This window comes from Ornithorhynchus anatinus, chromosome 20, assembly GCF_004115215.2.
Source record: "Ornithorhynchus anatinus isolate Pmale09 chromosome 20, mOrnAna1.pri.v4, whole genome shotgun sequence".
NCBI lineage: Eukaryota > Metazoa > Chordata > Mammalia > Monotremata > Ornithorhynchidae > Ornithorhynchus > Ornithorhynchus anatinus.
The window spans coordinates 24,302,622-24,446,800 of record NC_041747.1 but is presented as its reverse complement, the minus strand read 5'-3'; the positions used below and the strand labels follow the sequence as shown (position 1 = coordinate 24,446,800).

At 43.8% G+C, this 144,179-nt stretch overlaps 2 protein-coding genes, 1 long non-coding RNA gene and 1 other non-coding gene across 15 annotated transcripts; 1 reads left to right on the top strand and 3 right to left on the bottom strand.

Annotated features, from left to right (window-relative positions):
• Positions 1-645: 645 nt before the first annotated feature.
• On the bottom strand, positions 646-10,016 carry LOC103165118. Of its 11 annotated transcripts, none has more exons than XR_005661209.1 (10): positions 9,833-10,015; positions 5,613-5,742; positions 4,464-5,339; positions 3,451-4,256; positions 2,356-3,285; positions 2,069-2,153; positions 1,792-1,933; positions 1,315-1,477; positions 921-1,153; positions 646-722 (listed from the first exon to the last, which is right to left on the bottom strand). It is a non-coding gene; the product is annotated as an uncharacterized LOC103165118 (long non-coding RNA). The 11 variants fall into 11 exon arrangements; XR_005661208.1 differs by having other exon boundaries at positions 921-1,477; positions 2,356-2,509; positions 2,597-3,285; XR_005661204.1 differs by having other exon boundaries at positions 921-1,477; positions 3,451-3,580; positions 3,894-4,256; positions 9,833-10,010.
• A 12,852-nt stretch (positions 10,017-22,868) lies between these two features.
• On the top strand, positions 22,869-44,785 carry LOC100080408 (endonuclease domain-containing 1 protein-like). The gene is made up of 2 exons (XM_001511243.4): positions 22,869-23,414; positions 39,004-44,785. The coding sequence occupies exons 1-2, from the start codon at positions 23,118-23,120 to the stop codon at positions 40,243-40,245; spliced, it is 1,539 nt and encodes a 512-aa protein (XP_001511293.2). The 5' UTR covers positions 22,869-23,117; the 3' UTR covers positions 40,246-44,785.
• Positions 44,786-60,611: 15,826 nt separating this feature from the next.
• SESN3 (sestrin 3) lies at positions 60,612-130,993 on the bottom strand. Of its 2 annotated transcripts, none has more exons than XM_029047940.2 (10): positions 130,681-130,993; positions 91,042-91,107; positions 88,117-88,314; positions 86,481-86,663; positions 85,133-85,369; positions 84,107-84,281; positions 77,590-77,708; positions 75,024-75,214; positions 72,339-72,483; positions 60,612-68,066 (listed from the first exon to the last, which is right to left on the bottom strand). In XM_029047940.2, exons 1-10 carry the CDS (start codon positions 130,780-130,782, stop codon positions 67,980-67,982), a joined length of 1,503 nt encoding a protein of 500 aa, XP_028903773.1. In that variant the 5' UTR covers positions 130,783-130,993; the 3' UTR covers positions 60,612-67,979. The 2 variants fall into 2 exon arrangements, with proteins under 2 accessions (XP_028903773.1, XP_028903774.1); XM_029047941.2 differs by lacking the exon at positions 60,612-68,066 and adding an exon at positions 69,034-69,631.
• LOC114805965 lies at positions 87,243-87,380 on the bottom strand. Its single transcript, XR_003754096.1, has one exon. It is a non-coding gene; the product is annotated as a small nucleolar RNA SNORA7 (small nucleolar RNA).
• Positions 130,994-144,179: the final 13,186 nt, after the last annotated feature.

Below are 144,179 nucleotides of genomic sequence, written 5' to 3'. Positions count from 1 at the left end.
GACCCATGGAAGAAGACATTTGATTTGCTTCATGAATAGATATGAAGGAAGGACATTTCCACTCAAGGGCAGTTTTCCCAACCTAGATTGCCCATTCCTGTGGTGGGGTGAGAAATACAATTTTCAAATGAGTAATGAAATGAAATGCAAAATTGGAGAGTATTCGCTTGAAGTAAATTTCTCCCATTTCCCCACAGACATTCTTTGGAAAGCGCTGATGACCTAGGGTAGGCAAATGAAATCTGAAGAATTTGGGCATGAAGCAAAAACTTTCTCCTCCGACACCTCAATTACTTCCTATTTGTTCTCCAGTGAAAGGCCTTGGAGACACAGGGTGGACTAACGCACAGGAGATGCTTCGCCATACAGCAGATCTCTCCTTTCGCTCCTCATGTATTTTCTTTGAAAGCCTTTGAAGTCCTTAGGAAAGCAAATTAGAGAGGTTCTACCAAAAGAAAATTATCCTTTGTTACCCGCATAGGCTCCTTCCAGGCCGTGAAGAACTTAAGCCGATAAATAAAAGCAGGAGATTCTTTGCCTAAGGAAAACTCGTTTTTCTCCACCTTCCTGCCCCCAAGGCCTAGGATACAGCTGGAGGGAATAGGTACGGGACTAAAAGGGTTTCCCCATTATCCACCACTTGCCGCTTGATCCAGATGAAAAGTCTTCTCTCATGACAATCTTCATTCTTCCGGTATCCTTGGAGAAGCCGAGCCACGGTCCTGCGGTGGACAAAGGAATTACCTACAGTAGCCTCAGTTATGTGGAGAGGTAGTGTGAGCCCCAATAGAGCTAGCATCATTTCTCAAAAATCCCTCATGACATGTGAATGAATCTCTTCCTGCCTTGATCAGTCTTCCCTTTCACTGGCCTGGAGATGGGTCTCGAGTTCCCTCATCCCACCCCCAAACACTTCCCACCTGGTTTCCTATCTTGGCTGCTGCCAGCATCTTTTCTTCTCGCCCTCCTCGCTCTCCTCTAGGTCAGCCTCTGCCGACGTCTGAGGCTGCAGCTGCCTGGATGGATGCCTGCAGGTCGGGGGTGCTCTAAAACGCAACTCGACCTCACAGTACAGCAGGAGAAGTAACACAGTGGCTTCTGGCCTTTGTTTGGGGTTTCTTACAGACATTACAAAGCTTTCTTCATTTTCTTTCTTCCAGAAAAAGAAGAAAGTTAAAAGTTGGACGAGTCATTCAGATTTCCCGGGTACCCAAGGTTACAGTCAATCCTTCCCACCCACCTAACTTGCCTTCTTGGTCCCCGAGACCCTGTCGATCACCATCTCGGTCAATCCAAGCGAAGAATTTCTCCTACCATTTGGCGCCTCACCGCTGCCGCCGGGATCTCCCTGGCCGCCTCGGTTGGGGCGGGGGTGGTCAGGACAGTGGAGTCTCCTCCTCGTCTCCTGGAGCATGCGGGTGAAGTGGGCACTTCAAATTTCAAACCGCGGGGGAAGTGGGCACTTCAAATTTCAAACCTTGGGTTGAACATGGAGAGGTAAGAGGGCTTTCCTAGGGAACGGGAAGGAATTCCTTTTCCCAAGCCATCATTAATGCATATGGCTCTGAGACAGGCAAGTTCTTTTAATTCCCTCTCTTTCCATCGATCCAAACCTCCTAGGGACAAGGATCCCAAAGTCAGGAGTCAGGAGAGGGGGACCCACAGAAGCAGACATTTGATCTGCTTCCTAAATAGATATGGAGTAAGGAAATTTCAATTCGAGGGCAGTTTTCCTCATTTAGACTGCCCATTCCTGTGGTGTGGCCAATTTCGCAGTGGCTAGAAAAACACCTTGCAAAGGAGGGTCTGGCGAGGATGCGATGAAAACCTCCTCGCTGTCAGGGAGTCGAGGCCACGATTTCTTAATTTTCCAGCCAGTCGTCTCCCTTTTCCTTCTCAAACGGACCATTGGAACCTTTCGGGCCGTGAAGATCTGCAGTCGATAATTAAAAGCCGGAGATTCTTTGCCTAAGAAAAACTCGTTTTTCCTCCACCTTCCTGCCCCCGAGACCTAGGATACAGCTGGAGGGAATAGGTACGGGACTAAAAGGGTTTCCCCATTATCCACCACTTGCTGCTCGATCCAGATGAAAGGTGTTCTCTCACGGCAGTCTTCATTCTTCCGGTATCCTTGGAGAAGCCGAGCCACGGTCCTGCGGTGGACAAAGGAAATACCTACAGTAGCCTTAGTTATCTGGAGAGGTAGTGTGAGCCCCAATAGGGCTAGCATCGTTTCTCAAAAATACCCCCCTCAAGACATGTGCATCAATCTCTTCCTGCCTTGATCATTCTTCCCTTTGGCCGGCCTGGAGATGGGTCTAGCGTGCCTTCATCCCACTTCCAAACACTTCCCACCTGGTTTCCTATCTTGGCTGCTGCCAGCATCTTTTCATCTCGCCCTCCTCGTTCTCCTGCAGGTCAGCTTCTGCCGACGTCTGAGGCTGCAGCTCTCTGCCCGGATGGATGCCTGCCGGTCAGGGGCGCTCCCAGAAGTAGGTAGGTGAAGTCTCTGAAAAATATCCACCTGGATTTCAATTCAGATTCTACCACCGCTGTACAGCAGGAATTCTTTTCCAGATCACATTCAGAAACACACCTTTAGAGGATGTGCAAGAATTTCCTTTTCTCTCTCTCCAAATCCAATCCAAGCCTCACAGGGAATATAATCTCAATCTCAGTAGTCAGGAGAGTGAACTGTTCTACTGGTGGGGAGCCTAATCTTAGGGTGGTTTATTGTTTAAATTTAAATCTCTTTTTAATCTCTCTTTGACTTTCCTTTTTATTTCTTCCTAATTAAAAGCTCCCCATACCTCCCCCTCTCTGCCCTGACTGGATTCTGAGCAGGAAAAGCAACATCCTAACCAGAGTTCTTTCTCCTGAAAATGGATTGGGGAAATATTCTGGGAGGAAAAGTCCCAACATCTTTTCATCTGGAATCTAAAAATGGGAGAGAGATTGATCCTGGTTCAAAGGATCCGATAGGAGCAGTAAAGGTTTCGAAGAGTTCAGGGATTAGTTCATGATTCGATACTTATTTTTTTCTGATGGACAGGTCGACTCCCATCTCCTTTCAGGGGTGTCCCGCTCTCCACGTGTTGGCCTGAGCCCCCGGTCGACTTCTGCCTTGTCCTCTTCCACTTTGGTGCAGTTTTCTGTCCCAAATTCCTCGCAGAGGAATCTAAAACGCAACTCGACCTCACTGTACAGTAGGAGAAGTAACACAGTGGCTTCTGGCCTTGGTTTGGGGTTTCTTACAGACATTACAAAGCTTTCTTCATTCTTTTTCTTCCGGAAAAAGAAGAAAGTTAAAAGTTGGATGAGTCAATCAATCAGATTTCCCGGGTACCCAAGGTTACAGTCAATCCTTCCCACCCGCCTAACATGCCTTCTTTGGCCCCGAGAGCCTGTCCATCACCATCTCGGTCAGTCCAAGCGAAGAATTCCTCCTACCATTTGGCGCCTCACTGCTGCCGCCGAGATCTCCCTGGCCGCCTCGGTTGGGGCGGGGGTGGTCAGGACAACGGAGTCTCCTCCTCGTCTCCTGGAGCCGCGGGTGAAGTGGGCACTTCAAATTTCAAACCTTGGTTTGAACATGGAGAGGTAAGAGGGCTTTCCTAGGGAACGGGAAGGAATTCCTTTTCCCAAGCCATCATTAATGCATATGGCTCTGAGACAGGCAAGTCCTTTCAATTCCCTCTCTTTCCATCGATCCAAACCTCCTAGGGACAAGGATCCCAAAGTCAGGAGTCAGGAGAGGGGGACCCACAGAAGCAGACATTTGATCTGCTTCCTAATAGATATGGAGTAAGGAAATTTCAATTCGAGGGCAGTCTTCCTCATTTAGACTGCCCGTTCCTGTGGTGTGGCGAATTACGCAGTGGCTAGAAATACACCTTGCAAAGGAGGGTCTGGCGAGGACGCGATGAAAACCTCCTTGCTGTCAGGGAGTCGAGGCCATGATTTCTTACTTTTCCAGCCAGTCGCCTCCCTTTTCCTTCTCAAACGGACCACTGGAACCTTTCGGGCCGTGAAGATCTGCAGTCGATAATTAAAAGCCGGAGATTCTTTGCCTAAGGAAAACTAGTTTTTCCTCCATCTTCCTGGCCCCAAAGACCTAGGATATGCCTGGAAGGATCAGGTAGGGGCCCAAAAGGGTTTCCCCTTCATCCACCACTTGCTGCTCGATCCAGAAGAAAGGTCTTCTCTCACGGCAGTCTTCATTCTTCCGGTATCCTTGGAGAAGCCGAGCCACGGTCCTGGGGTGGAAAAAGGAAATACCTTCAGTTATCTGGAGAGGGACACTAGTGAGGCCCAATAGGGCTAGCATCGTTTCTCAAAAATCCCCCCCCCCCCCCACAAGACATGTGAATGAATCTCTTCCTGCTTTGATCACTCTTCCCTTTGGCCAGCCTGGAGATGGGTCTCGAGTGCCTGCCCTCATCCCACCCCCAAACACTTCCCACCTGGTTTCCTATCTTGGCTGCTGCCAGCATCTTTTCATCTCGCCCTCCTCGCTCTCCTGCAGGTCAGCTTCTGCCGACGTCTGAGGCTGCAGCTCTCTGCCCGGATGGATGCCGGCCGGTCGGGGGCGCTCCCAGAAGTAGGTAGGTGAAGTCTCTGAAAAATATCCACCTGGATTTCAATTCAGACTCTACCACCGCTTTACAGCAGGAATTCTTTTCCAGATCACATTCAGAAACACACCTTCAGAGGATGTGCAAGAGTTTCCTTTTCTCTCTCTCCAAATCCAATCCAAGCCTCACAGGGAATATAATCCCAATCTCAGTAGTCAGGAGAGTGAACTGTTCTATCAGTGGGGAGCCTAATCTCAGGGTGCTTTATTCTGTCTTTTGAAGGGGACAGGAGCTAAATTGCCCGGGGAAATTTAAATCTCTTTTTAATCTCTCTGTGACTTTCCTTTTTTATTTCTTCCTCATCAAAAGCTCCCCTTACCCCTTCTCTCTCCCGACTGGATTCTGAGCAGGAAAAGCAACATCCTAACCAGAGTTCTTTCTCCTGAAAATGGATTGGGGAAATATTCTGGGAGGAAAAGTCCCAACCCCTTCTCAACTGGAATCTACAAATGTGAGAGAGACTGATCCTGATTCAAATGATTTGATAAGGGCAGTAAAGGTTTCCAAGGGTTTGGGGGGCAGCGGCTGACTCGATACTTATTTTTTTCCGACGGACAGGTCGACTCCCATCTTCTCTCAGGGGTGGACCGGTCTCCACGTGTCAGCTTGCACCCCCGGTCGACTTCTGCCTTGGCCTCTTCCTCTCTGGTGCGGCTCTCTGTCCCGAATCCCTCCCAGAGGTGTCTAAAAGGTAACTCGACCTCACTGCAGAGTAGGAGAGGTAACAGTGTGGCTTCTGGTTTAACCGTGTGGCTTCTGGCCTTTGTTTGACCTTTCTGACAGACATTATTAAAGCTTTCGTCAATGTTTGTCCTTCAGGAAAAAAAGAAAGCTAAAAGACAGATGAGTCCACGAGTCAAAATTTCCCGGGTACCCAAGGACACCGTCAGTCCCTCCCACCCACATAACATGCCCTCTCTCTCCCCGAGAGCCCGTCGATATCCATCTCGGTCGGTCCAAGCGAAGAATCTCTCCTACCATTTGGCGCCTCGCCGCCGCAGCCGGGGTCTCCCCGGCCGGCTGGGTTGGGGCAGGGGTGGTCAGGACACTGGAGTCTCTTCCTCATCTCCTGGAGCCGCGGGTGAAGCGGCCACTTCAAATTTTAAATCTCGGTTTGAACACAGAGAGGGTAGAGCAAGGAATTCCTTTTCCCAAGCCATCGTTAAGGCATATGGCTCCGAGACAGGCAAGTCCTTTATATTCTCCCTCTTTAAAACGAACCAAACCTACTAGGGACAAGGAGCCCAACAGGAGGAGTCAGTCAGGAGAGAGTCAGGAGTCAGCAGAGGGGGACCACGGGAGATGAAGACATTGGCTTTGCTTCCAAAATAGATATGGAGAAAGGAAACTTCCATTCGAGGGCAGTTTTCCCAACTCCCATCGCTCATCGCTGTGGCGAAATTCGGAGTGGTTAGAATGGCTAGAAATACACTTTGCCAAGGAGGGTCTGATAGAAGGCGATTAGAACATCCTCACGGCCCGGGACTCGAGGCCCTTACCGGCTGGCTTCTCCAGCCAGTCGCCTCCCCTTTTCTTCTCCCACAGACCCGAAGGCCACAGCCTGACCTGAGCCCTCCTCCTCTCCTCTGGCCCAATTTGCTCTGAAATGAAGAATCCCTTCAGAAAAGAGCTAACGGGGTGACTCTGAAGTGAAGAAATCCCTTCAGGATAGAGCTATCGGGGTTGACTCTGAAGGGAAGAAATCCCTTCAGGATAGAGCTATCGGGGTTGACTCTGACGTGAAGAAATCCCTTCAGGAAAGAGCTATCGGGGTTGACTCTGAAGGGAAGAAATCCCTTCAGGATAGAGCTATCGGGGTAACTCTGAAGTGAAGAAATCCTTTCAGGATAGAGCTATCGGGGTGTCTCTGAAGTGAAGAGACCCCTTCAGGATAGAGCTATTGGGGTTGACTCTGAAGGGAAGAAATCCCTTCAGGATAGAGCTATCGGGGTGACTCTGAAGAAATCGCTTCAGGATAGAGCTATCGGGGTTGACTCTGAAGTGAAGAAATCCCTTCACGATAGAGCTATCAGGGTGACTCTGAAGAAATCCCTTCACGATAGAGCTATCGGGGTGACTCTGAAGAAATCCCTTCAGGATAGAGCTATTGGGGTTGACTCTGAAGGGAAGAAATCCCTTCAGGATAGAGCTATTGGGGTTGACTCTGAAGGGAAGAAATCCCTTCAGGAAAGAGCTATCGGGGTAACTCTGAAGTGAAGAAATCCCTTCAGGATAGAGCTATCGGGGTGACTCTGAAGTGAAGAAATCCCTTCAGGATAGAGCTATTGGGGTTGACTCTGAAGTGAAGAAATCCCTTCCTGGATAGAGCTATCGGGGTTGACTCTGAAGGGAAGAAATCCCTTCAGGATAGAGCTATCGGGGTTGACACTGAAGTGAAGAAATCCCTTCAGGAAAGAGCTATCGGCGTTGACTCTGAAGTGAAGAAACCCCTTCAGGATAGAGCTATTGGGGTTGACACTGAAGTGAAGAAATCCCTTCAGGAAAGAGCTATCGGCGTTGACTCTGAAGTGAAGAAATCCCTTCAGGATAGAGCTATCGGGGTGACTCTGAAGTGAAGAAATCCCTTCAGGATAGAGCTACCGGGGTGACTCTGAAGTGAAGAAATCCCTTCAGGATAGAGCTATTGGGGTTGACTCTGAAGTGAAGAAATCCCTTCAGGAAAGAGCTATCGGGGTTGACTCTGAAGGGAAGAAATCCCTTCAGGAAAGAGCTATCGGGGTTGACTCTGAAGGGAAGAAATCCCTTCAGGATAGAGCTATTGGGGTTGACTCTGAAGGGAAGAAATCCCTTCAGGAAAGAGCTATCGGAGTGACTCTGAAGTGAAGAAATCCCTTCAGAAAAGAGCTATCGGGGTTGACTCTGAAGGGAAGAAATCCCTTCAGGAAAGAGCTATCGGGGTTGACTCTGAAGGGAAGAAATCCCTTCAGGAAAGAGCTATCGGGGTGACTCTGAAGTGAAGAAATCCCTTCACGATAGAGCTATCGGAGTGACTCTGAAGAAATCCCTTCAGAAAAGAGCTATCGGGCTTGACTCTGAAGGGAAGAAATCCCTTCAGGAAAGAGCCATCGGGGTTGACTCTGAAGGGAAGAAATCCCTTCAGGAAAGAGCTATCGGGGTTGACTCTGAAGGGAAGAAATCCCTTCAGGAAAGAGCTATCGGGGTGACTCTGAAGTGAAGAAATCCCTTCAGGATAGAGCTATCGGGGTGACTCTGAAGAAATCCCTTCACGATAGAGCTATCGGGGTGACTCTGAAGAAATCCCTTCACGATAGAGCTATCGGGGTGACTCTGAAGTGAAGAAATCCCTTCAGGAAAGAGCTATAGGGGTTGACTCTGAAGGGAAGAAATCCCTTCAGGATAGAGCTATCAGGGTGACTCTGAAGAAATCCCTTCAGGATAGAGCTATCGGGGTTGACTCTGAAGGGAAGAAATCCCTTCAGGATAGAGCTATCGGGGTGACTCTGAAATGAAGAAATCCCTTCAGGATAGAGCTATCGGGTGACTCTGAAGTGAAGAAATCCCTTCACGATAGAGCTATCGGGGTGACTCTGAAGAAATCCCTTCAGAAAAGAGCTATCGGGGTTGACTCTGAAGGGAAGAAATCCCTTCAGGAAAGAGCTATTGGGGTGACTCTGAAGGGAAGAAATCCCTTCAGGATAGAGCTATCGGGGTGACTCTGAAGTGAAGAAATCCCTTCAGGATAGAGCTATCGGGGTGTCTCTGAAGTGAAGAAACCCCTTCAGGATAGAGCTGTTGGGGTTGACTCTGAAGGGAAGAAATCCCTTTAGGACAGAGCTATCGGGGTGACTCTGAAGAAATCCCTTCACGATAGAGCTATCGGGGTTGACTCTGAAGTGAAGAAATCCCTTCACGATAGAGCTATCGGGGTGACTCTGAAGAAATCCCTTCAGAAAAGAGCTATCGGGGTTGACTCTGAAGGGAAGAAATCCCTTCAGGAAAGAGCTATCGGGGTGACTCTGAAGTGAAGAAATCCCTTCAGGATAGAGCTATCGGGGTGTCTCTGAAGTGAAGAAACCCCTTCAGGATAGAGCTATTGGGGTTGACTCTGAAGGGAAGAAATCCCTTCAGGATAGAGCTATCGGGGTTGACTCTGAAGTGAAGAAATCCCTTCACAATAGAGCTATCGGGGTGACTCTGAAGAAATCCCTTCACGATAGAGCTATCGGGGTTGACTCTGAAGTGAAGAAATCCCTTCACGATAGAGCTATCGGGGTGACTCTGAAGTGAAGAAATCCCTTCAGGATAGAGCTATCGGCGTGACTCTGAAGTGAAGAAATCCCTTCAGGATAGAGCTATCGGGGTGTCTCTGAAGTGAAGAAACCCCTTCAGGATAGAGCTACTGGGGTTGACTCTGAAGGGAAGAAATCCCTTCAGGATAGAGCTATCGGGGTGACTCTGAAGAAATCCCTTCAGGATAGAGCTATCGGGGTTGACTCTGAAGTGAAGAAATCCCTTCACGATAGAGCTATCGGGTTGACTCTGAAGAAATCCCTTCACGATAGAGCTATCGGGGTTGACTCTGAAGTGAAGAAATCCCTTCACGATAGAGCTATCGGGGTGACTCTGAAGAAATCCCTTCACGATAGAGCTATCGGGGTGACTCTGAAGTGAAGAAATCCCTTCAGGATAGAGCTATCCGGGTGACCCCACGGAGCAGACTGAGCGGTCTGGAGGAAAGCAACTCCACCCACCTAGGTTCATCCCTCCCTGCCTGCCTCCCTCCCTCCCTCCACAACGGGCCTCACTTCCTCAGATTTTGCTCTTTCTACCTCCGTTTTCTTACCATCCCCCCACTCCCTCAAATCGAGTCGGGCAGTGGAGCCCCCTTCTGAGGAGACCCGTTCGGGGCCCCATTATTCCTTCACATCACTTCACCTCTGCGAGAAAACCTCACCGAGGGGCTGGCACCCAGACTAGGTGCCGCTCTCTTTGAGTTCCTGTCAGCTTCTCCCTCAACCGTCGGAGTTTCTCCTCAGACTGGCTCTGAGGGAGCCCGCGGCCGGTCCTCTCCTCCTCCTGCCCACCCCCCCCGCCCCCCGTCTCGCCTCTCCTCTCGCCCGCCCTGTCCTGTCCTGTCCTGTCCCCCGTCCTTTGCCCTGTCCCCTGTCCTAGCCACCGTCCTTGGCCCTGTCCCCCGGCCTCGGGCCTGCCCTCACCAGGCTCTCTCCCTCCCGCTCAAGGACGCCCTCCGCTTCTCGGCTCTGCCCACTGCACCCTGGGAAACGCCGCCGCGGCCTTTTATAGTCGGGGCCTGAGGCGAGCGGGGGGCGGAGCCAAGGGATTCCCGCCCATTGGTGCGGACTGGAGGCGCTCGGCTTCTCCCCCCACTTTCAGGACGGGAAAGAAAAAAACGCCCCAAATCTCCTCAGCTTTTCGCAACGGCGGCGCATGCCCAGAAATTCGTTCGAAATGGTGGCTTTTTTTCTGGGGCCCTAGGCGGAGTTTGGAGCCTCTGGGGCAACGGTAGCCATCTGCCCTGGGGGGAGGAGGTGGCTTTCCGAAGAAAAAGAAGAAGAAGAAGAAGAAGAAGAAGAAGAATGTTGCTATTTGTTAAGCGCTGTTCTAAACGCTGGGGTAGATCCAGGGTCATCAGGCTGGCCCCCGTGGGGCCTCCCCATTTTAACAGATGAGGTCACTGAGGCCCAGAGAAGTGAAGTGACCTGCCCACTGACAAGCAAGGGGCAGAAGGGACATTCGAACCCATGACCTCGGACTCCAAAGCACGCTTAAAAATTCGCTTTAATAAAATGCGATTCGATTTTTTCAATTAAAGGCAGTGATGATAGAAATGGAGATGTTTATGAGGCGTTTTATGGTTTCTAAACATTTAAATAATATAATAAAATTTATCATATTTTATAATAATAATTCTAATGTTGCTATTTGTTAAGCCCCGTTCTAAACGCTGGGGTAGATCCAGGGTCATCAGGTTGGCCCCCGTGGGGCCTCCCCATTTTAACAGATGAGGTCACTGAGGCCCAGAGAAGTGAAGTGACTTGCCCACCCTCCCCCGGCTGACAAGCAAGCGGCAGAAAGGACATTCGAACCCATGACCTCGGACTCCAAAGCACGCTTAAAAATTCTCTTTAATAAAATGCGATTCGATTTTTTCAAATAAACGCAGTGATGATAGAAATGGAGATGTTTATGAGGCGTTTTGTGGTTTCTAAACATTTAAATAATATAATAAAATTGATTATATTTTATAATGAGAATTCTAATGTTGCTATGGGTTAAGCGCTGTTCTAAACGCTGGGGTAGATACAGGGTCATCGGGTTGTTCCCCGTGGGGCCTCCCCATTTTACAGATGAGGTCACTGAGGCCCAGAAAAGTGAAGTGACTTGCCCACCCTCCCCCGGCTGACAAGCAAGCGGCAGAAGGAAAATTCGAACCCATGACCTCGGACCCCAAAGCACGCTGAAAAATTTTATTTGATAAAATGCGATTCGATTTTTTCAATTAAAGGCAGTGATGATAGAAATGGCGAGGTTTATGAGGCGTTTTCTGGTTTCAAAACATTTAAATAATATAATAAAATGTATTATATTTTATAATAATAATTCTAATGTTGCTATTTGTTAAGCGCTGTTTTAAACGCTGGCGTAGATCCAGGGTCTACACGTTGGCCCCCGTGGGGCCTCCCCATTTGAACAGATGAGGTCACTGAGGCCCAGAGTAGTGAAGTGACTTGCCCACCTTCCCCCGGCTGACAATCACGCGGCCGAAGGGGAATTCGAACCCATGACCTCGGACACCAAAGCACGCTTAAAAGTTCGCTTTAATAAAAGGCGATTCGATTTTTTCAGTTAAAGGAAGTGATGATAGAAATGGGGATGTTTATGAGGGCCGTTTTTTGGTCTGAAAAATTGAAATGATATAATGAAATTTCTATTTTATAATAATTATAACGTTGCTATTTTTTAAGCGCTATTTTAAGCGCTGTTCTAAACCCTGAGGCAGATACAAGGTCATCAGGCTGTCCGCCGTGGGGCCTCCCCATTTTAACAGATGAGGTCACTGAGGCCCAGAGAAGTGAAGTGAGTCGCCCACCCTCCCCCAGCTGACAAGCAAGCGGCAGAAGGGAAATTCGAACCCATGACCTCGGACCCCAAAGCACGCTTAAAAATTTTATTTGATAAAATGCGATTCGATTTTTGCAATTAAAGGAAGTGATGATGGAAAAGGATATGTTTATGAGGCGTTTTCTGGTCTCATAACATTTAAATAATATGATAAAATTTATTATGTTTTATAATAATAATTCCAATGTTGCTATTTGTTAAACCGTTCTAACCTCTGGGGTAGTGACAGGGTCATCAGGTTGTCCCCCGCGGGGCCTCCCCATTTTAACAGATGAGGTCACTGAGGCCCAGAGAAGTGAAGTGACTTACCCACCCTCACCCAGCTGACAAGCAAGCGGCAGAATGGACATTCGAACCCATGACCTCGGACTCCAAAGCACGCTTAAAAATTTGCTTTAATAAAATGCGATTCGATTTTTTCAATTAAAGGAAGTGATGATGGAAAAGGATATGTTTATGAGGCGTTTTCTGGTCTCAGAACATTTAAATAATATGATACAATTTATTATGTTTTATAATAATAATTCCAGTGTTGCTATTTGTTAAGCGCCGTTCTAAACGCTGGGGTAGATACAGGGTCATCAGGTTGTCTCCAGTAAGGCTCACGGTTAATCCCCATTTTACAGAGGAGGTCACTGAAGCCCAGAGAAGCGAAGTGACTTGCCCACAGTCCCCCGGCTGACGAGCGGCAGAACCGGGATAATAATAATAATATTAAGCAGAAGAATATTGCTATTTGCTAAGCGCCTACTATGTGCCGAGCACTGTTCTAAGCGCTGGGGTAGATGCAGGGTCATCCGGTTGTTCCCCGTGGGGCCTCCCCATTTTACAGATGAGGTAACTGAGGCCCAGCCAAGTGAAGTGACTTGCCCACAGTCCCCCGGCTGACAAGCGCCAGAGCCGGGATAAGAAGAAGAAGAAGAAGAAGAAGAAGAAGAAGAAGAGGAAGAATATTTCTATTTGGCAAGAGCTTCCTATGTGCCGAGCACTGTTCGAAACGCTGGGGTAGATACAGGGCTATTCTGTTGTCCCCCGTGAGGCTCACGGTTAATCCCCCTTTTACAGATGAGGTAACCAAGGTCCGGAGAAGTGAAGTGACTTGCCCACCCTCCCCCGACTGACAAGCAAGTGGCAGAAATGGAATTCGAACCCATGACCTCGGACTCCAAAGCACGCTTAAAAATTCTCTTTAATAAAATGCGATTCGATTTTTTCAATGGAAGGAAGTGATAATAAAAATGAAGATGTTTATAAGGCATTTTTTGGTCTCAAAAAATTTATATGGTATAATAAAATTTATTACATTTTATAATAATAATTCTAATGTTGCTACTGGTTAAGCACTGTTCTAAACGCTAGGGTAGATACAGGGTCATCAGGTTGTCCCGCGTGAGGCTCACGGTTAATCCACATTTTGCAGATGAGGTAACGGAGGCCCAGAGAAATCCCATTTTACAGATGAGGTCACTGAGGCCCAGAGAAGTGAAGTGACTTGCCCAGTCACACAGCTGACAAGCTGGCAGAGCCAGGATAATAATGATAATAATGATAATAATGATAAATTTAACATTTGTTAAGCGCTTATTATGTGCCGAGCACTGTTCTAAACGCTGAGTTTGATACAGGGTAGTCAGGTTGTCCCCCAAGAGGCTCACGGTTAATCCCCATTTTACAGATGAGGGAAAACTGAGGCCCAGAGAAATCCCCATTTTACAGGTGAGGTAACCGAGCCCCAGAGAATTGAAGTGATTTGCCCACCCTCCCCTGGCTGACAAGCCAGCGGCAGAAGTGACATTCGAACCCATGACCTCGGACTCCCAAGCACGCTTAAAAATTTTCTTGAATAAAATGCAATTCGATTTCTTACAGTCAAGTTCCCTCAGAAAAATGACCATTCAGTGGATTTGCCTTTCTTCTGAGGGGAAGTAACGACAAGCCGAGAAATGCCGGCTTGGCTTCCAAAGAGGTCGATTTACAGAGGCGGGAACTGAGGCCCAGGGAAGTGAAGTGACGCACCCCAGGTCACACAGCGGACGGGCGGCCGAGAGGGAATGAGAACCTACCTCCTCAGCCTCCCGGACCCCTGCCCTTTCCACTAAGCCACACTGCTCCTCTTCCTCTCTCCCTCCATCCCTTCCTCCTTCCCTCTCTCTCCCTCCCTCCCTCCCTCCTCTACCTACTTCCCTAACTCATTGAGAAGCAGTGTTGCTCAGTGGAAAAAGCACGGGCTTGGGAGTCACAGGTCATGGGTTCAAATCCCTGCTCCGCCACTTGTCAGCTCTGTGACTCTGGGCAAGTCACTTAACTTCTCTGTGCCTCAGTTAGCTCATCTGTAAAAGGGGGATTAAGATTGTGAGCCCCACGTGGGACAACCTGATTCCCTTGTGCCTACCCCAGCGCTTAGAACAGTGCTCTGCACATAGTAAGCGCTTAACAAATACCAACATTATTATTATTACTATTATTATTTCCTATCTATTCTTTTGACTCCCACGAACTTGGTAGATATCAGAATTACCCCTAAAAATTGATCATAGATTGCCACCAGTGGTGCCATGGTGGATCACAGGTGCTGAAGCCTCTTCAGCACTATGCCATCGACAACAGTTTTAGGAGATTTCTGTTATCGCTCCCTTAATCAAACTGACGATCAGACTTAAACAAATAAAGAAACAAAAATCTGGAATGAAATGGGCTTTCTTTATGCCTTGGATTAAGGTCTTCTTGCCCCCACTCCTCCCTCCTTTCCCCCACCCCCCGCCCCGAAGCACTGGACACATCATGGTGGCCTCGGACGTGAGGGAAGAGTGGAGAAACAGCATGGCCCAGTGACAAGAGCACAGGCTCGGGAGGCTGTCCGAGGCCCCGGGTTCTAATCCTGCCCCGCCCTTGTCCTCTCCGTGACCTCAGCCAGTCACTTCACTTCACTGGGCTTCGGTTCTCTCCTGTCTAAAACGGGATGAATACTCAGCCCCATCCCTGGATAGGGAAGTCATCCAACCCGAAGAACTCCTACCGACCCAAATGCCGAGAGCACTGCTCGGCACATAGCGAGCGCTTAATAAACACCATCATTCTCAGTCTTCCTTGGATTAAATTTGGGCAAGGGATGGAATAGACGGATAGGTTGATGAGGCATTTTGGGGTCACTGCTTCAATCTCTTCAGCTTCTCACTCGGGAAGTCCTCGTGGTTGGGGATTGTCTCTCCCTTCTGCGGATTGGTAATATTGCTAAGGATAATGACGACAGTATTTGTTGCACACTCATTATGTGCCAAGCACTGTTCTAAGCACAAGGTAATCAGTTTGTCCCCCCGTAGGGCTCACGGTCCTAATCCCCATTTTCCAAATGAGGTAAGTGAGGCCCAGAGAGGTGAAGTGACTTGCCCAAGGTGGCCCAGCGGGGAAGGGGCGGGGTTGGGATCCGATCAGATCAGACCGGACCAGATCAGCACTGGTCTGCTGTGTGGCCTCTGGCAAGTCACTTAAGCACTCTGGGCCTCAGTTCCCGCACCTGTAAAATGGGGATTAAGAATGTGAGCCCCCGAAGGGACAACCTGATTACCTTGCGTCTGCCCTGGGGCTCAGAACAGCGCTTGGCACATAGTAAGCACTTAAGTGATAACACAATTATTAGGACTATTTTTAAATTAAGGGAAGTGATGGAAGAAATGGAGATGTTTATGAGGCATTTTTTGGTCACTGCTTCCACTCTTCAGCCTCTCACCCTGAGCTCACTGTGGGCAGGGATCGTCTCTCTCTGTTGCTGTAATGTACTTTCCAAAGCGCTCGGTACAGTGCTCTGTACTCCGTAAGGGCTCAATAAATACGATTGAATGAATGACCGAATGAACTGTGTCGTTTCTATTCTTCTCCTTTAGGTTCATTTCCTGAGGAAACTCATACACTCCCCTACCATTAATTACTAACTCTGTGGGGATAACTTCCTCATCTATCTTGCTAACTCTTATCTCTCTCCCCTTCCACAGTCTTTTATTTCATCGAACCAGCAGGATATTTGCCCACGGGTGTTTTACCAATATCGAACAGGTCAATAGGATCATAGTGTAGCTCTTCCTCTTCCCCTATCCCTCCAAATCCTCTTCTCCACTTCAGTTTTCCACCACAGTCGATCTAACGATTCCTCATCAGTCAAACGGCGGTGAAGGTTGTGAGCCCCAGCCCTGCACGGGGCCTTTGTCCAACCCGATGACCTCGAATCCACCCAACCGCTGAGAACAATTCATGGCATATAGAAATCTTCGGGGTGGAACCGTACAACAAATTGTTTCTTTTCATTAGAACCAGAATTAAAAACACTGATTGTTGGAACCATTTTACCGTAATACGGTAATTACAATCATAATAATAACTGCATTAGTAAAGCGCTCACTTGGTGCCAAGCACTGTTCTAAGCACTCAAACAGGCCATCAGGTTGTCCTCCGGGGCGCTCAGAGTCCTAATCCTTATTTTTACTGATGAGGTAACGGAGGCTCAGAGAAGTGAAGTGGCTTGCCCCAGGTCACACAGCAGATGAGTGGTGGAGTTTGGATTGGAACCCAGGTCCTTTGACTCCCAAGCCCATGCCCGGTAGTCACAAAACCTTCCTAGACTCAACTGTCAAAACCAAAACAAAATTTCGATGACTGTTTACATGATATTAATAATAATAATTGCGGTATTTGTTAAGTGCTTATGGTGAGTGCCAAGGACTGCTCTAAGCGCTGGGGTGGATACAGGGTAATCAAGTTGTCCCACGTAGGCCTCACACTTTTAAACCCCATTTCACAGATGAGGTAACTGAGGGACAGAGAAGTTAAGTGACTTGCCTGAGGTCACAGGGCAGACAAGTGGCGGATCTGGGATTAGAACTCATGTTCTCCGGCTCCCAAGCCCGGGCTGTTTCCACTGAGCCACGCTGCTTCACAGTAAGAGTAAGGGTTTCATTTTGGTTTTGGCCAGGCTCTAGGTCCCTAAATTTAGAATGGAGTGAAGAGTGCAAGTTGAAAGTCGAGGGTTAAGGCTTGATTAGGAAAGGGCTGGTACAGTTTTTGCCATGGGTAGAGTAGGCTTTTTCTAGCCCCAGGAGCAACTCCTGAGACCTGCTGCTGGTGTCAGCAGCAGCAAGTTTTTCTCATTTGCTCTACAGGTGTCTTCACCTCTTCACCAGCTCTGAATAGGAACGGTTGCTTATGTCTAAGATGGATTGGGAAGTGCTAGAAATGTGTATGGGGTTGTGTCTTCAGACGCGTGCAGCACAGGAAGAAAGTTATAGGAATATGTAATAATGTTAATAATAATAATGATGTTGGTATTTGTTAAGCGCTTACTATGTGCCGAGCACTGTTCTAAGCGCTGGGGTAGACATAGGGGAATCAGGTTGTCCCACGTGGGGCTCACAATCTTAATCCCCATTTTACAGATGAGGGAACTGAGGCACAGAGAAGTTAAGTGACTTGCCCACAGTCACACAGCCGACAAGTGGCAGAGCTGGGATTCGAACTCATGAGCCCTGACTCCAAAGCCCGTGCTCTTTCCACTGAGCCACGCTGCTTCTCAGCGTGTGTGAAGAGGTGTGGACCATAATGGGAAAGCAGAGGGGTGGGTCAATATGTGAAGGGTAGGGGCCTGGCGTAATGGATAGAGCCCAGACCTGGGAGTCAGAAAGTCATGAGTTCTAATCCCAGCTCCACCACCTGCCTGTCTTCGTCCTCATTTTACAGATGAGGTAACTGAGACACAGAGAAGGGAAATAACTTGCCCAAGGTCACACAGCAGACAAGTGGAGGACAATGTCTGGAGGGAGGAAGGAAGGGAAGGAGTTTCCTCTGTTCCAAGACTCCTGACTCATTTTCCACTGGGCTTGAGCAGACCATAGCTGGAACGTCAGGATGTAGACCCCACTTTAGGACCTGAATATGAACTCGGCATCTGCCTCCTCCCTTCCCTAGGCTTTGCAGTTACCTGCTTGCCCAGGATGGAATTTACTGATGTGATGCTCATATTCCAACCCACCCCCACAATCTACTCCCAAACCTTTATTATGACAGAGCCATTTCCCACAACCCTCGCTCCACAGCCAGAAAGGGTTGGTCAGGCCCTCCCCTCTGAAGCCTCTCAGCTCGAGAGGGAAGGACGAGCTGTTTTGAAGGATCGGGATTTCTTTGGATGCTGACAGGCTTTGGCTGCCACATCCTGTCTTTGGGGAGTTACACTGTGCAGCAACCGTTAGATCAGGGGACCATATATTTTCAGGAGGCTGGATGTGAGTTTGGAAAGGGTTTGGGCTAGAAACTCCCAGGGAGAACTCTGGCTCTGGCTTCTTTCTCCCCGGAAAGGAACATTCTGTATCCGACGGAGGTCTGAGGAGCCGCAGGAACATCACATGCTTGCTTTCATTACTCTACTTGCCCAACTTGCCTTTTCTATCCTTTTTCCCTGCGGGCCTGGACCCCAACCCAAAGGACATGGTTGATGTTTTCTTTTTGTTGGCCATCCTTTCCCAGAACCCTCTGGGAGAGTCTCCTCGCTGGTGTATTCGAAACACTGGGGCTATCACGTGGCCTGTCAGGTAGTGAAGACTGGTCTGGAGTGGAAAAGGAAGGGGGTGGGGGAGGAAAATCCAGTGACTTGACTCTCATCCCCTGTGCAGTTCAATCAATCAATCAAGTGCTCTGCACATAGTAAGTGCTCAATGTAGACATGATCTCTGCTTTCAAGAGGCTTACAATCTGGCTGAGGCGGCAGACACTAAAATGAATTACAGGGTCGGAGGGGAGTAATGAAGTTAAAGGTGTGGACAGAAACAGTGTGAAGAGGGGGAATGAGTACTAAAGCATCTAGGCGGACTACTTGGGGGCTAAAGGGGATAAACTCCATTTCCTCTTTCCTTTTCCTACCCTTCTTCGTTTCACTTTTATCGCCTTCAGCCCCTACTGGTTTCCAGAGGCGAGAGGGATGAGAAGACAGCTTAGCACTTGGGAGAGTAATAATCTGTCTGACATGAAGAGGAGAGGATGTTCCAGGCTAGAGGCAGGAAGTGGATGAAATGGGTATTTCTCTCTTTCCACATTCTCTTTATATCCCAAACTGTGTGACTGTATTTGCTAGCTGATATTATATGTACAGCAGATCTAGAAGTGGCAAGGAATCTGGGCATGTGCAGAGCAGATTAATAATGCACAGAGTGAAAATCCAAAATGGATTGTTGATGACAAAAGTGGGAAAAAGTCCAGGGAAGAGACAGCTGTCAATAAGGGCTCTCCACAGAAAGGGCTCCACTGGGCACCATTAGGATAAAAGCAGGGGCCTCGGTGGTCAGCTAGAGGAGCCGTCTTTAAAAATAAGATCGATAGTCATTTGTTGAGTTCCGGCCTAGAGGCGGAGGTTAGAGTCGAGGACCTCTTGAGGGTCCTTCAGATTCTACGGCTCTATAAAAAAGCTAGATCCCTCAAAGACCTGATCTTTTGTGAGGAAGTATTTTGAAGGAGGCAGCTATAGAAACATAGACGTGAATGGGGTCCACCAGAGGTCATTGGGTCCAACCCTCTGCCTCCAAATAGGTGAATGCCCTAACCATCAACAGTACCTTCCTGTTCTGGTGAAAAGGCAGCCAGAAAAGTGTTTCCGTCCATAGGCTACTAGGGGAGTGGGATAACTGAGGCTACTCCGGTTTCTAAAAGAAATGTTTCCAGTGATCCTAACTGGCTCTGGGCTCCACGCCCGTTTTGAACAGCTCGCAAAGATGGTGAAACCACTTCAAGCCCAACATATTTCCCAACTCTGTTGTACTTAGTGTAAGTGCTTAGAACAGTGCTCTAGCACACAGTAAGCGCTCAAAAAAGAAATACGATTGATGGATTGATCGATCGGAAATTTAGAAGTGAATTAGGAGGCTCCCAAAGACCTGCTCTTCAATCGTAAGTGCCAACTCCAGAGAGGCAGTGGCAACTATGAGGGTGAATGTTGGCTGGGCTCCAAGGAGCAAATGGGTTCTTCTCTGACCTTCACTGCTTTCTCCCATGAGTGACATCCCTCTGGTTTGGTGTGTGTATGTGTGTGCGCGCGCGCACGCTTGTGTATGTGCATGACTGTGCATCCACCTCCCTAACTGTTGCATGAGTGCATGCCCAGAACCATCTCCATAACCATTGTGGGAGTGTGTGTGTGCACACCGACCCTAATGAGAGTGTATGTGTGAGCATTCATTTGCACCTCCCTAGGCAGTGTGGGTGTGTGTCCACCCCCCAGTATGTGTGTCCATCTCCTTAGCCATCGTGTGTGTGTGTGTGTTTGTGTGTTCACCTCCCTAATCGCTGTTTGTGCATTCCTACCACCTTAGCCGTTGTGCGTGACCACTTCCCGAGGCATTGGACCTGCGGGTCCACCTCCTTAATCACTGTGTTTTTGTCCACCTCCCTAGGCATTGGACCCGTGTGTCTACCTCCTTAATCAGTGTGTGTGTGTGCGTTCACCTCCCTAGCTGTTGTGTCTACATGTGTCCCTCCCACTGTGTGTGTCTCTCATTTTTCCACCAGCCCTGCCCTCAGGGGCCCCACCCCAGCTGGGCTATCTCCTTCACAATGAAAAGTTGGCCCCCTTCCACCAGCCCTTTAGCCCTGAGATAAGTGAATACTGTTTCCCCTGCCAACCTATTCTCTCCTATTTTCAGTCAGGTAAGCAAAATATCCGATGGGCACATTGTGACTCAGAGCATTTGAAGGCTCGTTACTCAGTCTGGGTAGTAACATATCATCCACTTTAACTCTGGAGCTCACACCTACGAACTGACTCTGCGAATATAAAAGCTTCTATCCACGGGCAGCTCCGAGGACGAAGCCATTGGAAGAGAGCTTAAGTCTCGACTGGAACACCGAGATAATAACTGTGGTATTTGTTAAGTATGTACCAAGTGCTGTGCTAAGCACTGGGGTAGTAACAAGATCATCAGGTCCCACAAGGGGCTCACAGTCAAAATAGGAGGCGGAACTGGTATTGAATCCCCAATTTACAGGCGAGGGAACTAAGGTCCAAAGAAGTGAAGTGACTTGCCCACGGTCACACAGCAGGTACTTGGCAGAGCTGAGATGCTTCAGGTACCTCAGGTTGGGCCACAGGTCTGTGGTAAGCGGGAGGCAGGATGAAGGATTGAACACTGGACTGAAGAAAGAATCTGTAGCAAGCAAACGACGTCAGTATGAGCCCCAAAAGTGCCTTCTGTATGCAGGGGACTGAACTAGGTGGCTGGGGAACGTACAGAAGAAATAAGTGATGCGATCCCTGGCCTCAAGTGACTTACAGTCTACTGGGGAAGACAAGCACATATACACAGAGAAATACACAAGAGTTAAAATAATGGGATGGTAGGTATAAATAATAGGCCCTAGGGGATAACTACATAGAAAACAAATAAATGAATGGAGGACTGGGTTTCACAGGACTTATTTTTGACATGGAGCTCTGATGTCTGCAGGCACGGAGAGCCTTCGTCTTACCTGAGGTGAAAGTGACCCTTTCATAGACCTCATGGGCAATGTGCAGTACCCTATCAGTATAGTCTCCCACCATAGTAGGCTCGGTCTAGGCAAAGGAAATGGAGAATTACGGTGATTATCGGGAAAAGTCAAGCCAAAAAAACAACTCACCTTCATCTCAACAAGTTTTGTGTATGTGGCTGATGTGATTGAGGTAATTACCTCACTTTTCCGGTTCCCTTTGCTAGTGAAGATTCAGCCTATGTTCGAAGCCAACCGCTCTTCTCCCCACCCAACCAACTGTGGGGTGCATCTTGCATTCCCTGACTGTCTCCTTAGGCGAGCAAAATTAATCGAATGTACTTATTGAACCTTTCATATGTGCAGAGGACTGTACTAGAGAAGTAGCGTTGCCTAGTGGACAGAACCTGGGCCTGGGAGTCAGAAGGATCTGGGTTCTAATCCCAGCTCTGCCTCTTGTCTGCTGTTTGACCTTGGGCAAGTCACTTCACTTCTCTGTGCCTCAGTTCCATCATCTGTAAAATGGAGATTAAAACTGTGAGTCCCATGTTGGATGAGCTTGTCTCAACCCCAGCTTGGCACATAGTGCTTGGCACGTAGTAAGAGCATAACAAATATCATCACTGTTATTATTACTAAGCTCTTGGGAGAGTCCCACTATAACAGAGAAGGTCAACACATTCCCTGCCCACAAGAAGTTTATGGCAAGATTCCCTCAGTGTGGCACTGGGCCTGACAGCCAACATCTGGACCTCATCTCCCAGAAAATTAGCAGGTAGATTCCTATCCCTAGCCCTCTCTGGGAACAGTCATGCGACCTGATCTCAAGCAGAAGTAAATGCTGGTGGATTTTCTTCCACTTCAATTCTTCATTTACCCTCATGCATGGGGTCCAAAATGAGGATTTTCTCTTCCTCATCCATTGGTGACTGCAGAGAGGTCTCAGGGTTGGGATGGGGTCTGGGAAGAGTCTGAGGGGGGAAAGAGGGGGAGGATAGGTGGGGCTGAGAAGAGTCTGCTGCTCTTTATTGGTTCCTCTCCCACTGCAGGAGAGCTCTGATAAGGAGGGGAGGGAGGGAGTTCTATTTGGCTGACTTTTTGGCAGTTGCAGTGTGCATGTGTGTCTGTTTGCGTGTGTGTGCTATATCTGCTTGTCTCCTGCTATTAGGTTTATATATCAAGCAGATACAGCCCCATCTGCAGGGCTTCATCATGGACATTTTATATCCTGTGGAAATCAGTTTTCGCCGAGAGGCAGCAGGTAGCGACTCTCTCTTCCCGAGCTATCCGCAGGTCGAAGAGCCATCCCTGGGCCTCAGATGCCTCCCAGCTTAAATCCTTTCTGAACGTGGACGGTCGCCCTGAGAATTCCGGTCACATCCATCGTTGCTGACAGTGGAATGAATACAGCATTGCTGTACAGCCCGGCTTCAGAAAAAGAGCCTATTATCAAAACCCACGCCTCCTTGGGGGACATCCCCCCACCACATTCCTCCCCTCCCCTCCTCCCCGCCCCAGCTCCTTCCTCCCCCCCTTCCCTGTCAGCGTGTACAAATGAACTGCGGTCTGGGTCACTGTGTGGGCAGGCAGGGCGAGTGGAGGACCAGCCTCTGGATGCTGATTTATTGCCGCAGTGGCCGTTGGCTGGGTCCTCCTCCTCTTTGGCTGCGGTCAGGCCCCGCCTGTGTTAAACATTCCCTCCCCGAAAGACAGGGCTGGGGTTTCATATTTCATTTCCCTTGGAAGCTCTTCCCCAATCCCAGTCACAACTCCAGGGTCTGGCTGTTTGTTGGCCCCCGGCGGCCCAGAGAGCAGAGCCCAGGGAGTGAGGTTTGACCGGCCCCGAGCTCGGAAAGCCTGGACATGAGGACGTGGGTCTTCCTTCCCCTCTGCAGCATCTTGGCCATCCCCAGACTGTCGGAGGGCAGAATCGTCAAGGAGGACGAGAAAGGGTTCGCCGAGTGTAACCGGTTCTTCTATGAGGGGACCCCGCCTGAAGGATGGACAGAGCCTTTCCATGTGAAGATCTGTCAGAGGTTCGGCCGAGGGGAGCGATTCGCCACACTCTACAGTACCCGCCACAAGATCCCTGTTTACTCGGCTTTTCGCTACTCCAAACCTGGAGGCAGCAGGGAGGAGAGCTGGATGATCGAACCACAGGTAAGCAAGCCTCCTAGGTGAGGGTGTGTGGATGGTGGGTGTTAGGGAGGAGGTGGGCCCTGGCCTAGTGAGGGGAGGGTAAGGGGGCGGGGGGTCCTGCTCCAGGATTACCCAAAAAAACAGCAGCCTTGGCACCGTCCCAGCAAATGCTCCACAAAGCTGCATTTCCCTGTGAATTCAAGGAGAAATGAGGGAGATGGAGTGATCCCGAGAGTTCCCAGAGAAGCGGCGTGTCCTAGAGGATAAAGCATGGGCTCGGGAATCAGAAGGACCAGGGGTCGAATCTTGGCTCTGCCTTTTTGTCTGCTGGGTGACCTTGGACAAGCCACTTCATTTTTCTTAGCCTCAGTTACCTCATCTGTTAAATGGGGATAAGAGCGTGAGCACCACATGGGACAAGAACTGTGTCCAACCTGATTAGTTTTTATCTACCCTGCTCCAGTGCCTGGTGAAGAGTCAGCACTTTATTACTACCTTTAAAATATAAGAGGCTTCGGTAATATGCCCATGTGATCCCTCATATTTTGGTTCATCTGCCGGATGCCACAGGCAGGCATAAGCAACGGAAGAGTGGGTTCTTCAGGGAAAACCTCTGCCTAGGGGGTCTGGGTGAAGAGAACTGGTCCAGGAAACTGATGGTCTTTTCACTGAAAAAGAAAAGGAACACACGAACGTTTAGGAAAGTGGTAGCAAAGGGCTGCTCCGATTTCCAGCAGAGAGCACAAACCAGTTTCTCTGGGTTCCCCAAGTATCTTCCTGAAACTCCCTCTGAGCTCCAGTCATCCTCCAGCCCAGCCCCATCTGCTGACAAGTCCTTCCCGAGTAGGCCTCGTGTCGGGTCACTCGGTGGTTCTGCTCTACCGCCCCGGCCCCAGCTCTACCGGCCGTCAAACGTGCTATTGTGTCAGTTGGTGCCAAACTCAGCTGGAGGTCCACCCTCCCTGAGAGAGAAACCCCCCTCTCCCACCATCTATTCTCACTGCCTGACTCCCTCAATCGCTTCCCCTCGCCAGCGATTATTGCCCCCTAACCGCTCTGCCTCTGAACCCTCTCCAAGCTCTGCCGAGTGATGGATACCCCCCGGCCCAACCAGGGTCTGATGGGCAGAGCCTTCCCCCTCGTGCCCTGCCTGAGGTACGAAGCAGATGGGCACCGGGCCCGGAAGGCCCGGAGCCCTCACAGCAACCACGAGAGATTGGGCGGCAGGAAAGCCCCGGCAGAGTGGGTCACCGAGCTCTTCTAGGGACGAGTTCTCCTAGGGCTCCCTGTCTTGCCTGGCGGGGGGCCGCCATTGGTCCCTTTAGGCTGGAAGTTTCCAGCTCGATGTGAGGTGCTGGCAGAAGTGCAGTTTGTCAGAACACGTCAGTACCTGCCCTGTTCAGATGCACCCCATCCAAGCCCGAGGTCTATGTTACAAGCCAGGGATGCCAGGGCAGTGGTGCAAAAGCTGTGTGGGTTCCAAACTAACGGCTGGGAGTAATATCAGGTCGCGGCTGGCTCCGTGGGAGGGTCGAGTCACTGTCCGTCTGCAAAAGTGAGCTAAAATCAGCCCGGAAAATGTTCTCTTGTATCCACAGATCTTACGTCAGTGGCAGGCAGCAGCATGCCACAGCTCCAGCAGGCACCACTGGTCAGGTGGTCCAGGGGCAGGTGGGCCAGGGTCAGGTCGCTCGGCCTAGTCCGACTCACTGGTTTGGCCAGCCCAGGCTGTGTGCTTGAGGCTGCTCAGGAGGGCTGCCCTGAAGCTCGGCAGCTCGGCCTGCTGAGTCGAGACATGCCTGGGCTTGGGAGTCTGAGGTCATGGGTTTGAATCCCGACTCTGCCACTTGTCAGCTGTGTGACTGTGGGCAAGTCACTTAACTTCTCTGTGCCTCAGTGCCCTCATCTGTAAAATGGGGATTAAGATTGTGAACCTCACGTGGGACAACCTGAATACCCTGTATCTCCCCCAGCACTTAGAACAGTGCTCTGCACATAGTAAGCGCTTAACAAATACCAACATTATTATTATGAATTGACAGAGTCAGTCGCCAACCTCAGTAATAATGCTAATAAGAATAATTTTAATCATGATATTTGGGGTATTTGTTGAGTACTTACTCTGGCCCAAGCACTGTATTAAGCACTGGGGTAGAGCCAGCCTGGTCGGGTCAGGTGCAGTCACTGGGGGATCTCAATCTAAGTGGGAGGGTGAACGGGCATTGACTCTTCATTTGGCAGATGAGGAAAACGAGGTCCAGAGAAATTAAATGACTTGTCCGAGGTCACACAGCAGACAAGTGGAGGAGGTGGGATTATAAGGAGCGGGGAGGGGTGCCTGGCTCAGTGCTTGATTGCAGGGTACATAGAGATGTTTGTCACTTGAATAGTTCTTTGTCTGGGACAAGTCACCCCGCCATCATCTGTCAGCTCGAACCCAGGTCACCCAGACGAAGACCCTGCTGTTATTAGTCCCCATTATGCCGAAGATGGAGCGGAAGCAAAAGCAAGGTTCAGGGATCTCCCTCAGGTCACGGAGTGAGTTGGGGGTCAGGTAGTGGCTGCGCCCGAAAATGTCACTGTCCCCTGAGCCTCGGGCAACTAATCCCAGCCATCTTCCCAGGATACAGTCTCACCGATGTAGTCCAGCCTGGTTTCTTTCAATGAGAAGCAGCATGCTTTTGTGGATAGAGCCCAGGCCTGGGAATCAGAAGATCATGGGTTCTAATCCCGCTCAGCCACTTTTGTGCTATGTCATCTTGGGCAAGTCACTTCACTTCTCTGGGACTAAGTAACTTTATCTGTAAAATGGGGATTGAGACTGTGAGCCCCAAGTGGAACAAGAGACTGTGTCCATCCCAATTTGCTTGTATCCACCCCAGCACTTAGTACATTGCCTGGCACATAGTAAGCACTTTACGAATACCTTTATTATTAGTAGTAGTAATATTAATCCAAAGTGGATTACTTCTGGGAATAGAGAAGGGATGGGGCATTAGGAATCCCCTCTAGACTATCAACTCCATGTGGGCAGGGATCGAGTGTACCTCCTCTATTATAGTGTACTTTCCCACTTCCTCAGTACGGTGCTCTGCACATCTAAACTGTAAGCTTCCTGTGGGCAGGGATCATGTCTACCTACTCTATTGTAGTGAACTCTCTCAAGCGCTTATTACAGAATTCTGCTCATGGTAAACGCTCAATAAATACCGTTAGGAAAGAGTGATGAAAAGACCCCTGAAGGGCAGAGACCTCGTGTTTTGCTTCTGTGGTATTATCCCAAGTGCTCTGTGCGCAATAGGCCCTCAGTAAATACCATCGATCAATCAATTAATTGACTGACGGGAGAGATGAAAATGGCATCTGGCTGGGAGTCAGAAGATCTTGGGTTCTAATCCCGCTCAGCCACTTTTGTGCTATGTCACCTTGGGCAAGTCACATAGGTTCTAATCCCATCCCTTGAGTGTAGCCCATCATTAAAGTCCTGTAGTATCTTAGACTGTGAGCCAACGTGGTTAGTATCATTAATAGGGAGTCTGGGGTCTTCTCTCCCCTTGACGCTGATGCCTGCTGAGATTTCTGACAACACACTCCGTTGCCTCTGTGCCTGTCAATACAATGGCCAATAACCTCCCCAATCCTGTGACTTTCAATCAGTCAATCAATGGTATTTATTGAACGTTTATTATTTGCAGACTAAGAGTACCGAGAGATTGGGAGAGTACATTACACCAGAATTAGCAGACACATTTCCTGCCCTTAATGAGATTACAGTCTAGAAGGTGATATTGCTTTCCACAGCAAAATCACAGGATCGAAGAAACTTCAGTTTGTGAAAGTGGCTCCCAGAGATCTATCTCTCTAATCCCAAGGGATTATTAGAATTCCTAGAAAGAAGAAAATTACTGTTTGACTCTAAAAGAGCACCTCCCCCTACTACAGAAAATTTCAATATCCTAGAAAAATTCCCCTATTCCGAAGTAGCATGGGAAGGTGCAAAGTTAGAATTGGGTCTAAATGCCTGGTTCTGAATTCTGACAGCTGTCTTTCAATTTACTTTTGTCTCTGCGATGTCAGAAACCTTGGTTTAAGAAAATAGGAACTCGCTCACGATTTCGGCTATAGATATAAAAGTCCCAGAAGATCCCACTTGCCTTCAAAGTTCCAACAGAGAAGCAGCACGGCCTACTGGAAAGAGCACGGGCCTGGGCGTTAGAGGACTTGGGTTCTAATCCTAGCTCCGCCACTTGTCTGTTGTGAGACCTAGGGTAAGTCACTTAACATCTCTGGCCCTCAGTTACCACTTCTGTAAAATGGAGATTAAGACTGTGAAACCCACGTGGGTCATGGAATGTGTCCAATCTGATGATCTGGGACCTACCCCAGCACTTAGTCCAGTGCCTGGCACATAATAAGCACTTTAAAATTACCATTAAAAAATACCAACCCAATGGCAACAAGAACAACAACAAAAAAAAACAGAAATCCAGAACTGAGCCTGCTTTCCCTTAAGTTACCCAGCTAAGGCAAGACTCACTTGAAAATATCAAAATGCTCCAAGAGTTTTATCTCTGGGAGCACCACCCAAGAAGTAATCAGTTGGCTCTCAGGGCTGGGGCTATCCACTCTGCCTGTCTCTTACTGAGAATCTCGTTGCTGCAGAGGAGATACAATGAGCAGTGATTTGCCAGCTCTACTAGGGTTGAGCCCAAAGAAAGGTAGAAAGCGAGTGAGTCACAGGGGTTGGTCCAAAGTAAACTTCTCAGGTATTTTTCCTTATTGTGACACCAACTTCTGGGACACTAGTGTTCTTCTGAGCATTTTTATGTGTGCTGACTCTGTAGTTTATTACTCACATGGGGCTTGTTTTTTTAATCTTTGGATCTCAAAGATCTTTAAAGTGAATTATCTCTCATCCCTCCTGGACAGGTGGGGATTATTGCTGTAGACTGTAAACTCGTAGTGAGCAGGGAACGTGCCTAGGGACTCTGTCATATTGTATTCTCCCAAGTGCTTAATATAGGGCTCTGCACACAAAGTAAGTGCACAGTAAATACAATTTCTTCCTAAGGTTGGCCCCCAGAAGATCTGATTGTGAAATGGGTTAGCAAATATTCATTAATTAATTCATTCATTCAATCGTATTTATTAAGCACTTACTGCATGCAGACCATGGTTCTAAGTGCTTGGGAACGTATAATATGACAATAAACAATAACAATCCCTGCCCACAACGAGCTCACAATATATGTAAAAGTTCTACAACGCCAGGAGCCAGGAACGGAAGAATTCCTTAGTCCAGCCTTGACAATTAGCCCGGATCCAAAGATTCGGTAAGACCATGCCAACTGAAATCCTGAGGATTAGCTTGATCTTAGGCAAGACCCAGAATGAGGGACACTTCTCAGCCCCAATCCCTAAATGGGCCAAGGGGGTCTGGCCTCACTTTGGGGTGGAGGTGAGGCCTGGCGAGAGAGAGTGTTTAGGGAACCCAGCTTGGTCCCAGGGACTGATTCCCCTACATGATTCTTTGACAATTCTAAGTAAGTAAGTGCTGTCATGTCCTCTCCTCCGCTGAGGGAGGCCCCAAATAATAATAATAATGTTGGTATTTGTTAAGCGCTTACTATGTGCTGAGCACTGTTCTAAGCGCTGGGGTAGACACAGGGGAATCAGGTGTCCCACGTGGGGCTCACAGTCTTAATCCCCATTTTACAGATGAGGGAACTGAGGCACAGAGAAGTGAAGTGACTTGCCCACAGTCACACAGCTGACAAGTGGCAGAGCTGGGATTTGAACTCATGACCTCTGACTCCAAAGCCCATGCTCTTTCCACTGAGCCACGCTGCTTCTCTAAGCCAAATGGCATTCTAACCCCCAGACCATGTCCAGAGCCCCTCCATCCCAGCCCAAACAGGTCATTCATTTGTCTGCTGTGGACCCTCAATCACAGGACTGGGACTCAGGTTGCCTGACTGCTAATCTTGGCTCTGACCTTTTCTTAATGGCATTCATTCATTAATTTATTCATTCATTCAATAATATTTAATGAGTGCTTACTATGTGCAGAGCACTGTACTAAGCGCTTGAAATGTACAATTAGGCGACAGAGATAATCCCTGCCCAATGACGGGCTCACTGTCTAAAAGGGGGAGACAGACAGCAAAGCAAAACAGAACAAAGCAAAAACAAGACAACATCATCAGGATAAATAGAATCAAGGAGATATACATCTCATTAACAAAATGAATAGGGTAATAAATAATATATACAAATGAGCCCAGTGCTGAGGGGAGGGTAAGGGGGAAGAGCAGAGGGTGGGGGGGGGAGAGGAGGGGGAACAGAGGGATGGGGGCTCAGTCTGGGAAGGCCTCTTAGAGGAGGTGAGCTCTCATTTCTCATTCATTAAGCCCTCACTATGTGCCAGGCACTGTTCTAAGTGCTGGGGTAGATCCAAGTTCAACAGGTTGGACACAGTCCCTGTCCTACATGGGGCTCACAGTCTTATCTCCATTTTACTGATGAGCGAACTTAAGCTCAGAGAAGTGAAGAGACTTGCTTATGGTTATACAGCAGACAAGTGGTGGAGCTGAGATTAGAACTCAGGCCCTTCTGACACCCAGGTCTGTGCTTTATCCACTAGGCCTCACTGCTTGCCTACTGTGTCACCTTGGGCAGGTCACCTAACTCCTCTGGGTCTCTGTTTCCTCATTTGTTAAAAGGGGATTAGCAATGCCTGTTCTTCCTCCTACTGAGGCTGTGAGGCCCAAGTGAGATAGAGACTGTGTCTAACCTGATTAACTTGGATCTATCCCAGTGTTTAGAGCTGTCTTTGTCACATAGTAAGCATTTAACAAATACTAGGATAATAATGAGGATGATGATAATGATGATGATAACAATGAGAAGATTTCTAAGATCCTGAATCTGAAGGGAATCAAAGAGGGAATTTTAGTGGAAAAGAGTCAGGCTCTTTAATGTGGACCTTCTTTTAACAGCTGATGGCTCAAGGCATCTGACATATGATCAGAACCGACACCAGTGCGCATCATGACAATTCAGTCCATCATTGATATTTATTTATAGTGCGCCTTCTTAGTCTGAAGCAATTGCCATAGTGTAATAGAAGCAAGATACATGTTCCCTGTCCTCAAGGAGCTGACAGTTTAGAGAGGGAGACAGACAAAACTTACTTAGAAATAGCATGTTTAAGAGGATTTAACAGGAAGGAGATGATGATGATGGCATTTGTTAAGCACTTCCTATGTGCCAAGCACTGTTCTAAGTGCGAAGATGGAGTATAAGAGGATGAAAGAGCAGGATGATGAACAGAATAAACAACTGAGAATCCAGAGAAAAATATGCCCATCTAAATGAGGAGGAGAGAAGTAAAATCAAATATGTAAGGACTAAGGGTGGCCGTTGGATTCGGAGACTAGACTCTAGGGGAGGCCTCCTGAAGTGGGTGGGATTTTAAGAGAGCTTTGAAGATGAGCGGAACTGTAGACTGAAAGATTTGGGTTGGGCAGGACAGGGCAGGGCAAGGGAGGGGAGTGCCAAGCACAGGGACCAGCGTGAGGGGACAAAGGCAGGAGAATTGAAGAGCAGTATGGCCTAGTGGATAGAGCACAGGTCTGGGAGTCAGAAGGACCTTGGCTAATCCCTGCTCAACCACTTGCCTGCTGTATGAACTTGGGCAAGTTGCTTCATTTCTCTGGGCCTCAGTTCCCTCATCTGTAAAATGGGGATTGAGACTATGAGCCCCACATGGAACAGTATTTCCAATTTGCTCGTATCCACCCCAGCTCTTAGTATAGTGCCTGGCATATAGTAAGCACTTAACAAATATCATAATTGTTATTATTTTTATTACTGGGGAACCTGTTCCCTAGCTTACCTGCCGCCTTTACTCCGGGTCCCACATCGACTCTTCTCACCCTATCATCAGCTCCACTCTGACTTCCCATCACCCAGTACCTTACCTCAGACTGAGCCTGCCTCATGAAACAAAGAAAAGGCCAATTGTCCAAAAAAAAAATCCCTGAGAATATTTCATTCCCGTACAACCATTTCCAGCCTCATTTGCAATCCAATAAACGGGAGCCTCTTGATTTTGGTCAAAGCATTTCAGTATCAGCCAATAAACTGTTTCAGGCCTTGGATCTTTGGAACTTAGATCAGGAGGATGTTGGTGACGTCAACTGGGATGGGAAAGTTAGATGAGGAAGAGGATTTGGGAGGGAAGATGAGGGGTTCAGTCTCAGACGTAGTGCACTTGAGGTGCCGGAGGGACATCTATGTAGACACATCATGGAAGTATGGGGAAGTACAAGATGGCAGAGGAAGAGAGAGGACAGAACTAGCATAGAAAGATTTAGGAGTCATCTGCATGGAGGTAGTAGTTGAAGCTATGAGAGTGGGTGAGCTCCCTAAGGGAGTGAATGCAGATTGAGAAGAGATGAAGACCCAAAACTGAGTCTTAAGGGACATCCACAGTTAGAGAGCGGGAGGCAGAGAAAGAACAGGCAAAAGAGACTGAAAAGCATTGGCCAGAGAGGTAGGAGGAGAACTGGGGGAAGACCGTCTAAAAAAAAATTTAGCATGTGTCCCGGAGAAAGGAAAGGTCCACAGTGACCAAGGCAGCAGAGATGTTGAGGAACATTAGAATGGAGTGGATGATGTTGCCATCATCCTCCCTAAATTCTAGAGATCCAAAACCTAAAACAGTTTCTTGGCTGATACTGAAATGCTTTGATCAAAATCAACAGGCTCCCTTTGACTTGGCAAGGAGGAGGTAGGTGGTAGGTAACTACAGAGCAAGTGGTCTCAGGGGAATCAAGGGGGCGAGAAACAGATTGTTGAGAATCAAGGAAGGAGTTGGAAGGGAGGAATGGAGACAGCAAGTGGCTCAAATGCAATCTAAAAGTTTGGCTAGAAACGGAAGGAGGGAGATGGGTCAAAAGGACAATAGTTCTCCCTGTACACTGTAAACTCCTCATAGGCAAGAAGCATGTTTATCAACTCTGTTGTATGCTTCCAAGTGGTAAGTGAAGTGCTCTGTACACAATAAGTGCTCAAAAAAAATATCATTGATTCGTTGGTTGTTTGCATGGTGGGAACAAGAGAAGGTTATTTTATTTTTTGGATAGGCAGATGGAGGTGTGTTTGAAGGCGGAGAGTAACTGCTGTGAGAGGTCGAAGATGGTAGTCAGGGAGGAAAGAAGAGTGGGTGCAAGCAGAGCACTTGAAAAGATGTGTCCAAGGAAGATTTAGGAGAGAAAAGAAAATCTTCCTCAAAGAAATCTCTTCCAATAATACCTCTTGCTTTGTGTGGACCCAACCAGAATTTATCTTTCTTGAAAAGAGGGTAATAGATCATTGGATGACACTCAGCCGGAAAGTTTTTTTTATGAACTGAAACAAGCCTTTGCTTGTCTTTTTGATCCATCAGTGTGGTCAGTCGCTTATTTACCTACTAAAGCTAATGCACCGGACATCAAATGTCTCTTTTAGAGTGTAATTTTCTTTTGAAACTGGATGTATGAACTGTAGAAGTCACACTAGGGACAATTTAACTTTCTAGTGCTGGTGCTCACGAAATCTTAATTGCAGAGCGTCTGGAATACTATCTAAAGCCCCGAGGACAGTCACTAGTATTCCTGGAGGGTCCGGGGGTGGAGATGGAGTTTCTCCTTCCAGATCCCCTTTGGCATTTCTTTAGGCTCTAGAATTCAGCCTGTTCAACCTCTTTATTTAAAACAACTCCGGCTGTCTCTCAGCAGGTAGGTGGGGCTGGAAGTTATGAGTTTACCCTCAAAAATGTAAAAAGCATTTAGCTCCTTCAGTGAACAGTATGGCTTCAAAGTTTTATAAGTAGCCAACAAATAACTGTAGAGGTCACCAAGTAACATGATAGGGACTATCCACCCATTTCATGAAATTCCCAGCAGTCCCCTGTGTAATCCCTGAGTCTCAGATTACCACTGTCCAGGCCAGGCAGGTTCCTGGGATTCCAGGGAATTGGTTGGAGCCTCTAGGGGTGGGGCTTTGGGAAATTAGAGCTGTCCGGTGAATTAGCAGGAGCAGTACTGAGCACCATCCCTCAGGAAAAATGCCTAAAATGCCACCCACTCCCATGGGCCACTCGGCAATTGCCTGCTGCTGTAGTCTAAACCTGCTTGGAACACACTGTAAAACTCATTCTTCTAATGGAGGGAGAGCAGACCAAGAAAAAGCTGACTGGGCTAGGTAGAGGACAGGATCTGTGATGAGAAAGTTGGAGGGTTTAGGATAATTTAGGCTGGAAAAGATGAGAAATGACTAAATAACAACTAGACAACATCAAAACTCCTGCAGTTTGCCATTCCTTCAACTCATAAGGCTTAAAAGCGGGGTAGCACAAATAAGAACGAAGGCATACCTGAGAAGTTTATTTATAGTCTAGTCACAGTGGTTAGCTATTAGTCATTCCTAGCTATTAGTCATTCCAATTTTGCTTAGAATTTGCAGGGGAGAGGTGAGGAGAGAAAGAATGGATTCTTAATTTCTTTGACTTCTCGTGTTTTATTAGAACTAAATAGTCTAATAACCTAAGAGTACAGCAATACCATTGCTGAGTCAGATCACTGAGGCATCCAGTTCAATATTATGACTTTGACTATTTAACATTCCTCATTTTTCCCTCTACATCCCTAAATTTTCCTCTAGGAATCGGACAGGGACTCCTCAACCAAAAATTTATCCAAACCCCCCTGAGTCCCCTGATATTCTGGCCTGCCCGACTTCCTGTGGTGATAAATGCTAAAAACCTACTATCAATTCCTAAATATAACTGCTCAGGAAATGAAAGCCACACAGAGTTCTGAAGTGTTTGTAAGTGTGCAGGGCATGTCCATGTGTCGGACAAAGGTCTAGGCAATAACCCTAAGCAAGAATTTTGTATATTCACCATTCCTTTGTTTTACGGAATTCCCACACTTCAGAAGATAATTTCAATTTTTCCTGCCCAAAATGACAGTATTTATTGAGTATCAACAGTATTCAGAGTTCTGTTGGGTGCTTGGGTGATATACTGAAGAAGGATAGAATGAAATTCCTGCCCTCAAGGAACTTACAATATGATGGGGAAGACAGATGTAAGCCTGCCATAAAAAAGCAGGAGTAATGGGAAGCAGGAGAGTGAAGAGCAAATGTTGGTTCGGTGGTTTGCTTGAGAGCTGGTAAGAGCATAGGTAGAAGAGAGCAGTTGAGAATCAACTGATGGAGGGCATTGCAGAAAATGGTCAAGACTACATGTTTTATAAGAGAGGCAAGGAGAAATCACTAGTGAAAGAGAAATAGTTTGCAGAATCAAACATTCAATCAGTCGTATTTACTGAGCACTTACTATATGCAGAGCACTGTACTAAGCACTTGGGAGAGTAATAATAATCATTATAATAATAATTATGGTACTTGTTAAGTATTTGCTATGTGACAAGCACTGTTCTAAGCACTAGGATAGAAATAAGTCAATCAGGTGGGACACAGTCCCTGCCCCACTTGTGACTCATACTCTAGATCACTATTTTACAGATGAGATAAATGAGGCCCACAAAAGTTACATGACTTGCCCAAGGTCATTCAGCAGACAATGGTGGAGCTGGACTTAGAACCCAGGTCCTCTGGCTCCCAGGTCCACATTCTTTGGGCAAGTCAGTTAACTTCTCTGGACCTCAGTTTCCTTATTTCCTGCTCTTCCTCCTCCTTAGACTGTGGGAGAGAGACTGTATCTAGTCTGATTATTTTGTATCTCCCCAGTGTGTTTGGAACAAAGTAAGCATATAACAAATACTGTCATTATTATTATTATTATTGTTATTATTACAACCCCACCTGGCCTATAATGTAGATGTTTCCAGGAGGTTTGCAATCATGCTGCCCTGACCATGTAATCTTGGACAAGTCACTTCACATTTCATTTCCCCTCACTGATCGAGGAAGAAAAGGAAAAGTAGGTGCTTTCATTTCCATTTTACAGGTGAAGGAAATGAGGCCCTGGTATATCCAGGAAATGGCAATAACCATGCTACTTTACTACCTTGTTAAGAATCAAAAGGGCTAGCATACAGTTGAAATAGCTACTGTGTGCACATGTGTCCCTGTGCACGCATATGCATATGTGTATGCATGTGTGCAAATATATGTACCTTCTTCCGCCCTCCATCTCCTCCCACTGCTTCGGTGGCAGCATCGTGAAGAAGCAGCATGGCCTGAAGGATAGCATACAGGCCTGGGAGTCAGAAAGACCTGGGTTCTAATCCTGACTCTACCACTTTTCAGCTGTGTGACCTTGGACAGGTCACTTCACTTCTCTGTGCCTCAGTTACCTCATTTGTAAAATCAGGATTAAGACTGTGAGAACTATGTGAGACAGGGACAGTGTCCAACCTGATTAGCTTGTATCCACCCCAGTGCTTAGAATAGAGCTTGACCCCATAGAAAGTGCTTAACAAATGCCATCATTTTCTTAATTATTATTGCCAACATTTCATCCCCAAGAGGGGAAAGGGCTGGACCTTCCTGTTCTCGGAGTCACAGTGAACACTGAGTAGTTCTTTCCATTGTGGCTCTCATCAAAGTCACTCTGATCTTGGCTCTCTAGAATAGGATCCCAGAAGTTCATTTTCCTGCATTTCTTTTCTTTTAACTCCAATCATCTGATACGATTTAATGTAGAGAGAGGTATCGATTTTTCCCAGGGTTCACTGTTGCTTGATGGAATGGCCCGAAGCATTTTAACCAAGCATCTAAGAATCCATTCTGGAGTTCAGGCACTTGGAACAAAAAACAAAGAAACACCCATTTATAGAGCTAGTGATTGAGACCCTCCAGGCAGAGAGATCTTACAGCGAAGTAAGACGGAGTGAGGTGGAAATAGCCAAGCAAATGGCCAGTTATTTTATCACAGGAAGGGAGCGCAAGAAGCCATCTAGTTTAACTTTCATTGTGGGCAGGGAATGTGTCTGTTTATTATTTGACTGTACTCTCCCAGATGCTTAACACAGTGCTTTACACACAGTAAGCGCTTAATAAATACGACTGAATGAACGAACGAACAGCCTGCCTCCAGACCTGACTTCCTTTCACCCACCCAGGCAGATGCTTGCCTTTAAAGTCTTCAGGGAATCCCACAGCCTCCTTTGCTTTTTCATCCCAGGAGCGAGTCACTTCTCCAGACAGGGGCTTAAAGAGCCCCCCAGGTTCACCCTCCTGCCCACTCCAGCCGCCTCCTAACCCATCCTAGATGGAAGACTCTTGTCTCTCTAAACACCTGGCACGGAAGTGTCCACCGGCTCTCATGGCAACCTGTTCAGGTGACTAATAAGCCCCGCTTTCTGGAGGCTTTTCCTTCTCCAACAGTGAATCCCCATGCTGCACTTTGTAACCACTCTCTTAGGTCTCTACGGAGCTGGGTATCCATCCCAAATATGGCTGACGACCACTCTGAAACTGCCCCCAGAGCCTTTTCTTTCCCAGGCTAAACTGGCTGGCTCTTTTAGTGTCTCTCAGAGGTCATAACTTTCTAGGCTTTCATTTGTCTTCCCCCAGTTGGAGCCTGTTTTCTCTTGGGCAATGCTCAGTGGAACAGGGCAGCAGCCGGTCACTTCCTCACGGTAAGAAGCACACATTTACTTGGAGGCATCATAACTCCTCCGACACCCTTAATGTGCTTGCTCTCCTGGCTAATCCTCAGTTCCTCTCCCTTTCCCTTAGCAGTTATTAGGCACTCATTATATTCCAAGAACTGTACAAAGCACTGGGACAGATACACTATAAACAGATTGGACAAGAGTCCCTTCTCCACATATGGTTCATAGCCCAAGGGGGAGGGAAAAGAGTGAGTTCATGCCTATTTTACAGATGAGGAAACTGAAGCACAGGGAAGTTAAGTGACTTGCCGAAATCATATGCAGGTGCATAGCAGATCCAGGATTAGAACCCAGGGCCCCGACTCCTAGGCCTGTGCTCTTTCCACTAGGTCACACTGCTTCTGCTTAAACTTCCAGTCATTGTACTTTAGATGGAATTGGTAGGGGCTGCAAACTTGTTGTGGGCAAGGAATGTGTTTGTTTATTGTTGTACTGTACTCTCCCAAGGACTTAGGACAGTGCTCTGCCCTCAGTAAGCGCTCAATAAATATGATTGACTGACCGACTGACAGCAGAGGTAGAGGCAAGAGGATGTCCAAGAGACATCCGGGAACTGTCACGTGAACCTCTGTCCCCAAATCTGCTTTCCCCCTCCCTCCACCACCTTCCACCCCGGCGCCCACCATCACAGCTCTCCCTCTGTCTAGGGGGACAACCAGAGATTGATGGGCCAACAGAGGCCGGGCCCTGGCGACTCTGCCACTCGGAACACTTCCACCGTAGTGGCTAAAGCCCGGGCCTGGGAGTCAGAAGGCCGTGGGTTCTAATCCCTACTCCACCACTTGGCTATTGTGTGACCTTGGGCAAATCACTTCACTTCTCTGTGCCTCAGGTACCTGATCTGGAAAATAGGGATTGAGACTATTTGCCCCATGTGGGTCAGAGACTGTGTCCAGTCAGATTTGCCTGTATCCACCCCAGCGATTAGTACAGTACCTGGCAAATAGTAAGTGCTTAACAAAATACCAGAATTATTATGATGATGAGAGTGGCATATTTGCTTGGCAAAACCCTGGAGGGACTGGCAAACATAGAGGCTATTTCTTGACTTTAGGCTGGAGAACTTGCTAGAGAGGAAAGGGGAGGCCAAGATGTGCTTGTGCTTGGGAAGTACAATTCAGCAACAAATAGAGACAATCATTGTCCACAATGGTCTCGCAGTCTAGAAGATGGGGGAGACAGAGTCTAAAGCCAACTATTTTAGGGGTGACCCCAGTGTTGGCCATACTCTGGAGAGATTTAATTCTGACCCCAGTGTTGGCCATACTCTGGAGAGATTTAATTCTGACCCCAGTGTTGGCCATACTCTGGAGAGATTTAATTCCAACAGAATCCTCCTGTTCCACCTGAAACTAAAATATACATCCTCTCCAGAGCAGTGTAAATGTTTGAGTTAGAACTGTTCACTTTTACCTACAGTAGTTCAAGAAAGGTTCCAGTAAATCAGACTTTCATTTCATCTCCTGTAGTGCTTTCACTTAATCCTCTGAACTCCTGTTCTAATTTTTACTTCTAGATGCAGAATCACTTTCCTCTTGGTGTTCAAGATCTGTGGTAGTTATTTAAAACTTTTTTTTCTACAAAGGCACTATGAAGTGTCAAGACAAAGGCCCAATGCAAGTTGGTGGTTAGATATAGAAAATGAAATGGGAAACACCTGAACTATAAAAATCCAGAAGTACCAAGCACAGTCCCACCCTACCAAGTCTTGGCTTTTGATTATTGGAAATAGGCCTCATCCCTTAGGGTCCTCAATTAAAAATACCTTTGCCGATCCCAAACCCCCACAGTGAGGATGACCTACTGACCCAGGAGGTTAGAAAAATCAGAGTAGAAAATGATACTTGACGCTTAAGTGAGCAGAGTTGGCTACTGAGGATTTTAAACCCCACTCCTCACCATTCTCTCTGCCATTTCAGCTAGATGATCCCCACAGTGACTTGGAGGAAATGACGCAGGAAGCCGAGGCGGCCGGCTCCATCCCCAACCTTGGAAGCCAACAAGCCCTAAATAAGGACTACCTGGATTCTGGTTTCCAGAGGGGACAACTGTACCCCAACTCTCTGAACAGCAATGACTTCCAGGCGGCGACCTTCACCCTCACCAACGCGGCCCCCATGACCCAGTCCTTCATGGAGAGGTGGTACCGAAGCATGGAGAGCATCGTGGAGCGGGCCCTGACCCCCCAGTGTGGGAACGGGGACCAGCTGTATTTGATCGCGGGTGCTGTGCCGGCTGCCGGCCGGGTGGGGGACGCGGTGGCCGTCCCCGAGTTCGCCTGGCTGGCCGCCTGCTGCGGCCTCCCCGGCGGCTGGTCCATGGGCTTCACCAAGCAGGCGGGCGACGGCGACGTTGTCGAAGACGTGATGGTGAGGGATCTGGAGCAGCTGCTCCCCTCATGGCCCCGCCTGTTCCGGAACAACTGCGGGGAGGCCGACCAAGACACGGAGAAGGTGAAGAAGATCCTGGAGATGGTGAACCAGGTCCAGGACGAAGAGCGGAGAGGTCAGACCTCCCCAGGCACCCAGCCTCTGTCCACCATGAGGAGTCTCAAGTCCACACAGGAGCAGTCCGAGCTGCTCCGGGAGGAGGGGGAGGAAGAGGGCCAGGCGGGGCAGGAGGTGGGGAAGGACCCCAGCTTGTTGCGGAAGGGAGCCGGTCTTGTCACCACCCCTTTCACCAAGGTCTTCCAACTGCTTTATTACCTCGTGTGGGGAACTGTGAAGAACCTTTTCTCTTTCCTGGAGTACGTGATCCGGCAGTTCCTCAACGTGCTGTGGGGCGGCGTACACGGCCTGGGCTCCGCCACCCTGTCGTACTTCACGGCCATCGGCGAGGAGCTGGTGAGCATCCCCTGGAAGGTGGTCCAGGTCCTAGTGAGGATCATCCGGGGCTTCCTGCACATCCTCTGCTGTCTGCTGAAAAGCATCTGCCGAATCCTGAGCATCCCGGCCGGAGTCCTGGTGGACATCGCCAGTTTCCCCGTCTACACCCTGGGCGTCATCCCGACCGTCGGCAAAGACATCGCCCTGGGCCTGGGTGGCTCTGTCTCCTTGCTCTGGGACGCCACTTTTGGAGTCTTTGGCGGTCTGCTCCAGGGCCTTCTGAGCATCTGCTCGCGGATTGGGTACAAGGTTTCTCCTGACAGCTCTGGGGAATAAAAAAGCGAAAAAAAATCAAGGTTCATTCGTGAAAGAAACAAAAGACACCCACATCCCCAACAGCAGGCACTTTGCTTTCCAGCGTGTTGACTATCCGCTCTCACTTCGCATGGTATTTTTGGCCTTGGACTCAAATAAGAGGGAAGGTGAATCTGATGTTGGTGAACCGTCTGTAATGGTGAAACGTCACGTCACAGGGTAGAAGCAAATCCCCTTTGATTTTTCATTGTCTACGGCCAGGAAAAGGCCGATGTGTGCTTCGGGGAAGAGTCACCCTAGTAGATATGTCGATTGCTGAAAGCGAAGGAGCCAATAGTCAGAACCAAAGTGCAGCCTCAGCATAGAACAGGCAATTTTTCCTTTCCCCTCCTGCCTGACCCACCTTTATGGATTAAACACCAAAGCCCCCTAGTGTTAGTTTCTCCTTTCTGAGTTGTTTGCTTTCCAAGGAGCACTGTCTTGGGGGGGATTTGCCATGCTGAAGAACTCACAGTTTCCTTTACTTAGGTGACAGTGCTTGTTTTCCAATGACCCTCAGAACAAGGGATCCATTCAAGTTGTATTTTCACTGAGTGTTCTAGGCTGGCAAGCAAGATTTTTGCCAGCAGAGTAAAGAACTACGATCTAGTACGATCCTGTGGGACCAAAGCTTTAACCAAGGGAATGCTCATTTGGGCTGACGATTCGGAAACAAGGGTCCTGCCTCACTCTGGGTGGGTTGGTTTGTGACTCCGTTGCCCTTTCAGCATAGAGGAAAGCTGGGGCTGAATTAGAGCACTTGGAAGCCCGTATTGAAGATCACGGTATTCAACTAACAGGGTCATTAGTTGAGACCGTGAGGAAACCTTCACGAGTAGTTTTCTTCAATATTAATGCAACACTCAGAAAGGAGGAAAAAACTTTTCGGTGAATCCTAAAAAAAAATTTCTAGTAAAAGAATACACGGCCAGAGCAAGGCCAGATGATGGATTTTCAACTTCAGTATCACCAGTTAAAGGGATGGTGACTGGAGAAGTGACTCCATTATCTTCCTACAAAAGAAGGGCTCCCAAAGTCACTGCTTAAAGCACATTATCCCTTAAGAAGATGTTTAAGAAGATTATCCCTTAAGAAGATGGACAACTTGGAGATGTGTTTTGCAGATCCACTATGCACCTTCTAGACTGTAATCTCCCTGTGGGCCAGAAATATGTCTACTAAATCTGTTACACTGTACTCTCCCACGCACTCAGTACCATACTCTGCACATATAAACGCTCAATAAATACCACTGATGGATCATCCCTGGAGTTCTCATTCAGCAAAGATCTCCAGAAAATGGGAAGCCAAGTGGAAAGGCAGCTGCTTCCTTATTATCCACAAATGGGCTATCCATTCTAAGGATGATCCACAAATTTGTTGGCATTTTTTTTCTTAAAAGGAACCAAACTCCCTTCTGGCCTTCTCCTATTTAGTGGCTCTTGTGTCTCTCTCCAGGGCTGCCACAAGGCTGCCCCCCATCTCTCCATCACCCCAGTGAGGCCCAACTTTCTTCTCCTGCTGCCAAGGGAGTTCTAAACTGGTTAACATTCTCCACACCTCTTCTCTTCTCCATGAGCCTGGACAATTGGCAGTGACCTGCGTAATCTCCCTTCTTGACCCCTCGCAACTCTTAAGCAGGCATAGAAAGCCATTCCTCTCCCCAAGGGCATGAATTTAAGGTTTTCTGGGGTCATTCTGAGCAGTCTATCTGGCTCTTTAGATATTCACAGATCAGGAGGCAATATCTACCTGATCAATCAACGACTGGTATTTACAGAATGTCCATTTTGTCCAGCATACTGCAATGACCACTTTAGCCTGGAAAAAGGGGTTAGTGATAGCCATCAGATTGGTTGATGACAGTAACTTAGCAAAGAGAAGATTGATGAGTTGCTATAGTGGTGTTAAGTACTTAACTATGTGCAGAGCAATGTATTGAGCGTTGACTAGCAATGAAAGATAATAGCCTGAGGGAAGCTGAGCCTTAACCAGGTTGGGATTGTAGCTTTGTAAAAGAGTAAAGGAGTTTCAAGTGTGAAAGATAGTTTTCGCTTGGTCTCTGTGCCCTCACTCCCGCTCCAGCCAACCAAAATAATCAAAGTGACATTCTGGGAAATATCCTGGAAAATCTGATTCTTTCCATTTTAGGGCATTCATAGCTTTCACAATGTCTTGGGGCTCGGAGAATGCTTCCCAAAAGTCCTTCTCTGATCATACCCACTTGGAATAGTAGGGGGTTGATAAATACCATTTATTGATTGATTGTACCCCACAGTGCCACCTCAACCCTTCCATCCTACCTAAGCCCTTCAGCTCCCCCAGCCCTGGTAGCATTTATGTTCATGTCTTTTATGTTCTCATTACTCACCCTTTCTGTAATTTATGGACTTGTTTGTCTCTGCTAGACTGAAAGCTCCTTGAGGGCAGGGATTGTCTTCTTTTTGTACTGTCCTTTCTATACTCAGTAGGAGTTTGAGACATGTTACTGATGCTTGAGGAGAAGGGGTGGGGAGAGAGGGGAGTTGGGAAAGACAAGTGGGAGGAAGAGGAAACTTGCCTGAAGTCCAACCATCCACTCCGGGAGTGAAAATGGGTTTATCCACAGGACAGAGATTCTAAACCTTTCTCATAGTTTCCTCCTTTTTGTTGTTTGTCATTACTTCTCCGACCCATCTTTCCCCCAACCTGGGATTTTCTTTGCACTGTTTGGTCCTGGTATACCAAAACCTTCTGGGTTAGCCGAGATAGAAAAATGAAGCAAAAGACCAATGGAGCCAAATACTTTCTTCAGCTTGAAGAAATGAGCTCTTCATACAATGCACTGAACCTGTCTGCTGTCCTTTATTTCCCATCCTATTTGCCATGAGGAAGCAGGCTCGTGGTGAGAAAGGAATGCGTCTACCCACTCTGTTGTAACGTACTCTCCCGACCGTCACGGGAAGTGCTCAATAAATACCACCAATCAATTGATGGGAGCAGATCGCTGTGCAGCACATCCAATTCGGTTCATCTCGAGGTGGAGGTGATTGCCATGGTAAATCCCACCTCTGAGGAAACCCACTGCCGTTCTGCGTTGTTCTCTGTATGACTTAGGTCACCCAGTCCACTCTGGATGACTTGGGAGCTGTTCGTTTGGTTTTTGTGGGTATCCAGGGTGGCTGTTTGCTGCTTCTGCTTCTCCCAAGCATCATGTGACTTTTGACTGCTCTCTAGACTACTGCTCGTTAACAGCTTCACCGGGAGAGCTCAGCGGGTCGGGGTGTGTGGGAAGAGCAAGGAAGGAAAGCAACAGAGATGGGGCCCAAAAAGCAATTCTCAGTGGACTCTCTCTCCCGTGGAATTCAAATAAATATGATGGACCAACTGCAGGAAATTAGCGTAGAGCTAGCAAACTTGGGTGAAATGCTCTGGATGAGGCAGGAGGGAGGGTGGTGACATTATTGGCTAAGATGAAATTTGAGTACTACTTGAATTTCACTCCTCTGAGGTCTGCTGGTACTCCATTAATGTGGATAATTGTCCAAAAAATACTGAGTTTGGGCTTGTAATATAGTCTTCCCTTCATGTACGCTTTGCACCCACTCTATTTTTAAATTCAAAAGTATACGAGGGATAAACGGGATAAGGGATGGTAAGTATTGCTATCATCTTTTATTGGAGCCCGGTCTTCGGCTCGGGCATTTTGAAAATGCAGGATTTGTGATACCAGCTGGTCATAACAAGACAAGAAGGCCTTTGGTGATGTAGGCTGAGCCAAGGTTTACACCTTAATTTATTTTATTTTGAATTCAGCAGATGGATATGGGGTTGGGGTGCAACCAGCCTCTGGGAGAAATCTGATCCCGGCCAACAAATTTCTTTAGCACTTAGAACAGTGCTTGGGAAATAGTAAGTGCTCAACGGATACCATAATTATTTATTCTCTGTGGCCTTGTAACACGGTTTGACCATCTCCAAAAGGACAATTCTGTTGCATTAAACTAGGCAAACTTGGGGGACAACAGAGTTGTGGATGGAGTTTCGGTACAGAGGATTTCTAAGAATTAGAAACAGCTTCTGTGACATCACTGGTGGTGGGAGGTGTAATTATGGGTAGGTCAAAGGTGCTTCTCCTGCCTATCCCTCCTCTAGAAAAGGGCAAAAAAATGCATGTTTTCCAACAGGCCAGGGGACAAGGTAGCCCAACCCTGCTTTTGCCCCATCTGTGAGCAGACACCAATGTCTGTTCCTGGACAGGGCGCAGCATCTGCTAGGCACTTGATTAAAGTTCCGTAGTAATAGTAATAATGTGAGGAATTATTGGAATCAATTAGTAACCACTACAATGCGGAGCTGGTTCTTTCACAGATGAATTTGCTAATATTTTGAGCAGGTATTCCAACCCCTATATGTGTAGTTTCTACAAAAGGCAACAAGATTGGATTGCGTTTTCATTCATTTTTGACCTAAACCTTGGCCCGAAACATGCTTGTCATTTTCACTAGCCAAAAAATAAACCCACCGTTCAAAGGAGATATTTCTAGCAGCTGTCTGGTTCTTTGTGATGAGCTTGAGTATGATATGCAAACTTTATCCCTGAGGGGTGAATGGTTTCAAGCAAATAGTAAAGAGATTTGAGAAGCTGCCCTCTTGTCAATCAGATGGTGATGATACTGGAAAATGAAACAATGAAATAGAAATATATGTGAGACTTTAATCCACATGAAACCATTCTTGAAAAGAGTTTAACAGCTCATGATGGGCTCTGGAAGATGCTTCTGAGGCTGTCCTTCACCCCCAACCCCCACACGTGATATCTCATTTACTTTCCAAGCAAAATTGCCTCCTCTGCCTCAACGTGCACCAAGAGACAATGACTGGATAAAGCCCAGGCTCGGGAGGCAGAAGTATCTTCTAATCCCGGCTCCGCCACTTGTCTGCTGTGTGACCTTGGGCATAACACTTAATTTCTCTGTGCCTCTGTTACCTCATCTGTAAAATGGGGATTAAGACTGTGAGTCCCATGTGGGACAGGGATTGTGTCCAACATGATTCCTTCTATCTACTCCAGAGCTAAGAACAGTGACTAGCACAGAGTAAGCACTTCACAAACACCATTAAAAAGAAAAAAAAGTCACTTCACTTCTCTGTGCCTCAGTTCCCTCACCTGCAACAAGGTTATTCAATACCTGTTGTCCCTCTTACTTAGACTGTTAGCCCCATATGGAACCCGATGATCTTATACCTACCCCAGTACTTACTGCAGAATTCAGAGGAACGCAGTAGGTGCTTAGTAAATACCAGAATTATTACAGTCCCTGAAACAGCCATCAAAGGAGGAGGAGAGGGTCTTGGGATCCAGGCTGTGAACTCTGAATTTTCTTTCTCCATCGGTCTCATGATCACCTGGAAAATTTTCTTTCTAGTCAAAGCCAAGGTGTCATGGCATCCCACCTTGACATCCACTATGGTCCACCTCACCCTGGCTGGAGATCGGACCACTCCACCTTCTTCCTGTCACCACTTTGCTCCTCCTCCTTCCTAATCCTATCCCTCCCCTCCCTGAAGCTCCTGTACCCACTGTTGCCCCCGCGTTGTCTTCCCACCTTCCATCCACTTCTCCTCTGTGCTCAGAGCCCACCTACCCACTCCTAACTTCTTACCGTTCTTAGCTCTGGGGAGGGGATCAGAAACTGTACAGATCTCCTGGCCCCACAGGCCAATCAACTCTTGACTCTCCACAGATGGACTGATTGTCTCATCAACTTGCTCCAGAATCCATAGTCCCAAGCAAATCCCTTTCCCTCCCCCAAGCAGGTCATAACCCATTTGGGACCTAAGATCATTCTCGGTTATAATTTATCCAGGAACATTGATGCTTCTCCAGTCACTCTCACTTGAGGGATCATCTAACTAGGAGGGTCTAGGAGAAAAAACACAGGCCTGGGAGTCGGAGGACCAGGTTCATTCATTCATTCATTCATTCATTCATTCATTCATTCATTCATATTTATTGAGCGCTTACTGTGTGCAGAGCACTGTACTAAGCGCTTGGAAAGTACAATTCAGCAACAAATAGAAATAATCCCTACCCAGCAGCGGGCTCACAGTCTAGAAGGGGGGAGACACAAAACAAAATGATTGTGACTCCTCTTCTTCTGTGCTGTGTGACCTTGGGCAACTCACTTAACATCTCTATACCTCAGTTACCTTACTTGTAACATGGGATTAAATCCTCTTCCTTCTGACTTAGACCATGAGCCCCATGTGGGACAGGGACCATGTCCAAACTGTTTAGTTTGTATCTACCCCACTTACATAATAAATGCTTAACAAGCACTATTAGGCAAACAAACCAAGAGAGTGTTCTAGTGTCTTGACTCACCTACAGATTTCAAAACTGTTTGGCATTTCCTGCCTCTCGGAGACAGATCCCCTTGGAGTGAGAGCAAGGACAATCCCGAGCTAAAAAAACCATCAACCAAGCAATCGATCAATAGTATTTCGTGAGCACTTACTGTGTGCAGAGCACTGTACTAAGCACTTGAGCAAGTACAATATAACAGAGCTGGTAGACACATTCCCTGTTTACAACAAGCTCAATACACACCAAACCAAAGAAAACAAATCAGATGCAACTCATAACCTCTGGACCAGGTAAGCAATGAGCAATCATACATTTAATTCCGTTAAACTACGCACTGCATTAGGCAAGTGTGATTTTGCTGACTGAGTGTAGCAACTGAAAGCTCTGTTGTGTTGTACTCATCTAAGCATTTAGTACAGCGTTCTGCATAACTAAGTGCTCAGTGAATATGATTGACTGATTACTGATGCCGTTACCTACCTCCTCTCATCCTCTCCAGGTCGGTTGGCCCATTTCTCTTGCCTTTCTCCCATCTCCTGGTGGCTGAATCTTGTGAATCACTAGATGACATTGTTCTCAATAGCTGCCAGGAACCTCAGTTTTATTGCATTGATTGCAATAACTGCAAGGCATTTATTGTGGCATTCATCCATCAGTGGAATTTATTGAGCGCTATCTCTAGGCAGAGCCCTGTAGTAAGGGATTAGGAGAATATAACAAAGTTAGTAGAAATGATCCCTGACTTCAAGAAGCTTACACTTCTAATGAGGAAGACATACACTCAATCAATAGTATTTGTTTTGTGCTTATTCTGTGCAGAGCACTGTAATAATAATAATAATAGTGGTATTTGTTAAGCACTTAGTATGTCCTAGGCATTCTTTTAAACGCTGAGGTAGGTACAAGGTAATCGGATTGGATAAAGTCTTTGTCCCACATAGGGCTCCCAGTCTTAATCCCCATTTTATGTATGAAGGAACTGAAGCCCAGAGAAGGGAAGTGTCTCGCCCAAGGTCACACAGCAGACAAGTGGCAGAGCTGGGATTAGAATCCAGGTCTTTCTGATTCCTAGGCTCGTGCTCTATCCACTAGGCCACGCTATTCTCCATTCGAGACTCTACTGGGTGCTTAAGTGACTGGGAGACTATGAAGGAGAAGGAAGTAGAAACGCCCACACTGGATTACTTAGAAGATAAAGAAGAAAGTTTGTTCCACTGATATTCCAGCTGTCCATGCTGTTTGGGGTTTGTGATGAAGATGACCATTGAACACACTGGAACATTGATGGAGTGTGCACTCCCAAAGCAGGATGTTGGCCTTCATTAATGAAAGCAGAGCTTGAAATGATCTGCAGGGAAAATATCCTTCCACCTCCTCCTTGCAGAAGTGAAGATCTCCAGGGAGCCACTGGTCTATATGCTGTATAAGAAGCAGCATGGTCTAGAAGATAGAGCATGGATCCAGGAGTCAGAAGGACCTGGGTTCTAATTCTGGCTGTGCCTCCTGTCTGCTGTGTGACCTTGGGCAAGTCATTTCATCTCTCTGGGCCTCATTTACCACTTTTGCAAAATGGGGATTGAGAGTGTGAGCCCCATGTGGATCAGGGACCGTATCCAACCAGATTAACTTTTCTCTACCCCAGTGCTTAGAACAGTGCTTGGCACATAGTAAGTGCTTAACAAATACTTTCATTATCATTATTAGCTGTGCTTCCCCCAAGGCTGTATATTCATTCTTCCCCCAGGCCTAGAATCCAGTTTTCCAGTCCTTTCTCAGCTGATTTTCTTGATTCTTCCATTTTCAGCAAATATCTCAATTCACTGATTTTTTTTCAGGGAATAATTGGTCACGAAGAGCCTGCCATTTGGACATTAGACCATAACCCCTCTGTGGGCCAGGGCCTACATCTGATCTGTTTGTACTGTAATAATAATAACTGCCATATTTGTAAAGTGTTTACTATGTGCCAAGCACTGTACTAAGCACTGGGGTAGATACAAGACAATCGGTTCCCACATGGGGCTCACAGTCTAAGTAGGAGAGAGAACAGGTATTGAATCCTCACTGTGTAGATGCAGGAACTGAGGCACAGAGAAGTGAAGTGACTTACCCAAGGTCACCCAGCAGGTATGTGGTGGAGCTGGAAATTAGAACCCAGGTCCTCTGACTCCCAGTCCCATGTTATTTCCATTACTGCTACTTCTCTATATCCCAGTGTATCTATCCCAGTGCTTGGATAGTATTTAACAAAATACCACAATTATCAGTGTTATTGATTTTTCAGGGATTATTTTCTGCCATGAGATGACAATTCATGTCATTAGACTGTGAGCCCCATGTGGGACAGGGACTGTGTCTGATCACACTGAATCTACCCAACATTTAATACACTGCTTAGCTCATATTAAGCTCTTAACATATTCAGTTGTTATTTTTATTATTATTATTATTATTATCTCAGGAATAACTCAAATTCCCTTAATATAACAGGTTTACTGATTTTCATTCAGTGATGATTTTCAGAAATGGTGAACACTTCTTTTTCTCTGAAGAAAAAGCTGTTTAAAGCTTCAATGAGCAAAACAACACATAAGAGCCTCTAGAAACTTCCAGATTCAGGAGCCAGGAATTGAGGTGAGCTCTGACATGGCGTGATGTACTAATTAACTCCCATTTCTAGGTAAGTATAATGACTCTCGACGGGGAAAAAAACCTTGAATCCCTGACTCAAAAGAGGGTAAAGAGAAGCAGCGTGGCTCAGTGGAAAGAGCACGGGCTTTGGAGTCAGGGCTCATGAGTTTGAATCCCAGCTCTGCCACTTGTCGGCTGTGTGACTGTGGGCAAGTCACTTAACTTCTCTGTGCCTCAGTTCCCTCATCTGTAAAATGGGGATTAAGACTGTGAGCCCCACGTGGGACAACCTGATTCCCCTATGTCTACCCCAGCGCTTAGAACAGTGCTTGGCACATAGTAAGCGCTTAACAAATACCAACATTAAAGAGACACTTCGTGCTTCCTTAAATGTTCTGCTGCTTCATATTTAAAATATTTATATTCTTTTCCCCATGGGTTATAATACTTCAGATGAAAAGCATCCTTAATAAAATTAGGATTTGTTCACAACTATTAAGCAAAACTTTGGATGTGATTTTCTAAATATTCACTTTATCGATCAATTAATGGTATTCACCGAGCACTTACTGCGTGCAGAACACCGTACAACAGAGCTGGAGACATGTTCCCTCCTCCCAACAAGTTTACAGTCTAGAGGATTTAAACTGATAATCTTTATAAGAAAATAGCAAAGCATTATTATATTAACTACAAGGAGAATAGGCCTAGAACGCTTGTCAAAGGGTGTTCATCTGAAAGACAAGTAAATTTGGCAATGTTATCCTCAGCAGTGAAGATTCATGTTACTCAGAATTCCTCCTAGTTAGCATTTACAATTTGCACATATCACATCTGCTCAGTTTATTTTTATGGTATTTATGAAGCGCTTACTCTGTGTCAAGCACTTCTCTAAGTGCTGGAGTAGATTCAAGATAATCAGGTCAGACCCAGTTCTTATTCCATGTGGGGCTCACAGTCTCAGTAGGAGGGAAAAAAGTTGATGATGATGATGGCATTTGTTAAGCGCTTACTATGTACCGAGCACTATTTTAAGCGCTGGGGGAGATACAAGGTAAACAGGTTGCCGCATGTGGGGCTCACAGTCTTCATCCCCATTTGAAAGATGAGGTAACTGAGTCACAGAGAAGTTAAGTGACTTACCCAAAGTCACACAGCTGTCAAGAGATGGAGCCGGGATTAGAACCTATGACCTCTGACTCCCAAGCTCGGGCTCTTTCCACTGAGCCACGCTGCTGCTTCTAACATAACACAGAGACACCCACATCCCCAGGCTTTTATGATATCTGTTAAGCACTTACTGTGTCAGCACCATTCTAAGCACTGGGGTGAGCACATTAACAGGTCAGACACTGCCCCTATCCCACGCTGGGCTCACAGTCTCAATAGGAGGGAGAACGGGTTTTGAACAGGTATTTTACGGTTGAAAAAATTGAGGCACAGAGTTCAGTGACTTGCAAGCAGTTGGCCGAACCGGCATTCGAACCCAACTCCCCTGACTCCCAGACCTGGGGTCTTTCAACTAGGCCACGCTTCCCATTTCAAATTCATCTCAGTTGATCCTACAGATGGCAGTGCAAGCCCACAGTGAGGCGGTTCCCGAGATTTGGTTCCCGGGATTTGGCAGCTGATGATCTCTTTGAAGGAAAGGTGCAGTAGTGTGAACGCTGGTTTCAATGCGCACACTATTTATTGCTTAAGGTAACCGTGCACCCCTCCCTTTAGGTGGGATGATCTCGAGCTTTGCTTTTTTATGGTATTTATGGTATTTAACTACTTACTCTGTGCCAGGCACTGGACTAAAAACTGGGGGAGATTCAAGCTAATCAGACTGGAGACGATCCACGCCCCACATAGGGCTCATATTCTTAATCCCCATTTTGCAGATGAGGTAACTGAGGCCTGGAGAAGTGAAGTGACTTGCCTAAGGTCACACAGCATACAGATAGCAAAACTGGGATTAGGACCCAGGTCCTTCTGACTCCCAGGCCTGTGCTCTATCCACTGAGCCACATATCACCTCTACTCAATTTATTTTTATGGCATTTATGAAGCGCTTACTCAGTGTCAAGCACTGCTCTAAACAGTGGAGTAGATACAAGATCATCAGCGTGGCTCAGTGGAAAGAGCCCGGGCTTGGGAGTCAGAGGTCAAGGGTTCGAATCCCGATCTGCCCCTTGTCAGCTGTGTGACTGTGGGCAAGTCACTTAACTTCTCTGTGCCTCAGTTATCTCATCTGTAAAAATGGGGATTAAGACTGTGAGCCTCACATGGGACAACCTGATTACCGTGTATCTCTGCTAGCGCTTGGAACAGTGCTCTGCAAATAACAAATACCAACATTATTATTATAATCAGGTCAGATGCAGTTCTTATCCCACATGGGGCTTACACGACAGGGCAAGTTGCTTAACTTCTCTGTGCCTCAGTTCCCTCATCTACAAAATCTGTTTTCTCTCCTATTATTTAGACTGTGAGCCCCAGGTGGGTTATGATGATCTTGGATCTATCCCAGTGCTTAGTACAATGCTTGGCACCTCATAAGTGCTTAATGAATACCACAGTTATTATTATTATTATTACCCACTAAGGGTCCAGCAGAACACGTCAGCCACAGTAGCTGTGGCTGGGGCAGAGCAGAGGAAGACTCTGTTGCTGCTTCTCAAGAAGAAGATGAAAGGGGGTTGCGGGTGCAGGGGGAAGATTCTGCCTCTTTTTCAGTATCACCAACGGCAGCTGTCACCATTGATGTCACTGCCATTGCCGACCCAGCTGAACCATCTTCCCAGGAGGCCATGGGGATTCTGGACAAACCTCTTCCATCTTGACAGGAAACGTATCATCTGCCACAAGGAAGCTTTCGTGCCCAGCCCCGAAGATCCAGGACAGGGGGCCAGGAAGACTGTCCTAAATTCCATCACTTTGTTTCCCCCCATCCTCCCTGTGTGACTGGCAAGAGCCAGCCACTACCAGCCTCTGCCACTTGACAGGGCCCATAGCCATCAGGGGGATGCAGCAATGGGAGGTGGGTTAGGGTGGATGGTGGAGGAAGAGTTGAACAAGAGCAGGAAGAGAAGCACAGACACCTTCTCTATCCCATTTTTTCCCAATTGCCACAGCTCCCCCTTGCTCTCCCTTTTCCCTTGTCCTTTTCCCTCTCCCTCCCCTCTCTACTCTTCCTGCAGCCTCTCTTTTCTTCCTCTTCTCTCCCTCCTCCCTCTGTTCTTCTTCTGTTCTCTTTCAGGGCCCCATCATCCTCTCCTCCCTCCGCTCCTCTTCCCTCCTGCTCCTCCCCATTTAAAAAAAAAATTTTTGTGGGGAGGAAGACGTGTGTCACTGCAGACAGGTGTATTTCTTTCTCCCTCATCAGCCAGCCTGTCCGTTGCCAGGCACCTGATCACAGTGGACCTTTTTCTTTTTTTTTATGAACAAACATCCCTGTAAGCTTTGGGTTTCCAGGAAGTAAACATGTTCCGAAAAGCATGAAGTTGGGACAGACCCTTGAATTTTGGGACTGTCCCTTAGAAATGGGTACAGCTGGTCATTTGCTCCAGGAAGGCATTCTATTCATTCATTCAATAGTATTTATTGAACGCTTACTATGTGCAGAGCACTGTATTAAGCGCTTGGAATGTACAAATCGGTAACAGATAGAGACAGTCCCTGCCCTGTGAAGGGCTTATAGTCTAACTGGGGGAGACAGATAGACAAAAACAAGAGCAATACATAGAATCAAGGGAATGAACATCTCATTAAAACCATAGCAAATAAATAGAATCCAGGTGATGTACATCTTATTAACAAAATAAATAGGGTAATGAAAATATATACAGTTGAGCAGATGAGTAGCAGCGAAGCTCAGTGGAAAGAGCACGGGCTTTGGAGTCAGGGCTCATGAGTTCGAATCCCAGCTCTGCCACTTGTTGGCTGTGTGACTGTGGGCAAGTCACTTAACTTCTCTGTGCCTCAGTTCCCTCATCTGTAAAATGGGGATTAAGACTGTGAGCCCCACGTGGGACAACCTGATTCCTCTATGTCTACCCCAGCGCTTAGAACAGTGCTCGGCACATAGTAAGAGCTTAGCAAATACCAACATTATTATGAGTACAGTGCTGAGGGGAGGGGGCGGGAGGGGGGAGGAGCAGAGGGAAAGGGGGGAAAAGAGGGCTTAGCTGAGGGGAGGTGAGGGGGGGTAGAGGGGGAGCAGAGGGAGCAGAGGGAAAAGGAGGAGCTCAGTCTGGAGGAGCTCAGTCTGGGAAGGCCTCTTGGAGGAGGTGAGCTCTAAGTAAGGTTTTGAAGAGGGGAAGAGAATTAGTTTGGCAGAGGTGAGGAGGTAGGGCATTCCAGGACCATGGGAGGACGTGGCCCAGGGTTCGACGGCGGGATAGGCAAGAATGGGGGACGGTGAGGAGGTGGGTAGCAGAGGAGCGGAGCGTGCGGGGTGGGCAGTAGAAAGAGAGAAGGGAGGAGAGGTAGGAGGGGGCATGGTGATGGAGAGCCTTGAAGCCTTCCTGCTTAGCCACTGGGCTGAGGCTTCTCCCAAACTAGGAGTGACATGAAAGAAGTCATGATCCAGATGTGGATGCAACTGGACTCCTCTCTGACCTTCATTTAGTTGTGGCAATTATCTGGTATTTATTGAGCACCTCCTGCATATGATGCACTGTACTAAGGACTTGAAAAACACAGTGCTTGTTTTAAAGCAGCCGCTAAGATTTCGGCTTACCGAATTCCTAAATGTTGGTCGTCGTCTTCTTTTAATCATCTGGTTGACCAGTTAAGCCCTTCCCCATGCTATGTCTCCCAAAGCCATGACACCTTTTTTTTTCCTGGGGTGGAGAAGGCTTTAAATGTTTTGTTTCTAGTGCCAGGCTTGACTTGTTCTTTCCAGCAAAATGAAACATGTCCACTGGCTTCTGTAACCAAAAGGCCTGGCTTTTGAACAGTCGTGTTGGAAAGAGCCTTTCACTGCCTTCTGTTTTCATCCATTTCTGCACCATCTGCTGAAAATTTCACCCTAAGCATGGTTTTCCCTGGGATCTAATGTTCCCAGGGGACATTCCCTTACCTGAAGAACTGGAATTAGAATCCAGGTCTCCTGATTCCAAGAGATAGGGATCTTTCCACAGGACTAAGAAGCAGCATAGCCTGGTGGAAAAAGCAAAGGCCTAGGTTCTAATTTTGACTCTGCCACTTGTCTGCTGTGTGATCTTGGGCAAGTCACTTCTCTGGAGTCTCAGTTCCCTCCACCTGTAAAATGGGAAGTAAGACCGTGAACCCCATGTGGGACATGGACTCTGTCCAACCCGATTATCTTGTACCTACCTCGGCACTTAGTAACAGTGCCTGGCACCTAGTAAGTGCTTAGCAAATACCTCTGGGTGGTGGTGGGGGGAAATCAAACGAAAGCACAACAGCAGGGTTCATTATTCTCAAATTGTCACTTTATTTCCCTTTGTTTCACTTCACTGTGTCACTTCATTTCACTATTTCCCTAAGGAATATACTGTACAATCTCTAACGTTTAAATTCCACTGGCATATTTTTAAAATCAGTTGGTGGAATGTTATTTCTTACTTTGAAACGCTCATGTATTTCTGGTTTAATTTTTAACTTCTTATAAATCTGTTGTGCATTTTCTTGAAGCCTGGGGGTCCAGCAAAAATTCAGTTTCAGTTCCACTTATACTCCGATCCAGGCTGTTTCCCATCTTTTTTATGTTTCCTATAATCGTGTCTGGGACAGGGACCATGTCCGATCTGATTATCCTGTACCTACCCCAGCTTTGAGTTCAGAGTAACATTTAATAAATACCATAAATAAATACCATGAATAAATCCAATAAATAAATCCCAATTTGTCAGCTCTCTTGCCCTTTGTTGGCTCCTGTGGGCTGCTCACAATTCAGTTGTTTATGATGCTTCTTTTCGACTCTTGAAGTCCTTCTGCCATGAAAAATGGCAACAGCCATTGTAGCAAAAACAGAGTTTTCTGTGGTTGACTCCTAACATTTTTTATTATTCAATATCATTTCCACCCTCCCAGTGTTTTCAAACTTTCTTGTTTGAACCACCTCCACCAATTTAAAGCTATCTTCTGCCAAACAATTTTGTTTACTGTTGTTTTTCATCAGTTGCATACATAATGAATTAGCTTCAGCTGCCTGCCATATTTTAATGTTGTTGTTTAAATACGATTCATCCCTTTCCAGCAGTTTTTCCCACTATGCCCAGATTTCCTATTAGTATCTTTTAAACTTCTCGCCACTCAGCTTCTGCTGCTACTCCCTGTTCTAAATACTTTTCCTCAGGGTTTCTTCACTACTACTGAAACTTCCCAACTCTTAAAGGTGAACCCTATTGTCTAACAGTCAGGGACAGGCGGTGGACTTCCAAATAAATCATTCCAGAAGGACCAAATACTAATCACGTTTTTCGTTAAGCGTTTACTATGTGCCAAGCCCCATACTTAAAAGCTGGGGTAGATAGGAGATATTCAGCTTCCCTAAGGGGCTCACAGTCTCAGGAAGAGGGAGAACAGGTCTTGAATTCCCATTTTGCAGATGAAGGAATTGAAGAACAGAGAAGTGGAATTAGAACCCGGCTCTTTCTTTTTAAATGGTATTTGTTCGGTGCTTATTATGTACACTGTTACTTAACCTATCCTCCCCTCAAAATCCTATCGATATAGGCTTTACATATAGAGAAGCAGTATGGCCTAGAGGCTAGAACATGGGCCTGGGAGCCAGAGGACCTGGGTTCTAATTCTGTCATACAAGGTCATACAGCAGGCTTTGACAACATGCAAGAGAAGTGGAGAGTTTAGGAGTCACTGAAGAGGGTAACGTCCCAGGGCGTGAACTGAAAATAGATGGCAAACTTTCATTACTCGCATTGCTTCAGCCCACAGAAAGTGATCAGGAAGCCCATGTAGGATATTAAGATATATTTGATGGGAAGAGGTCAGTGCCACACAATTGGATTTCCGGTCGGCCAGGCACTGCAGACTAACTGCACATGTGGCTCCCTCGCGGCCTCAGCCCCTCCTTCCAACCAGCTCCAACTTTCCACAAACATTCCAGATTAGAGGGTCCCACCCCCTCCAAGCTTTGGAGGGAGCGGGAGGAGGGAAAATACATCTTTAGCCAAATCTGAGCGAAGCCTGCGTTTGAACAATGATCCCCGGCCCCTGCCCTTCTGGCCAGGCTTTCTGTTTCAGAAAAAATCAACCCCAGAGCTTGTTCCAGCCTCTGATTGGATGCATTTGGCGCCTAGCATCAAGGGTAATCTTGGCAAGCCAACTGCTTCCCATTTCTATGAAAAAAATAAAAGGCTAAAAGCACTTGTATAACCAAGGGTCAAAAGGCTGCTTGGACATCAAACAGCTCTCCATGGGATGAGGTAAGTGCAAATGAATCAGAAACAAGACAGATGGACTTTCCCCTCCAACGCACATACTCATGGTTTTCCAAATGGAAGGGAAAGACTCTGAGGAGGAGACCCCCTTGGGTCTTGCCAACTCCGAAGCATTTGAAAAATATCACCCCCGGAGGCATCTGGCAGAGGCTGGGCAAGATCGACAAAAAGTCATCCTGAGGAAGAAAGCTAGGGCCGTTGGCATTTTCTGGTTGTGGCCCATGATCCATGGCATACCGGAAGTATGCCGGCCTGAGAGCTGAGGACCCGGGCTCGAGTTTGAACTCTGCCTCGAGTCTGCCACTCACCTTCGGCAAGTCACTTTCCCTTCCTGTAACTCATTTTCACTACCTGCAAAATAGGGATAATAATGCACCCCATCCTACTGCCCTCTAAGGGTTGCCATGAGGGCAGAAATCAGGTAATAATAATAATAGTCATCTTGGTATTTGTTAAGCGCTTACTATGTGCCAGGCTAACCACTGGGATGGATACAAGCAAATTGGGTTGGACACAGTCCCTGCCCACATGGACCTCACAGCCTCCATCCCCCTTTTACCGATGAGGTAACTGAGGCACAGAGAAGTCAGGTGACTTGCCCAAGGTCACAGCAGCCAAGTGACAAAGCCAGGATTAGAACTCAAGACCTTCTGATTCCCAAACCTGTGCCTTACCCACATGCATGCGGCTTCTTTGAGAATAAAACGCTATACAGTTTAATTATGGGATGTGGGGCTGGGGCCTCCTAGGACTCTGCTGCCTCTGAATCAATAGATGGAATTTATTCACCGCTTACTATGTGCAGAGCACTGTATTAAGCGCTTGGGAGAGTACACTATCACAGATGGTTCACATCAGATTCTCCTCCCAGCTCCAGTTTGTAAGGGCAGGCCATTTACTCAGGCCAAAAAGAATTTCAAAGTTTATGAAACATTAAATGAAAAAGGGAGAACAGACTCCTGCCAAGTGGAAGGGATGTTTGAGGGGGCCTGCAATAGGGGCACAACACACCTTCTCTTCAGCTCAGGGTTTGGCCTGCTTTCAAGGCTTTCAAATCCTCAGCTCTCGGGGTAGTAGCAGTATTTATTAAGCGCTGGTATGCAGAGCACTGGGCTAAGAGCTACAGTGCCAGTTCCTTGCCCTGCTTTTCCTAAAGCAAGAACAAAGACTTGTTGTCCTAAAGGTTTTTTGGACAAAGCCCACCATAAAGGCTGACTTTATGGTGGCCAGAGCCATTCAAAGTCAATCTCCTCACCGAGGGCCTTTGTGTGTGACTCTTTTAAAGATTAGACACTCTAACCTTTGACTCCATTTTCCTTAGTAGACTAATAGACTAATAGAGGTGAGCTTGACAAAGCTCTTTCTAAATCTTCCTTTCCAGGAGATTTTATACAAAGTTTCCTACCGAGTATGAAAAGAACTTCCAAATGTCTCTCTGTTATATTGTTGTATTGTACTTTCCCAAGTGCTTAGTACAGTGCTTTGCACAGTAAGCACTCAATAATATGATTGGACGAATGAATACAGGGCTCATCCTAGACCACAAACTGACAATGTTTTTTTCGATTTCAACCTTTCCACTGAAAATCAGAACTGATTCTCCGCCAAGCAGGTTTTGCTACCCAACACTGGTGTGCTAAATATTTGAAGATGACCCTTCTGCTGGGGGTCATGTTGAAAAAAGGACCTTTTTTAATGGTATTTGTTAAGTACTTATTACGTGCCAGGCACTGTATTCAGCAGTGGATACATGATAATCAGATTGGACGCCACCCATAGCCCACATGGGTCCCACGATCTTAACCCCCATTTAATAGATGAGGTAACTGAGATACAGAGAAGTTGAGTGACTTACCCGATGTCGCAGAACAGATATGTGGCAGATCTGGGATTAGAACCCAGGTCTCCTGACTCCCGGCCTAGCCTAGCAGTGCTCCCCTTACTATTTCCGTCTGGACAATCCATGGTTTGGGGCTGTAATCTCCTTTCACCAACTCCTCCCCGCCACCACCCAAATCCATCGGACCACAGCTCTCCCCCTCCTAGAAGCCCACCATCTTCAGGAAAGCTTCCCCCCAATTAATTCAACACCCAGGTCACTGTCAATCCAACAGCCACCCTTTGTCCTCTGATTACGTGATTACATTTTTCACTTGCATATTCAATTGCTTACTGTGTGCGGAGCACTCCACTGAGCATTGGTTAACCATGTTCTTCCACCTGGTAACACTATTTGTCAATCGCTTTTGTCTGTCTTCCTCAGATTGCTAGATAGAGGGCAGGGAACGGGTATCTTGGTCTGTTGCCCTCTTAAACACTCAGAAGAGTGCTTTGCCTTAGCAGGTGCTCGGTAAACAGCATCAGGATCCCATGTTGTGCTAGGAAGCAGGTCTAACTCCCAAATCGTTGATCCTAGCTATGTGACACAATGTCTGCTAACATAAACCAACCGCCAGGGATTTGGTGTCTTATCTGTGAAAATTGTTAAAATGAAATTTTCATTGCAAAGTACTCCATTCTACCTTTATGGATACAAATATTTTCAGTTGGCTAGACAGATGTTCAGTTACTTCTGCTACGCTTCTTCCCCATTCATTTTTCCTTTTTCTTCTTTGCCGTTTATGGTATTTTGTATCTGTCTTCCCTGCTAGACTATTTATCCTCAAAGTTCTAGTACACTGTAGGCTCCCTCAGGGCAGGAAACAGGGCTACTAACTCTACTAAACACTCCCAAGTCCGTAGCCCAGGGCTCTGCACAGAGTAGCTACTCAAATACCACTGATAAAATATGCTTATTGCTCAACTAAAATAAAAATCAGTGGTATTTACTGAGTGCTTACCATGTGCAGAGCACTGGACTAAACCCTTAGGAGAATACAATACAGTACACATGATCCCTGCCCTCAAGGAACTTGCAATTTGTGAACTAGAGCTAGGAGGATAGAGTCCTAGATGAAGAAAAGCTAACTAACAGGGATGAGGAAGTTAGGCTCCAACAAAAGACGAATACGTGAAAATGTTCTCATGATAATATCTCAGGGGAGGTATTAGGAAACTATTTTCTTAACCTAAACTGAGATGGTCTACTAAGGAACCTTTACTCAGGGAGTTAATGGTCACAATGGAGAACACTAGCTATAATATGACTTATTTACCTAGAGATGTCGATAGAAAAGGCTTAAGTCATCCAGTCCAATATAATCAGTTGAAGATCATGGATAGATATGGTCAGTTGCTTTTCCCATTCTAGATTGAAATATTTTATCATTTCCCTGAAAAGACCAATAAGTCCTCTCACCGTCTCAGCACTGGTATCTTTTACTCAAAATTTTTTTTCTCCTAAAAATTCTCGCGATTCGGCCGCTAGACTACTAAGCATAGTCCCCAATCTCTCCCCTCTGAAATTTTTTCCCCCTGTGTTTCAGAAATGAAAGCCACTTAACTGAATGCCATATTGGCTAGCAAGCGTGACTGGGATACTGAGAAGAGATAATTTTCCTTTGCTACTGTGACCCGACTGACATTTGAAAGTAATGGCTTAAGCAAAGACTCTACATTTTCCACCACCTGCAAGCATTAGGCTAAGCAAATAATAAAATGTGATTAAAAAAAACCCCACAACTCTATGACCAGTGGTGGGAGAAGTGGAGGATGGGGAAAAGGAGGGAGGGAAAAAGGGAAGGAAGGGAGGGAGAGAGGGAGAGGAGGACAGAGAGAAAGAGAAAGGAGGAAAAGGAGAAAAAGAAAGGGGGAGAGGGAGAAAGAGTGGTGGAGAAGGAGAAAGAGGGTGGGAGGAGGTGGGAGGGAGATGGAGATAGGGAGAGAAAGAGACATCCTCCTAGAATACCTGATGACACTTTTCAAAGTGCATTTTTCAGTAGTCAAATAGGAGAGAACCATAGCAACAAAGCCAAATCCAAACACACTCGGCAAATAAAAGCCAGTGATCCAGGTTTGGTTTTCCCAATTTTATTGAACCAATAAAATTCCTACTAATAACAATGAAAGAAATTTCAGCAAGTATAAATGCGATACAGTTTAACAAACCCCATTGTTCCGTACCTATAAATAGAATTTCAAAATGTCATAAAAAGTGCAGATTTATGAATTGTTGTTAACATGTTAATACACAATTCCTTTGCTTATAAGGTGTTTGTCAACACTCACTAACAGTTCCTTCTGCATCTGTTCAAATAATATTACCTTGTTTCTTCAAATCAGGACCGAAAGCACTAAAATGTTCCACACAAACTGATCCATCTTGGTCAGTTGATAGTCATTCTGAGCTACAAATCAGCAACAGAAGAAAAACAAAAAACAAAAACACAAAAAACTAGTTAGGCCAAAAGCTCTCAGGAATCCATAAGAAACTCCGTAACTGCTGACTCATGGGGTGAATGACCACGTGACCTGCCAAAGTTTAGGATCATTCACGGCATAAGACTTTTACCTAGAGCAGGGTCTGTTTCAGCAAGAGCAATTTTAAAGTGGCTATGTTTATCAAGTCTGCTACTTTAGGAATTAAAACTATAAACATACGACTGACATCGACACTGTAACTTTTGTGAATCCTAAATTGCATCAATAATTTGTTTGTTAAAAGCTTATTCTAATGAAAAAAATCTTACATACTACGAGACTGATATATGGCAGTCTTAGAGATCACACCATCTGCCTCACATTAGCCCAAAGTCACGTGCTTCATAAAAAAAAAAAATCAAACATTACAGTAACAAAGCACAGGACTGCAAAGGCAAAACATCACAGCTTCTGATTACATTGGCTAAAAAGTACCAAGGAACACGAAAGATAATTTGTATTAATACTGATGAATTAAAGAATAACTAGAAGATAATAGACGTTCACAGCATGCTACATATATTGCTCACAACTTAAAAAGAGAAAACAATGTCCAACTGAAAGTCAAGAAATTGGCATTCTGATTTTGATTTGCACTTCAGCTACAAAGACATAATATATACATTCATTATGCAGCTGCCCAGCAAAATCAGGCTACAAAAGAAATTTCAAGTTCAAATCCTATTTATAAGCTACAGGATATATCCAGTTCTACCATGACCAGGAAAAGTATTTTCAGGTTTTGTGGGGTTAAAGAAAAGGATTGAGGCAAGAGTCCAAGGTTTCAAGATGTGTTTCTTCGCCGAATGTAGATTGTGTGAACGGATGTGCTTTAAATTTAAACCTATCAGTGAAATACCTCACCATCTAGCATGCGGTTTATTTTCTTTGCGCATCTCATCTTAGGCAGGAGGGGAGAGTCAAGGTGAAAGGAGGGATAAGCACAGGAAGATTGACAAGTCTCCCCGGGAACCATTAGATGACCACTCTTGGCCACGGACACCTTGGGCGAATTTCCTTTCAGGATGACTGAGCTTCTTTCTCACTGTATCTGACACATTCAGGTAAGAAAGCAAATGGCCACTCACTGTTAGAAAGGAAAATCAATCCATTTGCCATCCACAGACAGGATGGGTACTTTTTCGACCCCAGTCCTCCTTTCTGAGGTGAAAAGATTAGATAAATGATCATTCAACATTCAATCGGAGAGGCCTTGCTGGTCCCTTATGTAAAGATGCCCTATTTATGGTTTTGACCGTACATTTGACTTTATGGGAGAAGCCTAAGTGCACCAAGGTCCTCCTTCCCCCCAAATATTGGAGCCAAACAAGTACTAAGCAATCGTCCTCAGATTTACTAACGCTTCAAATTGTCGTTGGGGTTGTAAAATAGATATTTGTTCCAATGGCCATTTTCCAATCTTCCCTATCTGAAGGGTTTCCACAAACACTCAAGGGAATCTCCGTTGATATCGATTTCATTTTCGTACTCTGGGGGAAACATTGATTCAGGCATTTACAATGAGAATAATGCCACTGTCTTTCATATGAACCCCTTCTCCCACCTCTAAATCCTACTGAAGGTCAAGGCTTCACAAGGCCCAAACATATTCCCCAGGGATGGTAGGTCATTTACTCAGCTGGGCTGTCTACTATAGTCCTAGAGAATTACTTCTCAAAAAGATTGATAATCATCCAAATAATCCCACCCACAGAACTTTATGTGTCTGTACCACGGGAGCGAGCTGTTCCTATGAGTTCCTCCCCATGCACCCCCTTATTCTCAGATTCTCAGTCCGTTGAGATCCAGGGTCTGTGTCTAATTCTCAACCATGTTTTGTTCCCCGTGCTTAGTATGGTATTTTCACACAGTAGGGTTTAATAAATAATATTACTGCCACCGGTCATTGAACCAATCCAAAATTCTGGGCAAGAATTTAACTCATCTCCAGATGGCTTGGCTAACACACCAGGAGTGTTTTCAGTACCTGCTAAATTCTCCCCTTTCAAGTCTTTTGGCTTTCTGGACCAGGCTTGGATACGATACCAAGTGGATCAGGTGATAAAGTCCTTTTTCAAAATCAACCGGTTCCACTCAGGAGGCGGCCATTCAGGGGTGAGGGAGAGGGGAGTACAAAGTTGCTTGACTTGGAAAAGGTGAAAGGCATTGGAGGGAAGAAAACAGTTTCATCCGTGTGGATGGAAAATTAAATTTGGAGTTAGTTATGGTACTCTTCAAGCGCTATGTGACAAGCACTGTGCTAAGTGTCGGGAGGGAGTGATACAAGATGAAACTTGTCCATGTCCCATATGGGGCTCAAGATCAAAGAGACAGGGTCCCAGAGAGGACACCGTTTAGGAAGCTGCAACAGCAAGTTGCTTCCATCCAGACTAAGTGGATTTATGGGAGTTTTAAAGCTAGGGTGACTTTGAACAAGAATCAAGTGACTTACTTCTTTGGCCTCAGGGGGAGGCGGGATATACAGGAGAAAGCTTGGAGGGGCGACAAAGAGTGGTTTGGGTGGAAGGGTTCGCTTATCCCGCTCTCTCGGGCAAATATATACTAAACTTTACAGTTGACCATGTCCTCGACTCACAGGCAGATAAGGGCAAACTTCCCCACATAACTCGGTCTCTGCCCTTCCCTCAGTGCCCCATTCCCATCACAAATCAATTGTTGGTTTGTAATGTAGACAAATCAATAGTCGAGAGCCAGAATTCTAGATTTCAACACCACGAGTGCTCTCAAAGTGTTTTGTGGGTACCCAACATGGCTGGACTCATTTAGCAGTGGGGCATCCGGGAAAACTACTCAATTTGGCTTCAAGTCACCTGAAGGGAAAGCACCAGGGACTGCAGAGTGGATTCCGATTTTATAAATGCACTTCAAACTCCAAAACGGTATCAGGAATCATGTGCTTGATTACTAGCTGAGGTTTGGGCTAAGGGGAGAAAGTCATCGATGGGAGGTCTGTGCCCAGTACTTTGGTTTTATTCTGCTTGGCACTGATGATTTCTTATCTGATGCCTTCTTCCCAAGCTTATTTGCCCCAAATAACCCAAGTCCTATTTGAGAGAGAAGCTTAAAGTCTTGGTCTTCCAGGGAAGTAGTCATTTAGAAGTTTAAGCTTCCTTTTGCCAGACACTGTACTTCCGTAGTAGAAATTGTTACTAAAATATTCACAATAGTCGTTTTTCCTTTTATCTTCTTCTTAGAGCTTTACCACTTCAGACACTCTAATCTGAATCAAAAATCGGAGGCAGTCACGGGACTACGTTCTGTAAATTATGTCTGGAGATCGTTTGATTTCTCTGTGGCCTGGGAAGTGAAGAATTTATCGGAGGATAGAGCAGTCAGAGGAGAAACTGTCACAGGAGGATTTCAGTTAACTTTCGAAGCTCGGCTAACATACGAACGAGACTGGGAAAGTTGTAATATGGGGCCAGACTGAGGTGAGTCATTTTGCTTAAGCAAGGCAGCTCTGCTATTTCCTGCCCCGTGCTTCCCTTCTATTGAGATTTTCAAGACACCATCAGAGGTCACCGGCTTTCCTGACGCATTTGGTCTTAAGCCTTGAGACGTTATTTCCACTGGCACCCGAGGCCGTCTCTCCAGAGGCAGACATCCTGCAGCTAGCTGTGTCGGTCAAAGGTTAATCAGTAGTCCTTCTCCAAATGCAAAGTTCCTCCCTCCCAATTCTTTATAAATCCATGACTGGCAAGTCTAATCCAATGAGTTCCCACTGCATCTGACTACTTACTACTGAAGCCAAGCCATAAGGCCTGGGGCTAAGGGGCAGACCATCTGCCTTCCCTATTACCCACAAGGCAGGTCAGCCCGAGAAAATTGACACACATCCCTAATCCAGCTGGTGAGACAGAAAGACTCCAGCAAGAGAAGGTAAATACAGGTTACTTTAGCAGAGAACTCCATGGGATTTATTATTAAAATTTGTTTTAACAATATAAGCAACAAAGTTGAAGAATTCACATTCATTCGTGCATTTTTTTTTAAACGACATTTGCACATTAAGTTTGGCACAATGTGAGCCCAAGGTGTAGAGAAGCATATGGTAGAATCATAACTTTACACCTATTCTGAACAAACGTCTATTTTAAAAATATCACATTTGAGTATAAAAGCTATACTAGAAATTATTACATAGTAAATTCAATACTCTGAAAAAATACCACCCTGGAAAACCGCATCAGAATCACAAGTTTGCATCACATATAGAAAGGAAACAGCAAACTCGTTGTAAAACGGCATTTCACAACCAGGAATCCTATGTGTTGCTGTGTTTTAAAAGGCGCGCTGGCACCTTCCAAAATCAATTTTCTAGGTTGATTCACTTGGAGGTTTACATAGAAATAGTTTCATTTTCTGCTTATAGTTCAAAGTCTAATTACTTCTCCCATCGTTGGCAAGATGGATGCTGAGCTGAAAGGAAATTCTGCCAGGAAAGAGATCCAGTAAAGGCACTGTTATTTCCATACCCCAAACTCAAGCTACTTACATTTCCGGAAAGAAAATTACAGTTAAGTGGCTCAATTATAATGTTACCTAAGTCTCATTTCAACTTCTTTGTAAAGCTCATCTGCTGTTCTGTTCTGACTCCTCCATTTGCATCTCAGAAAAACATTTCTCTCCTTGTTCCCTTGGAGATCACCTGCTTCAAAATCTGGGCTACTCACCAAAAGAGCCCAGGCAGATAACAGATGTTAACAGCATCCTTAGCTTGAAGCCACTAGGAGATGTCAAACCTATATATGTATATATATATGTGTATCTGTAGATATACATATATAGAGATGTGTAGCCTAAATATCTGTATATAGATGTATGTGTAAATATACATGCACACATACAGATATACACATATATAGGTGTATGCTCATTATCTGCCTCTTGAAATACTCTTGAATCGTCCTGAAGTTTATCTAAACCACTATATTGAAAAAATTCAACTTAAGGTATATGCAATGAAAAAAAAAGAAGAGATTCTGCCACACAGTTCTTTGAAAAATTTCTTTAAATAAACCACCCTGTCTTCATTAGCTATATTTTTCCTCGACTGGAGGACTTCAAGCAAGAATGCCTGCATCCCAAATTGCAGAACTACCTTAAATTAAGTTTACAATTTTCATCATTCTCATATGGAATGGATGATCAAAGGGAAATTGTCTAGGTATTGTCAGAGCAAGGGCTCATCAACTGGGAGAGGGACAAAGTTCAGATTTTGTAACAAAACTGGTCCATGATGTTTTTCATGGAGAGTAAAATCAGACCGAGATGGCAAAAACAAACTAGTCTGGAATCTCTGCTGGAAATTGAACGGAAAACTTTAACCTTATTCGCACTGAAAAAAAAAATGGAACTGTTTTAAAAAAAAATAAAGTCACCCTTATTTAACAAAAAAAAGTGTTTTAGCAGTGCAGTTGTGTCCTACTTGGATTGGCGCAAGCATTTCTTTAGGCACTTCACTGGTTCAGTAACAAAATACAAAGTAAAGCTATAAACACAGATATTTTGTGCTCTTGGAAGTTAGCTAGTCAAGCAACACAAACCAATGAAAAAATGAGTCTTTTTGTACTAACAGTGGTCCAAATATAATTTTTTTTGGGGGGGGGAGCACTTTGGCATCTTAAGAGAAGATGAGTCAACCCCAACCAGTTAAACAAAAACATTAAGCCATGTGCAATAAAGAAATTCAACAAAAAATTTCTTCATGGCTGTATTTTTAGAAGGACACTTTTGCAGTGACATCATAGGGGAAAGCTTATTTTGTTTTCTAGAATATATTGCACTTTCTTTTTGTTCACTCACATTAATGCATAGAAACATAATTTTTACCTTTTAATATTACTGCTCAACCTATTACATGAAGGGAAATGACAGGAAATCATTTCTAAAACCTACCAGGAAAAATACAGATATATTAGCCTTCCTTCGCTTTCCACAAGAGAGAAAAGCACTATGAGAAAGGAAAAATGTGCAAAGAAAAACATTTTTGGTCAGTCTTGTGTAGGTGAAACTTTACAGGGGCCAACAAAATGAACTGTAAGCAGCACTATAATGAATGTTGATACTTTAAAAAGATTGAGGGTTACTTGTCAGTAACAGGAAGGGTTGTGCATAACTTCACCTTAAGATACACATCTGAAATGGAAAACAAACCTCTTCTGTTTCACAAAGGAAATCTAATAGTTGAATTGTGGCATCTCAGTAGCATGCTAGAGAGTTTCTCGATTCGTTTCACATTAAACCGTGGGCCGTGTTTGTGTCACATTCCAGTCATTGTCACTAGCTGGAGTGCCAGAAAAACAGCCACCCGGGGGGGGGGCGGGGGGATGGGGGCAAAGAAGCACCCAGGAAACAGACTGCTTTTACAGTGCATGCTTTTTCCTTTACAAGATTTAGGACACAGCATTAAGATATCACAATGGCCAGAGAGGTCACTCTTTGCTGGATTCCAATAATCTGAAAATGATTGCTTGAATGGATTGTAAGCGCTTCTCCTCCAGTACATTGCCAAAAAAACCAAAAACAAACCCCAAAAACCAACCAAACAAAAAAACCAAAGAACACAGATTCGTGCACACGTGCGCACACCCATACACGCACACACGCACACACACGCACACCCCGCCCCACCCCCAAAGCGCTGAAGTGAAGCATTAACCAGGATTGTGATTTGGGATCGGTATCCCAAGATTCCAACTAGAAACAATGTAAAAGTAGTGCTCCTCGGTTATTTCTGCTCTCGTTAGTAATGTTAAGCATCAAGAAAAAGAAAAACACATCATTGCACGTTACCGCCGCCCAAAACACGGCTAAACTTTGACACTAGAGAATTGAATAATTTTTTGATGCTACATCACAAACGGCTTCTGGCGAGTATCTTATGTGAAAAGGTCTTTTACATATGAACGACGCGTTTTCCCCCTCTGAAAGACGCTGCTTCAGGTCAAGTGACGAGTTATAGCCCGAAGTGCGTACAGAAGTTCCGCTTGCATTCGTGCTTCCATTAAAAGCAAATTTACATGAACCTGAAACGGAATGGAGTATACGGTAACTACACAATAGTCCACAACTATCAAGCAGGACACTTTATTAACTGCATCGTTCTTCACTAAGTAAGGGGCATTTATTCTGCTGTGTGGGTGTTGTTTGTGTGGATATTGTCCAGTTATTTAGTACAGTGCCTGGCACAGAGTAACCCCTTAACAAATACTATAAATTATTATTATTCACCTCCTCCAAGAGGCCTTCCCAGACTAAGCCCCCTTTTCCTCAGCTTCCCCTCCCTTCCGTGTCACCTCGACTCACTCCCTTTGCTCTTTCCCTCTTTTCCCCCCCACAGCACTTATGTATATATGTATATATCTGTAATTCTACTTATTTATATTGATGCTGGTTTACTTATTTTGATGCCTGTCTCCCCACCTCTAGACTGTAAGCCCACTTTGGGCAGGGATTGTCTCTCTTTATTGCTGTACTGTACTTTCCAAGCGCTTAGAACAGTGCTCTGCACACAGTGAGCGCTCAATAAATACAACTGAATGAAACCTTTGGACAATTTGCACACATTATGGAACTTGCTTAACCTGTGAGCCTCATGTGGGACAAAGACTGTCCAACCGGATTAACTTATATCTACATATAAGCAAGAGCTTGACACATAGCTCGTGCTTAATACCTTTAAGAAACAAAACAAAAAAAACCTAGTTTCACCAGCAAACTGAAATGCTACTAAAATACCTTCTAGGAAATAAACTTTAAGAACTACCTAGAACTAAAATTTAAGCATGGCATAGTGGATACAGCACAGGCCTGGGAGGCAGAAGGCCATGGGTTCTCCTCCCAGCCCCACCACTTGTCTACTGTGTGGCCTTGGGCAAGTCACTTCACTTCTCTGTGCCTCAGTTCCCTCATCTGTAAAATGGGGATTAAGACTGTGAGCCCTATGCCGGACAGGGACTGTGTCCAACCTGATTTGCTGGTCTCAGTGCTTCGTACAGTGCCTGGCACATAGTAAACACTTGAATACCATAATTATTACTGTTATAATGGCACAAAGTGAAGAACAAAAATCTTAGTTTATCTAATTTAGGTCCAAAAGAATGAAAATAAGTGTTAGAGATTTCAGGGCAGCCAGCATAGCACGATTTAGAAAGTAATTATGAAACATGAGGATAGATGTCAAACAGGGCACCATCAAACTGGGTCCTCCCAGCATCCTTCCCGTTGGACAAATAATACTGGGTGGGATGTGTCCTTGGTTTGACCCAGAATAGCTTTCCTATGTTCTTACTGTGCAGCTAAAGAAGTCTCATGGCCAATTTCATAAAAATTTCTTTATTTCAGCTGGAAGAGTGGGTAAGGGAGAAGAACAATAAGTGAATCTGAATCAGTAAAAAAAAAAAAAAAAAGAAATCCAAATTGTAGAAATTCAGAATTTTGATCTCATGCCAAAGTCTTTACTCTTGCTACTCATCAAGCTGGGGGGAGTTGCCAGTTGGCTGAAGTCTGAAAATTCAAGATAATATCTTCTGACTTCTTATCCTTGCCCTGCTTTCCTCTACTTGCTCTGCAGCTCTCTCTTCACTGTTACCTTCAATTGGAAGCAACGGGGTCAGGGAATCAGAGGAATTGGGTTCTAATCCTGACCCTGCTACTTGCCTGCTGGGTGACCATAGGTAAGTCATTGTACCTCAGCATACTCATCTGAAAATGGGGATTCAATATCGATCTTCCTCTTACTTAGACTGTGAGCCCTGACGTGGGACGGGGACAGCGTCTGACCTTATTGACTTGTATCTCCCCCAGCACTTAGACCAACGCATGATACAGTTTAAGTGCTTAACAGGTACCACAAGTATTATTATTAATTAGTCTTCTTTTTGTCTCTTTTTCTGTAGCAGTCATTTTCTCTGGCTGGTTTCTTCAAAAACTATGTTCAGAGTGAACTGTGGGAAGGGACTGTGTTTGTTTATTGTTATACTGTACTCTCCCAAGAACATAGTACAGTGCTTTGCACACAGTAGGCACTCAATAAATATGACTGAACTAAATGTTAGCAAATTCTCGACAGATTACTTCAAAGTGAATCCCACGTAAAGAGAGCCCTCCTGGATTGTTGAAAAGCAGCCTTTGGGTAGACGTCCCTTGACTCATTACAGTTTACATTTAAAAACTGGCAGATTCTATACACTGTGCTCTTACATTGAATCTGAATGAAAAGTTTCCATGATGCAATGTTTTACAATATTCCACTGGCATATTTACAGATCCATAAACGTTGCAAAAGTTGTTTGGCCTTTAAGGAGGAGTGTTGCTCACTTGGTTAATTTATTACTTGGATCCAAGACTACATTCACCACCACCCCGAATCCACTGAGAGACAAAACGTTGGGGCATTTGAGAAAACTCTCAAACCTTTGAATGGCTGTCCTGAAGTTGTCCTCATTCAAAAATCTTCACGCCAACTCAAAATTGTTTTTATTGTTTTGAAAAACTGGCCCCCAACATGGAAGTACTTAAATGTGTCTTCTAAATCAATCAGCAGTATTTATTCCCTTCTCCCTTCTGCAAGGCTCTGATTTGCTCCTTTTAGTGACCCCTCCCTTAGCTCCATAGCACTTATGTTCATATCTGTAATTTATTTATATTAATGTCTGTCTTGCTTTCTAGATTGTAAGCTCTTTGTGGACAGGAATGTGTCTACCAGCTGATTTATTGGTATACTGTATTCTCCCCAGCACTTAATACAGTGGTCTATGGACAATAACCACTCAATAAATATGACTGATTGCTTACTGTGTGCAGAGCACTGTACTAAAATCTTGGGAAAGTACAATACAATAGAGTTGGTAGACATACTCCCGGGCCACAAAGAGCTTACAGGCTACCGCTCTAAAACCACCTTGGCTCAAGTACAATATGTCCACTGTCCTGCACAATTGTTTCCTTTTTCTTTTTGAAATTTTCAGGACATTTTCTTCCCTTGAACAGCTGTGATTTATCATAATGAGAATAATTTGAGGTTAGCATGACTTAATTTATCAGCTTGTTACCTAGGTGAGGGCCTAGATTTTCTTTCCCGAGTCAATTTCATACACTGCCTTGAGGTGAGACTTCACGTTTTCTTTTCTTTGCTAAATACTTAAATCCCTAATTTCTTTCCTTTTGTTAAACTCCTCTTGTCTGAAATGACATTTTCTGCCAAGAGGCTCTTAGGGCGATTGCTGAAAGCAGTAATGGGAGACTCCTAGGGTCACTGGCATTCAGCGCTGCTCTCTCCAGCCCACTGAAAACCTTCTGTTTTCAGGCTGACCCTGGATCCCAGATAAATCCTGATTTCTTCCTATGGATTTTCTCTTCTACAAAATATGGAAATGCAGCGCGCGTCAGCCCACTCTAAAGAAGTGTCTTGGTTAAGTCCTTCGAAAAGCTGGCTTTGCTCAGCAGGACTCTGAATACAGTGGTCTTTCCTAAGGACTTCGTCGATACCAAGGAAATATTTTAGTACCCGCTAAGTGCAGAGTTTTAGAAATGGGTTTGACTAGGGGAAAGCACGCTCCTCTAAATCACTTCTCCTCTTTCACAGCCTCAAAGTTGTAAATAAAATGTCCACCAGATCAATTATGATTACTAATCTGGCTGAATCACATTAGGAGTTAAGAGAGTGCTCCTTTTTAACTCTTCACTTCTAAGTACTTAAGGTCTGTTCCCTTTAACTTACGCTACCTAGCTCATAGGACAGTGTTCTGCCCAGAGTCGGGGTTTATAAAGGCCACTGGCTGAGTGAAGGTTTCAGAGAATACATAATAATGACAGTAATGAATAATTATGCAATGAATAATGACAATATTATTATTGTTAAGGGATTACTATGTGACAAGCCCTGTACTAAGCCCTGGGGTAGATACAAGATAATCAGGTTGGACACAGCCTCTGTCCCACTTGAGGCTTCACAGTCTAAGTAGGACGGAGGAGGATTTACATGCAAAAAATATTACAATTTCCCAATTTGAGGGCTCCATATCCATCTTTTCAGAGGTAAGTAAAAAATCTGATACACGACCCGCACTGCATCTTTTTCCTGATGTGACACTTCTATCCTTCTCTGCATGCATGACCTCCACCACCCCTTTTTAGATTCTTCCCCTCCTCTTTTGAACTTTCACCCCCATCTGTCTCTCAAATACGCAACAACCGTCTTGCTCTTTCATCCCCCACACCCATGACCCCTCTCCTCTCCTCCTGGATGCCCAGCACAGGGGGCTTTGGCTGAACATGTTTTGTTATAGAACACTTACCTTTTCTGAGTGTTTGAACTGTCGCCAGTAACTATCATACATGCGCTTGGTAGTTCTCTCAGGGTAGCAGGTCACTGTTTTAATGTAAACCTTCAAGCTTCGTTCAAGTAACTGATTAACTTCTCCATAATCATAGTCATCATACCTAAGCAAAAATGATATCAATCGATCAATCATATTTATTAAGTGCTTCCTGTGTGCAGAGAGCACTGTATTAAAGCTTGGGAGAGTACAATATAACAAAAGACATATTCCATACCATAAACAAAACATCCCCTGCCCGCAATGAGCTTACAGTCTAGAGGGAGCTACAATGTTTAACGTCAGAAGACACTGATGATGGGGCCTAAATGTAAATGTTACTAGTTCACTTTCCCTTTAAGAAACTTCTTTCTAGTATTTCCACATGTCTAGCGTCGCTGACAACAGGTAACAAGAAACAGCATGGCCTAGTGGATAGAGCGCAGGCCTGGGCGTCAGAAGGACCTGGGTTCTAATTCCGGCTCCCCCACTTGTTTGTGTGTCCTGGAGCAAGTCACTTCACTTCTCTGTGCCTCAGATACCTCATCTGTAAAATGGGGATTAAGACTTTGAATCCAGTGTGGGACAGGGACTGTATCCAACCCAATTACATTGTATCCACCCCAGAGCTTAGTACCGTGCCTGGCATATAGTAAATGCTTAACAAATACCACAATTATTATTATTATTGTCATCTAAGAAGAGAAATGCAGTTTCCATAATTTTCCTTTTCTCATACATTTTCCCCAGTTTTCCCCAATTGGAATACTTTATATTAGACTTTAATACCAGCACTCAATTTAAGTCATCTGGAGGAAAAAACAAATTTAGTATCGAGAGTTGCATTTTATTTTTCCCACCCACCTGGCAAATTTCAATTTCTTCAGAGTTTTAGTGAGTCAGGTTACACTATATAAAACCAGAGCCTCCATTATGGACTGAATTCTAATTTCATTCCATAAAGTCTTTAGCACTTCCACAACAAAATATGCCAAGGTGCATCAAAGGCATGAATTGTGGTTTAATGTGCCCTTCTTCTAACTCTAAGACAAATTGGGCACATATAAGTCAAACATCAGAACGACAATCAGTTTACGAATGGCCACTTTAAAAAAATCAAATCCGTTCACTCAGTGATGAAGCAGACAGAAATTGTAGCCCTTTCCCTTCCAGCTAAAAACCAATTATCTGACAATTGAGCAAAATTGGCAGTGGTGGGGAGGATGGGGGAGAGAGTGCCTGCCCAAGAAAGTCAAATACAATTTTGTTTGGTTCTCCAAACTTAATAGCAAGAACCTGGAATAGCTTTTTCCTCAATTAGCTCTAAGAAAGGCTCTACGATAGAAATACCCCATCGCTTAAGAAGCCTCAGAATCAGAACTGCAAACACCTAGGCATGTGTGGTCTCTAAGGCACCTGCTTGGGAACTTCAAAACAGTCTTTGTGCAGAAAAGCTTTCCATGCGAAATTATCTTTCCTTCTTCCATATGGTCCAGGTGTGGATAAATGGGCTCTGCTCTAAAAGATGGAGTTATTTGACCTGATGGTAATCTTCTTCTAGACTGGAGTCGTTGTGAGCAGGGAACGTGTCTACCAACTCTGTTCTACTGTACTCTCCCAACTGCTTAGAGCAGCCCTGTACACAGTAAGTGCTCAATAAATCCCATTGACACATTGATTCAACACAACTAGGCATGAGGGTCACCTCTGACAAATAAAATAATAATAAATAATAAAATTACTCAGGGCAGGGGCAGGGAGAGGTTATCATCTCCCAAGTTTGTAGCTTTCCAACAAAAACGGACCAACTTTGCCCGAGAAGGCCAGGAAGTTTTCCTGATTAGGACTGAGAGGGGAAACGGGATCTCCTTGGGGTATGACCAGGACGGGGAGAGTGACTTGCTAGATTTTCCCACTTTCCTGCAAAGGGAATCTGGCCTGTGAAATTTTTGCTTCCTAAACTTGAGTTGTCTCTCCCCAAACTTCAGGGAGAATTAAAGTATGTTAGAATCAACTGCTGGTGGAGGGTCTTCTATCGAGAATATCAGGACTGAGACCCACCATGAAGGAACTGATTGAGGCAGAAGTCAGAAGTGTACCAGTGTGTCAGATGATAATAATCCAATCTGCGGATTATTCCTTCCCCCGTGCTCATCCATTTCACTCCTCTCTGTGTCCATCAACACTATCATCAGAAGGGCAGGAAGGGGCAAGAAGAGGAGGTGAAACTCACATGGAGACATTTTGTTACTCATTGATAATGCTGGTCAAAGGTTTTTTTATGATATTTGTTAAGCACTTACCATGTAAGAGACAGTGTTCTAAGCATACAATACATACAAAACAGTCAGGTTGGACATAGTCCATGTCCAACATGGGATTCACAGTCTTAATCTCCATTTACAGATGAGGTAACTGAGGCACAGAGGCATTAAAGGACTTGCCCACAGTCACACAGCAGACAAGAGGCACAGGCAGGATTAGAACTCAAGTCCTTCTGACTCCCAGGCCCATATACCATCTTTTAAGCCAGGCTGCTTCTTTGGGTTGCTTCTGTCAAGAACCTACAATGTGTTATCTTCTCTGCATGCCTCTTGAATTAGGATTGAATGAAGATGACTGATATTTATACAACTAACTCTAAGTGTAATCAAAATCACATACCTGATTCCAAACATACAGTGAACATAATTAAATAAAGCTCTTCTCAACGTTGTGGTATCCACATCTTCATGTGTGGCCATAGTGTTGTAAGTGAGATTGTAGACCATCCTGAACTTTTCATCAAGGAGATGGCCAATGTCAGAGTATAGTCTGTTCACCAGGGAGAATCCGTGATTTTCCCAAGTGTAATCCTAGATGAACAGAAGATGTTTCACTTGATAAGACAAAAACCGTCTTGATTTCCCATTTCCCTTTTCTGCCATTTTCATGAATGTCTATTGCTAACAATTAGGTCATCTCCCTAGAAGAAACCAAGTAGATCAAAAGCTTCAATGCAGTTGCTTACTGGCATGCATTTTTTGTGCGCTTACTATGTGCCAGGCACTGAACTAAGCATTGGGGTAGATAACGAGCTAATTAGGTTGGACACAGTCCCTTGTCCCTCATGGAGCTCACAATCTTAATCGTCATTTTAAGATAAGGTAACTGAGGCACAGAGCATTTTAGCGATTTGGCCAAGGTCATACAGCAGACAAGTGGCAGAGGCGAAATTAAAACTCAGGTCCTTTTGACTGCTAGGCCTGAGCCTTATCTGCTTCTCTTTTACTGTGAACGGAGTAATAATGATGCTAATAATAATAATAATTGTGGTATTTGTTAAGCTCTTATTGTGTGTTAAGTACTGTGCTAAGTGCTTGGGTAGATACAGTGGCATCACATCAGAAGCAGCGTGGCTCAGTGGAAAGAGCATGGGCTTTGGAGTCAGGGCTCATGAGTTCGAATCCCAGCTCTGCCGCTTGTCGGCTGTGTGACTGTGGGCAAGTCACTTAACTTCTCTGTGCCTCAGTTCCCTCATCTGTAAAATGGGGATTAAGACTGTGAGCCCCACGTGGGACAACCTGATTCCCCTATGTCTACCCCAGCGCTTAGAACAGTGCTCGGCACATAGTAAGCGCTTAACAAATACCAACATTATTATCAGATGCATTCCCTATCCAACATGGTGCTCATGGAACAAGTATCTCATCTCCATTTTACACGAGGAAACTGGAACACAAAGAAGTTTAAACAGCTTGCCTAAGGTCACCCACACAGCAGTCAAGGGTGGACCTTCATTCATTCAATCATATTTATTAAGCACTTACTAGGTGCAGAGCACTGTATTAAGTGCTTGGGAAAGAACAATACAACAGTAAACAGTGACAATCCCTGCCCTCAATGAGCCCACATTTCCTGACTCTCAGGGCTGTGTTTCTTCCGCCAGGCTGGGTGGCTTCTCCCAAGATGTAATTCTTCGCAAAGAAGTTTAGACTCACATGTCTTCCCTGGTAGCATAAAGCTATTGGCCGTACCCTATTTTGTGAACTCTATGGGGAAGTCTTGACCATATTTCTGTAGCTGACTGACAACAGAGTTCATTAGAAAAGAATGAGTAAATGAGAGGGAGAGTCAAGATAGTGTCAAGACACATTTTTAGAACAATGCTGACAAGTGGAATACTGTTGAGCCACCCCATTAAACTGGGGTTCACCAAAGTTCACTCTCCACTAGGCCTCAGAGAAAAGCACTCTTCCCCCTTGTAGACTGTGAGCTGTTGTTGGGTATGGATTGTCTCTATCTGTTGCCAAACTGTACTTTCCAAGCGCTTAGTACAGTGCTCTGCACACAGTAAGTGCTCAATAAATACGATTGAATGACTGAATGAATGAATAATGGAGTCTGAGGACCTGGTTCTAATCCTGTCCCTACCATCTACCTGCTGTGTGACCTTGGGCAAGTCAGTTAATTTCTTTGAACCTCAGTTTTCCTCATCTGCAAAATGAGGGTTCAATACCTGTTCTCCTTTCTATTTAGACTGAGAGCCCCATGTGGGACCTGATGATCTTATATCTACCCCAGTGCTTAGTACAGTACTTGGCACATAGTAAGCACTTAACAAATATCCCAATTATTTTCATTATTAACACCCCTGCCTGGGACCACTTCTGTGAAATGAGATTCACCTGATGAACTAAACCGGGTACCGGCAAGGATCGGGAAATCGGCTGCTGCTTTTCTTTGGAAATGGGGGTCCCCAAGGGTCACTCTATGGCTTTCAGGATTATTGCTCTGGTATCTGAGGCTACCCTGGCGGGCTTGCCAGGAAGTAGTAACGCCTAACCTAATATCCACTTAAAATGATAATACTGATGATGGCATCTGAAGTGCTTACTATATACCAAGCACTGTGGAAAAACGGTAATCAGGTTGGACTCAGTCTCCATACCATATAGGGCTCACAACTTAAGTAGGTTGGGAGTAGGATTTAATTACCATTTTACAGGTGAACAGCTGAGACCCAAACAAGACAAGTGACTTCCTCAAGGTCACACAGCAGACAAATGGCAGAGCCAATATTGTAACCCAGGTCCTTGACTCTGGGGTTCAACATGGTCTTTTCGCTAGGTCCCGCTGATCCTGAGTTGTGTTTTTTTTTAAACTTGGCTGAAGGCAAAAAAATATTGCTACTTCTAGGCCAAATCAAAGTAGTTTTTGTTCTATGTCCTAAATAAATTCCATCTTGTACCTGAGCTCGGAACGTTGGCAAATGCTCTTCTCCTCGCCTGGCAAAGTCTTTGTATCCAAAATCGGGGTCTTCAATGTATCGGGAGACATCAGATGTTGAGACTATGTCATCATCAAAAACTAAGGACACAGGAAAAGATAGCATCAGAGTCTAGATAAGGAGGCAATAAAGGCATTTTCCCTACTTCAAAAATTTATTCACATAACTAAAATTATAGTACTAACTTCAGTTTTTAAATTCTCATCAAGTACCTAGGGCTTCCTGTGTTTCAAGGCCAAAGACTTGACTAAAACCGTGACCTTCAACTTGGATTTTTGAAATGGAGTATTATTAATTACAACAATCAAACCTCACTCGATTTGAACCTCTCTTTTTCCACATGGATTTACAGCACATTTCATTTCACAACTCCCTTCTGGAGCCTTATAAAGGATTTAATAGGTTGCCTTCCTAAATCAGAAGAAAAGTTCCTTAGTTGAAATTCTGTGTAATCATCAATCAGTGGCATTTACTGAACACCTACTGTGTGCAGGGCACTGTATTAAGGTCTTAGACACCATCTGGGATCTAATAGCTGCTTTACTTCCATTTTTGGAAGAAGAACTATCTTTGAGGCTGTCCAAAATTAGCAGGCCTAGACATTAAAAGCACCACTCTGAATATCATCTAGGGGTGTCTACATAAAGAGAATGGTAAAAGTATATTTCCAGAAATAAAAAGGTCTAGGGAGAAAAAAAAATGCATTAATGAGGAATGGGACCAGCAATCGCCGAGACTGACAGACAAGAAAATGTAAGGAGAGCAGCGATGATCCTCACGATATTTAAATACAAGCGGATTTTTGAAGGTTTGACAGTTTTGACAAATATCACCTTTGAATTTCCTTAAACGACTGATCTGTACTTCTGCCGGACACGGATCTTGTCGGGCCCCTGTCAACTTTAGTTATTCTGTCTTCTGCTTGAAATATTGTCTTTTGACTGATTACGACTATTAGAAGGACCAAATTATTTCCTCATATTCAAACATTCCAAATAACGTGAAAAGACCAACAACACACTTCTCATATTTAAGTAATGGGGGGAAGTGGGAGAGGAATAAATATCTTCTGACATACATTCTACCAAATTATGTAACCATATTTTCTTCATTTTTAACAACGACATGTTAAAAGCCCCAATTAGTGAGAGGATTATGGGGAACTAAAGAAATAAACCAACAGAAATAATGTCTGGGAAATTTGAGTGAAATCTTTTATTCCTTGATAAAGATGTATTATTGCCTCATCATCTGGCTTTCAATAGGACCATCAGGCTTGACTGGAGTAGACACAGCTAGCTTAACATCCTAGTCATTTCAGCTAAAATGCCAATACACAAACACTTGATATTAATGAAAAGATAACTAGGTAGCGTCAAGACACCCACTCAAAGTCTAGATCAAAAATCTTCACTACCGTGAGAGAGACATTCTTGACCTGGGAACCTGTGATTCTTACAAATAGCAAAATACTGATATTAAAGTACCATAAAAATAAATGCACTAAAAATACCAGTACAGTGACACTGTACTTCCTCATGACACTCTGTAAACATGGAAAAGCACACTATTTTAGGACACAAAAATTTTTTTTAAAAATCTGACATGCTATCCTAGGATAAAAAGTATGGTCTTCAAAAAGCTAGCAAAAATTATTCTTTCAGTGCAGAATGCTTTTGCATTTATGGAAGTTTATCTTTGTTTTTGCACTGTTCTATCATGTGAAAATTAAGAAGCAATTAAACTAAAGAACTCATCACTCATAAATGATTACTACGGTCACACACTGTGAAGACAAGAAGTTCAGCTGAAATTACACAGAGAACAACAATACCTAAGCATCTCTCTGGAGCCCCAAAAATGTGCTGTGGTTTTCCATTACTATCTAGAATCTATCTTTTCCCCTCCAATGAATAACCAGGTGGCTTTATTGTGCAGCTATCTATATAGGAGATGATTACTGCATAGCTGACTGAATTTGACCTTGATTTTCATCTTTGGCTAACTTCCACATGCACTTGAAAAAAAAAGTGCCATATGTCCATTGCTATCACCTTAAAAAATCAGTTTCTCTCTCCTTGGACTTATTAGCCAATTAAAATATAATTTGACCAAAAAGCATCTTGCATAGCATTTATAATCTGTTTAATAAAGTCTAACTGAAAGAGTTACGCAAAGCTCGAGGCAATGGGGCATTATGACATCAGCAAAAAGTGATGTATCAATTTTGAAAACTTTCCTTTGCACTGAGAATCTCCTTTGCATTTTACACCTTGTTGCAAACAAATTATTTTTCACAAAGAGAAAATCATCTTTCCGACCTATTTTAAGTCAGGAAATGAGAACTAACAATTATCTGGGGAAATGCAAATGGAATGTAGTTAACTCTTCATATGCATGGCATCAAAATCGGATTTTTTTTTAATTTGTTTTAAAAGGTTATCCTGAATGATGGTCATTTCAAAACAAAAGGCACTGACTTCAGAGCCAGGGCCAATCTGCATTCTTCTGCCCCCAAGAGGTAGAAGGGATGATATTCATTCCTAGTATTTGTTAAGCGCTATGTGCAGAGCACTGTACTAAGCGCTTGGAATGTACAATTCGACAACAGATAGAGACAATCCCTGCCCACTGACGGGCTTACAGTCTAATCATCACTTTTGAAGCACACTAATGTTCAATTATAGGGATGGTAGTTAAGCGGTTACTGTGTGTTGGTATTTTTAATAATGTTGGTATTTGTTAAGCGCTTACTATGTGCCGAGCACTGTTCTAAGCACTGGGGTAGACATAGGGGAATCAGGTTGTCCCACGTGGGGCTCACAGTTTTCATCCCCATTTTACAGATGAGGGAACTGAGGCACAGAGAAGTTAAGTGACTTGCCCACAGTCACACAGCCGACAAGTGGCAGAGCTGGGATTCGAACTCATGAGCCCTGACTCCAAAGCCCGTGCTCTTTCCACTGAGCCACGCTGCTTCTCCGCTGCTGTGTGCCAAGCACTGTCCTAAGCACTGGAGCAGATACTAGATAATCAGATGAGGCACAGCCCCTGTTCCACCTACCTATTCTGATGTCATCAGTCAATCGTATTTATTGAGTGCTTACCATGTGCAGACCATCGTACTAAACTCTTAGGAGAGTACAATATAATAGTAAACAGACACATTCTCTGCCCACAGAGAGTTTACAGTCTAGAGGGGGAGTCAGACAATAATATAAATACTTGTACTTTCCCAAGTACAGTGATCTGCACAGTAAACACCCAATAAACACCACTGATTTAAGGGGGATGGAGACAAGTTTAAAACTGAGGCATTCAGGGGTCCAACTCCTCTTCTGTGGAGACCTTGGGAATCTTCTGAGATCATTCAGGAGTCAGCTCCTGAAAGAGGGGCCCAAATATCTCAATAAACAAAGCACAACTGTGTTACTGAGTTAGGAGTTGTTGGACTATAGAGAGTTAAACAGGATTTTAAAAGGGGAGAATAATATATGGCCCTTAAAGAAGCTATTTCTGCTAAATGGTTTCTGGAGAACTCTGAGCCTGCTGGCCAAACCATAGAACTTTTCTCCAGGTAAGTCAATTGAATGAAAGAGTTTGTTTTATCTTCTTGAAGTCATAAAAACTAATTACCAGATGAGTACCAGGACTGGGAAGAAGAAGAAGAAAAGAAAAAGTTCTCCTGAAATCCTTCCCAGGGAAAATTCCAAAGAAGATACAGCACCTTCCCTTAGACTAGAAAAGACCTTGGGTTTGTTTCCAGGAATAGCTGATGAGAGCTTAACTCTCTGTTGTATAATACCATCTCTCACCAATGGATGAGATCATTATCCTCAGAAGTGAAAGAAAGTACAGCTAGGCTCCAGAGACCAATAAATGGGATATGCTCATCGGATTTTCCAAAATAGAGAAATATCTTTCACAGTGTTGTTTTCGAACACAATTACTACCTTTATATGGTCTGGTCAAAAATGGAAAGGGAGAAGGATAAATGACATTTTACGAAGGACTTTCAGTTGCCAAAGAGCATAGGCTGTTTTTAACAAAAATCCATTACAGTGTTCACTGTCTATGACTGTCTTTGAGTAAAAGAGCAGTTAGGGCAGAATCGTTTGCCCTTTCACTGAGAAATACCTTCACGTGTTTCCTAAAATCCTGTTCATTTTTCTGAGTTACATTAGTAAAATTTGAAAAGATGCTTAATGATGACTTGGAGGAGAGGAAGAGAGACTGTCAAATTGGCAGGCTGAGGTTGTGAAAACTGGGCATTAGTTTCTAAAGACTGCAAAGCTTTCCAAAACCTGAAGTAGTAACTTTTCAGAGGCAGCCATGATTTTCAAAAACATATTATGGCCGCTTTTCCTTTATTAAGGCAGGCTACAAACACAAAGATCTTGTTTCTGACCAATCCTTAAAATGACAAAGCAAGACAAAGCATTTAGAAGAGGATGAGTTGTATAAATTGAAATCTAGCTTCCAATGATATAGATCCAGTCATGGGGCATTTCCAGCCTTGCGATCGTTTGTGGAAACTATTTTTCTTCTGCACTGGTTTTATTCTGTTTGCCCTGGATGGGCTGGCTCTAGTCACACAATATCTTGTGCTCACCATGTCATTAGTGAGAGCATATCTGTGGGTGGAATCTCTTGCAGAGGAAATGTGTCTGACAATACCTTAATGCACCTTTTCTGGTCCCTCACCAACAGGGAAAAGTGCTGCTTAGACACCGATGTTTAAGAAGGGAAACGCAGAGAAGCAGCATGGCCAGTGGAGAGAGCAAGAGCCTGGGAGTCAGAAGAACTTTTCAGGTGATTAATACAGTGTTCTGCACACAGTAAGTGCTCAATAAATACGACTGAATGAATGAACCTAGGTTCTAATGCTGGCTCTGCCACTTGTCAGCTGTGTGACCTCAAGCAAGACACTTAGCTTCTCTGGGCCTCAGTGATCTATGTAAAATGGGGATTAAGACTGTGAGCCCCATGTGGGACAGGGACTGGGTCTAACCTAACTAGCTTGTATCTACCCCTCTGCTTAGAACAGTTCCTGGTGCACAGTAAATGGCTTAGTAAATACCACAAAAAAGTTATATCCCACCACAAGCAGGACATGCATATAAAATTGCTTCTGCTGAGTACCCTAGTATCTCCCTGCAGCAAACGTGCTTGAGATCTCTAAGACCAATGAAAATGTATTACAAAAGAAGTGTGGAGTATTCTGGAGATTCGCAACCGGTTGTTAAGCTGAAGCACTCCCACAGGCTGAAGAGCAAACATTTTATATTAAGGTTACTATAGTCCTTCATAGACTTCAGCAGGGGCAGTTAGTTTTAGGATAATCAGGCCCATGTGCAAAAACCAATGGCCCCACCTTTTGGGGGATCAACTGGTGGAAGGGTGTTTTAAGAACTACAAGAAAACTTGCATTATTGTTCAATATACTTATAGTTGGGCAGGAAATGTGTCTGACAATGTGTCATACTGTACTCTCCCAAGCATTTAGTACAGTTCTCGGCACATAGTAAATGCTCAATAAATACCACTGATTGATATAATCTATTAAATGAGTTCATTGAAAAATTAAATGTTAACTGCTTTTAAAAACAACAACTAATTCTCTTGAAAGAAGATGCTAAATGGGATAAATACAATTTTCTTTTTTATCTTGAATAAGCAATGCATCTGTTGGGAAACAAACTGGTCTTAACTATAATAATTATTATTATTGTCATGATATTTGTTAAGTCCTTACTATATGCCAAGCACTGTTAAGCACTGGGTTAGTTAATCAGGCTGGATAGTCTGTCCCACATTGGGTTCACAGTCTTCAGTAGGAGGAAGAACAGACATTAAGTCCCACTTTACAGATATGGAAACTGAGATGCAGAGACGTTAAATGACTTGTCCAAAGTCACACAGCAGAAAAAACCTAGAGCCGAGATGAGAGCCCAAGTCCTCTGACTGACTCCCAAGCCCGTGCTCTTTTCCCTAAGCCATGCTGCTCCTTAACAAGAACAGATCATCTGGACTAGACTCAAAGTTACTAGAATAGTGGTATCCCACTATCGTGATCAGTGCTGAGGTTCACTGACAAGAACATGTTGGGAGGGCAGTTTGTTCTCCTAGAACTCGTAATGGAGCACGTTCCTCATCCCAGCTGGCCACTTGCACAGGACCTGGGCCCCCTCCGCCTCATCCTGTCAGCCCTTTTTATTTAAAAACTTTCAATTGCACAGAATGGAAGAATCATTCATCAACGGTCTGAATTTAAAGCATGGCAAAGGCAGTCTGGAGAAGGGTTCTGTGGGTGGGTTAGACGGGAGATAGATCTTCTCCCAAACCATACTGAGGGAAGATTTAAGGAACGTCGACACATTTATGAGAGTTGAGGAAGAACTGGAGCCCAAGAGGGATTCCGCAGGACTTCTGGGTCGGAATGAGGATGAGAAAGAGATTCCATTTTAAAAAGGAGCACCTGTTGGAGAAAATGAGTGGAAGGTACTTCCAGACACCACAAAAAGACTTTCTTTCTTCTCCTTCTCAAAACGAGTGGCCATCTCTTCCTGTGAGGCCTCTTCGTCCTCCCTCTCTTCTTGAAGCCGCTTCATCCTTTCCATTAAAGCCTCGAGCTCGCTCAACGAATCCACAAACTGCAAGACAGGGTTTGGAAGTCAATTGCACCAGCAAACACATTATCCAGTCCTCTCAAAATAGAAAATGCCAGCTGATCCAAGCATTTCGAAAAGGGTGACATTCATGTTGAAATATTAAATGCAGAAATGAAAAACAGTAATGGGTTCAATATTAAGTATGAAAATGGAAAACAATAACACACGATTCAAAAAACAACCAAATGATCCGAGCACTGCCATTCTGTATTTCACTGTCTTCTGTATAAAAATCTGGTTGGCCAAGATTTCCCATTTTCCAAGATTAGTCTGGAGAAAGCCCAGGGCACCTTTTAGCATTACACAAATCTAACTGCTGCTGCATTTCCACAAAAGAGAACTACCACTATTTAAATAAATCTCCCAAGTGTTCCTCCCTTCTGAGCAGAGATTCAAACAACCTGTAACCACCAAAATGCACTTTCCAAAGTCGTAGTGTTTCATTCTATTGTGTCAACCTAAACCCACCCAATTTTTCAGATGACTTGGTTAACCGTCTTACACTTTGGTTTCATTACCTGGGTATTGTAGCTTAGGGGTGCTTCTCTGCCAAAGTGTATTTTTAGACTGTCGGCTCAATGTGAGCAATGAACCTGTCTGCAACCTCTGTTGTACTGAACTTTCCTAAGTGCTCAGCAGAGTGCTCTGCACACAGTATGCGCTCAAAAATGCCTAAATCTGTCTCCTAGATTTCAGACAACTGCAGGAGCTAGAAATCTCTTCCCATACGTTTTTAATGAAGGTCATAATGAAATCGAAGCAAGATACGGTATAGGATTTCTCAAGCCAAATATGGTCTAGAAAATACAAAAAATTCATCTTGGAACACTCACCCCAAAGTTGCTGCTTGTCAGGGATGCATTTTCAATGTTGTTGTCATTGGCAAGATCGCAGACACAGAAGTTGTTGACTGATATTAGCCTGAATCCATTAGACGTATCTGGATCTCTCTCTGGATTAATACCGCTACCAAAAACAAAGCTTGCCAAGGCATGATAATGTGCCAAAAGGACAACAGCATGCACTAGTTCAGGCAGAGACCAATTATTCTCTCCAGTTTTGACAAGTTTCTGAAAGGAGAAAATGGAGTAAATGAACAAGTCAAGTTACAAGGACTCATTTTTCCAAACAGGTTTGAACAGCCAACACCCTTCAGTAAGTTATGCCTTGAAGAAAAACTGAAAACCAAGGCACATTTCAGGCCCCAAAAGAGAACTTTTAAAAAATGGTTTGATCCAAAAACGATCTAATTTTCTTCCTCAAACTACACCCTGTCACCTTCGTAAAACTTGTTTTATTAATATCACCTTGCACTTACATAGCCTTTTTCTGCAGGACACTTTTTTGTATAACTCATCTAAAGTTACATAGACATAAATGCAAAATATATCAAAACTAAACCCAAATTAAATTTAAATAAAGAAACCATTGGGCAGACTATTCAGGTAAGAAAACTAAGCCAAAGAAATGGACTTGTACTGTAACTTTTAAGTAAGAACTCAGGGCTTTGTGTGATTGGGAGAATTTCCGAACATGAGGTCTTGAAGAGATATAATTTTTCTTCTCAAATTAGGAATGCCTGAAGTGATCCAAATAATATATCTAGGATTTCCAGTTAGATGTTGCATTACTGTTGGACATTTGCACAGAACTCCAAAAATCATTTTATATTTGCTTCTTCTGGTGAAGTCATAAGAGCAAAAAAGCCCTCAAACCAATCACTAGATGCTACCTTATGTGAATTGCTGATTATCGACAAAGTGTGTTATCTTAAAACAAAAATTGCTTCTCAAAGCTGTCCTCCACATTCCAATTCGACTTCTGTGATCGCCCACCAATACCAGAAGGCTCTAGGGATACTTTAATACGAAGCAGTGTGGTCTAGTGGAGAGAGCACAGGCCTGAGAGTCAGAATGACCTGGGTTCTAATTCTGGCTCCGATGCCCGTCTGCTGTGTGACCTTGGTTGAGTCACTTCACTTGTCTGTGCCTCAGTTAACTCATCTGTAAAAATGGGGATTAAGGCTGTGAGACCCTTTTGGGACATGGACCGTGTCTGGCACACAGTAAGCATTTAAAAAGTATTTTAGGAAAAAAAAAAGAGGAAAATGCTCTGGGTGAAAACCAATTCTTCTGGAAAAGGAGAGACTTTCTGCTGATTTAGACCAAGACTCAAGAATACCTGAATATGCTCTTTTGTGATTAGCCAGGGTCGGTGAGCAAGCAGCTTATTTATTTCATTGAGATTCTTCAGTCTCTGTGGGACATATTCCAAGCCATTCAACCACTCAGCAATCCCTCCAGTCTTCAGAAACTCATCAACATGCATGTTTATTAAGTAAGAACACTGATGTCTGGCTGCAGCCTAAAAGATAAAAAAAAAAAAAGAGTGGACAGATTGAAAAAAAATCTTCCTGTTTATTTCACTGCCTCCAGAGATTGAGCCTCTGGTGGAGATAAAGCCCAAGCTTCTGGTTACCTATTTCACCTGACAGCTCTCTCGTTTCCCAACAACTTTCCCCCCAAATCAATCAATGCTAAGCACAGAAAGCAACCTATTCCCCGCGGTGGTCAGATGGAAGCCTCAGATCAATTGGTGTGGAGACAATTGTTGGTGGGAGAGGGGAGCCCATGATAATGCTAGCTGCTTCATGCGCTGTGATAATGAATTGATATTGATACTGAATTGATGATTTGCTACCAACGCAAAATAACAATTGTCTTCTCTTATGTCGTCGAGTCATTTCCGACCAATAGCGACACCACGGACATCTCTCCCAGAACGCCCCACTCCCCATCTGCAATCATTCTGATAGTGTATCCCTACAGTTTTCTTAGTAAAAATACACAAGTGGTTTACCATCGCCGCCTTCCGCGCAATAAACTTGAGTATCCGCCCTCGACTCTCTCCCATGCCGCTGCTGCCCAGCACGGGTGAGTTTTGACTTGTAGCAGATTGCCTTCCACTCGCTAGCCAATATCCAAGCTAGGAATGGAATGGACAGGCCTCTGTTTGACTCTCCCTCCCATAGCCAAAACTGGTAGAGTCCTGGAAACTCTCCAGGTGCGACTCGGAGAGGGGAAAATAAAACTAACACTAGGCAATACCTCATTTCAGATGATGATATGTATGCAGTGTGAAGGATGGCTCTCCAAAAAAGCCCCAAGGAACCCGTCTGCTATTTTGGAATGGCCTGAATAAGTTATTAATGTTTAAGCAACAAAAAAGGAAATCGTGCCTTTTAGCTGCTGCAATTGGCACTAATCCAAAGGTATTTGAAACTGTGATTTTAAATGAAAAATTATTTAAACCAATGGAGTAGAAGTCCATTAACTCACAGATTTCTTCTATTTGCGCACACACAAGAAGGGGGCTGTGGTGTGTGTGTGGGGGTGGGTCCCTTAGTCTCTCACTTCTGATTGATCACAGTGCTTCAAGGGAGAACAGCAGTGAACCAGGAGTTGAAGCAGTTGATCAATAATGGCTGCAGCCTGATTATAAAGACCTTCTGGAGAATGAGACGGTTTCTTCTCCATTCCACAATGCTTTTGCATTGTGGGTGCAGCAGATATAGGCAGTGGTGGCCAGAACCTCCAGCTGGCCCTGAGGTCCAACTCTCCTGGAACTCCCTTTCCCCTCTCAAATCCTACCTTCTCTCTAGCTAGGTGGACGATGACAGGAGTTGGAAGCAGGTGACAAGGAGAGAAGGGGAGAAAGAAAGGAGAAAAATGGGACGAGGGAGACAGAGGGAAGAGGATGCGAGGAAGAGTCATGAGAGCAAGGGAGAGAGAGGGGACTGTCTAAAAGGGCTACATACCATGATAGCAATGTAGTGTCTGTAGGGCAAAGGAAGGGGACCATCCATGCGCAGCATGTAAAATTGACTGCGCAAGAAAGACTCCAGGTACTGAGTGTGTAAACTCATAACCTGAGTGATGTTGTCCAGGCGACCAGTCGTCGAGTATTCTTCTACAAGAAAGTTGGTACGTTCATCTGCCGTGTTTGCTTGGACAACCTTAAAGCAAAAAAAAAAAAAAAGGCAGGAATTGAAAAACAAATGAGCCCTTTATTACACATCTATAAATTTTAACCAACGAGGAACAATAAAATTATGCAGCTATAAGAGTAAATGAGCATGGACACCTTCAAACTACACAGTACAGTCTACATAGCCGTAAATACAGGAACACAAAAATGTAAAAGGCCTAGTCTTTTTTGGCAGAGTGGCACAATTTAACAATAAATGTCAATTTATTAGAAAACAATCACATTTATAACCACGAGGCTATAAAAAAGAGGCTTCCATCTTTACACACAGCAACACTGGGGACCCATTTATGTAGGGCCAGAAATGAGGAAGTGGATTATGGGAAAGGTTCGAGCAGTTTGCTGTTGACTATAAGCTCCTTCTGGGCAGGGTATCACGTCTATCAATTCAATTTGACTGCACTTTCCCAAGTGCTTAATACAGTGTTCTGCAACTAATAAGTGCTTTTTTAAAATGGTATTTGTTAAGCATTTTCTATGTGCCAGGCACTGTACTAAGCACTGGGATAGATACAAAGTTGTCAGATTGGACAGAGTCCTTGTCCTGCATGGGGCTCACAGTCTTAATCCCCATTTTACAGATGAGGTCACAGGCACAGAGAAGTGACGTGACTTTCCCAAGGTCACAGAGCAGAAAAGTGGCGGAGCCGGGATCCGGACTCAGGTCAGTCTAAATTCCAGACCCGTGCTCTATCTATTTCTATCCACTTTTCCTCATCTCCCACTCCCTTCTGCATTGGCTCTGACTTGCTCCCTTTACTCTTCCCTCAGCCTCCCAGCCCCACAGCACTTATGTACATATCTGTAATTTTATTTATTTGTACTGATGTCTGTCTTCCCCTCTAGACTGTGAGCTCTTTGTGGGCAGGGATTCTCACTGTTTATTGTTGCATTACACTTTCCTAAGCACTATTATAGTGCTCTGCACGCAGCAAGTGCTTAATAAATACGACTGAATGAGTTGGTAGAGTCAATCCCCAGAACTTACAGTCTTATAACTAATGTTTCAGGTATTTGTGTAAAAATAACCCAATAAGAGTTGAGTGGAAGATCTTACATAGCATCTTAAAAATTTAAACATTCCAACCATCTGGAAAGGGGAGTAGTTTACGGAATCCAAGCTTAATTTGAAAGGTCTCCTTTTAATTTTATTATACAACAGTCAAGCCTCCTGTGATCTTTTAAAGGCTCTCAAAGGCATATGGCAGAGGCAGCTTTTTTGGCACTGTCTATACAAGCACAGTGGTCTAAGTTCAAGGGTCACAGCTCAATGATCCAGAGATTTTATTTAATAATATTATTTTAAATGCAGGGCCTTCTGTCCCTGACTACCCTAGAAACAATGCACAAGATAAGCCCCCCTTCAAAGTTCCAAGAAAATGCAGTACTTTTGCAGTCAAGCAGAGAATGAGAATGATAAGGTCTCCATCCATTTAAGATCGCAGAGATTGTCTAGAAAGGTAGTTTGACCTCAGAAGGAGAAATGGATGGATTGTTGTGGAAAGGTTATAACGTTAGAGATGAGCTGCCCAAGTCTTAGATTCCTCAATAAGATGGGCTGGGCCATCAACAGGAGCCAGGAATCTGGACCCTTTGAAAGTCTCAAAAAGACTTCCATGACCCCAAAGCATTGTTACCTAACCCATTTAGAAAACAGCTTAAAGGAAAGCAGCATGGCCTAGTGGTTACAGACCGGGTCTGGGAGTCAGAGGACGTGAATTCTAATCCTGGCTCCACTACTTGTCTCCTGTGTGACCTCAGGCAAGTCACTTCACTTCTCTGTGTCCCAGTTACCTCAACTCTAAAACGGGGCTTAAGACTGTGAGCTGCATGTGGAGCAGATACTGTGTCCAACTGATTATCCTGTATCTCTTCCAGCGCTTAGAACAGGGGTTGGCACATAGAAAGCGCTTAATGAATAACCGTTTTAAAAAAAGTGTCGGGAAAGAAGAGAGTTATCTGGTACTGTGCGATACTTAAATATTCCTATTTGTTCTTTCTCTGCATTCCTGCTTCCTACATAGACTGAACGCCCAGTGTGAGACAGGGACTGTGTCTGACCTGATTCCCTTCTACCTACCTCAATGATTAAAACAGTGCCTGGCCCATAATAAGTACTTAACAAATGCAGTAATAATGATAAAAATAATGATGATAATTCTTCAGCACCTTTACTCTGGCTTGCACTTTAAAAAAGGACCCTCCCTTTGATATTTTACTCAGTTTAAAAGATGAGGATACACTTGTTTGGAAAATTCAAACTTAAAGCCATTCCCTTTCCATAACAAATACCATATCTGTTTCTTTTTGCTTTTCCCATTATTTTGGCAGAGAGGCTACTTAAGAAAATAAAAAGAGCAGAATTCTTTAACTACTGCATTTTGATTCCCAGCTCTCTCCTGAAAAATTAGCCATGAAATCTCCATTATGGTGTTTACATAATTTCTAACCCACCAGTACATCAGTACACATACCAAGTGTTATTATGGGTAGACAACTCACTCTTATAGCTATTGAGGGAAAACAATTTACAGAATTACTCTGTTTTCTTTACATGTGCTCCAGAATCTCAAGAAAAAAAAACAAAACCATATTTTTCACTTCAGTTTGAAATGCAGCCAGAATGTGGCATCTAATAATACAAATGTGTTGAACTGAGAAACCATTCACATTTCATTATTACCTTTGAACTCACCTCTTTTTCTGGAATAAAGGCACTTGGTCCTCTTGTCAAAGGCGGAGACACTCTGATTCTTTTTTCCTGTTTATAAAAATACAAAAACAATGTATCCTCATACGTTTTCATTGAAAGAGTTAACCTTATCTTGATGACTAATACTGAAGACCTTGATTTCTAGACCCCAGAGAAATTACATTTTTGCATATCTTTCTAGATATGGGGATGGAATAATTTATACAGTTCTACCAGAAGACACAAACACATTGCTGCTCATTGAGATGGGAAATGAATGATGTTTCAATAATCAGTGGTATTTATTGAGTGCTTACTGCACAGCACTGTTCTAAGCACTTGGGGGAGTACAATATAACAGTTGGGAGATACATTCCTTGCTCATCACGAGCTTACAGTCTAGAAGGAGGAGACAGACATTAATATAAGTAATTTACAGATATAAATGTGAAAAAAGGCAAAATATAAATGAAAAGATGAGCAGTGGATGAGAAGGGTCTATCTACAATTTCATCTGTGAAATTTTAGAGAAGACATCAAAATGTTGGGATTTATTACTAGAGATATGTCAAATGGGAATAATTCCAGCATCATTCTACATGTAGAAGAGGGGAGCCTAGGCGAATGATGCCATGCTCAAATTGTTTTCTTACCAATATTAGGAAGACATTAGAGATGGAAAACTCAGAGGGTACCTTGGGATTTAAGGTTTTAAATTAAGCCTAGGACCCTGACAAGAAAAAGGGAAAGAAGAAACCTAGAGAAAGCTGATTCAATTATCTATTTTTACAGCATCAATTACCATGACATTTAATTTATATCACATTCAGGAGAGATCAAAGGGTATCCAAAGTAAATGTTTGTTCCTCAAGAAGAGAGAATCAGACTTCAGCCTCAGTCCATATATTGATCACAAACAGAATTTTGTTGAAGCAGGGAATGGCAGTTTTCCCCACTTACTGGTTCCCCTATTAGGAGTACTTGAAAAGCACTGTGGCCCAGTGGTTACAGCCTAGGCCTGGAAGTTCAGCAGGACCTGTTTCTAATTCCAGCTCTGCCACTTGTCTGCTGTGTGACCTAGGGAGAACCATTTCACTTCTCTGGGCCTCAAACTGCCTCATCTGTAAAATGGGGATTAAGACTGTGAGCCCAATATGGGACAAGGACTGTGACCAAGCTGATTAGCTTGTATCTACCCTAGTGCATAATGAGCACTTAACAAATACCATTAAAAAATAAACAGGACATTGGGTATTTACAAGGAATAAATGCCGGCATCAGACTCTCCTCATACTCCAAGTCAGGGGTTGATGGAAAATAATTTTAAAGAGTTTTAAACATGACTATGCGGAGGGAGGGTCTGAGGTTAAGGAAAGGTTATATTCTAAAGTAATTTATGTGGTGTTCCCTTAACCAACGGGAGGTTGCCAGATAAAATATTACAGAAGTACATGTGATGAGAAATTGTCTTCAAAGCTTGAAAACTATGCAAGCAAAGCAACTACAGAACAACAGAAAAAAGTTGTAATTTTACTAGAAGGGAAAACAAAATCCCTAGCCCTATCAGCTCCTAGGCTGCTGCTCTCTCTCAATTTGTGGAATTCATTCAGCTCCTAGGCTGCTGCTCTCTCTCAATTTGTGGAATTCATCCCATGAGTTTCCCAGGGACAGCTATTTTAAAGACAAATTGAACGTCACTTTCTTGTAAAAGGTGACATTTATTTACTTCCGATAACAAGCTTGTAGATGACAAGTCCTTTGATTTTACTACTTAATATCCTTTCTTTATTATTTGTGGTTTAGCACTGCACTCTCTCTTCATAACCTGCTGAAATTCAGTGAAGGGCAGGATAAAAATTGTCCTGGAATTGGTCCTGTTCCCCTGATGGGGAATCCAGAGGCAGGAGCATTATTCCCTTCAGATCTAAGGGCCATTCTAACATTAGATAAATGGGGGCCCCTGGACATATGTCCCAGGGTGGAGTTGATGTCCCAGGTGAAGAAAGCAGGCCAGGAGTCAAGCATAACTGGCATGAGGACAACTAGTCAATTTGAGAAGCAGAGAAGCAGCATGGCTCAGTGGAAAGAGCACGGGCTTTGGAGTCAGAGGTCATGAGTTCGAATCCCAGCTCTGCCACTTGTCAGCCATGTGACTGTGGGCAAGTCACTTCACTTCTCTGTGCCTCAGTTCCCTCATCTGTAAAATGGGGATTAAGACTGTGAGCTCCACGTGGGACAACCTGATTCCCCTGTGTCTATCCCAGCGCTTAGAACAGTGCTCTGCACATAGTAAGTGCTTAACAAATACCAACATTATTATTATTATTATTGAGAGTTGCAATTGGCTTTTGTGGGTTCTTGTGAGTCTCAAGGTCGAGGGGCTTATAAGGAAGAGAATGTAAGATGGTGAACTGCCTTTCACCCTACCTCTTTCCTTCCCAGACTCAGAACTAGCTTTGGCTGACCTTAGGGATAGGATGCAACAGGTCAACTTGGGAGGAAAGTATTGTCAGATTTTTGTCCTTTTCTCTTCCTCCTGCTGGCCTTTCGGTCCCTCCTGTCTTCAGCCTCCAGAATTATTAAGCTATCACGTCTAGGCAGGGAATCTGTGTGTTATACTTTAGTAAGAATAATAATAATAACAACTGCAGTATTTCTTAAGAGCTTACTATGTGCCAGGCACTGTACTAAGCACTGGGATAGATATAAGATAATCAGGTTGGGCACTGCCCCTGTTCTACATGGCTCACAGTCTTAATCGACATTTTACAGATAAGGTAATGGAGGTTCAGAGAAGTTAAATGAAGTGCCCAAAGTCAAACAGCAGGCAGGTGTTGGAGCCAGGATTAGAGCCCAGGTCCTCTGACTCCCAGGCCCAAGCTCTTTCCATTAAGCCATGAAGCTGGGGTAAGAACCAGGTTCTTCTGACTCGCAGCATGCTCTATCTACTAGGCCATGCTGTTATTCCTATCCAGAAGTTAAATTTGGTGGTCTAGTCATTCTAGAACAGGCAGAAGTGAGGGTTGCCAGAAATCTAATCCCCTGCCCCTACTCCCACAATGTTAAATGAGCTTCCCTATGGGAGAGTCCCGGGGTGACTGAACCAGCTTGTCCAATCCATCAGGAGCCTGAATTTCTCTGCGCCTCAGTTAACTCAGGGGGCTCTGTTCTGGTCCAAGGCACCACGGGGACCCTAGCCCATCTCTGGCCCATAGAACCTAGAACAAAGAGATGGCTAAGGGCCCGGACCAGAAGCCGAGGGTTTGAACTTGGACTTCTTTCTTGGCCTTTCTGGATTCACCTTATAGGAGTCCACACCCTCCTCCCCGCCAATCCCTCGAGGCCTTGAGTCACTCCCCAGAACTGACTCCAGGGCCAAAATTGGACAGTGGAGAACTGCAACCTGATTTCTTTTGGTTGCTGGACTTCTCAGATTTAAGGTTCTGAAGTGCACCAAAGGCGATGAGGAGTCCTGGATTTCTTTTGTCCCCTAAAATAATGTGTTCTTTAGTTCATCAAGTTTCAATCTATCGATTACAGCTTTAGCATTTAAAACAGGCTAAATTCACTTCCTTCCAGGTCTGGGGACAATTAAACTGGCGAAGGCAGAGTAAGTTCCTCTCCTCTCCTCCCCCACCTTGCTACCCATATGAGCTTCCACTAAATTATTTATTTTGGACTGTGTATTTTTGGCTACTTCGCCATCTCACTTCTTCTTCCCCTTTTAAAAGAGCTACTTGAATACAAAGTAACCTTTTCATCTTCCCACAAGTTTTAACCCCCAAACACTAATACCAGATTATTTCAAATGAAATTTGCTTTTGTAATCCAAAATCCTGTAAACTCCAAGCCCCCAAAACACTGAAATGCCTCACATTAATCAAACTCCCTCAAACTTTATGGTGCTTCACAGAATTATTCACTTGTCACCTTATTTAAGTATGTAAAACAACATAGTCTTTAATCTCTCTCTTTTGATAACGGCTAGAAAATATATGAATTTTACACACTCATCTTCAAGCCACATACAGCACTGGGTCCAGATTCTAGTAAAAAAGTTATAGGAGAGGCATAACTGTTGATTTCTCACTAGATTGAAAGTTCCTTGAGAGCAAAGACTCTCACTTGGACTGTACTCTCCCAACTGCCTCTAAACCGTAAGCTCGTTGGGTTTGGGGTATGCATCTGTTAAACTGTACCCTCCCAAGCGTTCAGTACAGTGCTCTGCACATGGTGTGCGCTCAGAAAATACGATTGACTGACTGCCTAGTTTAGTGCCTCACACACAGTAGGCTTTTGATAAGCCCTCCTGAAATGAATAGTTAGAGACAATTTAACTGAAATTACTCTGCCAGAGGAATACAGTAGTCCTTCTCAACTACATATTAGGATAATTCATAGGCAGGGAGATTTGGGTTTCCATAAAGCTAAATTATAATGAACCTCCATTAAGGAATTTTAATGAAAACTTAAGCAATTCTTAAACATGCCATAAAATGTCACTTCATAAAAAGTCGTTGCTTTACATCACTGCCAATACATTTAAAACCTTAGAATGATAAAAGGCAAAAGAAAGGCCTATTTTGAATTCATTCATTTTTAGGAGAAGACGGAAAGGCAAACAATTACATCTAAAACTTAAATTCCTTTTTAAAAAAATCAATGAACATAGCTGAACATCAAATCTACCAATGAACTGCAAGGAAATGGGATTGAATATGTGAATAATAATAATAATGATGGTATTTGTTAAGTGCTTACTATGTGCCAAACACTTCTAATGCTGGGAGTAACTAACTAGCCTGGTGAGGTGGCAAGAACTCTCTGAGTTAGAAGCAGTTAGAAAATATAAATCTCTCTCCACAATCCCACTTAAACTGTGAACCCACGTGGGACAGGGCTGTGCGTCTGCTATGACTGTAAAGTATCTACCCCAGTTCTCAGCACAAAGTGCACACTTAAATACCACCATTTTACTAGTATTAATTTACACAGCCTGACGCTGGAATTTTCCCAATTCCTCCACCGATAAGTGTTAGGAGCTCCCTTAATGGATAAATATTCAAAAATGTCTTTATATTTTTCAAATGCAAACGACAGGGGCTGAAATGACCTTTTTGAAATGTACCTCGTGAGATTACAGCTGTTCAGGGAAAACAAAATGGCTGTAGAGCCAGGACAAATTAAACTTGGAAAATTGCTAATTTTGACGCTTTAACAACTGAAGTAACTTAATGGATCACTTTATATTAATAAAATCTCAGCAGAGGCTTCAGACACCATTTGGAAGTTAACAACTTCTCAAATTATGGGCCTTAACTAGAAAGCAGTGTGTTAGTTGGCCCTCAAAGGGTTCCTACTATGAAGAAATAATTGCTGTGTTTGAAGCTGTTAAATACTTGACTTTTATTGAGTACTTTACATTTAAGGTTTACTCATCCTTTATTTTCATAGGAAAATATGAAAATATTCTGCTTCCACCCCCAAACCTCTCCTCAACAAATCAGGTTTCAGGACTGAAATTAATTTCTCTGATTGCCAGGGACTTTAAAATGGGGCATAAAAGGTTACCACCTTTTTTTTTTTAAAGTATTTGCTAAAGGTTTACTATGTTCCAGGGACTGTACTAAGCTCTGGGGTGGATACAAAATAATCAGGTTGGACACACTCCATGTCTCATATGGGGCTCGATCTTAATCCCCATTTTACAGATGAGGCAACTGAGGCAAAGAGAAGTGAGGTGACTTGTCCAATGTCACACACAACAAATGTCTGGTGGAGCTGGGATTACAACCCAGCTCCTCTGACTCTCAGGCCTGTGCTCTTTCCATTAAGCTACACTGCGTCTCCTAGGTTCAAGTCAGAAACTGTAGGGGTGTAGGACTTTGGTTCATGTGAGTTGAGCTGGGGGGTAAGGAGGAGAGGAGGAAGAACACTATTGATATTTTATAAGTGGGATGGGGACTGTGTCCAACCTGATCAATTTATACCTACTCCAGTGCTCTGAAAACTGCTTGACACAGAGTAAGCGCCTTACAAATACAATAATATTATACTTTACGCTGTAACACTATAAACTGCACCAGATCGTGGTTGAGGGGAGAGTCTGGGAGCTGTTCCCCTAGCATGGAATTCCCTCACTCCCACCATCTGATAGCACCACCCACTACCACCACCACCTCCTCTTCTGGCTAGTCTTCCCAGATGGATTCCCAGCATCCCAACTCCTAAAAACCCAACAACCAGCTCTATAATGATAACAATAATAATAATAATGATGATGGTATTTGTTAAGCGGTTACTATGTGCCAGGCACTGTTCTAAGAGCTGAGGTAGATACAAGGTAATCAGGTTGTCTCACGTGGGGCTCAAGGTCTTAATTCCCATTTTACAGATGAGTTATCTGAGGCACAGAGATGTGACTTGCCCAAAGTCATGCAGCTGATAACCTCTGACTCCCAAGCCTGTGCTCTTTCCACTAAGCCACGCTGCTTCTCTATCACCTACTTCCCTACTTACACCCATCCTCAGCACTTACAGATAGACATTTATTCAACTATTTGAATGATTGTTTTATGGTATTTATTAAGTGCTTACTATGTGCCAGGACACTGTACTAAGTGCTGGGATTATTTTGTAAATGCTTTTAGATTTGTCTTCTCCATTAGAGTATAAGTTTCTTATGGGCAGGGAAATGTACCATTCGGTTGTCTGCACCTCCCAAGCACTCATTACAGGGCACTAACCTATCTACCAAATCTGTTATATTGCATTCTCCTAAGTGCTTAGTACCGTGTTTGATACGGAGAAAGTGCCCAATAAATATGACGGATTGATTACACTGAACTCACTGAACACTCAATAAATACTATTACTACTATCACTGTCACTACCACTGCATACGCAAGTTGTATACTATGCATGCATGAACGATACATTTGGAAGATCAGAGACAAGTCAGCAATGAAAGATATTTAAAATAACTATAGACACCTTTCAGGAGACATTTTCATCATCTGCTTTCTACTGTGAAACTGGGAGACTGCTTATAAAACTGATTTTGAGATCTCTAAAGAACAGCTAGAGGATCAGAGCTGTGTTTTGGTGCATTTTTATTCACAATGAGCGAAGAAACTACTGAATTTAAAGATTCTTCTCAACGAGATTGTACTGCAACTAGCTACATCATCGGGGGAGGTAGCGTAAGAAGCAGCACGGTCTAGTGGAAAGAGCAGAGGCCTGGGGTTCTGAGGACCTGGGTTCTAATTCCACCTTTGCCACACATCTGCTGTGTGACTCTGGGCAAATCACTTCATTTCTCTGTCCCTCAGTTACTTCATCTGTAAAATAGATTGTGAGCCCCAAGGGGGTCATGGACTGTGTCCAACCTGATTATCTTGTATCTTCCCCAGTGCTTAAGTACAGTGCCTGGTACATAATAAGTGCTTAACAAATATCTTTAAGAAAAAAAAGATTAAGGCATGGAAGAAAACATAATACCTTTTTTGACCTCTCACTGTTATGATGAGTTGAGGGGGAATTGAAAATGGTATCAGGGAGTGCAAATAAATTCTGTAACACAGCAAAAGATGATCTTTTAGAGGGCCCCATATCTTCTAACACTCATCTACGGATAAAATTCCATTACCAGGAATGTTAACTTCAAATATCAAGGGTGGCTATATATACACATATGTATTACATAGCCGGATCCCCACAAAATATAGAAGCATATAAATAAACTCCACAACGTAGAGGGCAGGCAGGAGAGATCATGATTGAGTGGCTGTCACAGGAAAATGCTACTGCTACCGTTACATTAAATATTTTTAGTGTCATGGGGCAGAGCGCTCTCTTTCAAAGACAGCCTCTCTGGAACATGCATTCCTAGAAAGCACAATGATCTAATACAAGTTGAATTTGCACCATGATCCCAAAAGATTTAAGAATGAGTTTTCCCTTTGTGTCCAACCGTTTTCTATAACCTAGCTACTTGCTGCAGAAAAGGTAAACATGGTTTGTACGTTTAAAGCCCAGGCAGCTTTGGCTATGCACAGAGACTGCAGGATGACAAAAACCGAACCCAAAAAATCGGAGTGCTTACTGGGTGCAGAGCAGTATACTACGTGCTTGGAAGAGTACACTATAACAGAGTGGTAGCCATTTAAGAAAAGTGGAAAGAGCACAGGCCTGATGTCTGATCACTCAGTGTCTCTGTGCTTCACTTTCCTCATCTGTAAAATGGAGATTATCCGACCTCCCTCGTACTTAAACCGTGATTCCACGTGGGGTGGGGACTTTAGCCAACTTGATTATCTACTCCAAGGTTAGTAACAGTGCTTGGTAACTAGTAAGCGCTTAACAAATGCCACAGTTATTATTGCAATTATTATTACAGAACTTTACTGGGGAGCCTCTTTGAAACCATCAAGGAGTTACACGTAACTAATGTGCAAACAAAAGCATTGAGACTTTAGTCAGAAAGAAAAAGACCTGCCTGCAATTACCTGGAATTTACTGGCCTGAAAGGCCTTTTAAAAAATCATGTTTTCATATACTCTACATTGACACTAATGCCTTTGGGCAGGATCATTCTTTCATAAAAATGAACAGAATGCAAGGGAACAGAGGTACAATTTACAACATGTTTTACAATTTTAAGGCCCTAACACTGCTTCGTCTTAACCAATTCAGGCCATTGCCTAGCAATATCAATATTTATAGAACCTACTGTGAGTTTGAATATATTGTTATGTGAGAAAGCCTCATCTTCCACTTTTTGAAAATCTTGTCTCCACTGGATTAAGGACAAGGGAAATTGGACGGATGGAAGATAAAATTGCCTTGAGAGAAAGTGACGGTTGACAAAAATCATAATATTGTCAAATAATTGGTTGGCAGCAGCCAGTCTGGTTGATTGGTGGAGCAACTTAATAAAATCTGCTTTGAATGCAGTTAGCCTGATGTATGGAAGGAAATTACAGTTTTGAATAAAGCTCGACTGTGTTCAGACCTGAATTCTTGGAATGAAAAAAAAACCAGTTTACATAATATTATTTTATGGGAAAATTAAAAGGCTTGATGGTGCATGAGTTTACCAGATGAACGATGACCATGACAGAGGGTTAACTGTTTCGGAGTTAGGACACGCAGAAGATGTTTGTTGGCTAGTGATTTGAAAAGCAGGTTCTAAGTGTTTGGCTCCTAGAAAAGGAGCATATGAAGACCCAGTAGAAGTATTCACAGAGAATTAGGAAGGCTTGGGGTTTAATACTTAACATCTGCAAGCAGGGAAGGTGTCCACCAATTCTGTTACATTGTACTCTTCCAAGAATTTAGTAATACCGACATTATTATTATTATTGTTACAGTGCTTTGCACACAGTAAGCACAATAAATACCACTGATTTACTATGGAGTGGAAATCCCTTGAAATCTACATGTCCCGGTTTCCCCCTCTAATAAAATATGAATTAGGACCCTCCATGAAGTGTGAAAAAAAGACAACTGGGCACACACTAAGAACATATTCAATCAACACCATTCTTAGGGATTTACCGGGAGCAGAACACTGTATGAAGTTTTTTGTTGTTGTTTTTTTGTTTTGTTTTTATGGTATTTGTTAAGCACTTCAAATTGCTGAGCACTGTTCTGAGAGCTGGGTAGATAAAGCTTCTCAGGTTGGACATAGTCCATGTCCCACATGGGGCTCACAGTTTTAATCCCCATTTTCATATGAGGCAATGGAGGCAAAGAAAAGTGAAGTGACTTGCCCAAGGTCATACAGAAAACAAGTGGCAGAGCTGGGATTAGAACCCAAGATCTTCTGACTCCCAGGCCTGTGCTCTATCCTCTAAGCCATCCTGCTTCCCAGTGCTTGGGAAATTCAATGGGAGATTGAATACACAATCCATGCCCTGGGGAAAGTTACCATCCAAATCAATCAATCAAGCAATGGTATTTACTGGGCGCTTACTACATGCAAAGCAATGTACTAAGCACTTGGGAGAGTACAACAGACTGAGCACCACATATGACAAGGGACTATGTCCAACCTAATTAACATGTACCTACCCCGACACTTAGAACAATCTTTGACACTTAGTAAGCACTTAATACCATAAAAATAAATACAACAATTAGCAGACACATTCCCTACCCATAACAAACTTAGAGTGTAGAGGGGTAGATAGGCATTAATATAAACAAGTTATTTATAATATGGAATTTAATCTAAAGGGGCAGGCAGTCACACACAATAATTTCTAGATAGACAAGTCCTTAAATAGTAATTAGTAAATCCCGCAGTCAACATCAAATCCCCCCACTGAAAAACATCACTAGAAAATGGGACTTCTACAAAAGAATGCAAACCAGAACTGCTCCAAACTATTAAACTTCCATTATTATACCATCAATCACATGGACAGTTAATGCTCAGAAGACTTCTTCCCTTCACCACTTTTTTTATGATATTTGTTAAGCGCTTACTATGTGTCAAGCATTGTTCTAAAAGCTGAGGTAGATACAAGTTAATCAAGTTGGACACAATCCCTGCCCCACAATGAGCTCTTGATTTTCATCACACATTCATGTCATCTGCTTGAGATGAGAAAAAAACACCCAATGACCCAGCATCACCAAATTACTCCAAAACAAACCCTACAAAACACAAAGCGAAACCATTTGTCATCAAAAATGTGAATTCAGCCTACAGGATGAACCTTTCTGGATTTGATTTTCTATTAAAATTGAAGGCACCCTTAAAGATCAATCCTATTGCAAGAAGACAACTCAAAGGTCTTTAAACCCCACACTATGAGAAGGGAGTTGGTGAGAAGCACATAAATCCCAAATCTTGGGAATCGGTAGTAGGCCACTAATTTTAACGTTGTTGTAAACATATGCTCCAAACACACCTCTCAATCTTTTTAATTACGTGCCTCTGCAGACTAAATCTCAGCCATTTGTAAAAAAAGAGGCACTAGAGTTAACCTCAGATTTAAATGCCATTGCTTGGTAATAGAGCTAATATCTGTGCTTTCCTCTTTGACAATCGAAAGTCAAAGACATCCAAGTGAAAAGGAATTGCTATAAAACTTTCCAACAAGGCTCAAGACAGTAGATCAGTTGGAGAAGCAGCGTGGCCTAAATGGAAAAATCAGGGTCCTGAAAGTCAGAGGACCTGGGTTCTAATCCTGACTCTGCCAGTTGCTTACTAAGTGAGTTTGGGCAAGTCACTTTTCTGTATCATTCATTCATTCATTCAATAGTATTTATTGAGTGCTGATTATGTGCAGAGCACTGTACTAAGCGCTTGGAATGTACAAATCGGTAACAGATAGAGACAGTTCCTGCCCTCTGACGGGCTTACAGTCTAATCGGGGGAGACGGACAGACAAGAGCAATAGCAATAAATAGAATCAAGGGGATAATAAATAGAATCAAGGGGATAAAAAGTGTCTTGGTTTCCTCAACTGTGAATGGGGATTCAGTACATGTTCTCCCTCCTACTTTAGACTGTGAGCTCCATGGGGGATGGGGACTCTGTCCATCATGAATAACTTGTATCTACCCCAACACTTAGAACAGTGCTTGACACATAGTAAGATTTTAACAAATACCATTCAAAAAAATCAATGGTATTAACTGAGCATCCAAGAGCTAGATCCTTTACTAAATGTTTGGGAGAGTATAGCTGGAATAGGACAAATGTTCCCTGCCCTCAAAGTGTTTGCAATTTAATGGGGAAGATGGGGAAAAATCATTGAGAGAAATATTTAAAGACCGTGAAAGCAGGAGGAACAAGGGTAAAATAGAATAGTCGACAATCGGGACAATACAGCTGAACAATAGGCTCAATTTTCCAGATAGCTATTAAAATAAGTGCAAGTATGCATAAGTATACGGATGCTAAGGAAAGAAATAAAATACACACCTGCTAAAGCTTGCTTGGTGTAACTGAGGTGTTGTGAATTCACCTTTCCATAATCCAAAAGGCCAAAAGAATAACCTGACTTCAAAAAATAGAGTTGGGGGAGGAGGACAGGAAAAACTGAGTTGACATTTTAAAGTCTCACAAGCTGATTGAACCAAAGACCAAAAGACGAATTGGGACAGAAGCACAGGAAATGTGGAATTTGCCCCAAAAGGACAGGTTGAATCATGGCTGGTTTTAAACAGAGCTAAACACATTGCTAAATATGCTGACATCCAAGGTGGCAATAGTTATCACAACATGTGATGATTCTAAAATAGTGGTAATGGAGTAAAACAGATTGGCTTTAAGACTCTACTAATTGCCTCCCTCTTACCTATGCTCTATTCTCCCACTCCATCCCAGCTTACTCTGTTTTTCCCAAATTAACCTTTTGACTATACCATGCTTGCAACTTTCCCAGTTATGATCCAGCCCTCGTGCCTTTCTCCCTTAGTGGAACTCCCTGAACCCCAAACCCCACCCTTCAAATCCCTCCTACATAAGCCACCTCCTCCAAGAGGCACTCCCTGATTAATCCACCACCTTCCTGATTGTATCACCCCATGCTTACCTCACTTTTGTTTTTTATTATTTGTATTTCTGTTCTTGCTCTTACCCATTAAATGTTTGGCCATTTATATCTACTGACTATCCCACTGGATTATAAATTCCTTCTATTATATGTTCCCAAGTGCTCTCCTTATGCTGTTGACAAGGAATAAAACATACAGGCTATATGTCCTGAGTGAGAGTAAGGTGAAGTCTCCATCTGACCGGAGCTATGAAGTCAGAGGAAATTTACCCAGGATAGCTGAAAGTGTGAAATAAAGGTATTTTAGCAGGGTAAAGATTTTACTTTGACATACTTTGGTAGAAGTGAAGAAAAATGTGGACACTAAAGGGTCTGCCTAACTTTCCCAAGCCTTGAAAAATGAAACAGGGCTGCTCTTTCAGGAACCAGTGCAATGAATCAGGTAGGTTCCAAGACTAGGCCCTAATGGGTTTTTGAATTCTCAAGGAAATATAGGCCACCTATAGACTCTCCTACCCCACCTCTGGCCAGGTCCCTAGGGGCAGAGCTTATTTATTACCTCACACAGGTAAGACATCCTCTTTTTCTGGTCGGGGCTGGACTGACACACCAGCACAATGGAAATATCATGAAGTAACATGAAGAGGGTTCTAAACAGGTCACAGAGAACTTGGGCTTCTCTGCTCTAGCTGGCTCCAGGCTGAGGAACTGCTTAGAGACAGAGACTGGTGCCAAAGAAAAAGGAACTTGGAACTGCTCTCTCTCTAATGTTCTTTCTGGAAAGGCTCGGTAGAATCCGGGAGTCAGTTTGGCCTTGGATCTGGTCACCCCCACCCATGGCTAGAGACCCACTCTGACCAAGGGATGTGGGCATCTGACATTGATGCTAGGATGGCCGAACACTTACCGCAACGTCAAACACGTACAACCAAGGGCTTTGGGTACGGGGTTTGGGTACTCAATTCTGTTGAGGCAATAATTATTCTAGGAAGGATTTTGGTGGCACTGGCTCTCAGTTTGCTGCAACCCCAGCTAATTTCATGTCTCAGATCATATAATTTGTCTCAGATTTCGGGAAAATTGATTCCAGCCTTCAGGAATTGGTTCAAAAATCAGGCCTCCGGAACCATTTTCTAGACTAAACTTTATGATGTCTTTTTTCAGCCAGTAGAAATCTCAGTGGTGCCAACTGTAACGGATACTTTATTTCCAAGCCCATTTCATGTTATACAGTGAAAGGTGTTTATTTTTTCCTCAAAGGCATCTCCTTTTTCCACAACTCATTAGTTCAAGTAAAGAAAGTAGGAGGAAATAGAAAAAGTCGCTAATATTTGGCTTGGGCTAGGGCACACGGCTATGATTTCCTGCCCTCATTTAAAAAAAAAACACTGCAGGGAGCAGAGGCAAAAGGAACACATATCAACTGTAGTCTTGCCATCCTCCTCTGCATCATACCTTTATAGCTCTTATATGATGAGCATCAGAAGGATCCAGAAAGATAGCTTTAGGTGTCCTTTGGGACCTTAGCCCTCTCAGTAAAGGATTTGGTTCAATTTTGCTCTTATATCACAGTGACCCCACTCTACACAGATAAAACACAGTAAACGCTCGATAAATACAATTGACTGACTGATAATACATGAGCTACACTAAAACCTGGCTTTTGGAAAAAGGGAATTTTTTGGTTTAACACTGACCTAACTTGCTATGTGGGCACACTGCACCGCCCCCTAGTGGGTGTTGCTACGTTTTATTCAATTTGATAGAGCTATTCTAGGTTGGTTTAAAGCTTCCGAGAGCATCGAGGGCATGTCTGTTTGTTTCTTTTAATAATGTTGGTATTTGTTAAGTGCTTACTATGTGCAGAGCACTGTTCTAAGCGCTGGGGGAGATACAGGGTAATCAGGTTGTCCCACGTGAGGCTCATAGTCTTAATCCCCATTTTACAGATGAGGTAACTGAGGCCCAGAGAAGTTAAGTGACTTGCCCACAGTCACACAGGTGACAAGTGGCAACCTTAAGGTATTTGTTAAGCATTTTCTATGTGCCAGGTGCTGTTCTAAACGCTGGAGTAGATATTAGATAATTGGGCTGGACACAATCCCTGGCTAACATAGGGTTCAGTCTTAATCCCCATTTTACAGATGAGGGAACTGAGGCAAAGAGAAATTAAGGTTACTTGCTCTAGGACACACAATGGACAAGTGGAGGAGCTGGGATTAGAAAGCCTGGTCTTCTAACTCTCAGGCCCGTGCTCATTCCAGTAGGCCACACTGCTCCCATGGTTGGGGAGAGATGTGTGGGAGATTCTACTACGTAACTACTCTATATTTTTCCCCCTTCCTTCCACTGTAAACCCAGTGCCTTTAGTGGGGCCTGGGCAGGGCTTTTCAAAACATTTGCTGCTCAGTCAATCATATTTATTGCTCTTCATCTAACCCTCTTCCAACATAAGATCCTCAAAGATATTAATCTCCTGAAAGGAAGAAAGTGAGAAAATAATTACTACTCCTCTTTCCTCAGTATTACTGAAGCAAGGGCTATATCGAGCCCCCAAGGTACAAAAGAATGAATTGTCCTCTATATACAAAAAATGACTTTTTACGTGCCCTCATGTGGCAGCCCAAGTTGATTTTTCTAGTTTATTAGGAAGAGAAGGTTATGATCTAGGGAGGGTTATGATTTGGAATCAATCAATGGTATTTACCAAGTGCTTACTATATGCAGTGCACTGAACTAAGCACTTGGGAGTATACAAGAGAGTTACCTGACAAGCTTCCTGCCCACAATGATCTTACAGTCTAGAAGGGATGATTTCAAAGTTCTTTTACTTCTCTGCACAGACTGGTATTGCTCATGGTGAGGTAAAGTTGAAGTAAACCTACCTGGGCACAGGACTCTATTTCAAGCTCCCTTTATCATGAGAAGAGAAATATAGCGGGTGTGGAGGGATAGAAACTAGAGATAAAATGATGGACTGTTAACTGCCAGCTCCTTCGAGATTGTAACTTCCTCTATAGACTGTAAGCTCACTGTGGGCAGGGAACATGTCTACCAACTCTGTTATATTGAACTCTCCCAAGCACTTAGCACAGTGGTCTGCACATTGTAAGCACTCAAATACAATTGACTGAGTAGTAGACATTATCCTTGGCCTCAAAGGAATTTGAAATCTCATCAACCATCTATTTTGTTTGCCTGCTGGGATGTACATCAGGCATGGATGATTTGAAAATATCTTGCCAGTGTCTTCAATATCTGGAATTGTGTTCTTATTGTATTCTGTGCTAAGCATTAGTGCTCTGCACACAACAGGCTCTCAGCAGTACTATTGATGGATTGAAACATTGGTCATCCAGGGGGGAGAGGGAGGGAATAAAAGTGAGAGAGAATAAAAGCCAAAAGCCAGATGTGTCTGCAGTTCTGGTTGTAGCAACTTAACATAAATAGGAGTTGAACAAGGAACAGAAAAGGGCAAACTAAATGATCCCCTGGGCAGGAGCTTCCATATTGGGTTGTCGGGAAAGATTAGGAACTTTCATTCTGGAGAGACAAAGGTAGAGTGGAGACATAATTGAAATTTACAAAAGTCATAAAGGCTGTGAATAGGCACACAAAGAATTGTTCATCAGATCCCACCCCACCAGGCAAAGAGGGGGTGCCTATTGAAGCTTGAAGGTGGTAGGTACAAAAATCAACAAGCGGAAACATTTCTTCACACAGTGGGTGGCTAGCATATGGAATCTGTTACCAGAGTTAGTTGTGCAGGCAAAAAAAATCAATAGCTTCAAGAAGGGTTTGGATAAATTCATGGATGAGTGCCACGTTCTTAGAGGGAAGAGAAGGGGCATTAGAAAGCTCCAGAAGGTTAAAGAGATATATGAATGACAGTCCATGATAAATCATTAAAGGGATGGAGTTTTGGCTATTGGATGGTTCATCCTTAACCTCGGAAAGTGGAAGTCCAGCAGGGCAACAGGATGCTTCCTAAGGACACTCTCTGTTGCCACTAGGCTAAATTGACCACGGATCAGTCGGAGCATGGCATATGCCATCTCTTCTGTTCCCGACTATGCTTTTGACAAGTCGAGAATTAAGACCTGAAATAAAGCACAAGCAGCAGGAACCGATTAACTTGAGAAACAAAGATCTCTTTTCCTACAAAAGGCAGTAAGATAAAGAGCAATAAAGCCAAATGGCCGATTCCTAAATAGAGTGTTACTCAAAGCTTTCCAAGAAGAGTCCAATATTCTTCAAAGAAGTTCAGATTGGGTTCTAGATGGTTATTAAGAACATCTTTAGGAATGAAAAATGAAGGCAAATAAAGCCCTGTTTATACTATTTGATTAAGTGCTCCCTTATTCAGCACTGCAAGTCCTTATAAAAAGGAATCTGGACCTGGGACCAAAGCTATATTGGTCTGTAACCTCTAAATCCTTGTACACCATGAGACCAAAGGACCAATTATGTAATATTAAAACCACCTTGGACGATCAATACTTTACAAAGTAAATGGCTTAAGGCTTCATGGACTTCAGATATCCTTAACAGATTGTGGCATAAACCTCTAAAGGAAAGGAATAATTTTATGGCATCCAAAGTTTAGCATTCTTGTTTTGGCAACAAGTTAAAGTATATGGGTGTTTGTTTTGGTTAGAAAGAAAGGGCTGTAATTATGTTAAAAATAGGATCTGCCTAAAGCAATTATCTTCCAGTGATCACAAAGAATTATTTTAATTAGTTCATCCTCCCTAGGTCTCCTCTTTCCATTTTCTCTAAGGTTCTTTTGTAAGCAGTTTCTAATCAAGCACCTTTTCTTTGTCCACGATGTAAAACCTGACTTCTGTTGCTTGCTTGCTTGCTTTAAAACAGCCAGTTATTTGGGGGGCTCGGATGTCTCGAATCACTACTCCAGTTTTCCTATAGAGCTCAAATGAGCCAGACTTCTATTTTTCACTATAGACTGAGCTCCATTAACATGCCAAGCACTTCAAGAAACAGTGAATACCAACCTTTGTCTATTGAACGTCTACTGAGTGAGTGACAGAAGGAACTAGCCACTCTGAATTAAGACAAGGCCACTGCCCAGAGAAAAATATGAACAAAGAAATGATGGTGGGTCAACACTGCACTGCCTGGCCATTTTTTTGTAAAATAAGCATCGCCAGGTGGGTTCTAGAACCCCAACGCCTGACTGGGGTTCTGATCTTATCCTCTAGACAGTCAGCTCATTATGGGCAGAGAACCTGTCTGCTAATTCTGAGGTATTGAACTCTCCTAAGCACTCAGTACAGTACTCTGCACATAGTAAGCACTCCAATACCACAGATGGATTGACTGAAAGTTTTTATTAAAATCACTTCTCCTTCAAGAGGCCTTTCCTGACTAAGACCTCATTTCCCCTACTCCCTCTTCCTCTGTGTCACCCTTGGATTTAGATCTCTACCCTTTATTCAACCCACCCTTAGCACTTATGTCCACATCTGTCATTTCTTTTAATGTCTGTCTTCCCCTCTAGATTGTAAGCCCCTTGTGGGCAGGGAACCTGTTTACCAACTCAATCATCTTGTACTCTCCCAAGTGTTTAGCACAGTGCACACTGTAAGAGCTCAGTAAATAGAACTCATTGACTGGGCAAGTCAAAAGCCCTCTAGCCACCTGCATCAGAAAGCATCAGTAGACAAGGCCTGGTTTAAGTCTCATGTCTACTGTTATTAGCATTCATTAGCAATCAACAGCTGATGATTGTTTCAAACAACTATGAGATTGAAAAGAAAACCCATCAATAACCTCTATTTAACTCAATCCATAGCTGAAAAAAATCTAGTTGGCTGTGCATAATATGGCTTACTTTCATAAGGCATCAATCACTAGTACTTACTGAATGCCTACTGTGTGCGGAGCACTGGGTACTAAGTGCTTGGAGGAATATCACATAATTTGCAGGCGTGGTCCCTGTCCTTGAGGAGCAGACAGTCTAGTGGAAGAAGGGAAAGGGACTAAAATCAACTGCAGAACAAGTGAAATATTCAAAAACAACCAAAAAGCAATTAAGGAAGCCTATTCCAGTGTCACAAGTGGCAGAGGTGAGAGTCAGGGTAAATAAGAGTGGTTTTCCTTTCTGTGAGGTTGGATACAATTACAACTTTATATCTGATGGATAAAGTTTCCTACTAGTAAAGCACCGTCCTAAAAATTAAGACTGCATAATTACTCAATTTCTTTGATCCAAGGTTAAAAGGAACTGCACATTTTAAGAAAAAGAGTTGTCCTTGGTATTTGGAAACTGTAGCCTGACATTAGGTTTGTTGAGAAACAGAGTTAGTAAGTTAACAGTTTGTTTGTTCATAAGCATAAACACTTAACCACACATTTTTATGGTATTTGTTAGGGGCGTATTATGTGCTAGGCATTGTACTGAGCACTGGGATACATACAAGCTTATCAATCATATTTATTGAGCACTTACCAAGTGCGGAGCATTGGATTAAGTGCTTGGGTGAGTACAATTCAACAGAATTAGCAGGCACGTGCCCTGCCCTTAATAAGCTTAAGGTCTAGAGAGGGAGATGGACATTAATATGAATAAGTAATTTGTAATACATAATTTAAAGCTTATCAGGTTGGACACAGTCTCTGTACCACATGGGGTTCACAGTCAATCCCCATTTTTCAGATGAGGTAACTGAGGCACAGAGGAAGTGAAGTGACTTACCCAAGGTCACACAGCAGACAAGTGGTAGATCTGGAATTAGAGACCAGGTCCTTCTGACTCCCAGACCTGAGCTTTATCCACTAAGTCATGCTTGGTTAGCATTACCTCTCCTTTCTCTTCCCTCTAGACTGTATGCTCTTTGTGGGTAGGGAATGTTTCTGTTAAGATTGTACTCCCCCAACTGCTCAGTACAGTGTTGTGTACATAGTATACGCTCAGTAAGTATGACTGACTCCAGCCTCTAACACAAGTCATTTGGACAGTGCAGACTAGTGTTCAGACTTGAAATTTGACTCTGCACTATAAACATGCAAATATGAATAACTACAAAGTATTTGTGATTAAGGCAAACCAGATTAACAGCCAATATAATGCTGCTGCAGTAAAACTGGCATGGTAGTCTTAAATACGATACGGTCAGATTTTCCTAATATTTGGTACCATACTTATATCATTCTGTTTGAAAGACATGCAAACGGTTTCTTACCGGATGCAGCCGAAGTAATTACCATTTTGTTCTGCATCTGGACTTAGCACAGGAGGGGCTTTCAAAATTGTCTACAACAAAGCTCCCTACCACAGGTAGTGTTAAGAAGCTCAGGGCCACTGATCACTGCTATAACGACTTTAGAGTTCTTAAATCCCAAGATGCTTTTAAAATATCTGTTTCTCTAGGGTTACGTGTTAATTCATCATTCATTACTGCTTCTATTTAATGCTCTACTACAGAAAAAGATCTTTGCCTCTCCTTTAAGGAAGTGAACCCCAGTCTCCTGTATGCAAAGCAGGAAATGACCACCCATCTTTCCGTCTCCTCCATCCATCCATTCTCTAATACATCTAGGTTACAATTTTAAAAAATTAAATGAAAATAAACACTCAACAACAAGATGAAAGGAATCTTGAGTTTCTACTTGATGAAGCACTTGTCAGAATTATTAGAAAGCACAGCGTTTGGTATACTGTCAATGGACTTTCAATAAACTAGAAGTCATATTTTTCCAATATAAAATGGTTTCCTCAAAAATTGAACTTGACTAGGCCACATTAGGTGGTTTACTCTATGACTGGTATTCTGCTCAGATACCACATGACCCACAGAAATTTTACAACCTAATCCAATTTAAACAAATTAAAAATGATATGTGAACGGATACTTCAGTGCAAAAAAATGGGGAATTTAGATTCCAGCTTCTGGGTAAAAATGACTGAGAAATCACTAAATAGTTCCATTAGAGAACAGCTCCAAGATGCTCACATCAATTCAAAAGCACTTCCCTAAGCCTCTCAGCTAAGCTCCAGCCCTCCCCTCTCTCCTCTTCTGCAAATTTAGTCAGTGCCCATTTTTTTAATGGTATTTGTTACACGCTTAGTCTGCAGCAGGCACTGAATTAAGCGCTGGGGTAGATAAAGGTTAATCAGTTTGGACAGCACAAAGGGTTCACAGTCTTAATCCCCATTTTACAGGTGAGGTAACTGAGACACAGAGAAGTTAAGTGACTTGGCTAACATCACACAGCAGATAAAATGCTGGTGCTCTTTCCATTAGGTCTCACTGCTGCCGCCTCCGATCACTAGGATCCTTGCTGGCAAGCCCCACTCCCTATGGTCAAATAACACTCCTTCTCCAAGTTTCTAAGCCTTCTCCCTTCCTCAAGCAGATCCTGAAAATGTATCCTCTCTATGAAGTCTTCTGGCCTAAGAGGACTGAATCCCAAAACACTCAATGGTGGTTGAAGTTGCAATTAATGCCTTCATTCAAGTTAGGCACTTGTTGAATGTTCGCCCAGATGTCTGAATGTCCTTTATACGTCCGTCTGCACTGCTGTCTTATGTTGCAAGTTCCTGCTACAACAGGAACTTTTAACTCTTTTTTCCAGCTCATGTAGGCAAGAATTTCATAAATAGATATTACAAGGTAATTTTATACCTTCAACCAACCTTTTAGGCATCTGCTTTGCCCTGGGAACAAGAAATCGAGCATTCAGTCGATCAGTGATATTTGTTGAAGTGCTTTCTGTATGCACTGCACTAAATGCTTGGGGGAGTGTAATACAGTCGGTAGACCCAATTCCTTCTCCAAAGGACAAGGCCAAGGAGGACAGTTCTTGAGAGATTTTAAATGAATGACTTACAGAGCTTCTCTCTTTGGATGTGACAGAGGGATATTATAAATACTTCAATGGTATTGAATAAAATTATCAAGCCTGTCCAATTCAAGAAAAGGTCAAAGTGTATAAGCAGGAGAACTGTAGAGCATTCATTTTAAAAGCAGTTTTTTTGCTCCTTCAATCACAGGGCCTCCACTAAAGGTGTTGAACAGTTCACTAAAATGAGGGATTAGGATGAAGTAGCTGGACCAAGAGCAAAGAAATATGGAGAATCTCATTCTATTCTGACAGTGATTTACCCTTAATTTACACTTCAGATCCTCAATTTTCCAAAAGTCAATGGAAGGAAATCCTTGCCACCTACCTCCTAAAGGGGAGAAGAATAAATGAATTAACATTTTGAGCCTCTCAAAGATGCTATAAAGAATGAAATTGATCTTAACCCAGTTCCTCAATAACTGACAGGAAACCCACTCGCAATTTACTTTTACTACTATTTTAAACCATGAAAATGCTAAAAAAAAAAAAAGTTTCCCTTTTTTATAGGTCTCAGAGTAGAAAACTGAACTGCCCATTGCCATGGAGACAGCTCTATTTAAAGTACAGTATGAGGCGTTTCTTTACAGTTGAGGGGTGGCAGAATAGCCAATAATAAGGCAGTGCTTCTTCAATCTCCAGGCTTGAGAATTAGATAATCGTGTGAGCTTCTGGTTAAGCTGTCACAATTATAATGTGGTGGTAACTAGCAGCAGTTCAACATATACCTTTCTTTCCCCAAACTAGGTCAATAAAAATGGAATATTTAGTGAGATCCTGAGGAGATATGGGCAAAGATCATGCCACCTCAAAACTGAATGTACCAAAATTAAATCGACGTACAATCGGTGTCCCAGATAGATCTGGCAGAAAAATGAAATAATGCTGGTCTGGCAGAAAACTAAAATCTTTTACATTTCAACTTTAATCTGCCCAACACCTACAGCTTCCCAAAATACCCATGAGTTGCAGAGTAGATCTCCTGTGGAATTTCTGAGGTCTCTTCATTTCTATGGGAAGAATGAATCGGATAGGTCAAATTCACCATCTTGTATTTACATGGTATCAAAAATGCACAAAATGCTTTCAAGTTCTTTTACCAATCCTGCTTCTTGTACCCCTAAGGTGAGAGAGCAAGTTTGCAAGACATTTTAAGTCCCAGAAAAGGGATGAAATCACTTTGTATTATCATAGGCTATGCCTGTGTCATGGTCAAAGAGAATTCTGATATTCTTACTTTCCAGTACTGCACTACTCTTCCCTACAAGAGAACTCTGAGCATTTCGGCTTAATTTTGCATGAGATAGAAGTGTTCCCTAAAACAATAAGTACCTCTATTAATCAAATGTTAATGATAGATGCTCATTCTTCCCATTAGTTCTAGCGATTCTGGAGGACATTAATTTTCATTCACAACCTGAAGTGTAAACGCTTCCCTCTCCCTTTTTATAGACTAGTCGGAGATTAGAAGCGATGTTCTAATACAAGAGATCAAATGCACTAGGCCTGAAGACCAAAGTTGAGTACCTGCCTGAATCTAATTATTCCTACCCCAAAATAGCTCATTAATGACAGCAATCATTCATACTTTTACTGAGCACTTACTGTGTGCAGAGCACTCTATTAAGTGCTTGATAGAGTGGGATATAACAGATAATAATACTACTACTAATAATAATAATGGTATTTACTAAGTGCTGGGGTAGATACGAGATAATGAGGTCCCACATGAGGCCCACAATCTGAGGGTGGGGTGAATATCAAGTGCTTACAGGGTACAGATCCAAGTCTACAGGTGACTTGGACAAGAGAGGGAGTGGAAGAAATTAGGGCTTAGTCAGAGAGGGCGTCTTGGAGGAGATATGATTTTAATAAGGCTTTGAAGGTGGGAGACAGGTGGTCGACAAGTAATAGAGGAAGAGGGAGGGAGTTCCCGGCCAAAGGGAGAACACGGGCAAGGGGTCAGAAGTGAGACAGATGAGATCGAGGGACAGTGACCAGGTTGGTGGAGGAGCAAAGTGTGAGGGCTGGTTCTTAGTAGATCAATTTGTAGCATTCAGAATCAAGACAGATAAGACTCTGCTCTGTGAAGCAGTTGACATTTTTCTAGGGGTCTTAGTCAAATTTCCTTTGAGAGAAAAACATGGACAAGCATTACCTGAAAAAGACAGAACCGTGTCCTGGAGGTTGTACCCGCTGGGTAATAACTCGGTCCTAGAACAGCATAATATATGACAAACTGTCTAGGATAGCTTGTTCTCAACAACAGCTCAAAATAAAGACCATAACAAGTGGGATAGGATACCAACACACAGGTGCCATGAAACTGAATACTCTTGGAGAGCATTTTCCAAAAGTGGTTACTGTTTTACCACATGGACTGTTTACCAAAAGCCAGGACACCAACTCTAAAAATTACCTCGGAAGCACAAACACAAGGTAGGCCTAGATTAGATCATCAGGAACTATAACGCAGAACAGTCCATTGAGATTAGCATCACATTTGAAAGGGGAAGACATGGGGCATATATATATTATGGATTCTGGAGCTAATCTGCTCCAGCTTCAGAAATGGGCCTGCCATTTGGTGTTTGGGGTGGTGGTACACTTGGTGTCTGCTTCTACAGCTCATGGCTAGTTAATCTCCTTGGGCATTAAGCAGAAATCGCTTGTTTGGTTGGATGGGGGGAGAGAGGGGAGAGCATTGCAAGTCCTCCTTCCCTCAACAAAAGAATGAGGACAGAAGCAGTGTGGCCTAGAGGAGAGAACGTGGGACTGGAGGTCAGAGGCTGTAATCCCAGCTCTGCTACTTGTCCGCTGGGTGACCTTGGTCAAGTCACTTCACTTCTCTGTGCCTCAGTTACCTCATCTACAAAATGGGGATTAAATCCTCCTCCCTCTGATGCCCATGTGGGACCAGGACCATATCAAACCTGATTTATTTTGTGTTTACCCCAGTGCTCAGTAAAGTTCCTGGCTCACAATAAGCACTTACCACAAACCATTTTAATTATTTATTAAATGTATAGTTTATATTATTAAATATAATAGTTTATACTTTATATTATTAAATATATTTAAAAATATATATTTATACTTTAAGGCAGTAGATTTGAATTAGGAATCTCTACAGAGAAATAGAGGTCTTTGGCTCCAGGTGCGTTAAGTGTCCCCAAACAACTGGATGTGGGGGTCAATCTGTTGGTCCATTTTTATCTGTTTGGTTTCAGTTCCCCCTTCTCAAAGCTGTCTTCTACCCTTCCAAAATTTTCTTAGTTTTTTAGATACACATCTTCCGGCAAAGACTTAACCTGCCATCTAAAAAGTCTATTTAGGAATATCTCTTTGGTAAGTAAAAGAGATCCCAGGAGGCATGTTCAGAGGAAGTGAGAACCGCACACAACATTAGCAGAAAAAAGTGGGCAAGGATACTGCAGTGTCTGCGGCTTCTGTAGAGAACAAGTACTGTACCTCCTTCCCTTAACCCCAGCCGGGCTTCTCAGGATGGCTACTGCTAGTCACAAGAAGACCAGATTATTAGGATGTATGGATGGCTCAGAGCAGCCATCACCACTCCTGGAAAGAAAACTCAAAACACCTGAATTGTTGATAGTGGGATTACTCCCCGCTCCCAACCGAGCACTAAATAAAAGCCCAGTGCAAGTTGACAGTGTGTCACTTGGTCACAGAAAGAAAAGCAAAGGCATTCCGTGACACTGTGTTGGAGAAAGGGTGAAAAAAGGTGCCATCAAATGGCTTCGTCTCACCAGATTCCAAACAGACCCGCCTGAGGATTGTGTCCGTTGAATCTCAATCTTGTGCTTCTAGAACAACAGCCCTAAGGGACAGATGGGTTTTGAAAAGGGCAGATGCCTACAGGGACCCAGCTCTAGGTGCAAACCATCCGAAATAATGTGTGTTTCCCACATCAGTCTTGGGAGTTCCACTAAAATGCACAGAAAGGGTTTCACTGCAAACATCACCCTGATAACAAAGAAAGCTCTCACTCACTATTCCATACCAGAAGTAGATTACCCCACATACCCACGTATACTGTGAGTGGCTTTTTGTTTTTTCACCTGCAAACATTTCTGCCATTTGCTTGCTCTGTGACTGGGCAAGTCACTTAACTTCTCTGAGCCTCAGTTTTCTTATCCACAGTACTGGGAATAAATACCTATTCTCCCTCCTCTTACACCAAAACCCCAAATGGGGCAGGGGCTGTGTCTGATCCGATCATATTGCATTTATTCTAGTGTTTGGTACATAGTAAGCACTTAACAGATACCACAATTAGGAATTCTGGTTTTCTGTTTTTGGCAATGTCCCCGCTGGAGACTGAACTATCATAACTAATTTTCTATCTTCGGGAGAATCATATTGGCATTTCCTCTTGAACTTACAGTAACTAGCCAGGCTGGATTCCTCTTACTTAAACGGCCATCCAATCCTGTTGTAATCACCAATACCCCAGCTCTACAACCATTTTGTAATATGGTTAATTGTAGGGCTATTTGGATGTAAACCATGTTAAAACAATGGTTGAAAAAGGTTCCAACAGCAGTGTAAGGTCATTGTGCACATTATGTGCTGAGGCAGTGGAAAATTATGGGTTCAACAAAGCTGCGGGTTTTGTGGTCTTAAGAATTTTCGGTCTTCCTCAGACTCAAGTGTCTCTCTAATTTCAAAGATATCTTTCCTCATGGCAGCCAAAACACTGGTACCCAGGACTCACATAAACTATTTCCAGATGAAACTCCGCCCCTGCTCACTACAAAATTAAATTTTGACACCACAGCTTAGATGGCATTTGTTCTCCAGATCAAAGGGACATTTTGGAAAACTTTAATGATGATACCACCCTAGATTCTTGCTAGAAACTTTTCAGTTTCCATTCATTCAGTCATTCATTCAGTCAATAGTATTTATTGAGTGCTGTGTGCAGAGCACTGTACTAAGCGCTTTTCAAATCGTCCCAAGCAGCCCTCTATTTCCATAACTATTCCAGTTTTGTATTTCTCATCAGGAGACACTCTGCTAATAGAAGATCAATCATGATAAGTGTATTTACACAAATACAGGTATCTTGGGATGAGATCTTTTTAAAATCTATGAAATAGGTTAATTAAAATATGGATGGCAGGTTGGATCTCATGGCCACAGTAAACCAATAAGGTTTGGGAGGTGAAGGGAAAATCAGTGTGGCTTAGTGAGAAGACTTAGGAGTGAGAGGAGCTGGGTTCTAATGCCAGCTCTGCCAATTGCTTCCTGTGTGATCGTGGGCTGTGTCATTTAACTTCTCTGTGCCTTAGTTTCCTCAACTGTAAAATGGGGATTCAATACCTGTTCTCCTTCCTACTTAAACTGCGAGCCCCATGCAGGACAGGGACTAAGTCCAACCTTAATTAACTTGTGCCTAACTCAGCGCTTAGAACAATGCTTCACATACAGTGCTTAAACACCTTTTAAAAAGAAGAAAAAAAGGGAAACCAAACTAAACTCTGAATCAACTTTGTTTAATGAGACCTGTTCCATACCCACTTTGAGATGCAATCTCACTCTCACTGTTACTACATGGTGTCTGACCTGGAACTTGACCCAATATTGTGGATTACTGCAACTGAAAAGAAATCTGTTCCAAGTCTAATTTAGTGCCAGGTTAAGATAAATCAGCCCAAAATGCCTGTGCATTTGGGCAAGGAGGAAGAGATGTGAAAAAGGATGAGGAAGGATGAATGGAGAGATGGCATTTGAAAGCTCTAAGTGAACGTGAAGAGATTTATTGGGGTGTTTTGGTAGTTTGAATTCTCCTAGAAGACAAGGGACATGTCTGCTTCACTAGTCATTTTGCATCCAACCCAGTATGGCCAAACATGCTTTGTCAGTGTTTATGGCAGTGTATCAGCCCCCTCTCTAATCTCCCTGTCTCCAGTCTTCATTGCATTTTATTGCCCAAATGAACAATACCTGAATTGAATCATCCCAACAACCACTCAAGGCTGGTGTATTTATTCCCCTCAACACTGAGTTCATATGTATATTTAATTGTACATTTGATAAGATATTAGGTATTCCCTGTCTTTGTCCCCCACTCCACTCCCACTACTGGTAAATATTTTTTTGTGTCTCCCACATTAGATTGCTGAACTCAAAGAGGGTGGGCAAACAGGTGTCTGGCTTTCTGTTCTCTTGAGTATCTAGAATAGCATTTTGCACCAACTGATGGATTGATGACTACATTAAGCTCTGTCTCACTTGATGAAGGCTTGATGGTAAAAGAAAAAAAATTCAGGGGCAGCATATTTTAAAACAGATAAAGCAATTCCAAAACTGCAATTCTTATCTATCCAGGTATCTAAACCAAAGACCCCATATGGATTCCTTGAATAATCAAAGGAATAATTACTCCCTCATGTTGAACTGATTTATCCTGACAGATGACTGTAATTTTGCATCTTGTTGGGGGGGGGGTGGTGGTCTGTTATATAGTTGTGTTGTACTCTCCCAAGCGCTTAATACAGTGCTCTGCATATTGTAAGCACTCAGTAAATACAATTGATTGATCAAAAATGATCAGCTGATGAAGACTTTGGATGGTTACGGGCAGGGAACATATCGGCTAATTCTGCTGCATTATACTCTTCCAAGCACTTAGTACAGTGCTCTGGATATAGTAAGCAGTCGATAAATACTACTGATTGATTGATTTTAAAGTGGTAAGTACTGGGCATTTCTAAAACAGAGAAGTAGTGAGGCCTGGTTCTAATCCCAGATCCGCCGCTTGTCTGCTGCGTGACCCTGAGCAAGTCGCTTCACTTCTCTGTGCCCCACAGTTACATCACTTCTCTGTGCCCCACAGTTACATTATCCGTAAAATGGAGATTAACTGTGAGCCCCATGTGGGACAAGGACTGTGTCCAACCTGATTAGCTTGTATCCACCTCGCATGCTTAGTACAGTGCCTGGCCAATAGTAAGCACTTACCAAGTACCATTAAAAAAAAATGGGAGTTTTTTTTTTTTAAACAAGGCCAAGTTTATCTTATTCCACAGGTGGAAGGAAATGAACAGAGAGGGTCACTGGTAAGGAGGGAAGGAGTTTTCTGCTCAGAAACAGGTCCTGTGACAGTCCAAACATAAGAAGGAAGCCATTAAAGGGCTGATCAGATGGTCTCCTAATTCACTAACTGCTCATCTAAGAATAAAAATAGAAATGGAATTTATTGAGCATCATACCCTGCACTGACCATTTAAGAAGACACAACAGGAACCCATTTGGAGAGCTTCTTAAACTATGTGATAGAAGAACTGGGACAGCTAAAAAAAAATTTTATTCATTTGATGTGGTCATGTTGATGTCATTATATAAAAAACCTTCATCTGTGTTGGCTGTAATACTTGCAGATTTGTTTAAACTGCTTGATTCCAACAAATGTGGAAGAGAACAAATGTTTACTTGTTCTAAAAGGAAAAGAAAATCCTCAACAGTTTGAAAACTTCTTAAAGCTGAGTAAGCAAGTAAATAAGTCATTTTTTACAAGACAATTAGTGAACAACAAGGGAATACTGAGGAAAAACAAAATTCTCTATCACTAGGGTTAACACTGATTACTTCTTTCAGTTCTATAGATAAAAATGTTTGCTTTTTAGATTACTAAATGCCATTTGTTATGATTTACTATCCTTGCTTGTAAAACATTAGGCAGGCACTAGAACTTGTCCCTGCAGTTTTGTTCATTTTTTAACCAGTTTTTCACTTCCAAAAGGAGATTTATTTCCCTTGGTTCTAAAACCATGCCAAATCCTCTATTTTGGGAGAGAATTAATCACTCACTTTTGGGCCCTAGGAAAAAGACTTTGAAACACAATTCCCAAACTGCTGCTTTCTGTGTGGATATCTAGCAGCTACAAGGAAAACCCATCCCTTCTGATGTATTTTGATTCAATAAATATAAAATAAACTTCAAGCAGAGGGCTTATAGCCAACAGAGAAATCAGATTTACAAATCATAGAGGACCAGAGAAAAAGTTTTAACCCAAAAATAAAATAAAGGAAAAGGTCACTAGTAAATCAGACTAAAGAAAGCAAATAGCTCATCTGTAAAAAAATTGCATAAGGCTAAATCAGAGTTCATCATCTTAAAAACTCATTAAATAAATTTCAAAACAGAACTAAAATATTTATTCCAAATATAAAAATCATGACCTGAAGGAATCTTTATCCCACTTGTCCAGGAACATGGAAAAAGTAGACTTTAAAGAAAAAAGAAAGAAAACATCTCCCTACATAGCAATCTTTCTAACAGGGTGGAACCAAAGGAGAAATAAATTCCTCTCCAAACACTTATTTTACACTTCAGTAGTTTGCTAAGAAAGTTCTGGTGCATGAAATCAGATGGCCAAAAGGCTGTGTTCTTTTGTGCTTAGTCAGGCTCAATGATATCCAATATTTTCATAAAATTGAATACCAACCCTTAATGCACATTCCCACACTATCAGGAGCTATATCATTCAATGGGGAAAAGTGTGGTGGCCAATGACTAACTCTGCAGAGAGGTGTGAGAATTATCTAAAACGTTCTGACAGCCACCGCTGGAAATACAATGAAATAATAAACAAAACCAAGGGACTCTGCCCTTTCCTTCTTCAAGGTCCTTCACACAATACACTATTTCAATGCAAGGGCTTCCTTTCCCCATGGACAAAAGAGGCAATCAATCAGTGGTATTTATTGAGCGCTTTCTCATCTTCATCATCAATGATATTTGAGTGCCTTCTGTCTGCAAAGCACTGTACTAAGCACTTTGGAGAGTGCAGTACAACAGAGTTGGTAGGCACATTCCCTACCCATATTGAGCTCACAATCTAGAGGGGGAGATGGACACTAATATAAATAATTTGTAGATGTGTTCTGTGTTCAGAGGACTGTACTAAGCACTTGGGAAAGTACGAAACAAGTCAGAGGGAAAAGAAAGGAAGCCTGTGAAAGATAAATTTAATCACCTTCAGGACTTTTCTCATCTAGTATTGTATGTGTTTTAATATACTGTCTGACCAGGTCTTTCAGGAATTGGTCAAAGAAGCAGCATTGTGCAGTGGATGGAGCATGGGCCTGGGTGTCATAAGGACCTGGGTTCTAATCCTGACTCTGCCACTTGTCAGCTGTGTGACCACAGGCAAGTCATTTTACAGTGTTTAGAACTGTGCTTGGCACATAGTAAGCACTTAAGTACCATCATTGTTATTACTATTATTATTGTCCACACCTCCGTTACCTCTCTGGAAAACGGGGATAAGACTCTAAGTCCCACATGGGATGTGAACTGTGTCCATGTTATTCATCTGCATCTACCTCAGTGCTTAGTACGATGCCTGGAATTTAGTAAGTGCTCAATATCATTAAAAAAAAAACCCCAAAAAACTTCCCCAGGTTTCAGTGGCCAACAGTGAGATGTATATCTATCTTTCCAATCTTGACCTCTCACCCTCATCTTCAGTTTTGCCTGTCTTGCTGTATGTTCCTTATTACCATAAATAGCACCCTAATCTTCCCTTCCTCCTAAATTTATAACTTTAGAGATGGCCATCTTCAGCCTTCTCTCCTTGCCCAAGCCCTATGGACTTTTATTCAGCGCTACTTCTCAAATGGTTCTCCACCTAATGATCGTAGTACTTGTTAAGCACTTACTCTGTAAATGGTATTTAGAGAACGCTTACTACATGTAGAGCACTGTACTAATCGCTTGGAAGAGTACAATACAACAGAATTAGTGGACACACTCCCTGCCCATAATGAGCATACTATATGCCAAGCACTGTTCTAAGCTCTGGGATAGACACGAGGTACTCTCCCCACCTTCAAAGCCTTATTGAAAGCCCAACTCCCCCAAGAGGCCTTCCCTAAGCCCTCTTTTCCTCTTCTCCCATTCCCTTCTGTGTCACCCTGAATTACGTCCTTTATTTAATCACCCCCAGCCCCAAAGCTCTTATGTACATATCTGCAAGTTATTTATAATAATGTCTGTCACCCCCTCTACACTGTAAGCTTGTTGTGGTCAGGTTATGTGTCTGTTTACTGTTATACTGTACTCTCCCAAGGGCTTAATACAGTGCTTTGCACATGGTAAGCACCTAATAAATATGACTGAATGAATGACTGAATGTTGGACACAGTCCCTGTCCCACATGGGGCTCACAGACTGAATTCTTTCATCCTTGTTCAGGGACATTCATCTGGTGTCTGGATTAACCCCCCTTCTCCAACCTTCCTACTCCAATCTATGTTTCGCACACAATAAGCGCTCAATAAATACAACTGAACTGAATTAATTAATGCTAGCCACCGCAAAAACCCTCCAAGTGCTGCTTTGATCATGTCACTGCCCTTCTCAAGCCTTCCCACCCAGTCTCCTCTTTTTCCCTCCTTCCCTGCCCCCTGGCTTGTATCTCCCCCGCCCCAGGGTGGACAGTGGGAAAGAAAAACTGGACTCCAAAAAATGTGTAGTGACATCCATCGTGCCCTGCCCTTACCCAGCATGTTTTGCCGTTTTTGCACCACTCCACCCAATCGATCAGGCCTCTCCCAGCCTGAGCTGAGGGTTTGGCTGGGGTCCTCTGAGCCACCCAGCTTGGCCCTTCCCTCCCCGGTCTCCGTGAACTCGGCCACCACGTCTGGACCGCAGAACTTGGTGGCAGGAACCGTGGCGGAGGGAGGCTGGGGGCCAAAAGTTAAAACCACAGAGGAAAAGAAATACCAAATCCACGCGGGCAGGGACAGAACAGATGGACACCAGTCGTCTTGTTGCAAAACTGGGCAAAAGGCCACCCTACATATGTCCTCAGTCAGTCTCTCCACTCCATTTGCATCCTGCTTGGGAGCCACTCTCCCTCACTTGAGAGACACAGTGTCTCCCCCTTGAAACCCTCTAGGCTGTAAACTCATTGTGGGCAGGGAATTGTTATGTCATCAAGTGGCTAGTACAGTGCTCTGCACACAGTAGAAATACGAATACGAATATTCGTAGAAATACGAATGACTGATGTCCAGAATGCCATCTCCTCTTCTTTGAAGTCATGCTCGGTGTCCCTATCATCTAAAACCAAAAGTTTGATCTCTGTGCTTTGGAGAGTAAATTGTACCTTGGTTGTATCATGGGGTACTGCAATACAATAATATTGGTAATCCTTAGCAAGAGGCTCAAAGGTAGAAGCCTGTTCTGTTGCTGGCAGTAGCAGGTCTGCAACTTTACCAAAGAATTTGCCAACTGTGCTTGAAGACCTACCCTCTTCATGTCTTCATAGCATTCCTTGTAGCAGGGGAGCACCTTCTGAAAATCAATCAGTGGCATTTCTTGAGCACTTACTATGGATGTACAAAGAGCTTGGAGGGTACAAAGCAACAGAATTAGCCCATGCATTCCCTGTCCAAAACATCTACAAATTCCTCTCTTCATTAACGGCTTCTCTGATCATAATTTTAAATTAATCTGCTTTCTCGAAAACTGGTGCAAGATATTTTAATCCCAAGATTTGGGCTGGCAGAAGAAAAACCATAATGACTTTACCTGTTTCTTCTTCTTGCAATGATAGATTGGACTGCTGAAACTTGAATTCTCTTTAGATAATTCCTGGAATGATTTGCAATGAACTCACTGATATCTGCAGTACTGTTTTGTTGTTTTGTGTTTTTGTTTTTTTAAAAAAAAACCATGTTGCTTTCTGATTCTGTGATTACTAGTTTAGGGGTCTCCTAGCTTTGAAAAATCTGATATACAGTATGGTCATAACTTCAGATCCATTTATTGTTGATTGCTTACTCTCAGCCCAGGGGTTGGGGGGATGGGAAGAGAGGAGGGAGGGATTTATTTACTTAGGCTAAAGCATCAAACAATCCAGCTTGCCTTCCCACCTGTATCCCCGGGGTAGTTGTACCTTGGAGGGGGGTGGTTATAACTCAAGATATGGCATCAAACAACGCTGGTAGTATCTAGAAGCAGTTGTAACCTGGGTTATGCCTGAACTCTTATTTCAAAACCAGGTGTTTGATAATATTTCACTGTTGACTTGAAAGGAAGTGTTTGGGCTCTTCAAAAGGCTTCATGCTGAGCATAATTAGGGAAGTTCAGTGCTCCCTTCAGGACTGGCTAAAAACAACTTTTGTATCATTTGCTTGATATTCACTTACTTAGCAAAGTACAATTCAAACAGATTTAGTTAATTTCATCTCTATTTTTAAGAGAAGTTAAATATCTTAATAGGTATTGCCACTGTACATCAGTGGCTTTGACATTGCTCCATTATGTACTTAAGGTCTGCATAACAATGTATTTTGAAAACATAATTTAAAACTGTAAACACTGTTGTTTGCTTTAAAAGACTCTGCTTGCTGGAGGAACTAAATAGGGGAAAGAAGACAACTTTAACTCCCTGGCTTCTCTTCCTCAATTCTCTGCTTCTAGAAGTTGAGAAAATGAATCTGTGGATACTATTCCTCTATCAATCAATCAGTCATACTTACCGAGTGCTTACTGTGTGCAAACCACTGTACTAAGTGCTTGGAAGAGTACAAGAAAGAAAAAGACACATTCCCTGCCCACAGTGAGTTTAGAGTTTAGAGGAGTAGACAGACATAAATAAATTATGGGTATGTACATAAATGCTTTGGGGCGGGGGGGAGGGAGGGATTAATAAAGAGCACAAGTCCAGGGATGCAGAAGGGAGTGGGAAAATGAGGGCTTAGTCAGGGAAGACCCCTTGGAAGAGAAGTCCTGAGCACCAAACAAGGAACTTCATCCCAAATACAACAGATCTAAGTATCTCTTACCATTCCTGACCTTCTAGTTATTTTAAGCCACATTGGACTTCGTAGAAAAAGAATGAAATAGGGGAGTTTTACATCTACATGAAAAATGTCACAGAATGAGACCAGGGGGATTTCTGTCTCTAACAGTGGCCCCAGAGACAACCTGGAGGAACTGCTGATGGGCTTTCCAAGCCTTACAGCACAGCCATGAGACTGCCGGCCCCACTCTAATCACGGATCCTCCTCCTGAGAAAGGACACTTGACCACCTCTGAAGTCTCAGCCTTCTAGTGGACCACCAGTTGTGACTCAACAGTGCCCCGGTGGAGAGAACGGCCCCCAGAAAACAAAAAACATGTATAGTCTGGGGGACTTTGGCTCCCAAAATCTGCCTATAGGAATTATGTTGCTAATGGCATGCACAATGCCACACACTCTCTCTCGCCTCTGTCTGTCCTGTCCCTGATGGGGCAATGAGCACAAAAAGAGGCAGCATGGTCTAGTAGAAAAACACAGCCCTGGGGAGTCACAGATCCTGGGTTCGAATCGTCACTCCAGTACTTGCTGGCTGTAAGGTCCTATACAAGTCACTCTCTGTGCCTCAGTTTCCTCACCTGTAAAATGGGGAAACAATACCTGTTCTTCCTACTTAAGACTGGGAGCCCCATGTGGGACAGGCACTGTGTGATCTGATTAACTTGTACCTACCCCAGTGCTTAGCACATTGCTTGGCACATATTAAGTGCTTAAAGAATGCCACAATATTCTTATTTTTATGAGGGAAACAGGCAGGAGGCATATTAAAGAAGGAATAAGGCAAAGGAGAAGGTGTCCAAGGGACCCTGCTTTTCCCTTTAATCTTATTTCCACCTTTCTCTCCCCAACATAACCAACTACCATGATTTTCTTTTTTTCCTTTCCCATATCAGGCCTCTGCAATACAGGACTGATTTTTTTTCCCCTCTCCTTTAGGATCATTTTGTTTTAGGGAGTTGAAAATGAGAAAGTACCAAATAAAAATCAGAATATTTTTGAGTACGTAAAAATATCAATAGAAAATTGCAAAAATAGAATTAATGCATAAAAATTTCTACCTGAGAGTAGGATAACTTTGCCTTTCATAGAGCCAATAAATACCCACAGCGAAAACACTACAATTATCCAAATGTTCCACCAAGCCTGTAAAGACATAACTACAATAAGAAGGAATCTGAATTGAACATAGATTATTGTAATTCTAAGCAAAAACATGAGAAAACTACCTTAACTTTGCAATTATGTGGGAGAAATACTTTGCTTTATTCAGGTTAGCTCATTAAAAAAAAATAAGTCAGTGAAATAAAACTGCTCTTATGCAAAATCAGGAATATGTAAAATCTGGTGTCTCAAGTGCACTCCCCAATTTTTCTATTTAGGGATTTAAGTAGGTAAACGCCTTCATCTAAGAGACTATTAAAAAGCAAAGGGATGATAAGTCCCATCTAGAATGGTGTGGTGCAATCAAGGTTGTAAACGACTCAGGAGTTACGAAAATGTATGTGGAGTTTTAATATGTGGTCCGCCACTCGCCAAAGGGATCTGTGGAAGTAGAAAAAGAGGCGAGAGGAAGCCATGGAGGTAATTCTGGCATCGGTGGCAGGAGACACTTCCGCAAGGAGAGGTGAGAGGATTGGGGAGAGACAAGACCAAGGAAGAGGATGATGTGGAAGGACAGGGATGAAGAGAGAAGGTAAGCTGGTCTCCCTCTGGGCTTCTGCCACTCCCAGACTTTCTGCCATAATGCTGATGGGTCATAACCTTCTAATAATGTGCCAAAGTTCTGATAGCCAACATCAATGTGGCATCAATGTAGTTGACTGTATCCTGTATGGCTCAAATCACTTCCTCTGACTTCTGAATAGCTAAAGAAGAGAGCACTGGACAACACTAAGATGTTTTATTGATGGACGGCTATTTACCCCTTTGGAATTAACCAAGTGGTCAAATTCACCCTGCTGCCAGTGGAATTTCCTTACCTTAGCTGTACTGAAGGCCAGAGAGATCTCACAATCTTTGAAAAGCAAATATCGGCATTTCCACCTTCCCTACCACCACCTCCACCACATAAAGCAGCTTCAGTGGTAGTTGAAGAGCATCTCAGACCTCTCTACTGATAGACTAATGAGACTTTTTTTTTAATTTTACAAGTTTATTTTAAGCAGGACATTGTTTTGATGGTCTGGTGTGGGATTCAACAGAAAACTGAAAGCAAGACAATACTAAGGCCTTAAATCCAAACTCAAAAGGTCCTGTTGAAATGCACACCAATGAAAATTTTTCAACATGCAGTGCAGTTTTCATGTTATTTGCCTTTTGGGCAAACGCCAAGAAATTCAGCTGGACAGCTGGAGGTGAATTCAGCTACTTCTGAAATAGCAAAATTAAACTAAAGAAACACAACCTAGGCAACATCCACACACTTGCACAAAGCTGACCACCCACTGTTAAGGGATAACTCTGAATGGAAAAGGGGTGTGGGGGAGGGGTGTTTGTGAAGACATTTCTTGCCAGACTCTCTTTCCTTATTTAGGTTACCAAACTAAATTAAATGCTAAATACTTAATGAATCACTTGACCATCTCAACAATTTGAAAACAGCACTGTCATGGTTTGTTAAAAAAACAATTTGGTGCTTGTTTTTTCAGCTCCCATTTTATGGATTGGATTTCGATTATGTCTACTGGCAAAGGGTTCCCCATTCATTGAACATCAAATCTCTATAGTGTGATTTTTAGGCTCACTCTTCACTAAAATTAAAAATTTCTCCCATTTGACTTGCTTTAAGAGTAGCCAAGAACATCACTGCTCAAAAAAAGACACTACAGATGCTGTAATGTCATGGTACAATTGGCTCAAACCACTCCTCTTCCCTGTAAAATTCAGGCCATAGCATAAATGTTACACCTGGAATGATTGAAAATGCAGCAGTGTAAGGGCTCAGAGAGAGGCAAGAAATGAGTTCACAAAGGCACGGTAAACATTTACCTTACCCACCAAATTATGGAAACATTTAGTAAAAAGATACTTTAGGAAGTCAAAGAGATTGTCAAAGGCTAATATAAGTATTAGAAAAAAGTTACAAAATCTCCTTAATGATCAGCAGCTGGCCCTCCTACCCATAAGAATAAGAAGTCCGTTATTGGGCAGGGATAGTCTTTATCTGTTGCCAAATTGTACATTCCAAGCGCTTAGTTCAGTGTTCTGCACATACTAAGCATTCAATAAATACTACTGAATGAATGAAATGGTCTCAAAAACCCCAAATCAAATGAATTAGTCTTTCATCTACAAATCCTAACCACCCCCACACCCCAACTGATCCTTGCTTTATAAAAATGTACCTTCAAAATTTGCCAGATCCACTGGGGCAGGGATTGTCTCTATCTGTTGCTGAATTGTACATTCCAAGCGCTTAGTACAGTGCTCTGAACATAGTAAGCACTCAATAAATTCGATTGAATGAATGAAAAATCCACTTCCACTTCTCTAAACCAATATGGCACCGGTAACTTTATTCTATACACTTAAACACACCCTTTGATCAAATGCAATGTTTTAAATCAAACACTGCTCTGAAAGGCCAGGCTTTTCAAATCTTTTTTTATTTTCTTAAAATGAAGATGGGAAAGAAAAATATTTTTAAAAGTCCTAACAAATGAAAACTTGCCGATGACATTAGGGCCTGCAGTGAAACAGTTAACATTCAACTATGCTGATCTGCCCTTCTGATCCATTACATTTCTCACAGGCTGCCGCTACAATGAGCTGAGCAAGTATCAACTGTAATATGATCCCAGAGTTTATGGAAAAAAATAACTGCACATACCAAGCATGCACATTTAACAAGATTTTTTTAAATACAAAACTATCAGATAAACACAATGTAGGGCACATTTCACCTTTGATTAACTTTAAATCTGCAGTCCCTTTGGTCCCCCCCACCTCTCAAATAAAAGAAGGAGGAAAAAAAACCCAGCAGCCCCACTGCAGGGAAAAGAGGCTTGAAAAACAACTTTGATTGGCACTTGGCCTGACCCACAGAGGAAGAAAAACAGTTTTTGGACAAAGAGCGCAAATATTTGAGCTCACTTACTTACATGCTTTTTTTTTTTAATATGTACAGGGACCATTCCCGTGCAAAATGCATTTAGAGAAATGGGCTTTAAAAAAAAAAAAAAGGTACCGCATTCATCTTAGTCCTTCAGACCTGATGCTATTTGCCCAGCTCAGCAATTTTAATTCATTTGCAGAGGACAAACAGGAGCACCTCCGCTAATGTTTCGACTTAATCAGATGTAGAAACCGGGTTAAGGAAAAAGAGGAAGAGCGATCAACTGATGATAATATGACCCAACGGGCCTATTAAGGCCCCGACTCTTATTAAAAGCCTTTTCATTCCGGGGGAGGAGGGGGATTTTCTTTTATTTTATTTTTAAAGAAGGTTTTCTGCAGAATGGAGCTGCTCAACAATGCTGGAGTTAACTTTCTATCAATCACCAAAGCTAGGGTTGGTGCAGATGGGAATGGAAGTGGGGGGGACAGAGGGGGTGACCTTCCCACCCCACCCCCAATTCCTAGCCTTCCATAGGGAATGGCGTTTTCCCCATGGATATAAAGTTCAAGCTGCTTTCAGGCCCAGTTGTGATGGGTGATAAACAAAAAAAAAGGAAGAATCCTGATAAACCACAACAATAACAACAACATCAACACAAACCCCTCCACCTTCCCCTGGGATCAGGGATGGATCCTCAGCGCTTAGAACAGTGCTTGGCCCATCTTGTGAGTCCGTTATTGGGCAGGAATTGTCTCTGTTGCCTAATTGTACATTCCAAGTGCTTAGTGCTTTGCACATAGTAAGCGCTCAATAGATACGACTGAATGAATGAATAAGGGCTTAACAAATACCATTATTATTATTATCATCCGGACGCCGCTGCAGCTTTTCTTGTGTATGTGGGGGGGCCGGGTGCTTGGCAGATTTGCACGCCCGCACAAAAGCTCGGTGCTATTTACTGAGCGTTTATACTCGGTGCACGGCACTGTGCTGGGCGCTAGGGAGAGCACGACTGCGATTTAATGGGCGGACCTGCGATGCCATCAGGCGAGGCAGAAAAGTTGCAACGATCGGGGTGTGGGGGGAGCACCCCGCCCCCTCCCCCTTATCTTTTGCACCCCCACATTCACTCATTTGTATTTACTGAGCGCCTACTGTGTGCAGAGCACTGTGCTAGGCTCTTGGAACGCACAATTCGATCCCCCCCCCCCAAAAAAAGCAACTGGGGGTGGGAAGGACGAGCCGGCTGAGTCCGGTGCAGCCCCTCCATCCAAGCGATGGGAGCGACTGTTTGAGCGCCGTCCCGAGCCCTTGGGCGAGCCCCGGCCCTCCTTAAGTGCCCTGGGCGTGAATGCACGGCATCGGGGCGCCCTACCTTGCGCAGCACTTTCCGGCAGTTGGTGCAGAGCAGGTAGTCGGTGGGGGTGGTGGGGGTGGTGGAGGTGGAGGTGGAGGTGCTGCCGCCGCCCCGGTTCATCCTGGCCCGGGGGAGTGGGCGGTGGGATGGACGGAGGGGCTGTGCTGAACGCTCCGCCCAGCGCTCCGCACAGAGTAGGCGCGCAATAAATAGGAATGAATGAATGGCTGCGGGGGGGACGGGTGGACAGCAACGGAGCTCCGGAGGAGGCGGCTGCTGCTCTTCTTCTTCCTCCTCCTCTTCTTCTTCCTCCTCCTCCTCCTCCTCCTCTTCTTCTTCTTCCTCCTCCTTCTCCTCCTCCTCGTCCCGTTGTTCCCCCCACTCCGACCAATCAGCGCCCTCCGACTCCGCCCCCGACCAATCAGCGCCCAGGATCCGGCTGGGGCCAGGCGCCGGCCAATCGGCGACGCCGAGGTCTTCTTGAATCTCCGGGCAAGTTGAGTTTATCTCCGAGGGCTCCGGCCGGGAGGGGGAGGGGTCAGCGGCGGCGCCTCCGCCAATGGGGAAGGAGGGTGGCTGGGATGCAAATGAGGGCGGCCGGCGAAGCTCCGCCCCCTCTGCTTTGGCCTCTGCGGATCAGGGGACGGGACGGGACGGGACAGTCATTCATTCATTCACTCACTCATTCATTCATTCACTCATTCATTCACTTATTCATTCATTCACTCATTAAAAATGGGGATTAAAAAATGTGAGCCCCACGTGGGACAATCTGATTACCCTGGATCTACCCCAGCGCTTAGAACAGTGCTCTGCACATAGTAAGCACTTAACAAATACCATAATTATTATTATTCATTCACTCATGCACTCATTCATTCACTCACTCATTCATTTACTCATTCATTGTCATATTTATTGAGTGCTTACTATGTGCAGAGCACTGTACTAAGCACTTCGAGAAGCAGCATGGCTCAGTGGAAAGAGCATGGGCTTTGGAGTCAGGGGTCATGAGTTCGAGTGCCAGCTCTGCCACTTGTCAGCTGTGTGACTGTGGGCAAGTCACTTAACTTCTCTGTGCCTCAGTTACCTCATCTGTAAAATGGGGATTAAGACTGTGAGCCCCACGTGGGACAACCTGATTTCCCTGTGTCTACCCCAGCGCTTAGAACAGTGCTCTGCACATAGTAAGCGCTTAACAAATACCAACACTTCGACAGTACAATTCGGCAACAGAGACAATCCCAGCCCAACAACAGGCAGAGGAGGACGGATAAATAAATAGCAGGAAGTGCAAATTGAAGTGCGAAGCCAGCATGGGGCTTGATTTACTTTATATATATATAAAGTATATATATATCATTCAGCCAAAAAAGGTGCAGTGATTAGAAACTGTCCTAGCAGAAGGTGGGGAAGAACAGTACTGAGAAGGATCTAGCATTCCCAAAGTCTTCCAAGTCAGAGCGGCTCAAAAGAACTTTACGAATAATCCATCCTAGTTATTGAGCTCTTAGTGAGCTCAGAGCACTGTAGTAAGCGCTTGGGAGACTAGATATAATAGGAAACAAGTCTTGGGGATTAAGATTGTGAGATCCATGTGGGACAACCTGGTTACCTTGTATCTACGGCAGCGTTTAGAAAAGTGCTTGGCACATAGCATTTAAATGCCATCATTATTATTATTATTATTACTAGACACATTCCCTGCACACAATAAGATTACAGTCTAGAGACAGACATTATAATAAATAAATACATTGAGAAGCAGCATGGCCTAACGGGAAGACCATGGGCCTGGGAGTCAGAAGGTCATGGGTTCTAATCCTGCCTCTGCCACTTGTCTGCTATGTGACCTTGGGAAGGTCACTTTCCTGGGCCTCAGTTACCTCATCTGTAAAATGGGGATTGAGACTGTGAACCCCACATGGGTCAGGGACTGTGACCATCCCAATTTGCTCGTATCCACCCCAGTGCTTAGTTCCGTGCCCGACACATAGTATTCATTCATTCAATAGTATTTATTGAGCGCTTACTAGGTGCAGAGCACTGTACTAAGCGCTTGGAATGTACAAGTCGGCAACAGATAGAGACAGTTCCTGCCCTTTGACGGGCTTACAGTCAGTAAGCACTTAATAAATACCAGGATTATTATTATATTATATTTAAATCAGTGCTTTGGGACTGGGAAGAGGGATGCATAAAAGGAGCAAGTCAGGGCGAGGCAGAAGGGGGTGGGGGAAGAAGAAAGGGCTCAATCAGGGAAGTCCTCTTGGAGGAGATGTGTCTTTAATCAGACTTTGCTGGGGGTGGGGGGAGTAATCGTTGGATAAGGATCTTCCTCATCAGAATTTTCCTTTCATAAATGAGCAAGCCGAGACCAGGGGAGGAACTGGAGCTACCTAGAATATATTTTAAGGTCTGTAGCCCCTTTCCTTGACTATAAGCTCCTTGAGGGCAAGAATGGTGTCATCCTATTCATTCATTCATTCAATAGTATTTATTGAGCGCTTACTATGTGCAGAGCACTGTACTAAGCGCTTGGGATGAACAAGTCGGCAACAGATACAGTCCCTGCCGTTTGACGGGCTTACAGTCCTACTCCACTGTACTCTCCTCAGTGCTCAGTACAATGCTATATCCCAAGGTGAGCACTCAATAAATACTACTGATTGATTGATTCCACTGGCCAACCCAACAGTAAAGCCAAGTAGTGAAATCAAGTTACTTCTGACTTAAGACCTATGAACCTATGACCTGGCACATTGGTCAGGAGAGTAGGAAAGAAAGACAGGTCTTTGGGATGCCTCCTCAATAAAACGCCTCTCTGAGGCAGTTGGTAGCACATGTGGAGACGAGCTCTGGATCAGAAGGCAGGTCCAGGTAAGGAATTTGCACTGGTGCCATTAGGACAATTAGACTGCAAGAAATGAGTCAGGATTTCAAGCATCCGAGCTAGCAACAGAGAGGAGACAGTGTGTAATTAGGATTTAGAAGTTAGGAAGTAGGCCCCTCTTGTAGCACACAGGCTTATTTGACTCGGTGGGTGTAGGATTGAAACCTGTTCTCCAGCGAGGACAAAGACTGGTGTTTTTATTAATTTTGATTGGTCTCTTCGCTTACACACGCACCTGAAAAGATCCGGGGGTAATTTAGGGTACTTTTAAGCCGACTGGATTCATTTGGAAAGGATTAATTTGTGGCTCTGCTACCTGTTCTTTCTTGGCTGTGACCGCCCCCATGGCAATACTGTGTGACATCACCCATTTCCTGCTTTCCCTTTAAAAGGTCTCTAATACATCCAGAATTTGTGAAGCACTGCAGTTGTCAGGATCTGGTTGTGGATGATTTAGCTCAACTGTTCCAGCACTCCAGGGACCTGCATTTTGTTATTTTGTTATTTTAAAAGACCCACACTGGTTTCCAGTGCAGGTCTAGGCTTGTGATGCAGAGTCAAAACGGTGCTTTTTTAAGAAAAATACGGCAAAAACAGCATTATCTGGAGGCTGTTATACATCAGAGGATCTAAGAAAATTGTTTAGTTACAACTGCCCTCCTCCCCTTTCCCTGGCAGCTGGTTTGACCCTCCCCCACTCTGTCCTTTGTGAGAGCTTACACAGTAAAACTGCATTTAGAAAGGGGAAAAATGGGCCGTCAGAACAAACTGCGAAAGACAAGGAAATTCAGTAAAGGAAGAAATATACCATATGTCCTTCAATGCAGAGAAACAAGGGGCAGAGCAAGAAAGTCAACATGACATGGTTTTCCTAGGAACTGAAGCACATATGTTTTCCCCCTTGAGGGCAAATTTCCTAGGCCAGACTCTTGACTGGTTCATTCTTTTTAATGCAGTTTATGTGTGAATTAAGGTTTTTTTTAACGAGGGGAAAGATTGGAAGGTTAAGTGAATTTGGGCCAGGGGATTGAATTCCATCACACTGTATTTTTACTTCCAAATGACACTTTCTAATTGTGTTATTATCATTCTTTAATTAGCATGGCTCGGTGGACTAAGTACAGAACTGGGAATCAGAGGCTCTTGAATTCTACTTGCAGCCAGCCTTCATCTAGCTTCATGACCTTGGGAAAATTTCTTAATTTAATCTCACTTGGTCCTCAGTTTTCTCACCTGTGAAATGGGGTCGGGGACATTAATTCACCTCACCAGTTACTTTACTGGGCTATGGCAGAACCTTGTGCTCTGGAAAAGAATAAATTGAGCAGCTTATTTTTTCTATCCCAAAGTGCTTTTAGGTTTGACAACAGCCCTCCTTGAAAAACTCTGCAGACAAGGGTAAAGGACCCTCTAGTTCCTTATGTGGGTCGAGATGCCCAAATAATTCAATGTCGGTGAGTCAGTAGAATTTATTGAGCTCCTACTGCATTCAGAGCACTGAATTTAAGATTGGGTGAGTACATTGGAGTTGGTATATATGGCCCCTGCCCTCAAGGAGTTGACAATCTAGAGACAGATACTGAAATAATTTATAGATTAAAAAGGAGGTGGGGGAAGGGGATGTGTGGTTGACTTTGTGTTTAAGTAACAGGGCAGGTAAAATGTGAATAGAAGGGCTTAGGAATGCAGAGTGCTGATGGAGGTGGTAGTTGTAGCAAGGAGGTATAAACTGGGGAGAACAGAAATTAAATGGAAATGCCTCCTTGCCTTTCCGCTTCAACAAACTCCACTCGGGTGAGTCAGAAAAAGGTTTTAATCAGTGGCAGATACTCTGGGCTTGCAACAAATGCCCTGCCAAAGGAAAAAAAAAGATGGTACAGTTCCATCCTTATTGTTTAATTGTAATTTAAATTGACAACAGACCATCACTCTCCCCACCTTTAAAGTCTTATTAAAATCACATCTCCTCCAAGAGGCCTTACCCGACTTAAGTCCCCTTTTCCCCTACTCCTTCTCCACCCCCTACATGGACCTCGAACTTGGATCTATCCTCTTTAAGCCCTTGATATCCGCCCCAGGCCTACAGTGGTTCTGAATGTATCTGTAAGTTTTTTTAATCATCCGACTCCCGGTTTTAGACTGTGAGCTCCTTGGGCGGTCAGTAAAGTGTGGACCAACTCTATTATACACTACTCTACCAAGCGCTTAGTAGAATGCTGAGCACACCAAAGGCACTCGATGCATGCCACCAACTGACTGAGGAAAATGCATTCAGGAAGTGTTTGTATCAGCTAACAAGAAGCCGTGCTTGAAGTGACTACATAATCCCATCTGTTGGCACAGCAAGCTGCCAGACTGTAAACTTCTTGTGGGCAGGAAATGTGTCTACTATATTGTTCTAGTGTGCTCCGCCAAGTGCTTAGTACAGTGCTCTGCACACAATAAGCAATAAATACAATTTGACTGACTGATTACTTTCTCCATTAGGCTGGTGCGATACCTCTGTTTCTGCTTGCCTATCATATATATGCACCCAAGATACTTTCCTCTCCAAAGCTTTTTGGATTAAAATCAGTTTTTAATATTCTTATTTTATTTTTAATTTCTGCATTATCAAGTCAGAGGACCGGGGTTCTAATCCCAGCTCCTCCACTTATCTGCTGTGTGATCTTAGGCAAATCACTTAACTCATCTGTGCCTCAGTTACCTCATCTGTTAAAAGGGGCATTAAGATTGTAAATGCCATGGACATGGACTGTGTCCAACCTGATTAGCTTGCATCTAATCACATAGTGATAACCACAGTGCTTAGTCCAGTTCCTGACACATTGTAAGCGCAAAACTGATACCATCAAAAAAATAAGCCATTGCACTGGCATTCACCTTCAGGATCATTTTCCCTCTGACATCGTTCAATAAAGATTCTTGGACTCAGGGTCTAGGAAATCCTCCTTGACTGGAGTCTTTAAATCAGGTTGACGCTAAAAACATTCTTTACTCCAGCTTTCCAACTGCTCTTCTAACCCCAGCAGCATGCATTCTCATTGCAATGTAGTACTTGCTTACCCAAGGTTCAGCTCAGTGTCTATAGATGCCTATTCTAGTCTTTACCTGTGTCCAGTTGAGATGCCTCACATTATCATTTACTATTTAGGATTGGAATTAGATATATTCTCAGCCAGTTGAGGGAATTTAGGAAGTGTGACAGTGGGTTTTGGAGATAGATAAGGTCATCAACCCTAGGAAAGGACTCTCTTAAATCTTCCCACCATTTTTTCAAGTAAAAATCAACAGAGGTTCTAAAAGTCATAAAGGATGATAGTGAACATGGACTGTCGCTCTATTTAGTCTTCTGTTTTTCAGCCATGTCTGAAGATTTTTCAGACTCATTGGTTTTAAAGGTAAATGTCAAACATGACATTTCCAAACTTCAACCTCCTGACAAGCAAAGCTATCTAGTTTCCAGGAGACACCCAGACAATGGCCTATGGGAAAGAGAATAATAATAATATAATAACATTTATTAAGTGCTTACTATGTGTCAAGCCCTATTCTAAATGCTGGGGCAGATAAAAGCTAATTAGGTTGGACACAGTCCCTGTCCCACAAGGGACTCACAGTCTTAATCCCCATTATATAGATGAGGGAACTGAGGCACAGAGAAGTTAAATGATTTGCCCAAGGTCACACAACAGGAAAGTGGAGGAGCTGGAATTAGAACCCAGGTCCTTCCAGGGTTGGGATTCCCAGGCCTGTGGTCTGCCCAGTAGGCAACTTTGCCACGCTGCTTCATGCTTCCCAGAATGAGCCTGAGAGTCAGAGGACCTGGGTTCCAGTCCTGACTCCACCACTTGCCTGCTGCGTAACCTTGGGTAAGTCACTTACCTTCTCTGGGCCTCGGTTTCCTTGTCTGCAAAATGGGGATTCAATACCCCTTCTCCCTCCTACTTAGATTATGAGCCCCCTGTAGGACCTGACGTGATGCTCTTGTCTCTACCCCAGTGCTTAAAACAGTGCTTGACACACCTAGTATGGATTTAGTAAATACAATAACAATACAGTAGAATAGTTCACTGTATCATAATATTATTACCAGTATTATTATTTATGGTTCTAGCTACAGGATATGGGAAACTGAACTGTTTCACCAGTTGCATCAGAAAGACCTGCCTCTTACCTTTTGACTTGGAAAGCTCCTCAAAGCAGATGAAATGCAGTCAATATTCTGGGCTAATTTTTCAGTTTGTGAATTATCCAGGCTCTTTGCTTCTCCGTCGTAGCGTCGCCCACTGACTCCTTACCTTTTGGTTGCTCCATTGCTCATTAGCACCTCAGGGGAAATAAAAGGAGATGAAACTGCAAACACTTCATTTTGCTACTTGTTAGCAGCGCTGACAAAAGGGTTTGTTGTTGTTTCGGGGGAGGCAAAGAGGGATGTTTGAGATTATGGTTAAAATGGGGGTTTTGAGGGATCTAGTTTCTCATCGAACAATCAAAAGATTAAGGAAGTGGAACCGTGAAATACTTCATACTTTATAGTTTAAATCCGATGACAGGAGAGGGATGAGCCTGAGCCTAGGAAGCCACAATCCACACTAGCCAGACCCTCATTAAGACACTGTGTCCAGTTTGGGTCTCTGTCCTTTAAAAGGAAGTTGGAAAACTGAAAAGGCTCTAGAGAAGGGCTACAAAAGCGATTAAAAGGTGGGGAAATAAGCCCTCTGACGAAAGATGAAAGGAAATAGGGTTGTTTACTCTAGAAAAGAGAAAGCTGGGGGGGAGGGGGAGTGACTTCACAACAGGTCTTCAAATAAATGACTGCTGGGGATTGAACCAGAGGAAATGGGCTTTTCATCAAATCAGGAAGGATTTCATTTGGATGTGAAAAAGGACTACTTGACTTTTAGGATAATACAATCTGTACCCTTTAAACCCTTGATATTCCACCCACCTTATGCCCCCAGAGCACTCACGAATGTATCTGTAATTCATTTTAATGTCTGTCTCTCTCTCTAGACTGTAAGCTCATTGTAGGTAGAGAACATGTCTACCAACTCTGTTGTACTCTCCCAAGCACACAGTCCAGTGCTCTGCACACCATAAGCATTTAGTAATACCACTGATCGATTGATGATAATAGAACCTTGGACTGGACTATTTTTTTTTCACAGCAAAGGGGTCTTTGGAGCTGTTTAAGGAAGTCATAAGCACCCAACTTTCCTGGATGGTTTAGTTAGGGTTTTTTTTCCCCTGCCTGCAAGCACAGGTTGGACCAAATGTTCTTCCAGGATTCCTTCCAGGATTCTTGGATTGAATGTTTACTTAATATAAATGGGAAGCTCCTTGTAGGGAAGGATTCCATCTTTCAACTCTTATATTTTATTTTCCCAAGTGCCTAGTACAGTGCTCTGCACACAGGAAGTGCTCATATATACCGCTGATTGATTATGTAGTCACTTAGGAGCCAAACGTTGCAAAATATTTTGCAGTGGATTCACATGATACTTTGTAAAATGTATTAAGGGAAAAAGACACTGGCATGGCAAGTTCATTCCTGAAATCACTTAGTTGTTGGTGCTTTCAAATAGAAATCTGCTATAGGAAGTGGCTAAAGCCCGGGCCTGGAAGTCAGAAGGACCTGGTTTCTAATCCTGCTTCCACCACCTATCTGCTGCGTGACATGGGTGAGCCACTTCTGTGTGCCTCGGTTACCTCATCTGGAAAATGGGGATTAAGACTGTGAGCCCTGTGTGGGACAGGGACTGTTTCCAACCTGATTAATGTGTTTCTACCCCCGTACTTAGTACAGTGCCTTGCACATAGTGCTTAACAAATACCAAAAAGGAAAAAAAAAATCTGCTGTCCAAACAGAGAAAGCTCCAACTGGGTTTTTATGTTATTTAGTCAAGGGGGTTGGGGGTGTCAATACTCAGACCCTCTAACCTGGACAATTTACAGCCCCAGTGCCACCCTGCATCCCTGCCATTCTCCATCTGCCCTTCCTTTAGACTGTGAGTGTTGTGGGCAGGGATTGTCTGTCTTTATTGCTGTATGTTATATTGGTTGCTCCATTGCTCATTCCTCCCACTTCATCTTCATTTACCAGCCACAGATTCATTCAACCATTACCACTGAATGAATGAAGAAATGCCAACAGCCAGCGACTGATAGACTGCTGCCAGTCTTCACCTGTCACCCAGCCCCTTCCCCCAGGTAAACAATTAGTTAGTCAATTCACATAATATATTGAGTGTGCAGTGGGTTGAGAGAACTGTAATAAATGCCTGGGAGAGTACCATAGAGGTAGTGAGGATGATCCCTGCCAACAGGTAGCTTAAAATCAAAACTGGGGATAGGAAGAAGTAATAGAGTAGGCAAGATGGGTACAAATGTGTTAGGGAGGTTAATAATACTACTAATAATAATGGTATTTAAGCATTTACTGTGTGCCAGGTACTGTTCTAAGCACTGGGGTGGTTACAAGCAAATCGGGTTGGACACAGTCCTGTCCCGTGTGGGGCTCAGTCTGAATCCTCATTTTACTGAGAAGTAAAATGACTTGCCCAAGATCACACAGCAGGCAAGTGGCAGAAGGCAGATTAGAACCGAGGTCCTTTTGACCCTGAGGCCCCAGGCTCTATTCACTAGGCCACTCTGGTTCTCTAGTCTTCTCCCTAGTCTTACAGACCTGGTAAGCAGGGGTCCTAACCCAGTCAGAGTTTTTTATGTAGAAACAGGGAATCAGCCCTAGTTTTATCACATTTCTTGAGACAACGGGTTATTTTCCATAATTTGGCTTATCAGAATTCTCTCCTGCATGGGGACTCTGGGAAACACTGGAGAGTGAGAAAGGCCCTGCATTATTTACTAATTTGTGAATACAGTAATTTTTCTCTTACACAAAGGAATTTACACTTCACACAGTTGCAAATTGATTACCCTTTTCGATGGCTCTGGGTTGCTGGTTGGGCTTCTGCTATATTTTTTTCCCCCACAATTGTCTTAATGGCCCATATCCTATCAAACCTCGCAGACAAGTGAGATGGCCTAGGGGCAAGAGCTGGGCCTGGGTGTCAAAGGATCTGACTTCTAATCCTAGCTCTGCCACTTGTCTGCTCTATGATCTGGGCAAGCCATTTCACTTCTCTTTACCTCAGTTTCCTCATCTGTAAAATGGGGATGAAGACTTGAGTCCTATTTGGGACAGGTACTATGTCCAACCGGATTGTCCTGTATCAACCTCAGCACTTAGTACAGTGCTTGACAAGTAGTAAGTTGCTTAAATACCATAAAAAAAAAAAGCAAACGTTTTCCAAGGGGGAGAAAGTGGATTTCATCAGGAAAGGTCTCTTTTTTGGAGAACAAAGAAAAGTTTATGAATTTCCTTCAATGTTTGTAGCCTCTTCTGCCAAAAACTAAGATCCCTCAAGAGCCATTCCACAGATAGTTTCCCCAAGAATTGATTTGTAGAAGGAAAAGTTGATCCCCTTGGCTCTAATTCTTTCTTTTCCAATACCAGAGTCCAACTTTCTTCCACCTTCTCCTTGAAATGACAGCCAGTCAGGCCATTTATTTATTTATTTATTTATTTATTTATTTATTTATTTATTTATTTATTTATTTATTTATTTATTCTTATTTGTTAAAGCAGTTATGTGCCAGGTGATGTACTAACCACTGGGGTGGATCCAAGGGTTGGAGGTTGTCCAACACGGGGCTCACATTTTATAGATGAGGGAACTGAGGCTCAGAGATGTGTGACTTGCCCAAGATCACACAGTAGACAAATGGTGGAGCCCCAATTAGAACCCAGATCCTATTGACCCCCAGGCCCAGACTCTATCCCACTGGCTACACTGCTTCTTGACCTCTCTTTCTTTCATCCATCCCAGAGAGACTCCCCTCTAGACCATAAGCTCACTGGGGGCAGGGAATGTGTCTATTTAGTTATATTGTACTCTCCCAAGCGGTTAGTACAGTGCTCTGCACACATTAAGTTCTCAATAAATACGATTGACATACTGAGAGTGGGAGGGGAATTTGGCTGAAAGACCTATAAGATGCTTCTCTAGCTTGGTCACTTTGGCCGCCTCCTCCGTTCTGGTTCTGGAATATTTTTGCCATTCCCAATGTGCAGCTTAAAAGCCGAACTAAAGAAAATCGTTTTTAAACATGCTGACTGGGGATAAATTGAAAAGCAACTCATTTCTGGCTGAAAACAGCGTCCGAGGAGGAAGAAGTGAGGGAGAGAGTCAGAAACTGGGCAGAGGAGATTTGGAGCCCGATTCAGTTAATGAGAGCATGGAAGAAAGATTTAGGTTGGAGCCCCGGGGCTGGAGGCTTGGATTGGCCTCGTTGTTGGGAAGGGAAAGGGAAGCAGGATCTGGAACTGGGTGAAGAAGAATCAGGCAGCCAGTGGAAAGAAGACAGAGTCCCATTCAGCTCAGGCATGTCCTCAATGCACCAGGGACCTGTAACCAGAAAAATCAACCAACACAATCGATTTCCTTAGCAAAAATCCCAAATCCAAAACAGAAGTTTCCCAAGAAGATAAATTAGATTTGCAAGCCAATAGAAGCACTCAAGCAGATGTGACAAAACTGAAATAACATTTTTTTTAAAATCATTTCAGCCTTGACCACCTTGGGAAACTTAGGTTTTCCTTCCTGCTTGGACTGTGACCCCATGTGGAGAAGGGCTATGACTGACTTGCCTGAAGGCAGGGAACAAGTCTACCAACTCTACTGTACTCTCCCAAGGCTTGGTACAGTGCTCTGCCCACAGTAAGCACTCAATAAATACTATCCATTAATTGACCTCCCCAGGGCTTAGTAAAAGCTTGGCACATAATAAACACTTAACAAATCCCATTGGTATTATTATTATTTGAAGATGCATTCTCTTGGGATGGTGAGAAAAATCAATCGATATTTATTATGCACCTCTAAACTGTAAGCTTGTTATGGGCAGGAAACAGGTGCCTGCTAATTCTGTTGTACCGTCCTTTCCCAAGCGATTAGTACAGTGCTCTGCACATAGTAAGTGCTCTATAAATACCAATGATTGATCGATTTGCTGAACGCCACGGTACTAAGCGCTTGGGAGAGTGAAACAGAACCAAGACGCAAAGCCCCTGCCTTCGGAGAGCTTGCAGTTGGATGAAGATGACAAAAATGGTTAACCAATAGTGGGAGCAGGAGGAAGCACAGATACTTGGAGATCCCAGCTCTATCACTTGTCTGCTGTGTGATACTGGGCAAGTCACTTCTCTGTGCTTCAGTTACCTCATCTGTAAAATGGGGATTGAGACTGTAAGCCCCAAGTGGGACAACTGTGTTCAACCACGAGGTGCTTGTATCCACCCCACCTCTTAGTACAGTGCTTGGCATATAGTAAGCACTTAACAAATATCATCATTATTATCATTTTTAACTCATCTCTGGCCGAAGCAACATCAGCACAATGCAATTACTGTGCTGTAGTGTCCATAGCCCAGCAGGTATTTTGCCTTGGTAGCCACTGTGATCTTCCCCTGCCAGCCACACACATTAATTAACTATTTTCCAGGATTTCTACTGAGCCCATCCTCTTCCTGGAATGTCCTAGATGGTTCTTTTGTCACCCATGTCTCCTGATTCCCAGCTTTTCTGATCCCCAGAGCCTGCTCTTTCTACCTGATCCACAGTAGAGTTGGTCTGAAATATACTTTTCGCAGATTCTGGAAATATACCCTTCACAGAAATCTGAAACTCTGTGGGCATCGCAGGGAAGAAAACCTTACCGTGGAACAATAATCAATCGATAATATTTATTGAGCTGCTAATGACTAAAACCGCAATGTGTGGTCATGTTGGTTGATTGCCTCTGGTTCCAGGGGAGGGAAAGGTGAGTTCCCTTTAAACAAATCTTCGCCACTTTTTGAGAGTAATAATTAGGGAGTAATTAAATCCTGTTTTATACCAAGAGAGGTCCTTCAGTAGATTCAGAAAGAGAACTGAAATAGTACCCACAGGCATAAATGGGGTTATCATTAGGGTCCTTGGGAAAGTAGTGGCTGGAGGAGGGATTTGGAAGAGTGGGGGTGTAAGGGGTGATTTTTCTGAAGTCTCACTCAGAATCCATACCCTCCTCCCCATTCTGAAATAGTTTTCTCCACCCTGAATCTTGGGGCAAAGGCATTCTGCATGCCAGTTCACGTTCTCTCCTCCTCCCAGGCAAACCACTGGTCTCTCTCCCTGGACTCTCCCACTTGTGACTGAGTCCTCTAGTCCTTCCTCTACTTGGAACACCCACTTCCCAGCTTTGCCAAATCCCCTTCTTCCCCACCTTCCAAGCCCTTCTAAAAAGTCACCTTGTTCAGGACAGCTTCCCTAAAATATTCCTGCCATGCCCCTTAGCTTCTTCAGTCCCTATGTATTACCTCAGCGACTCATTTTTTAATTTATTCACTTGTGATTTTAATTTTTATCTCTAGTCTCTAAGCTCCTTGGGGACAGGGATGGTGTCTACCACTCTATTATACTGTCCTCTCCCAAGCATTTAGTACAGCCCTCTGCCCACAGAAAGCACTCAATAAATACCATAGATTGACTGTTTGATCTCATCAGGTCCCTTAACTATTGGT

Excerpts from the sequence above, each read along its gene's own strand:
- SESN3 (XM_029047940.2), bottom strand. The coding sequence starts at position 130,782 with ATGAACCGGGGCGGCGGCAGCACCTCCACCTCCACCTCCACCACCCCC. Across the intron at positions 91,108-130,680 it reads GCCGGAAAGTGCTGCGCAAG|GAAAAAAGAATCAGAGTGTC; the intron begins GTAGGGCGCCCC and ends TTTTATAAACAG. Across the intron at positions 88,315-91,041 it reads CCTTTATTCCAGAAAAAGAG|GTTGTCCAAGCAAACACGGC; the intron begins GTGAGTTCAAAG and ends TTTTGCTTTAAG.
- LOC100080408 (XM_001511243.4), top strand. The coding sequence starts at position 23,118 with ATGAGGACGTGGGTCTTCCTTCCCCTCTGCAGCATCTTGGCCATCCCC. Across the intron at positions 23,415-39,003 it reads GCTGGATGATCGAACCACAG|CTAGATGATCCCCACAGTGA; the intron begins GTAAGCAAGCCT and ends CTGCCATTTCAG.